This window comes from Adiantum capillus-veneris, chromosome 3 (assembly GCF_014529385.1).
Source record: "Adiantum capillus-veneris isolate H3 chromosome 3, ASM1452938v2, whole genome shotgun sequence".
NCBI lineage: Eukaryota > Viridiplantae > Streptophyta > Polypodiopsida > Polypodiales > Pteridaceae > Adiantum > Adiantum capillus-veneris.
Window position 1 is genome coordinate 31,954,865 of NC_140933.1, and position 144,179 is coordinate 32,099,043.

General features: G+C 45.5%; 1 protein-coding gene across 7 annotated transcripts; it reads right to left on the reverse strand.

Annotated features, from left to right (window-relative positions):
• Positions 1-3,136: 3,136 nt before the first annotated feature.
• LOC147460703 (FAD-binding protein) lies at positions 3,137-116,515 on the reverse strand. 7 transcript variants are annotated; one of them, XM_086499318.1, is made up of 10 exons: positions 116,411-116,515; positions 116,192-116,252; positions 116,048-116,115; positions 55,112-55,252; positions 54,964-55,005; positions 54,747-54,880; positions 21,812-21,916; positions 21,483-21,735; positions 3,635-3,692; positions 3,137-3,551 (listed from the first exon to the last, which is right to left on the reverse strand). In XM_086499318.1, exons 1-8 carry the CDS (start codon positions 116,424-116,426, stop codon positions 21,607-21,609), a joined length of 696 nt encoding a protein of 231 aa, XP_086355444.1. In that variant the 5' UTR covers positions 116,427-116,515; the 3' UTR covers positions 3,137-3,551; positions 3,635-3,692; positions 21,483-21,606. The 7 variants fall into 7 exon arrangements, with proteins under 7 accessions (XP_086355444.1, XP_086355451.1, XP_086355434.1 ...); XM_086499325.1 differs by having other exon boundaries at positions 3,137-3,555; XM_086499308.1 differs by having other exon boundaries at positions 3,635-3,743.
• Between the last annotated feature and the right edge of the window lie 27,664 nt (positions 116,516-144,179).

The following is a 144,179-nucleotide window of genomic DNA, read 5'->3' on the forward strand; positions in this document are numbered from 1 at the left end:
GTTGGTGTAGGACTTCATGCAGAAAGCCCTTGAGACGATTAACAATCATTTTAGCCATCAATTTATATACCACATTAGCCATCAATTTATATACCACATGCATGAGCGTAATTGGTCTCCAATGAGAGATCTCTTCACATAGTGCTTGCTTAGGTATCAACTTGAGGAGGCCTTCTTTCCAGGAGGAGGGCAACTACTGTTTGCTGCTCCTCCCAGGCCGTATTGATCATTATCAACGATGGCAACTTTAAGTCATCCCAGAAAGACAAGAACACACTAAGACCATCCCAACCAAGAGCTTTCCAACGGCCCAAACCAAGCAGGCTGGCATACAATTCCGACTCAGTAAAAGCAACCTCCAAGTCTTGAGCATGCTGTATCGAAAGAATGGGAGTAGCATGTGAATGAAACAGGTGACGTGCTTGGAAAGCTTCATGTGTGGGAGGTAAAGGAGCCTCAAAGATCTTGCCATAATGAGATTGCAAAACCTGAGTCAGCTCCGATAAGTAGGAGGTCCACTCTCCCGATGGAAGTTTGATTCTCTTAATGGCTTAACATTGCCTAGAATAATGCAAATTGGAAGAATTGCTTAGAAGTGTAACCTTTGTCTGTAAGAGCTTGTTGGCGAGCTAGAGTCTGCCATTTAGCCAGTTTCCTCTCATGATTATACTCAACCACCTGAATCTCATCAAGAGAGGAGGTGTTGGCGAATTGCATCAATCTATGACAGGTATCCTTTGCCTGCATAACTTTGCATAACTTTCCCTCTCATTTCTGACAAGTAAGACTCGCCATAGTCTTGAATGACACATTGAACCTGCATAACAAATCGAAACCAAGTTGTGTTCATATCAAGGAGCATCTGGAATGACAAAGGAGGAATGACGTCCTCAATCATAGTGTGAAACTCATCATGCTTAAGATAAGCATTGTTCACATGGAAAAGTCACTTCTTGGGTAGGAAGTGGAGCAAAGGAGCCAAAATGTAGCTTCAAGCATACAGGAGCATGATCTGAAAGACAAAGCGTATAATCAATCCTCATGTCCCATACAAAGTCATTATACTGCTGCATATTAAAAAGATACCAACAGTTTAGACAAGAATGTGAAGCCCGAATCATCCGCATGCAAAAGAGGCCACAAGTCCAATGATTGATAATCAAGCATAAAATGGTCCCATGATTATCGTTCCACATGAAGCATGTGAGAGTGGCCAATAGTGTTATCTGCAAGATTTGGCGTATTATTAAAATCCCCACAAGAAATGCATTGAAAGGCCAACAATATGAGGAAAGAGCACTCCACAACCATGCCCTTTTAGCAAAAGCCGTGAAAGCATATAGACCGCCAAATTCAAAGACTTCTCCATAGACAATACGTTGAACAACCATCCATCTCCCATCTCGGTCATTGAAAACCAAAGTCGGGAGTAGCTCATGTCTAACAAGCATAAGCACTCTAGAAAAACGTGCAGATCTTGCATAGGCAATCCAATAACTTGCAAAGTAAGTAGTTTGACTGGAAAAATGATGTTGGTTATTGTCTTGAAGAACAACAATATCTGCCTTGCATGTTTGTGCATAGTGCAAGATAAACCGCCACTTATCATAATTGCATAACCCACGCACATTATAGGAAATGCAATTCAAAAAAGTATGCATCCTGCATAGTATATACAGTGAGCAACCAAGGAAAATAAGACTCAGGTAGAAGTGCCCATAGGCACATCCTCATTTGCAGTGGGTACATGAGAAGACATAACACCAGGAGGATTCAAGAGAGTAACGCCCTGCGATGCAAGGGCTTCCCTTGTCACCACTTCCTTGTAGGAGAAGACCCCCCCACCCCCCCCCCCACACACACACACACACACACGCATGTGTTGGTCTCAACCTCCATAACTCAACATCATACTTGAGCAAAGCTCCAACCATGCTTCCAATGGTCAATCCCCCATTAGGAACTCACGTTCACATTGTCAATTAAGAAGACAAGGACAAACTGAACCGTTGCTTCACTAGTATTCAATTTAGTACTTCAATATCCACTTGCGATAAGATTGCCATCAAATGGTTGAAGTTCAAAGCACATTATGTTTGCAACTCTTGACTCATGTGAAGGAACCAAACACTCCTAGGAGTAGTTTTTAAGAGTGTACTTACTATGCTCATGTGTTGCAAGTGAATAGCCACAAGTAGGTATGAGCTTGAAATTTTCCAGGCATGGATCGTCACAGCTCTTCAATGCTCTCATTAGCTGCACTGGAAGCAACAACCACTATTGCAACAATGGAACAAATAGCTCAATGATTGAGGGAAAAGAAGTGCTAAACCAATAGTTTTTGGAAGATAGTGACATGAGGTTCAGCCACAAGAGCAATGTTTATTGACTCATGGACACCCTGCACACATTTTGGATCCTTGGGTAGCACCTTCTCCTATAGCACTATTCTCATACGATTGTAGACACTTGTGCATACACTGTAGAAATACTTATAGAAGACTTTCGAGATAAGCTATTGAGCACATGTACTTCGTATTCAAATGATCTACATGCTCTCCTCGCAAACCGTAAGCATACTCACACCAATACGACATCCTTGGCATTTCACTTTGCATCATAGTTAGGTTACAGGATAAGGTTTGGTGGAACAAGGCTCCATCCCAGATAAAAACTAGTTGAGCATTTTTCTATGTAGCAAGATATGCCTGTTTGACAATCTACATTGGCTGGCGGGCTGCTGAGATGATACCTCCTCCAACAGGATGCAATAATCATCGGGATCTTTATGGTGCACTCCCGCACCATCTTGCTTACTCTCCTAAGGGGGGGATTTTAGTGGTCAATTGTGAATTGACACAAGCAGCTGAAACAAAATGTGGAAACTTTTGAATGTATTTGTAGTGTTACTATACTCTCCAGTTTTGAACGAGGGGGCCAAGTGATGGTCTGCAATCTGTTTGATCATTAATAACAAGTCTCTCAACTAACTTCTCATTAAAAGGTTTCATCAACCACCCAATCACTCCTCAAGCTTACACCTGTGCTCTGGTGCTCTCTAATTTCCCTTCTTTGTGGCCTTGTAATCAAATCTGAATCAATGTTTGTTGTGCCATAATTTGCATCATCAGCAGCACAATGGGATAAAAATAAAAATAATAACTATTGCTCCTTGCCGCAGATTGATTCACAGTATGAAGTGTGTCAGTTACAACTCATGTGAATATGGTGCTTGGTTGATGGAAATACTTGCATTGAGTACAACCGAGGCCCATTAAGGCCCCAAAAGTGCACGGCTGAAAGGCATTTCTAACAAGGTGAAAAGTCACAATGGCCTACATAACAAGATAAGAAAGAGTGTGTGTGTGTGACCCATGACTCAATGTCCCACTTTATAGGAATAAGAAAATAAATGTCAACTATTTATCACATGGACATAACACAATGCCCCTCTTATAAGAAAACGGAAGAAAAAAGGTTTGCCATCATTAGCTTGCCATGTTGTCCAAGGGTCGACAATTGTCTCGAAGAACTCCATGGTTTACTAAGGCCTGCCTTATGTAGGCCAAAAACAGGCTTCAAAAAATTGCTGCTTATGAGTTCATGAATGAGTGTTGGCCACAAAAGCACATACCTGCAATTCATACGAGATCTCCTACCCAGGTGCTTTTACTTGATCGTTGATTTCCACACTGACATACATAATAAGGACGGCATAAAGAACACAGAGTAAAAGAGTAGGCCTGTTACAATAATCAATATCTCACATTGTAGTGTGTCTCATGAACAGAAGTGAACCGAAAAATCATTTTGAACTTTCAAAACATTGGATAATAGCCTGAGCTCCAAATGCAGTCAGCTGACTCTAATGCATGTCTCTTGTAAAAGAATTATAACTTTAACAAGCTATATGAAACTCTTCCACGTACAATCAGACGTCACTTTAACATTTGAAGCGTAATTTTTCAGATGTAGTGCATCTCTCACGAATTAAAGTCACGACTCCCACTAGTTACTTCGAACATATGTTTAAATAACATCATGAAGTTAAACAGATTACTACGCCCTCCATGCTACCATGCAATGTGCTCTCTTATTGCTACATATGATCTGTGGTAAAGCAAACAGCTCGCTCAACAGTCAGCTAGAACTAGTTATATTAAACATGCAATAGTGACATTCACTAACTTTAGAAATTTACTTTAATCACAGCCTAGATTGATTAAAAGGCAACCCAAACATATGGGAGAAGATACATGTTCAAGCTGAAATGGAAAATGCTAAGGGAGTCAGCAATGACGCTGAAATTTCTACAGGGGAGGAGAAAAGTCACCATGCATAGAGGAGGTTGAAGTTGCACGGGGTGTATGCACACTGCACAGGATGTCATCTGATTGTGCTAGGAAGTGCTTTGGCATGATGGGCAAGAAAACTCGCATCAAAGCGGCTTCATTACCCGCACATGCATGAAGCCTGAGGCGAGCTAAGGTTGAAGACCTTAGGGCCTAGGCACCTTAGGCACAGGAGAAACCGATTTCTGATTCTGTGAGCTCTGCACAGTAAGCTTCAGAGCTTGGAGCCTTGTAGAGGTTAGAGCCTTGAAGCACTTAGAATTAACGCATTCAGTGTGCAGCAAGGCAAGTGCAGATTGAGTTAAATTTTAACGCGAGAACATGTGAAGATAACGTTGAAAATCTGCAATGCTGAGGAGGCTATACAGTAGGGCAAAAGGGCTTTAAATCAAGGCAACACTCAGCATCACTAAAGAGCCCATTGAGCAATCAACCAAGGCAGTGCTATGTTTTATTGACGCAATAACACAAGAAGGAAAAACAAAGTAGAGTTAAAATTCAAACTTCAAATCCGTGCAGTAGGCATAGTTGCACCATGCTTCTGGTCAAAGAGGTCCTAAAAGGACAAATCCATTGCACAATGGTTATGGTTCTACAATCACGATGTTGAGCACACGAAGGCAGTCCATAGAAGTTTGGGTTCACATGTCATAATCCATCATATAAGTCATACGGTCAGTCCAATACCTTGCTTGTATTACAAATACTACAAGTGACTCCTAGGTTCATCTTTGTGTAAGGAGCAGCCACCTGCTGCACGGCAGATGGGAACACCTGGCCAGTAGTGTACTAAGGACGCCGAGTAACACAACCATGGCGGTGTGCAATAGCAACGCCGTCACAGCAAAGAACCCTCTGCATGTGTGTCATATGGCCCGACGACTGAGATCCCTGAGGATACTGCTGAGGATAGTATTGGAAGGGAGTCTGTGTGTAGGGTCTCATAAATTGCGGAGAGGGACCTGTCGCAGTATACCCGCGACAGGAGGATGTACCTGAGGCCCTGATCCAGTCCATCCATATCCCATACCCACTGGAGCTTGGCTAGACCTATCTCCATGCAAAAGCATTAACCGAAATCCTTGTACCTGAGCTTTAATGTCGTCAATCATTTGGGACTTTATCTTCAAGGCTTGTTGAAATGCGAAAATAATAGCATCCCGATCTGCGATGGCACTCTCAGCGACTCGCAGAGATCTTTGCAAAGCTACGTATGTGGCAGAGTGACGCTCGTGCGTACCAGCTAACTGCTCAGTTCCTAGCTCTATGTTGGCGATAGCATTCCTGGAATCTTGTAATATCTTCTGAGAAAGCTCAAACATAGAAGTAGAGTCGGCCACCCCTGAAGATGCAACAGATGTATGAGATGCTGGAGGACGCGTAGGTGGCACTATTGGTGAGCTAGGATTAGGTACGGATGTAGTGGGTACATCTTAGATGGTTGGTGATGATGGGGTGGGAGATATATTGACTATAGGAGGGGTGAATATGGGAGAAGAAGGGAGACCTAAAGTCTGTAGCTGAGCACAGGAAAGGACCTCGCTCAGAAATGGGCGAGGCGGCTGTAGGAAAAAATCCAAGGAGAATGTTGAGCGACTTTTAGATGTTGAAGGCCTCTTGATCTCATGAGTGATGACTTGATTTTTTCCTTTCTTTTGACTTCTCTTCCGATGTTCCTCTCGATCGTTGGAAGCATCCGAGTCATAGTTAGCTTCAGAATCCGACGTGAGTCTGCTCGTAAGGCGTCGTAACTTTCATCACTGGGGTCACTTGATGTGATGCCGTCGAGGCCATTGCTATTGTTTTCTGAGTCGTCATCACTCGCTGACCCTGCAGCCACGATTGTCTTTTTTCGCAGAGCTGCCCTTCGCAATTGCTTGCTGGTACCTGCCATATCAACCGAGAGAGAGGGAAAGTGTAGGGTTAAAGGTACGGCAAGGGGCGAGGCCGAAGAGGGTAGAGTGGTAGTGTTATATTGATGATGAAGGGGCGCCAGGGTTGGGTAGGGGCGATGGGAAAAGGGTAGGTCGGAATTGGGCAAGGCGAGGGAAAAGGGTAGGGTCGAGAGGCTATAGAGGGTAGGGGCGAATTGTTGCTGGGAAGGGCGAGGTCGATTGAAGAGGGCGAGGGGGTTAGTGTAGGGACGAAGAAGATTGGGTTGGGGCGAGGGGGTTAGGGTAGGGGCGAGTAGGTAGGTTATGGGCGAGAGGGTTAGGGTAGGGACGAGGGAGTTAGGATAGGGGCGAGTAGTGAGTGTAGGGGCGAGGGGGTTAGGGTAGGGGCGAGGGGGTTAGAGCAAGGGCGATGGGAAATTGGGTAGGGGCGAGTAGGTAGGGTATGGGCGAGAGGGTTAGTGGCGAGGAGTGAGTGTAGGGGCGAGGGTTTAGAATAGGGGCGAGTAGGTAGGGTATGGGCGAGAGAGTTGGGGTAGGGGCGCAAAAGAGAGGGCATGGACGAGTGGGGGTATGGGCAAGAAAGTGTGGAGAGGGGCAAGGGGTAAGATTAGGGGGCTAGGAAGTTAAAGAGGGAGTAAGGGGAAGGAATTTCAGGCACCACCCATACGTAGTAGAACTGGTATATTCAGCAATCTAAAAGGCCCCAGCTGTTGAGGGTGAGGAGATGAGCACAGTAAGTGAATATCAGACTTAATGTGGGGATAGAACTTCTTTGAGAGATAGATGGGGTGGTACAACATTTGGAAAATGAATTAGACGCCGTGTACGAGGTGAACAAACAGAAACATAATTCGCATGTGAAGTGAAGACCACAATCTGGAAAAGAATAGTACAACAGCGGTTAGGCATATTCCTTAAAAAGTGACAGCAAGGAAGGGAAGTGGTACAACAGTTGAAGATGAGAAGGCTTGATGAAAAAAGAGAGAAGTAGCCAATTAAACAGATAGAGACCTGAGTGCCACTGAATAAAGGTATAAATCCAGTATCAAAAAGGGAGAATGTTGCATGAGAGAACACAATGTGTCTATTAAACAGAGCGAGAATCAATTGGAAAACTTGCAGGGAAAAAGACAGATGTAGACATCAGAAGAACGTTGTTGAAACAGTGGGCCAGGAGAAAAGTGAGGCAAAGACAGTGATGAAGACAACGAGAGCGGTGAGGTGAATCGTTAGCAGGTTGGTAGGGAGCACACTGCAGCTATTGCTAGACTAAACGAAGAAGAAGACACGCTGCAGGTTGGAGAGAGAGTGTCGCCGAGAGAGTGTCGTCGTATCATCTGGGATTGTTTATGGTGAGGGGTGGTAGCGTTTGATCCTAGAGCCATTTACTAGCGGCAAAGAAACACCTTCCAGAGTCGCTAGCTAGACCACACCCTGTGGCAAAATTTGTTGTACCATGTATGGTCCTTGCCATGCTAGGGCCAACTTTTTTCCTTTTTTCTGATATCTAGCTTCATATAGTAGCACGAGTGATCCTTGCACTATTTTAGGCTTGCAAAGGTGGCAATCATGCCATGATTTCCAATGAAGCTGCTCTGCTTGCAGAGCTTGAGAAGCCAGTCTACGGTTTTCTTCCAACAAGGAGAGCCGAGAGAGGTTGGCTGAGGCAGTCCCAGCTGTGACCCGGAGGCTGCCCACCCTAGAGGACCCACAGTTGAATTCAAAAGGAGCAATAGCTTCCAAACCAAAAGCCAGTTGAAAAGGAGTGTAGAGCGTTGTTGCTTTGTAGGAAGTGCGATACGCCCAGATAGTGCAAAGGATTGCCTGAGCCCACGAAGCCGGATGCAGATGACAAGCTTTACGAAGTAGAGCAATGAGAACTTTGTTGGTGCTCTTTGCGTGGCCATTTACTCTGGGATAGTAAGAGCATGACTTGCAATGGAAGATTTTGTAGGTTCTGAGCAATGTGGTGATCAAGTCATTCACAAAATGACTGCCTCTATCACTGGTAATCTCCAAGGGGCACCCAAACCTGCAAAGTATATTCTCATACAAGAACTTTGCTACTCTAGAGCTAGTGCAATGTGTTGATGCTAGTACTTGGTTGCATAATCCGTAGCCACTAGGAGATACTTTCGATTACCTGGTTGAGCCGGCAGAGAAATGGGACCCACAAAGTCCAAACCCCATCTTTCAAATGCAACCATGCCATGGATACCTGGAGGGGACGGTTTGAGTGCTTACTCGGTTTAGGGGCACATCGTTGACATACATCACACACTTTTACATGAACAATGGCATCCCGAAACACATATACTGTAGAATTTTCTGAGCCGTGATGTGACCAGGATAATGGCCACCACTGGGACCGATGTGGGCGTCCTCTAAGATATGCTCCACTTCATGGGGAGAGACACATCTTCTTAGAACACCATCTGGTCCAGCCTTATAGAGCTGACCGCCAATCAAAGTGAACAATTGAGATTTGATCAATAACCTTCTCTTTTTGGGAACATTCCAGTGGATAACAAATACATTCCAATGGATAACAAATACAAAATATCACCATACCACTCTGGAGTGGTATCCACCTTAAAGAGACTGCCATTTGGAAAGTCGTCCTCAATACCGGTAGCTCTCTCACCTGTGTGAATGTGAGAGATGGTCGGCCATGACGTGACATTTGCCAAGACGAAGTACCACTTCAAAATTGAACTCTTGGAACAAAAGGAGCCACCGCTAAACCCTGCTTGCAACTTGTGGCTTATTTAGCAGATAACGCAGAGCATGATGATTAGTAATAACTGTAAAGTGAACGCCCCATAAATAGTGCCAAAATTTTTGAAGAGCATAAACAATGGCTAAACCTTCCCTCTCGATAGTGCTGTAATTGTGCTCAGTTTTAGTAAGCAAACTGCTTGCATAATGAATGGGACAATCCAGATTGAACTCTGTAATAGGCTGAGTGAGGACAACACCCACAGCTGTCTGACTAGCATCAGTATGTACATGGAAAGTTAGAGACCAATCCGGGGCTACTAAAACAAGGGCTTCAGTCAGGCGTTTTTTCAGGTAAGCAAAAGCTTGGGGTTCAGCTGACCTTGTAACTTGCTGAAAACTGGTCCAATCGCCACTAGACCACTAAACCACTTGGCTGGACCTGAACGAGAGAGACTAGACCAAGGCGAGTGACTGGACCACTTGGCTAGACCTGGACGAGAAAGGACTAGACCCAGGCTGAGAGACTACTAGACCAGGACGAGAGACTAGAGTAGCAGGTCTAGAACTAAGCAAGTTGAGGTGAAACTCTACTAGACTAAGCCAACCCAGTCAAACCCAATAGAGCAAGACAGATAGAGAGCTGAGATCCAGCAGCTCCTCGACTTGACTCTGCACTCTACACGGAATGAGATTTCAGTTGAAGTCCTACCAGGCGTTCCAAAAATGACGGCACCTGTAGCGGAGATAAAGTGTCGTGCTCTCTACAATGGGTGCTCCTCAGTGCAATGTGGTTGACATCTCACTCCAATAGATTGAAAACAAGAAACAATAAACAATGAATAATAGAGCAAACAAACACAGCAACTCAACAGTAGAACTTGAGCAACTCAAAGAAACCAGTACAGACTCTGGCAATGGCAGCACACTCAGCTCCAGCCAAGAATTCATAGGTACCATGGGGTGTCGGGGCTTAGATGTGCGGGGATGGTGCATACGTGTTGTGTATAACTCAATATGCTAGACTCTAGACTTCTGACCACACAAAAGTAGATCCTCTGATCCAAACCCACTACGGATATATACAAACATGAAGAGCCACCAACGACTGCAAAATAACCACTACAGCTAAGCCTATCTATGAACTGTGGTGGTGGTGTGCTGGCCACTGGACCATCCCCCTGTATCCCTGCCACGTGTCACTGACCAGGCAAGAATCCGTCCAGTGTGAAACCCGGCCCAAATATGACTAACTGCTTGTCCCGTGCCAGTGGCACTGTAGCCCTGCTACACCTCCGTTCTAGATCTTCCGACTTGATGGTCAATTCCTTCCCAAGCGGGAAATTCCCGAGAGACGAGCTGTCACTTCCGTTTCCAACTATTCCCAGAGCGTGAGCTCTACAGACTGTACCCGATTCTGTTCCTGGAATCTCTGAGCATGGGCCGAGGCCTCGTTGCTCCTTTGTGATGGAGTACCTGCCAAAAAGCACAAACACGAAACAACAACTCGTATGGCGAATTCACAATTGATACTTGTTGCTCCGAGTATGTGAAAGCAAGCTCCGAGTATTTGCCTCTCTCGGTCACTTGTAGATTTCTGGCGATGGTGCTCCCTTGTTGCTAGCGCTTGTGCACAAAAATTGCCGCTGAGAGAGAGGATGGGCTTCTTTTATAGGCTCCCGCACCCGGCAGGAATAGCCGGTGCGGAGCTGGCTGAAATAAAGGCAGCCATTAGCGCTAGGAAGAGATAGAAGTTGTGCGCTGTTTTTGCCAGTCAAAGAGAGACAGGAATTGTACACACAACAACTCGTATGGCGAATTCACAATTGATACTTGTTGCTCCGAGTATGTGAAAGCAAGCTCCGAGTATTTGCCTCTCTCGGTCACTTGTAGATTTCTGGCGATGGTGCTCCCTTGTTGCTAGCGCTTGTGCACAAAAATTGCCGCTGAGAGAGAGGGTGGGCTTCTTTTATAGGCTCCCGCACCCGGCAGGAATAGCCGGTGCGGAGTTGGCTGAAATAAAGGCAGCCATTAGCGCTAGGAAGAGATAGAAGTTGTGCGCTGTTTTTGCCAGTCAAAGAGAGACAGGAATTGTACACTTTTATTCTCAGTTCGGAAGCGTTGGCTTTTGTTTTTTAATAAATCTTTGCTTTAATTTAAGTGGGCGGCCGGTCACTTTTTAAAAAAAATGTGAACCTAGACAAAACTCCATAAAACTCAATGAGCTGAAAAATTGATGCTATGCAATCACATTCCAAGCGTCCCCGAATGCAATGTCAGGCACATATGCAATGCAAACACATATTCCTCGTGGGAAAGCATTCGCGCTTCTTGGAAAATACTTATATATATTCCGCTTTTAAAAAAAAGCTTCTTAGAACCCATCTTTATTTTTGTGCTTGCGTCTTTACGCGTATTCCTTTTTCCAATTCGGGTTTCCTGCCAGACCAATAGAGTATTCCCTTTCCAATGCTCCTGACACTCATCACATGACTCGTCAAGAATATCCATTTCCCGGTCTCTCCTACCGAACTAACTGTACAACCCCTTCCCGATGCTTAATGTCACTCATCATATGACACATTAGAGTTGTCTGTTCCTGATGGCTTTTAATAATTCCCGTAGATCTACAGTTCCCAACCTTACGGTTCAAATGCACACATTTTAAATATCCTAATTTCAATAAAAAGAAATTACTCAAAAAAAAAAGAAAATAGTCCATTTAGCAACATGCTTCATGCTCACGCGTTTAGTTAGAGAGGGTTGCCCTATTGCCCCCTTCCTCTTTCTCTTCTATGCTGAGGCAATGAGCAGATTTTTGACTTCACAGTAGGTTGGTTTGTGTGGTTAAGAGCTTCCTATTGGGGAAGACGAGCTGCTTGACGTTGTATTTGCTGACGACTCATGCATGTACTTGAAGGGCCATGAGGCCAATCTGCACAGATGTGAGTAGGCTCTTGAGGTGTCTTTGGGACCCCTTTCAGTATTTCTTTTTGTATTAATCTGGGTTCAAAGTACAAGAGTGGTTGGGTCTCACTCTCAAACTCTGCGTCCAGATGCTCTACAGAGTGGGAGCCCAAACCACTTATTTATTTGTTTACAAGGGATGCCAAAAGCAAAGCCCCAAAAGCTTAAAATCAAAGGCTTTTTAACTGTTTTTTTCTCTCACAAGCTCTTTTGAGCCTTAAAGTAAAGCAATTAAAAACTCTCTCTCTCTCTCTCTCTCCTCTCTCTCTCTCTCTCTCTCTCTCTCTCTCTCTCTCTCTCTCTCTCTCTCTCTATAAGTCCTTGCGTAGGAAAATCCACGCAGCCAATACTTTGCGTGAAATAAAGCATGCGCGGAGAAAAAGCATAGCCCAAGCTGCCGCTCAGCCTGCCGTACGGATTTCCGCCATTCATGGGCTTGCCAGTACGTGCAGCCACCTCATCATGTCAACGGGGCAGCAGTAGAGGCTGTGTGTGTGCACGCGCGCTGGATAGCCACGTCATCACATTTGTGACATCTTCAAATGTTGCTCGACGAAGGCATGCAATGGAAGAAGGAGAAAGAGGACCTGCACGTAGAGATACAAGCACTTAAGGCGGATTCACAAGGACTCAAAGAAGAGGTCTTAGCCCTCAAGCGAGAACTTGCTAATAGAGCAAGCAATGGACTAGAGGAAGGTGAATTCCAACCCTCGGTGATAGAGGAATTCAAGGTCATCAAGGAACAGGTACGGATGATCAAAGAGGAAGAGAAAGAGAATGGGGCAAAGACGTCTTCGTGTGTGGATGTAATCACGAAGACACAAAAGAAGGCGGATGAGGCCGAGAAATGGATAGAAGTCGCTAAGAAAGGGAAAGGGAAAGAAACCACATCTATCCCCACTCCTACAATCATCAACATGACTTTAGAAGAAGAGCAGCGAAGGAAGACTAGAGCTTTGCACATACGAATAACCGGTCTAAAAGACCGGGATGATGTCGAAGGGGAAGTCAAAGAACTTCTCTACATGATGGGTAGTGCGGCTACTCATACAAAGGCATGGAGGGTAGGAAAGAAGACACAAGGAAATGGGGAGACTTCAAACGAAAGAGCTCTAATCATGCGCTTCCCATCCATGGAGACAAAGAAGGACTTCTTGAAGAAGCGACCAACACTAAAGAAAACGGGCATATTCCTTGGAGATGACCTCACACTCAACTTGCTCATATGAAAGAAGTTATGCCCGAGATTAATGACAACTCGAGAGAAGGGGAAAGTGGCCTTCTATAGGTATGGACAAGTGGTTATTCTAGAGAAGCGCCCCGCATGACGGTGCGAGACCTGTGAGACCACACTCAAAGTGGCTACATGGAATTGTAATGGATCTTTGCGCCTTGATGTAGGGGCCTTTGAGGATAGTTTCACAGGGAGAGACATCATTTTCTACTCTGAGACGCATCAGGCCCCGGGGCAGTCCATGCCCCATGTGAGCGAATACAAATGGGAGACAACTTGCAGACAGGAGACTCGATCAGAGCGCAGAGGACGAGGTTCAGGAGGAGTGGCAGTCTTATTCAGAGAGGAGCTACAGTCTCTGATACATATAGCTCGGAGGGATGAGCACGCTAGGTACATGCGGGTGAGACTGAAGGCAGAGACATGCAGATATCTCTACATTGCTATTTGCTATTTCCCTCCTAGTACGTCAGTATATGCATCACCTATAGGACAGTCCCCCTTCTCTATTTTAGATGATGATATATGGAGTTTTCCAGAGATGGCGACATTATTATCTTGGGGGATTTCAATGCTAGGACTACCCATTCACCAGACAGTATTCTATGATACCTCAGAGGAGTTGATGCGGAGCTTTGATATTACAGAAATGGGCATGTCTAGATTATCACAGTATGAGGAGCACATTGAGTATGGCAGATACTTGATCGATATGGGGACTGCACATGGATTGGCCATTTTGAATGGCCTACAAAGATTCCCTGCAGAAGCTGGTGGTTTTACATGCTTTCCACATCGGCATGGCGCCACTACAATGGATTATGTTTATGGCTCCACCAGGACTCATTTCTTCCTTTCACGATTTCGTGCTGCGAACTAGGCCAGTTGGGGTAGCAGTCGATCATGCTATCTTGTCTTTCACTCTATCGTTCTAGTTCAACACAGCTCCATTGGAGAGGGCCTCCACACATACTTAGTATACCTTCACGAGGGAGACGGATCACGTGTACACTGATGAGATATACAGGCAGCTATGCACTTAGGAACCAGGACGACCATTAGATGAGCTCACCTAGATTCTGACAGAGACGCTACATGCTGCAGCATCAGAGGCATATCCCCACAGCCAGCCTACACGCAGACGATCTGGAAGCATGCCTTGGAACAGTTTTGGTATGATGAGGAGTGTAGAGAGACGAGGATCAGATTGCAAAGAGAGGTGCTCATGGGTACTACACCACATAGACAGTCACGGATTATGTTCCACCGCCTAGTGCGACGAAAGAAGAGGGCTTTGTCACAAGACGGGCACCACTTGCCACTAGAAAAGAACAGACTGGACAGACTTTTAGCACTTCATTAACAATTGAACTGAGAGAGAGAGAGAGAGAGAGAGAGAGAGAGAGAGAGAGAGAGAGAGAGAGAGAGAGAGAGAGGACATGCGACACGGAGTGGCGGAATTCCACCCCAGAGAGTATTGGCCCCAAACCTTGGCGCCCCTTTCGGTATTTCTTTATATTGCATCAACACAATACAAGCCGGTACTCCAGACTCTGCACCTTCTCCAGGAAGCATGCAAGAGAATGAACCCTAACCTCATATTTAAAGGCCGCTTTGGCCTAAAAAGCAATTACAATGAAAAGCCTTCAAACTCAAAAGCATCTGGTCTAAAAGCAAAGCTAAAAAGCTGCCAACGCAATTTACGGAAATTAATACAGCTTGCCATGCCATCACGCCAGTGCACCAATACGGAAAGGCCGTCAGCTGCCACGTCATCATGTCAGCGCAATTTTCGGAAATCTGCCACGTCATCAGTTCGTGTGTGTGTGCGTGTGTGTGTATGGGTCCTGCTTTATTTTAATCCTTTGTCACTTGGAGCCCCATCGGACGGGGTCCCCATAAGTTGGTAGGACTTCTTCTTCTGTTGCTTGTTCTTCTTAGGGTTTAGGCCCCTCGGCCCACATCTGTAAGTTGGCTCCATTCTTTAGGCTTTGACACGTCAGCAGTTTGTTACATCTCCCCTTCTTGAAAGAGAGTAATCGTCCACGATTACAGCATATCTGCAAAACAACTCAAGTTAGCTTAAAAATTTCCGAGGGACAATCAATTTGCTCTTTTTATTAAGGAGTTAGCTTCTCCTTTCTGCTCTTTTTATTAAGGAGTTAGCTTCTCCTTTCTGCTATTTTGATAAAGGAGTTTCTCCTTTCGGCTGTTTTGATCAAGGAGTTCGCTTCTCCTTTCTACTCTTTTTATCAAGGAGTTAGCTTCTCCTTTCGTCTAGATCGGAACTCTTGATATTCCGGCGTAGTAAAATTAGCCATCACACCCAGACTGTACTGATCTTCCATGGGTGTCTTGATGCACTAAAATCACATACCCAAGCAATCTCATCCAATTATGAATATTCAAGAGTTGGCACATCACAATGCAACACAAATGCTTACATATGCATGTTACAAGACATAGAAACATAAAGCCGCCGATGAACACTCCTCCCGCATAACCTAACAAGGTCCGGGCCGGGAGATATTCAACGACTCCCTCATCACTCCTCACGCATAACCTAAAAAGATCCGGGCCGAGAGATATAGAGGCCTTTTACAACCAAACGCCCCCCAGACCGCAGCCTGCGTCGTTTGGAGGTGCTGAGAGTAACCACTGCTTAGACTTCTTAATACTCCTCCCGCATAACCATCCAAGTAAGGGCCGGGAGTCACAACAACAATTATTTTGCAAGCATACAACGAAACGCTCCCAGGCATCGGCCTGCGTCGTTCTAAGGTTCAAACAATACCAAAACAGTATATCTCACTTCTCCACTCGGGAGTAAAATCACCAATCAATGAAACTAGTATTAAAACTAGAGTCAAACATTTCAAATCGGCACCAAGACAGGTTCAAAACAGATACTATCCATTTCAAACAAAGTTTCAAATAATACTTTCTCAAACAAAGTTCAAAGGTATCTAACTATAAAACAACTAGAGAGTTCATTCAGGATTTTGTTCGGACAACCGAACTTTGAGGACGCCTGGCTTGCCCTTCTGCATTACGGTGATGGTTCGGTTCTGGACCTGGAGAGTCACATCAGTCTTGTCATGCCAAGGCATGCCTAATAGAACGTCACAATTGCCCAACTTCATGATGTGGAAATCAGCTTTTCCATGATAATCTTGAATATTCACTGGAAGAGCACCAATGAGCGGTACTACTTTCTGAGTTTGCCCTGTGGCTAGCTCAGCTTCAATTTCTCCACCCTCTGCATCATAATCAAAGTGCATCTGCTTTAAGAATTCTGGATGGATGAAGTTCTCTGTAGCTCTGTGGTCAAAGAAAATAAGGGCTTTGAAGCCATTGACTTTGCCATATGCTCGACACAAATCATTTGTACTCTCAAGGCGTATGCCATAAATATCAGGAACTAGTCCAATAGCGGGTCTAGCTCTCTTAGCAAGAGGTGGCGCTGGGGTTCTGTCAACCGTTGGTGCGGGCGTCGGCTCCTCTGGTCTACCAGTGCATTTGGGACAATTAGAATGATTATGCCTTGTTTGAAAGCAGCCAAAGCATCGGCCTTCTTGTAGTAAGGTGTCTCATTGTTGAGGCGTCAAACGAGGCCTTTGCGGTTGATTTTCACGAGACACTCGAGAATTTGTTCGTTGTTGCCGAGAGTTGTGGTTAGTGGCCGGAGATTCTTCTGTGGTAAACTCTAGCTTTCCCTTCATCAGTTTGTAGCCGACCACGGCATGGTCCATAAGTTCTTGCATTGTGGAGACCTGCTTGGATAGACAATATTCCTGCAATGGTGATGGTAGTCCAATGGTGTATCGCTCGCATTGGGCCTCCAAGGGAACAGATCTAAAGGACACCGGAAGGTACACGTTGAGAAACCTTTGGTTATATTCGTCCATGGTTTCGGTGGCAAGCATTTTCAAGTTGCCCCACTCTGCCAAAATCCGGACTTCAAACATAGAAGTCATGTAACTACGTGCAAAAACTGTCTTGAAAGCTTGCCAGGTCCTTGGAGCATGCGGTTGTGTCGCGATTGAACTCCACCATTGCATAGCATTATCTTTAAGAAATCCTGCTCCTCCAGAAATCTTGGACTCTTATGTATAGTTCCCTAAAGCATAGATGTTGTCGAATTGCTGTAGGAACTGCAATGCTTTCTTGCGATCTTTCACCCCGGAAAAAGTAAAAAATTTGACTGTCGTGCCGCCATCTTTGAAATCTTTGGGTTGGTTAGGCGCATATCCCGGGTATGGATAATAAGGGTATCCATATGGGCTCCAACCATTGTAGCCTGGTGGCGGTGGTGGTGGTGGAGGTGGGGGCAATGGCGGTGGCAAAGGCGGCTGCACAGGATCAAGGTCAGATGGCTGCACCATATTCCTGAAGACTCCCCCGATCGGAATAGATGGCTAAGAAGGTTGCCGGTTGGAAGCTCTCGTACTTTCTGGTGCCAGAGGAGGAGGTACCACCTGGGGCATCAGAGGGGGTAACATAGAGTTCAAAAATTGTTGAACACTTTGCAGCATCGGAAGAGTCTGCTGAGGATGCTGCGAAAGAATGTCGTGGAGTTCGTTGAGCAAAAACTGCAAATATTCTGCTGAATCCATGAATTCCAAGTCTTGGGTTCTTTATGGCTTATGCCCTGTAAGACACAGCGATGAAGACGGGAGCGCGCCGGATGCGCGATGAAGTAAGGGTGGGAGTGCCTAATAAGTCCGGGTTGGAGGGTGAAGATACCTCAAATATAGCTCTGTCTGCTCTTTTGTGGGACCGGTATGCTTTCAGAAAAGCACACGCCTGATGCTCTGATACCACTGTCACAAGACGGGCACCACATGCCAATAGAAAAGAACAGACTGAACAGACTTTTAGCACTTCATTAACAATTGAACAGAGAGAGAGAGAGAGAGAGAGAGAGAGAGAGAGAGAGAGAGAGAGAGAGAGAGAGAGAGACGACACGCGACACGGAGTGGCGGAATTCCAGCCCAGAGAGTATTGGCCCCAAACCTTGGCGCCCCTTTCGGTATTTCTTTATATTGCATCAACACAGTACAAGCCGGTACTCCAGACTCTGCACCTTCTCCAGGAAGCATGCCAGAGAATGAGCCCTAACCTCATATTTAAAGGCTGCTTTGGTCTAAAAAGCAATTACAGTGAAAAGCCTTCAAACTCAAAAGCATCTGGTCCAAGAGCAAAGCCAAAAAGCTGCCAGCGCAATTTACGGAAATCCGTACAGCCTGCCACGTCGTCAACCAACGCAAAACACGGAAATCCGTACAGCCTACCACGTCATCATGTCAGCGCAATTTTCGAGAATCTGCCACGTCATCAGTTTGTGTGTGTGTGTATAGGTCCTACTTTATTTTAATCCTTTGTCACTTGGGGCCCCATCGGACGGGGTCCCCATAAGTTGGTAGGACTTCTTCTTCTGTTGCTTGTTCTTCTTAGGGTTTAGGCCCCTCGGCCCACATCTGTAAGTTGGCTCCATTCTTTAGGCTTTGACACGTCAGCAGTTTGTTACATGCTTACCTATCTCAATTAGAGCGTGATCTGTATCAGCTGTTTATGAGTCGGGACTCTAGTGAGGCATGGAGGCTTTTCAATGAGCACTCTCCATTGCCAGCCATCACTTCCACAGAGACATGGGGGGAATATGCTACATCTCTCTATACAGCATCGGGGTAGCCACCTTGGCCTGACCCTCTAGAGGCATGCCCAGAAACATGTACTTTCTTTACGGCTGAGAGGATAAGGAAAGCCATTTACAAGATGAAGACAGGAAGAGCACAGGATCATGATGGTCTGGTAGCAGAGCACTTTATCCATGCTAGAGATATGCTTGCAGAGCCTCTTGCTATGATGTTTAATAGAGCCATGTATGAGGGCTTCCCTGAGACTTGGAGTATGTCCATTATTGTGCCTATCTTCAAGTTAGGAGATCCTATGCTTCCAGGGAATTACCGACCCATCATGGTTGGTCACAGTCTGGCTAGGCTATATGCATCAATTCTTGAGCATGAGCTGAGTGGATGGGCAGAGAGAGAGGGCATACGGGCAGCAGGACAGGCAGAGTTCAAGAGAAGTTTCTCCACTCTTGACCAGATTTTGATACTCAGAGCCATTATTGAGGAGGGTAGACACCATGGCAGAAGGATATATTTGTAGCTTTGTGGATTTCCGCAAAGCCTTTGATACAGTTCCACGAGCCAGACTCATACGCAGATTGCAAGACATGGGGGTGCCCACAGAGCTGATATGGGGGATCTTAGCTTTATACAGGACAGTGGTAGGACAGGTACGCACTACTCGGGGCATGTCCGACATGGTTCACTCCACCATTGGGGTGAAGCAGGGTTGTCCCCTATCTCCGACTCTCTTTGGGATATATGTAGATGAGTTTTCAGATTATGTACATACAGAGGGTGATAGAGGTGCTCAGCTCGCAGGGACATGGATTTCGTTGCTATTATATGCTGGTGATATTGTGTTGATCTCCGATTCTCCAGAGGGGATGCATTGCATGTATTTGCACGGGACAGTGGATTGTCTCTGAACCTTGGTAAGACCAAGGTAATGGTGTTTAACACCAAGGTCCGCCCCCACTTTTACATATGGTCGAGAGACTGTGGAGTAGGCAGATACATACACTTATCTTGGGGCGGTTTTCAATGGTCCAGTATTTTCCTTGAGGCGTGCAGCAGATACGCGATTGACAAGAGCCTATGCAGCATTGGGGAGACTTGAGAGGATATGTTCGCAGGTTTAGTTCCAGGAACCTCGGACAAAGCTTTGGCTCTTTGACACTCTGGTCACTTCGGTCATGCTGTACGGAGTGGATATATAAGGGCCCCTCAGTTGATCATCATAGCAGAGCTGGCACTACTGATGGATGGAGATGTATGGAGAAGCCCTTGGTGCCTATGAGTTCTCAGATGATTAGGGCCAAGGCCTCAGTACCACATGGCATTGTTAGGGCAGAGCTCTTTGCTCCATTGGTAGTGGAGGCACTCACTGGATCAGTTTCATTTATGCATAGCACTTGTGGTCTCCCTAGAGACAGATATGCTCGATTAGCACTAGAGTCTTTGCGACAGCTGGCATTGCAGGGAGATAGATCATGTTGGTATGCAGAAATGGCATCTTGGTTTCAGTTACATGGCTTTAGTATGGACCGGCTACCCCCATTTCAGTACTCTTTGGATGCACCCTCCATCTCCCTCACTAGGGCAGAGACTACCAGGCTCATCAGACAGGACTTGATTCAGTTGGATACGAAGAGGACATGGATACAACCTACACATGGCTAGGTACGCAGATGACTTTCTATAGAGAGCATCTTCTCCAACTCACTGAGGATGGTTTTGTGATCAGACCAGGATACATGGATACTCATCTATCCCACGGGATACGATGTGCTATTGGTCAGATACGCACATCCTCACATCAGCTAGAGATCGAGACAGGCAGATTTAGAGGAGTACCCACTGAGTCCAGGATTTGTCAGGTGTGCCAAATAGAGCCAGAGATAGAGCTACATTACATATGTCACTGCCCAGTATACTATGAGATACGAGGCCGCTTTCACTGTCTATTCAGAGAGGGTTTTGGGCCACCTTCTAGAGTCATGAGATACCAGGATCAAAGATGCCTCGGATTATACTTACTGGAGATTCGCAAACACAGAGAGGACCTCTTGAAGAGGGACACAATGAGAGAGATCCAGAGACAGCAGAAGATTACAGATTTCTTTCAGTCACAGACAGAGGAGTTCGAGCAGCCCCCACAGCATAACAACACCAGAGGCATACTGCTTGATTGGGCGATAGAGTTGGGGTGGTCCCGTCACCCACGGATGAGGGGGCCCTTTCGACATCGACGCAGATTGCGACAGAGGATCCATACCATACTAGCGCGACATAGGAGCCGTCCCGGATACCGATGTATATGTATATGATGCCTCGACTGTTAAGAGAGCTCCATTGTATCAGCTCACCCTTTCCCCTTTGTATCAGCTTTCACCCCACCCCTACCCACTATTTTCTTTTCAGTTCTTTGTACTTTTTGTACCCAGACCTGGTATTAGATTCACCACATGTAACCTTTTGGTCTCATAGGTCATTTTGGCCTTTTGAAGATGTTAATATTACATTTCATTCATCTCATTTCTCTCTCTCTCTCTCTCTCTCTCTCTCTCTCTCTCTCTCTCTCTCTCTCTCTCTCTCTCTCTCTCTCTCTCTCTCTGCCATCCCCCCAAAAAAGGACTGAAATGTATGTTTCAAATAAAGACAAAAATAATGAGCCTTGTACCTTGCATATGTTGGTTAAATTATAGCTGAGGGCTGCACATTTGTGGACATGCAAACAGTGTAGAACCCACAGCTAAGAAAAGGAGGCAGGTAGAAAAGTTCTCAAAAAGAATCCAGATGCACATCTATTTGTGCAAACCCAAAGCTCGTTGAACCAATGCTTCCTCTAAAAAAGGACGAAGAGCCCACATTTGTGTGTAGGTATGCAAGCACTCAGATTCTGTATTCAGATTCAGATCTGATACCACTAGTTCCTACACATTTAGAAAACGTTTAAGCAGATTAGACTCAATCCAGAAGAACCTTTTCAAGATTCAGTAACTTCATTACCTGCATTTGAAGATCTTTTTTCAACATGCTTAATAAGCTGGAGATGAGTATTGCATAATCTGAACTTTTCCATGAGGCTGCATTTGAGTCTTCACAAAAAAGCACCTATATGAACAATTCAATTAAAGATAATATTGGACCAACATTACTTTGAAACTCATCTCACAGCCTATTAAGGACGCTAATCTAGGGTTGGTATTATGCAAGAGACACAGAGGATTGGACTTACTAAAACAATTCATGTACAAAAGTGTTTGAGAAAGCTGCATGCATGCATGCTTGTGCCTCATCTAAAACGTTGTTGTTTGTGTAGAAAACATCATATCTCGGCTGCCGCTGCCTTCACCCCTTCCCCTGCGCACGCTCCCTCAGTCCCCCCCCCCCCGGCTGCTGCCTTCGCGCCGCCCTGCCCTTCACTCCACGCTGCCTGCCAGCGCGCAGCCAGCCCAGCCCGCCTGCCTCTGCCTGCCTCAGCCCCCATCCCGCTTCAGCCAGCCCCAGCCCGCGTTCAGCCCGCCTCAGCCCTCAGCCTGCCCGCCCCTAGCTCTCCTGCCTTCAGCCGACCTTTGCGCCTCAGCCCCCCCACTCGCTCGCCCCTTGCATTCCCACATACATTGTGCCCCCCCCCCCCCCCCTTCCCCCCTTAGCTCGCAGGAGTCTGTCCCCACGGCCTTCTGGGAGCTTCGCGTCTTTTTCGCCTTCCTCGACTCACAACAGACACAGAATGGCGGCTTCTGCTCCACCTCAGAGGGACTCCACTGAAGCCCCCTTGCCCGACACCGCGGAGCCGACTCTTCGACTTGCTCTTTCGCCAAAGAGCAAGCGAGCTTGATGGCCGAAGTGGAGCGCTTGCAAGCCACTTCGGTTATCTGTAAGATCATTGGCACTCGGCCCACTCGGGGCGAGGTTCGGGATTTACTACGAGCCCTTCTTCTCTCCGATGTGGGCAAGATCACTGATGTCCAGATCCTCGGTAGAGGGTACTACCAGGTCGAGTTCGAGTCTGCACATATGATGACCAATGTGATTTCGATGAGCCTACTCGGCATCGGAGCAGCTCGAGCTTACTTCCGATGTTGGCATCACGGTTTTCACCCTACTACACACGTGCTCGAGGAGGAGGCAGACTTACCGATTTCGATCTGTCTCGCTGTGGGTCGAGATCTGTTTCATATGTAGGCAGATGGGCCATTTAGCAAAGGCCTGTCCTCGCAGGAGACCTCGACCCACAGCGCATGCGCAGCCTCCCAAGGTTGAGCATGCCAAGCAGCCAGGTACACAGGATGCATAGGCTGGTACTTCGACCGAGACTAGTGACCAGCTAGCTGATGGTTGGCAGCAGGTGCCCAGCCGCCGCCGTCAGAGAAGAGCTCACCCCATTGCTCCTCCTGGTGGCCGACCTTTTGCAGCTCAGCAGCACTGGGTTCCGACTGGAACCGTTTTGACCCCCTTCAGCAGGACCTGCCTAAGGAGGCCTCGTCCACTTCTGTTCCTCCACCACTGCCTCCTCCTCCCTCAGCCGCCGCTGCAGCCCTGCCTCCCCCACCTCCTCCCCCCCCCCACCTCCACCTTTGCCCCCCGCCCCTCCCCTATCCCCGATGGGGCCCACACCCTCGTCTCCCGACCCTTCCGCCACTCCTCCTCAAACGCAGGGTACTGGACACGCTTCTGCCGCGAGGCGTTCTCTTGGTAGTGCTTTCGCTACGAGCCGTGTGGCTCGAGGACAACCCCACCTGAGGTTGCCTTTTTTGGTGCTCACTTCTCCCTTTGCAGCGGTCCCCAGAGGTCTGACCAGCTTCGACATTCGCAGACATTGGGATTTCTTCGACTACAGCTTCACCCGGTTTCTCGGTGATTCCTCTCCCGACTTGGAGGAGGCCAGCTTTCGAGTCCATGTCCTCTTTCTTGCAGCTAGAGGCAGTGACGCCCTGGACACAGCGGTGTGTTTCTCCTTTCCGTTGTGTGGTAGGGATATCACAGAGTGGACCCAGCACACAATCCTTGACTGGTTCCAAACCCAGGCTACTGAGTTCTCACACCACACAGGGGACTTAGCAGTGATAGATATAGTGCAGACACTTTGGCCTCTTGCCAAGTTGCAGGCACATTGTGGTGCATTTGTTTGCTGACACTCAGTGCCCTTCGTGTTATGTTTTTGTGCATGAGGATTCTTGGACAGAGGATGTAGCCCTTCGGGCTGCACGCTCGGCTTGGGCCTGGGCGGGACATTCACTTCTTGCGCGCTTGTCTAGAGGTCGTTCGGATGCGGGTTACTCCCGATCCAAACCGACCTCAAAGATAGCGAGGTTGGCTGCTGTGGCAGCATCTGTTTTCTCTCACTGACTCCATGAGGATCATCTCATGGAATGTGCAGGGATTAGGAGGGCCCCAGTTTCAGCGTCAGAGGGGTCGGCTCCGTCAGGAGCTGCAGAGATGCCTTGTGGGTGGTGAGATTGACATCCTTATGCTACAAGAGCACCGGCGATGTGGTCAGATTTTGCGAGGTCGCTTTGAGACTTTTTGGTCAGCTGCTTTTGGACCTGGAGGCATCCAGGGTGGGGTATGTATAACCATTGCGGACTCTTTGCAACAGGCCATTGTGGACAGAGGGATTATTGTGCCAGGCAGGGCTCAATGGATTACTATGCACATTCAGGGTTGCCTAATGGGCTTCCATAACATCTACGCGCCCAATGTGGCGAGCGCACGTGCAGAGTTTTAAACTCACCCATTGTAGAGTCTCTGCCACAGGCAGAGCAATGGTGCATTGGGGGAGACTTCAACATGTTGGAGGACCCAGCTGACAGGGTTGGAGATAGCCATACTACTGTGCATAGAGATGAGTTGGCAGCTTGGGAGAGGCTATGTATGACTCTGTGGGTTTCAGATGTGTGGCAGCATTCTAGCTTTGTGAGGCCACCTGACAGCGTGGCCTTCTCTCGTTTGGACCGTCGAGTGGGAGGAGTGAATCTATCTCGGATAGATCGCTTCCACACTAGTGATCACTTCTGTGACTTGGGTGGGACTGTTGGCATTTTGGCTGGGACTTCCTTTTCGGACCATGCACCAGTGATCCTGACAATGATTGATAGACAGAGGAGGGGGAGCATGATGCTACGCATCCCAGAGAGGGTCTTGCTGGACTCTGCGCCCAAAGAGCGAGTGGAGGCTCTTTGGACAGAGAGCTTATACTTACAGGACTCTCCTGCTGACAGAGTGGCCTCAGGACTTACTCAGCTTAGTCGGCTCTTTCTTCAGGAGTCTTCGGCTCGCCTGGCTGCAGCGAGAGAGGAGGAGCAGCACCTCCGATGGGGCGTTGCTTCCTTGCAGAGGATGCAGAAGCAACATCCAAGTAGTCCTTGGTTGGAGGAGCAGTTACAGCAGGCTCGCCAGGAGCTCGTCAGCAGGCTCGCCTTGTCTTGTGACTTAGGAGATGCGTCAGAGGCTGGAGCTGCCTCTATAGCTAGAGAAGCTGCACAGCTCTTAGTGCACTCCCCCGTGGTAGCTGTTTAGGTGAGGATGGCTTGACTCCCAGCTTCTTCTTGGAGTACTGGGACTTGCTTGGCTCAGATCTTTGTAGTGCTTTTCAGTACATCCTGCACACAGGTGAGATGCCTGACAGCATGAGTGAGGGCCTGATTTACCTCATTCCCAAGGAGGGTGGCTCCTTGGATGAGGTTCGACACTGGCGCCCCATCACATTCCTCAACTCAGCCTACAAAATTCTTGCCAAGGCTCCGAGTTTGAGGATTCAGCCACTTCTAGAGAGCCTTATACATGGGACTCCAACAGGTTTTGTCAAGCAGCGTAGTATCCTTGACAACATCTTTACTTTTTGGGAGGCCTTTGCCCTCGCGCAGCTCCGTGGTGAGGATTTGGTGATTCTTCTTCTCGATTTTGAGAAGGCCAATGACAGAGTTGACTGGGATTTTTTGGAGGGCACTCTACGCAGGATGGGCTTCTTAGATGCTTGGATCAGAGGGGTGTCACCTTTGTACAGACGGGCACACAGTTTGGTGCTTTTAGCAGGAGGTAGAGGTGATCGTTTCATGCTCACACGTTCGGTCAGACAGGGCTGCCCTCTTGCCCCCTTTCTCTTTCTGTTCTATGCTGAGGCGATGAGAAGCTTTTTGGTTTCACAACAGGTTGGTTTATGTGGCTTAGCGCTCCCTATTCGGGGAGATGAGCTACTAGACGCTAAGTTTGTAGACGACTCAGCCTTGTACTTGGATGGCCAGGAGGCCAACCTACACAGGTGTGAGTGAGACTTTCTGTTGTGCATCTGACGCACTGATCAACTGGGGAAAGACAGTGGCTTTCTCGGTTGGTAGTGCTCCTATGCCCGATTGGATGCTAGGTGAGGATTTCACATGGATTCCCCCAGGGACTGCAATTTGTTACTTGGGCTGTCAGGTTGGTTTGGACTTGTCTCCTGAGGAGCAGATTGCTCCCCTCCTCCTGTCTATCAGGAGGAAGTTGTTACACTGGAGCTCCGCACGACTTTCTTTGGCAGGCAGAGTTGTAGTGGCCAACCAAGTGTTGTTGGCTACTATGTGGTACATGACTTCTTGTTGGATCTTCTCGAGTTCTTGTATTAGACAGGTAGAGAGGCTGATCAAGAACTTCCTTTGGTCAGGGCATGACACTCAGATAGCCCGGGCCAAAGTGGTATGGCAGGTCATCACTCTTCCTTGTTCTCGGGGAGGGTTGGGGATCATAGACCCAGCACAGCAGAGCAGAGCACTTCTTGGGAGGTTCATCGTCAGAGGACTTCTTCCAAGTGAGGAGCCCTGGAAGGAGTTCTTGCTTCAGTGGCTGAGTGCTAGGGTGCCTCGGGCTGGAGGCCCATGGCGACCCTCGACTCAATGGATTTTCACAGAGATGCGTAGAGTTGGCTTGAGCAGGAGACTGGAGGACCGCTTCACTGTGAATCTGCTCCGATCCTGGGAGCAACTGTGGTGAGGCCTGGAGCAGCGTCAGCCTACTTGCACGGAGGAGCGCCTGCGACAGCCCCTTGTTTGGAACCCCATGGTTAGCACTCAGAGAGGCCACTTGGTTGGTAGTCAGCCTCATGTTTCCTGGGGTCCCATGGCAGAGGGTCCAGCACGCTCTCTAGGTGACTGGTTATAGTTTTCAGGCTTGTCAGAGGAGCTTCAGGGCATTCAGCTACTACAGGGCATGAGAGGGGTGCAGAGCATGTGTCAGGACATCTCAGAGGCAGTACCAGCTGAGTGGCTCACACCTCTCGAGTCAGCAGCGCCCAGATGGATGGGAGCCTTCACGCGACTGGAGGTTCTCATCTCAGTTCGGGCATACTCAGAGACTATACCCTCCCTGTTTTTCGAGCTACAGGGTGAGGGACGCTTACACCGAGTTGCAGTAGAGGCCCCGCAGGTGGCAGAGTGCTGTTTTCAGAGGATTCGCATGGTGGGCAATCTGTGGGAGGACTTGTGTCATAGATCCCGACCCAGCAGCTCGAGACTGGCCACTCGAGACTGTGGGCTTGGGAGAGCTGTCCACTGGCATGAGTACAATGGGATCCTGGAGAGTGGATGTGGAGGGACCCTTTCTCCTCTACAGACCATCCAGGCGTCCCTTTCTTTCAGTACACTGTTCGACTGGGACGTCACATACTAGCAACGCAGAGAGAGGCTCGTCTTGCTACAGCACCTCATTGACATGAGGAGGGTCTCACAGCTGAGTTCTTGGCAGCTTTTTGGTTGTGGGACTCCAGACAACGGAGACGAGTCACTTTGTTCCAATTGCTGGTTGCACACAAAGCTACGGCAGTTGGGAGCTTGCTTGTACATAGTGGTCTCTTGGCCGCATGTGCAGCTTGTGACCATCTTGTGGAGATTCAGCGTCACTGTCTATGGGACTGTCCTTTGGCACAGCAGGTGTGGCTTCGTGTCCTTCGGCTGATGCCAGCCCTTTCCACAGCTTGGCAGTACACTTGGGGGACAGCTGCTTGGTCCACTCTCACGGGCCCGGCACTTCAGTTTGAGCTATCTTCTACCAACAGGATGATAGTGATGCAAGGGGGTCGACCTACACTCCAGCTTGCTACAAAGCTTACTCCACAGGAGTGGTGCAATGCGAGAGAGGAGTGTTGGGAGCTCATAAGTGGCTTGACACTCTAGTTCATCTGGCGGGCCCGTTGGTTCTGCATCTTCGAGGCTCGCCCTGTACCACCAGCAGAGACTGTTCGAGATTGTAGCAGGGCTACAATGTCACTTCACAGGACACACAGTTAGAATAGTTGGTCTGGGCTGGTTCACACTAGACGGACTCTCTGGGCTGGGCAGTGACACGTGGCAGCAGAGATACGGACTGGTCTAGTGGACATCGTGGCCAGGTCACCACATGGGTGACATTTATGAGCCGTTGGTGGCTCTTTATGGCGGTACATGTGAGTAGCAGATGTTGGATCAGGATCATCATCTTCTTTTACATCTGGTCCAGCGTTGTGGTCTAGAGCATCGAGTCTATACACAGAGCAATTATTCACCATCCCTGCACATATGAGCCTCGACACCCCATTGTACCTGAGAGTCCTGGGCTGGAGCTGAGTGTGCTGCCATGCCAGAGTTTGTATCAGTTCTTTGAGATAGTCGAGTCATTTGTTGTGGTCTACTGTTGCTGTTGTGTCTCTGTGAGCTCAGTTGTTGTCTATTGTTTCGTGTTTTCAGTCTGTTTTGAGTGAGATTGTCACGCACATTGCACTGAGGAGCACCCACTGTAGAGAGCACGACACACTATCTGCGCTACAGGTGCTCTCATTTTGGCGATCACGATGGGACCTCAATTGAAATCTCACTCTGAGATTTGAAGTTAGTTGGGTCTATCTAGCTTCGCCTACCTTGCCTTGCATTGATCTCCTCTCGCCTGGGCCAACTGGTCTAGTCCTCTCTCGCCCTGGTCCAACTAGTCCTCGTCCCTGGTCTAGACAGCCTCGACCCTGGTCTAGTCCTCCTTGTCCCTGGTCTAGACCTCCTCGACCCTGGTCTAGTCCTTCTGGTCCCTGGTCCAGCCTGGTCTAGTCACTTACTTGGTATAGAGTCTAGACCAGTCTTCAGCCAGTTCAAGGTTTTCTTGCCCAAAGCTTGGTTGGATTGGTGGTCGCTGCATGACACATACAAGGCGGTCAGTCAAGTGTCAAAGCGCACTACTAAGTCCTCTGAAGTACTACAACAGAAGACGGTCGACCCTTGGTACCTGTTAGAAGTCCATCAACCTCATCACCCATACCTCCACATAGGACATCCCCCATTCCTCCATCCGGTTCCACATCTTCCAGATCACCTTCTCTAGTAAAGCTCTCTCCTATTCAGCAACACCAAGCTATTGAGCAATAGGCTCAGCAAGAGGCCATGGAGGCGTTGGCTAGTGTGTTGGCCAAGGTAAACATCAAGTTCCCCACCTTCAAAGGACTCTCTTCAGAAGATGCTAACGACCATGCAAGGAGGTTCATATCTCTCTGTAGGGGTCGTGGTCTTAATAGAGAAGATGCTTATTTGGTACTTTTTCCATCCACCTTGGACGGCTTAGCAGACAAATGGTACAGCAAGTTTGCAGAGAACCATTTTGCAACTTGGGCAACCTTAAGACAACAGTTCTGTGCAGCTTTCAGGCCAGGTGACTACCAAGAGAAAGTGTTGGATGAGTTGGCCAACACGGTGCTCCAGCCAGAGGAGACTTTTGCAGAGCTTATGACTAAAACCAAGTCCCTGGTTGCCAAGCTTCCCCAACAACCCGGTGAATTCATGGTTAAGAAGTGGGTGGAGAAGGTGCTCCCCAAAACCTCTCAGCAAAAACTCCGAGAGAGCCTCCGACCCGACGCCACTCTGGAGGAGTTCATCGCAGCTGCTACTAGGATAGAGGGGGCTAGGAAGCTGTTCGACAACTCCCCTCACATAGAGACCCCCTCTGGGCTTTTGGAAAGTCCTGCTGATCCATTGACTTCTTTGTGCAGAGAACTTGAAGCCCTAAAGTTACAGCGAGCTCTTCAAGAGGAGAGGTCCTTCTCTCTTAGACAGGAGAAGCCTCCACATCACGAGGCATTGGAACAGATCAAGCGCAAGCTAGAAGAGCTCAAGTGTCAGCAAGAGACTAAGGCTACGGTTTGGTGTAGCTCATGCCACTCTCCACGGCACCCTCCACAGGAATGCCCCCTTCGGGTTTACTGCCACTTCTGTGAAAAATCTGGACATGAGGACAAAGACTGTTACTACCTCAAGGGATTGCCACAAATACAACAAAGTCTTGGTCCTACTCTTCAACAAGGGCCAGCACCTGCATCCAACATGGTTTCTCCTTGTGGCCATCCACACCATATGCCACATTTGCTGACAGCCTCTCCTATGCAAGGTATGCGAAGTACTTTTCCGTCTCAGAGCTTTTATCATACCCATGCTCCCTCATCACCTCAAAGCTTCTATGCCTCCACCTCCAACTCAATGCACCAGGAGCAAGGACCACCTCACCCTTCGACTCGCCCTTTGAATTGGCCCATTTTGTGCTACAGATGCGGGGAATATGGGCATTACCCCGAAACGAAGGATCACTACAGTAAGGATTGCCCTAAAATTCGTGCATCCACTGCTTCGAACCCAAGTCAAAGCCAAAATGAGTTTGCCTTTCCCAAGCTCAATTTGATAGCAGTTAGCACCGTTTCTCAGCCAACCCCTTCTACCCACGTGGTTACCCCTCAAAATAAGCCGCCGCAGTTGGTTGAGAAGCCATTTGGCGTCCTCACCCGGGCCCAGAGAGCCGCTCTCGGTATTTGTTAGGGAATAAAGGCCTAAGTGCCTTGTACTTATAACTTATAAGTTAAAAAGACTTATAAGTGAGGGGGCCCAAGTGTGAATGGCCCCCTAGTCACTTACTCATATACTCAAATGTGAAGCCCAAAAGAAATATAGCGTGACTTTCCCAGATTTCAACGAGCTCTCTCTCTCTCACGTTTTTCTCTGCATGAGCATCTTCAGCGCCTCTCTCCCCTTCTCCTTCACTCTCATTGCAAAGGACAGCAAGTGGGCTCTCTCTCCTGCTCCCCCACACATGGTATCAGAGCTTTAGGGTTTCCAAGAGAGCCATTTTCGCAACACAGATCAGAATTCTGTTCTTGCTCGCTGCGGGAAGGATATTCAACCGTTTTCGATCAACTCTATCGTGAAGGGATCCTCTCACCGTGTAGAATCGACCCCCGGTGACAGTTTCCCCAAAATTAGGGTTTCAAAAACTGGCGAACAGCAGCCTATTTCTGCTGAAATTGACCAATTTCGGGGTCAATTTGATGCAATTTCATTAGGGCAAGTCTCACAGGTCAATCTTACAGGTGTTTCCACCAACGAGGTTCTGAAAATTCAGCAAAACAGGTGTTAACAGGTCTGATTTTTGCCCTAAAACAGGGAATTTCAGCAAGCAAATGATGTATACACCTTGTGGAAACCTTTGGTAAGGGTTTGGCAGTGAATGTACGCCGTTTTGGGGTGATTTCGCGTGAAATTTGCTCGCTGTTTTTCTGTAACAGCAAGCTGTTTTTTGCCCGATTGCGCACATTTGGGCGTGTTTAGGTCGGCAAAACAGGGTTTCAGTGTTTGCAATCACTCAGAATGGCTTCTAGCAGTGAAAGCGGCAATTTGTTGCACATTCGCAAGCTTGAAGGGGCCCATAACTTTGCTATATGGAAGAAGCAATGTTATAATGTGATGTTGCAGAAGAAACAGGCGAAACCTATTAAGTTACAGGATGTGAAACCGGATGATATGGAGGTTGAAGAATGGGAAGAAGTGGACGAGTTGGCTCGCTCCACGATCATGCTTTCGGTGTCTGACAATTTACTCTTCAATGTAGAGAATGAGCAGACAGCATGGGGCATGTGGAAGCGTTTAGACGAGTTGTATGCACAGCAGAGTGTTGCCAGTAAAGTGTATTGGCTTAAGAAGCTTATGGATCTCCGCATGAAGGAGGACACGCACATGTCAGTGCACCTCAATGAATTCAATTCTATTTTCAGCCAACTGACAGAGCTGAAATTCACGATTGATGAGGAGTTCAAAGCTACTTTTCTGCTATGCACATTGCCCGAGAGTTGGGATGTATTCCGGACAGCTCTTAGTAACTCAAGTGCGTCACTTAAGTATGCAGATGTAGAGAGTTCTCTCTTGATGGAAGAGATGAACAGGAAGAACACCACAGGTGGGTCTTCTAATGCATTGCACTTGAGAGGCAGGTCTCAACAGAGGGAGAAATCTGACAGTAAGGACAGGGCACGCAGCAAATCTCGTAGGAAAGATGTTGTGTGTCATCATTGTGGAAAGAAAGGGCATTATAAACGGGAATGCTATGAGTGGAAGAAAGAGAAGAACAAGGGTGCTGAAACTGATGCAAAGGACAAGGGAAATGCCAAGAAGAGCACTGTGTTGATTGAGGAAATCAATGTTGCTAGTAGTTGTGACAGTGACAGCAGCACTGATGTACTCAATGCCTCTTCTGTGGATGCACATACCCTTGCTATGGGTTCTGATGTGGACATGCATACTTGGATTCTTGATTCAGGTGCCTCCTTTCATGTAACACCTCATAGGGATTGGTTTACACAGTACTCAGGTGAGGTGCAGGGCACTGTTTATTTGGGAGATAACTATACATGTGACATTGCAGGTATTGGCAGTGTCCAGTTTTCCTTTGCTGATGGTATGACTTTTGTTTTGCACAAAGTGCGCCATGTGCCACAACTTAAGAAGAGTTTGATTAGTACAGGGCAGCTAGATGATGCAGGCTATCACACCACTTTTGGTGATAGCAAGTGGAAAATTTGTAAAGGGGCCCGGATTGTAGCCAAGGGTTGTAAATCGGACACTTTGTATCCTTTGCATGTATCTAGTGTGCGTGACCATGTTGTCGCCGTAACCGAGTAGCCAAGTGTTTCTTTGTGGCATGGCCGGTTGGGACACATGAGTAAAAGAGGAATGGAAACTCTGTCTCGTTGTGGTTATTTGCCGTGTTTGAGGTATGCTGATTTTTCTCATTGTGAGCACTGTATTTATGGTAAGCACAGTCAAACACCGCACAAAAGGTCTCTTTCTTTGAAGTCTGACAGGTTAGACTTAGTGCATTCCGATGTATGTGAAATGCCACAGTTGTCCTTAGGGGGAAAGAAATATTTTGTCTCGTTTATCGATGATGCTACACGTAAGGTGTGGGTGTATCCAATACGTGCTAAAAGCGATGTTTTGGATACTTTCAAGAAGTTTCTTGCGTTTGTTGAGAATCAAACTGACAAGAAGCTTAGGTCTTTGCGCTCAGACAATGGGGGGGAGTATGTATCAAAAGCATTTATTGACTTTTGTGCTACTAAAGGTATTAAAAGAGAGCTCACGGCTCCTTTTAATCCCTCTCAGAATGGAGTTGCAGAGAGGTTGAACCGGACTATCCAAGAGAAAGTTCGGAGTATGCTGTCACATGCTGCATTACCTCATGGTTTTTGGGCAGAAGCTGTGCAAACAGCTATTCACTTGATTAATCGCTCACCTAGCAAGGCTTTGGGTGGAAAGGTGCCTGAGGAGGTGTGGTCTGGCAAGCCACCCTCATATGCACATTTCAGAGTGTTTGGTTGTGAGGCCTATGTTCACATCCGGAGTGAACTGCGCACCAAACTAGAACCAAAGTCTCATAAATGCATTTTCCTAGGATATGGTGAGCATGGTGAAATGGGGTATAAATTATGGGATCCCGCATTACGGAAAATCATACGCAGCAATGATGTCATCTTCAATGAGAATTGCATGCACAAACAGCCCACAAAGGTCGAGGAAGTGCGCCGGGTTGTTTTTCGTGAAGATGTTACATATGGACAGCCAAGAGGGCCCAATGTTCAGCAGCCTTTACATGCTGAAAATGGTGCTGAAAATCAGCCATTAGCTGCTGAAAATCAGCCCCAACAAGCTGCCATTGATGCACCACAGGTAGGGGAACAGGTTGATGCTCCTAGACCGCCCGTTGTTGCGATGCAACCGGCTGAACAGCCTGCTGTTTTTGATGGTTTACAGACTGAAAATCCACCTGTTATGGATCATTGGGTGCGTAGGTCTACTCGGGTGACAAGGCCCCCCGATAGATATGAACCGTCTTTGGACTATGTCATGCTTACTGATTGTGGTGAGCCGTCTTGCTATAAAGAGGCTATGCAACGGGAAGACAGTAAGAAATGGTTCAAAGCAATGGTTTCAGAAATGCAGTCTTTGGAGAAAAACCATACATGGGACTTGGTTGATTTGCCTAAAGGGCATAAGGCTCTGCCATGTAAATGGGTTTACAAGACCAAGGTCACATCTAATGCTTCTTCTAAGTACAAGGCACGTTTGGTTGCTAAAGGGTACAAGCAAAAGCATGGTGTGGATTTTGATGAGATTTTTTCTCCTGTTGTAAAGCTTGCCACATTACGTCTTGTTTTAGGCCTGGTTGCTTCTGAAGATATGGAGTTAAAGCAAATGGATGTCAAAACAGCGTTTTTGCATGGCGATTTGCTTGAGATGATCTATATGATGCAACCAGAAGGTTTTGTGTCAAAGGGGCAAGAGAAGAAAGTATGTAGACTCTTGAAGAGCTTGTATGGTTTGAAACAGTCTCCCCGTGCATGGTATCACAAGTTTGATACATTCATGAGGTCTCAAGGATACAAAAGAAGTAATTCTGATCACTGTTTGTATATCAAAACGGCAAGTGATGGATCTCTTCTATTGCTGATTTTGTATGTTGATGACATGCTTATTGCGGGTAACAATGTCACGGACTTGGATGCCTTACAGCAAAGCTTAAAGAATCGCTTTGACATGAAGGATCTTGGTGATGCTAATCATATTTTGGGCATGCGTATCTCTCGAGATAGACCTAACAGGCGTCTGTATCTATCTCAACGAGATTATGTTAATAAGGTGCTACATCGTTTTCATATGGATGGGGGAAAGGCACTTGGTACTCCGCTGCCTCCATATGTAAAACTGACTGCACATGACTGCCCAAACACAGATGATATGCGGGCTGAAATGGCCAAGGTTCCTTATGCATCAGCCGTTGGCAGTTTGATGTATGCTATGGTTGCTACACGTCCGGACATTGCATTTGCGGTGGGAGTGGTAAGCAGGTACATGAGCAATCCTGGCAAAAAGCATTGGGAAGCAGTGAAGTGTATCTTGAGATACTTGAAAGGCACTAAAGACTTGTGCATTTGTTTTGGGAAGAGTGAGACATCTGTGCATGGCTTTACAGATGCAGATTTTGCTGGACATCCAGATTGCAGGAAGTCTACCTCTGGATATGTATTTACATTCACAGGAGGTGCAGTTTCTTGGATTTCTAGACTGCAAAAATGTGTTGCTTTGTCTACCACTGAGGCTGAGTATGTGGCTGCCACTGAGGCATGCAAAGAAGCTTTGTGGCTCATGCGTTTGGTAGAAGAGCTTGGCATTAAGTCACCGGTTCCTGTGCTACACTGTGATAGTCAGAGTGCTATTATGCTTGCAAGGAATCCTGTTTTTCATGCCAAGACAAAGCACATAGAGGTGAAGTATCATTTTATCAGGAGTGTGCTTGATGACAAGAGCATTACACTTGTCAAGGTGCACACAGATGACAATCCTGCAGATCTTTTGACCAAGAGTCTTCCAACAGAGCGGTTTGCATATTGCCGACAGATGATGGGTGTTGGATGAGTAAGTGCATGATCAGCTGATGTATCATAGTTAGTTGATTCTTTGATCTCCCAAGGTACATTGCCTTTAGGTGGGAGGTTGTTAGGGAATAAAGGCCTAAGTGCCTTGTACTTATAACTTATAAGTTAAAAAGACTTATAAGTGAGGGGGCCCAAGTGTGAATGGCCCCCTAGTCACTTACTCATATACTCAAATGTGAAGCCCAAGAGAAATATAGCGTGACTTTCCCAGATTTCAACGAGCTCTCTCTCTCTCACGTTTTTCTCTGCGTGAGCATCTTCAGCGCCTCTCTCCCCTTCTCCTTCACTCTCATTGCAAAGGACAGCAAGTGGGCTCTCTCTCCTGCTCCCCCACAGTCTTAGCATTCCAGCAAGTTCAACTCCCCCACACATTCTCACACCAGCGGATACCCTGCCTTCAGCTCTATTAACAAGCCATACCCCAGTGCCATGAAGGAATCCAAATCTTTGCTCTCCGATCTTGATGAAGCTTTCTTGGAAGCAGTTTGAAATCTACAGAAGATCAAGGTACCTGAGGAACAACAGGTAGAAAAAGAAAAGCTTACAGCAGAGACAATCTTGAAGAACACCTTCCAACAAGTGTCCCTCTATGACATGTTGTGGCTAGATGCAAGTTTTAGAAGTGACACCCTTGCTGTTATTCAATCACTTTACCCCGGAGCAAGTCCTAGTGGCAGGCACCTCCCAATGCGACCATCAGAGTCCTATATGATATCCAATCCCGCTGCTCCCCTCACGGATTATAGAAGCCCTCGCCTGACAGTGTCCGTCTTGGGGCAGCCATTTTCAAGAGTAATTGTAGACAATTGTCTCAAGCATGCCATGTAATCTGAATATCTGGGCAATGAACAATCTCGCTAAATGATCCGGCTTGACTGTTTTCTTCAATGGAATGAAATGAGCTTGCTTGCTAAATCTGTCAATAACACTCCAAATACCATCGTGCCTACTCAGTGTCTTCGGGAGATAAAAAATGAAAGCCATAGCAATGCTTTCCAGGGGCGGGTTGGAATGGGTAAAGGCTGTAACAATCCCTGGGCTTGACTGTTTTCTTCACTAGAATGAAATGAGCTTGCTTGCTAAATCTGTCGATAACAGTCCAGACACCATCGTGCCCACTCTCTGTCTTCGGAGATCAAAAATGAAATTCATAGCAATACTTTCCCAGGGGCGGGTGGGAATGGGTAAAGGCTGTAACAATCCCTGTGCTTTATGCCTGCCAAACTTGACCTTCTGGCATACCAAGCAACTGCGTACAAAATCGTCTACGTCCTTCTTGAGTCTCGACCAAAAGAAGTATCGCTCCACACCTTTCAAGGTGGTATCAATGCCACGGTGACCGTAAATGGTGGACAACGGCATTCGATTAGAACCTTTTCCCTCAACGGCTGTGTAATGCACAAAATCGTTTTCTTCATCAAGTAGCCATCCCGAATGGAATATCCTGCTACTACCTCTCCATTCTGTATTCGATTGAATACATCTGCACAAACTGGAACTGTGGAGTATTGATCGAAGGTCGATCATATCCTCGAAGCTTCTATGATGTATCGCAGAAATAGCCAAGACCAACGACTTCCGGGACAAAGCATCTGCCACCTAGTTCTTTTGTCCCTGCACATGGACAATCTGGAAGTGAAACTGGGACAAGATGTTTGCCCACCGCATCTGCTTTTCCAATAGCTGCTTCTACGACAAGAAGTAGCGTAAACTCTGGTGATCTGTGAAGACCGTAAAATCAGCTCCGAGTAGGTAATGTCGCCACTGAGTAAGAGCATGGATAACCGCCAAAAGCTCTTTCTCATATATTTGTGCTGTCAATTCCGGCCTTGAAAAGAATCGGCTCTCATAGGCAATGACATGACCTTCTTTCATTAAGACCGCACCCAGACTACGACCACAAGCATCACAATATACTTTGAATGACTTTTGCAAATCCGGCAAAGTCAAAACTGGTCTTGTAGTCAATTTCTCTTTCAATGTTTGAAAGGCAGTCACCTCTGTGGGTCCCCACGAGAAAGAGACTCCTTTCTGTGTCAAAATATGCAAAGGGGAAGCAACCTCTGCAAACTTTCTAATGAACCGCCGGTAGTAAGAACATAAGCCCAAGAAGCTTCTAACTTCACGGACATTCTTCAAATCGGGCCAATCACGTATAGTCTCAATCTTGGCCGGGTCCATCTGCACTCCTGCTACTGAGACGATGTGTCCCAAAAAGTGTATCTCAGATAACCAACTTCTTTGCATTGATTACCGACTTGTGATCTCGCAATGCCTAAAAGACCTGTAGCAGATGTTCTCTATGTTCTGCGTCATCCTTGGAAAAGACAATAATGTCATCAAAGAAAGTGCCAATAAAAGATCTGTACTCTCTGAAAATCCTGTCCATCATTCGGTTAAAGGTCACTGGAGCATTGGTAAAGCCAAAAGGCATCACCAAAAAGTTCAAATAAACCGAAGGTCGTCCGAAAAGCTGTCTTGTAGACATCTCCCGGCGCAATTCGGATTTGATGATATCCGCTCTTCAAATCGATCCTATTGAAACAAGAGGATCCTTGTAGTCGGTCAAGAATATCATCGATCCTCGAAATCGGTAATCTGTTCTTGATGGTGATTTTATTGAGAGCTCTATAATCAATGCACTTTCTCCAAGATCTGTCTTTCTTCAAAATCAACAACACCGGAGAGTAGTAAGGTGAAGCACTAGGTTGGATAAGACCCTTTTCCAAGAGGTCTTTTACTTGGTTCATAATCTCTTCATTCTGGGCTCGGCGCACTCGGTACGGTGGCCGGTTCGGTGGAGTGCTTCCAGGTATCAGATCAATAGTATGATCCTCAGGACAAGATAGTGGCAACTTGCCTGGCAGGCCCTCTAAAAAGCAATCGGGATGTGTTGAGAAAATCTTGGCGTTCTTTTTCGAGGTCAAAACATAATCGACCTTCAATCATCGTTCAATTCTCTCCACAAAATTGAGTAAAGAAATTGAATTTCATCAAATACAATCTTAGTGCCCTTCATTTGTCAAAGTCACTTTCTCAGCCCAATAGTCAACCACGGCGTTGTTCTTATGGTACCAAGGGATTTCGAGGAGACGTCACAACCTCCCAAGGGCATTACGTAGAAGTCCTCGTACCCTAAACACCCTTGACATTGCAACCGAAGTTTGTCGATGATCGGTGTAATGGCAACGTCCTGTCCGGGTGCCACTAGAACTGCCTTCGCCTGTGGACTCAGCCTGTGGGGCGTAATTCCAAATCGAGACGCCAAAAGAAGTTGGCCTTAGCTCCTCCATCAAAGAAAATGAGGGCTTCCTGATCTTTCCCTTTGCCCTAAGTGCAACAAAGTTTTGTACTTTTGTTCATCTGATTCGGTTCGGGCCCCACGCAATGTGGTACTAGTTCTGTTTTTATCTGCCTTTTCTGCCACGTTCCTCTGCTGCTCTAGAACTCTCTGGCCTGTCTTCAATCTGTTCTTGTTGTGTCTTTTTGGGGCACTTTGCGGAGATGTGTCCAAATTCCCCGCAACCAAAACACTTCCCTTCTTTGAGATAGGTAGCCCTTTCTCTAAGAGTGTCGGGGACGTGCATCTTTTCTTTGTCATGGGAACTCTCTCTTTCTACTTTCATTACTAACAGTCAGTTGGGTTCTCTGAGTCAAGATCTCATCAGTGGGATAAGTCAAATTGATTGAATGTATCGCAAAACCCCGTTTCGCATGACCCATCAATTCTTGAATAGAATTTGACTTTTGTTCCAAGCAGTAGTCTCGGATCTCTGTAGGAAGTCCGTAGCAAAACCGCTCAATCTGTTCTTTAAACAAGACCTTCTTAAATGAAGAAGCTGGTAGAAAAGAGCTCCAAAATCTCTCGCAATAAGCGTACAAAGAATCTCTCTTGGTCATCCGAAAATGATTCCAAGCGGTTTGTATATTTAACTGGCGCTTCCTTTCTCAGTAGAAGTGTGGACCACCATGTTCGAGCATTTCCCTTGAAGAAAGAGGTAGCTCTCTAAACCTTAGAGTGTTCTGAGTAATGCCCTCCAGAGAAAGCTATGTCAAACTGCTGTATGAAGGTCAAAGCCCTTGAAGCATCTCGGAATCCAGAAAGGTATCAAACTTAATTGACTGTCCACCTTCTTTAAATTCTCCAACTTTCTTGCTTTTATCTTCGAGGAAGTCATACCATTTGGCTCTGTAGAAGTACTTCTTTTCAAGAGTGCTTGTCCATGTCTTTCTACGAGTACAGGTTCTACTTTTCTGCACTCGTCTGTCTTTTCATCTTTCCTCCCTACCTGAGAGGAGAAGCAATGGCTACACGCCATCTCGAGTAAATCTTATCAATCGGGTAATTCTTCAGGTGTTTTGCCAATCTCAGGTCCTTGGAGTACTAAATCAATCTGTTTATATGCCAATTTGTAGTTGACATTGTACTCCATTTTGGCAAACTTGTCTGAAAAAAAATTTGCCCAAATCTTCATTCTTTTCTTCGATTCCCGTGCCGAATCTTCAACTTTTCTTTGCCTTCCCACTGAGAGGTGTCATCTCTGTCAGATTCTCCACAAGAACCCATATGTAATCTGGGATTCTCTATGGTTTTATGCCCTGTAAGACAGAGCGATGAAGACGGGAGCGCGCCCGATGCACGATGTATGAAGGGTGGGAGTAGCTAATATGTCCCGGGAAGATTCTTTCCCAAAAGCTGTGCGCACTGCGAAAAGGATCAGATTCTCCGTAGAAGAAGAATCTTTCTGTGCTCTTATACCAATGTAACAAACTTGGACACTCCAAGTGAAGATTCTACCGCGACACAACAGAGATTTACTTCAAAACAGTTCACAGTTCACACTTGATTCAACACGGCCCGCAGTAGTTCCGTGCCTAGAGATATTGGCCCCAAAGACTAGCGTCCCTTTCGGTATTTCTTTTTGTATTAATCTGTGTTCAAAGTACAAGAGAGTGGGAGGGTGCTCACTCTCAGGCTCTGCGTCCAGATGCTCTGAGAAGTGAGGCCTTGCCCACTTATCTATAGGTTACAAGGGATGCCCAAAAGCAGAGCCCCAAAAGCATTCTCTTTTAAAAGCTCTTTAAAATAAAGCAATTGATCCAAAAGCTTCAAAATCAGCCAGCGTAGGATTTCAACAGCACAAAAGCAACAAATCCGTATGCTTTGCCACGTCAGCAACTCAGCACAAAAAGGAGGACCTTCCGTAGGCCTGTCAGCGGAAATGGTGCCGAAATTTCCGAGACTATCGTGTCAGCCTGTCTCCACGTTTTACGGTGCTACTAGCCAGTGTGAGTGTGTCCGGGCATGCCACGTACCAGTTTGTGACACATTCTGGAGTTTTCATTGCTCCGAGTTCATCATCATCTCATTCTCAATTCTGTTATCTGTTCACAAATAGCAAATTAAAATCAGCTTCAAAAAGTCTTATTTCATTCATAAATTTATAAAGCAAAAATAATGCTAGCTCATCCATAATTTTTTATCTAATATCTATTTTGAAATGAGTATCTCCTCGCCCCGTTCTAGTTTCAATCTGTCAACCATTCTCATTCTTGTGGCTTTTTGGGGCACAATGCAGAGACATATCCTTGTTCTCCACATTCAAAACACTTTCCCGCTTTGAAATATTCGTCTTTCTGTTTTGTTAGTCAAGATCGTATATCTCTCTCTCATCTGCTTCTGTTTTGACTGGTTGAAGGTTCGTCTGGAGGATAAGTCAAGTTACCCGAATGCATAGCAAATCCCTGCTTAGCATGTCCCATCCATTGTTGTATACTTGGACTTCTGCTCAAGGCAGTAGTCTCGGATCTCTTTGGAAAGTCCACAGCAAAACCGCTCGACTTGCTGCTTGAAACTGATCTTCTTTAAAGGATGAAGCAGGTAAGAAAACATCCCAAAATCTCTCACAGTAAGTATCCAAGGGTTCGGCCTTGATGATCCAAAGATGGTCCAGTTAGTAATCACGTCCTGTTTGTATTCTTAAGCAAGCCACGAAGAAATAAAGAGTCTCTTAAACTTTAGCCACTTTGTCGGTGCTTCTTTTCTTAACAAAAGAGTGGACCACCATGTCCGTGCATTGCCTTCCAAAAAAAATGTTGCCCGTCTAATCTTGGCGTGCTCTGTATAGTTGCCTCCAGAAAATGCTATCTCAAATTGTTTGACAAAGGCTAAAGCCTTGGGAGCATGTCGAAACCCTGAAAAGTATTCAAACTTTACTGCACGTCCACCCTCTTTGACTTCCTTGGTCTTTTTTTCCTTGTCTTCGAGAAAATCATACTGATTGGCTCTCTAAAAGTGCTTCCTTTTTTAGTAAAACGTACGGTCTTTTCGTCGTTTCTTGCCTTTTCTACCCGAGCTCTCAGAAGAAGATAAAACTTGACAATCCTTAAAAACGTACATGCTTCTTCTGTTTTCTTGCATTCACAAAAGAGGATTTTCGGCCCAGGTAACCAAGAAAGTCAGTTCCCTTGTTGCGTTTCTTCAGTTGCTTCTTCTTTGCCCCCAACAGTTGGTTGACTCGTCTTTCGACAACGTCCTCAAGTTCATCTTCAGTAAACATCCGTGGGACATGAGGTTTCTTGAGGGCTTTATCGCGATGGCTTTCTGCCAATGGGAATGCACCTCATCAATCAGGTGCCAGGTCAAAAAATTTGGCATACTAGGGATCCTTTGCAAACTGAAGCATCTGCTTTCCACAATCATCAACCTGTTGTTGACGCTGCATCTCCATCAATTGATATCTCGTAGATCGAGGTGGCTTGTACTCTTGATCTGCTAATCCATTCGAATTTTCCCTGTTGCCTCCCGTTTTCGAAGAGTCAAGAGGGTTCGTCTAATTCTTGCGGGATTCATCGTTTGAATCAGTGTGTGTCGCGGTAAGAGGATCGGATTTCCCGATAGAAGAGAAATCGGTTGAGCTCTGATACCACTGTTACAGACTTGGACACCCCAAGTCGTTAATCTGATACAACACACGAGAGAATCACTTAAAATTCACGACAACTTTATCACCCTTTCAAATTAAAGTCGACACGGCCCGACATAGTTCCGTGCCGAGAAGTGTTGGCCCCAAAACCTGGTGCCCCTTTCTATATTTCTTTATTATATTAATGCTTGAGCAAAGTACAACACCCAAGGGGTCCTCTACTCTCAAACTCTGCGTCCAGATGCCCTAAAGAGTGAGGCCCCTTGGGCCTATTTATTCTTACAAGGGATGTCCCAAAAGCAGAGCCCCAAAAGCTTCTAACTCAAAAGCAAAATAGTCCCAAAAGCATCTGGTCAAAAATCTATCTCAAAAAGCAAGCAACGCAATTTGCGGAATTCCGTACAGCAACCACGAGACACAGATGGAAGATTTTGCTCCACCACACAGGGACTCCCTTGAAGCTCCCTCACCCGACCCCGCAGAACCCCCCATCCAATTTGCTCTTTTGCCGACAAAGCAAGCAAGCTTAGAGGTAGAGGCGGCACGCCTTCAGGCCACCTCTGTTATCTGCAAGATTCTTGGCACCAGACCCAGCAGAGGGGAGGTGCATGATCTCCTTTAGGCCCGCCTTCTCGCAAAGGCAGGCAAGATCCTCGATGTTCAGCTTCTCGGACGTGGCTACTACCAGATAGAGTTTGAGACCCCCAAGATGTCGTCCAAGGTCATTGCAATAAGCCCCCTGGCCATCCGAGCAGTTCGAGCTCATTTTCGACAATGGCGACATGGTTTCGACCCGGCTACCGATGTTGTTGTTGAGGAGGCAGACCTTCCTATCTAAGTCTGCTTCCCCGGCCTGAGGAGAGAGTACCTTCCGCTCCTGGGATTGGCTCAAAGATTGGGACCGTCCTGGAGACACCTCGCACGACAGCCTCTCTAGCTGTCAAGGCAGCTGGCATACCCACAGTACGTGTTCTCGTTTGGGACACCCACACCCTCTGGAAGGTCATTCTACTACCTCGGGTGAGTGGTGGTTGGCTCCACTAGAGCATGGAGTATTCAGGCCTCTCGAATCAGTGCTTCATTTGTCGACAGATGGGCCATCTTGCAAAGGCCTTTCCACGGAGGAGCCCCTCACCTTCACCTCAGACTCATCCCTAGCCTCCTAAAGCAGGCTAGCATCAGCAGACAAAGTCACAGGGTACTCAGGCAGATTCACCCTCTGAGCCTGGGACCCAGGCAGAGGAGGGCTGGCAGCACGTCCGTGGTCCGCGTCGACAAGGGACACCACGTCAGCCTGGTCCTCTGGGTGGTCACCACGCTCCAGGCCAGCAGCAGTGGGTTCCCATAGGGAACTGTTTCGACCCTCTTCAGCAAGATGAGGCCCCAGCTCCACCTCCACCTCAGCCTCACCATCGACAGCCCCTCCTCCCCCGAGTCCTCCTTCGCCCCTCCCCCCCAACTCCATCCTCTTCCCCACCTCTTCCTTCCCCTCCGCCGCTCCCCGCCCTCCCCCACCTTCCTCCATCCCCTCCCACTAGCCCCCCTGCTTCCACATCTCCTCCCGCTCCTACCCCACAGCCGGCCCATGGGGTAGGACCTTCCTCGACTGTTAGATCTCTTGGCAACACATTTTCCACGAGTCGCTTGGCGAGAGAGGCACAGCCTTTCTTGCAAACCCTCCTTCTGGTGCAAATGTCTCCTTTGCAGCAATTCCTCGTGGACTAACGAGCTTCGACATCCGCCGTAGGTGGGACTTCTTTGCCTACGACTTCACACGGTTTCTCGGTAACTCTTCACCAGACATTGAGGCGGCTTGTTTTAGAGTTCATGTATTGTTCCTTGCAACTAGAGGGATAGAGGCCCTAGACACACTAGTTGGCTTCTCTTTTCCCTTATGTGGGAGGGTTCATTTTGAGTGGACTCTGGACTCAGTGATGGATTGGCTGCAGGCACAGGCCCTCGAGTTCTCTCACCACACAGAAGACCTGGGGGTTACAGATCTAGTACAAACTTTGTGGCCGTTGGCCAAGTTCTCGGTGACACCACCAGACACGGTAGGATGTAGACACATTGCGTTACACTTCTTTGCTGACACACAGAGCCGACCATGCTATGTATACATACATGAGGACTCCTCGACAGAGGAGGTTGCCCTGCGTATGGCATGATCTTCTTGGGCCTGGGCTAGAAATTCTTTGCAGTCACGTCTATCTCGAGGACGCTCGGATGCGGATTATTCCCCATCCAAGCTAGCCTCGAAGATAGAGCGGTTAGCTGATGTTGGAGCATTGGTTCTTTCTCGCACTCCATGAGAATTGTCTCATGGAACGTGCAAGGATTAGGTGGGCCCCAGTTTCAACGCCAGCGGGGTCGATTGCGTCAGGAGCTTCAGCGATGCCTTGTGGGCGGAGAGATTGATCTTTTCATGCTGCAGGAGCATCATCTTTGTGAGAGCCGCATTAGACGATGTGGTCAACTTTTGCGTGGTCGATATGAGACATTTTGGTCAGCTGCATTTGGACCTGGTGGTATCCAAAGAGGGGTATGTATGACTATTGCCAACTCTTGACAGCAAGCCATTGTGGGCAGAGGTATTATTGTACCTAGCAGGACTCAGTGGACTACTATGCACGTTCAGGGTTTCCTCTGGGGCTTCTTGAACATCTATGCACCCAATGTGCAGGGTGGTCTCGTACGGTCCTGTATGTTTTGTACACGTACGACGATGTGCAGTACTAAACGAACTAGAAAAATTTATGATGTACGATGACGTTATGTATGTTCAAAATTAAAAAAACAAATAATTCTTAAGCCTAAGGCTTAGGCCTTAAATAAACTTGACATTTGTACAGATTACAATTATGAGAGCTTGAGAGGGAGAGACCCGAGGGAGAGACGATGGAGAGCTTGTCACTTGAGACTCGAGAGCTTTGATGGGAGCTTGAGGGGGAGAGAAGGTAGAGAGCTTGAGCCTTGTCACTTGAGAGCTTCAATGGGAGCACATGGATGATGAGAGCATTGAGAGGCTAGAGCTTGTAGCTTGTAAGTTGTGTTGAGAACAAGGTGGAGGAGTTGCTTAAATAGATTATAGGAAGAGGAAGAGCATGGGAGAGGGAGAGCATGGGGCATTATGCATGTGAGAGGGAGAGCATGGCAATAGGCATTGGTACATGCCACATGGTTGCAAACATGCTCCAAAACGGCTCCCTAAACGCCCACTAACGTTCACTGTCAACGTTCAAAAACTTCCGCCAACGGTCATAAACGGCTACATTTTTTGATTGAATAAAACGTACTAAACGTACTGAACGGAACGGGTCTGACCGAATGGTACTAGACGTCCCGTACGTCGAATGAAAACTACCCTGCCAATGTGGCAAGTGCACGTGCAGAGTTTTGGTCTCACATTGTAGAGTCTCTGCCGCATGCAAAGCAATGGTGCATTGGGGGTGACTTCAACATGTTAAAGGCCCCCTCTGACAGGATTGGAGGTAGCCATGCTACTGTGCACGGGACTGAGTTGGGAGCTTGGGAGAGTCTGTGTATGACCTTGAGGGTTTCAGATTGTTTGGCAGCACTCTGGCTTTGTGAGGCCCCCACACAGCGTGGCCTTCTCTCGCTCGACCGTAGAGTGGGAGGGGCGAATCTATCTCGGATAGATCGCTTCTACGCCAGTGACCACATCTGTGACGTGGGTGGGTCTGTTTGCATTTTGACTGGGACATCTCTTTCAAACCATGCACCAGTGATCCTCACTGTGACAAATAGACAAAGGAGGGGGAGCACGATGCTAAGCATCTCTGAGAGGATATTGTTGGACTCAGAGCTCAGAGAGCGAATGGTGGCTCTTTGGACAAAGGGCTTGGACACGCAGGACTCCCCTGCTGACAGAGTGGCCTTTGGACTTGCTCAGCTTAGTCGCTTCTTCCTTCGGGAGTCTACGGCTCGCCTAGTTGCAGCGAGGGAGGAGAAGCGTCTCCGACAGGGCGTTGCTTCCTTGCAAAGGATTAAGGAGCAGCACCCAGATAGTCCTTGGTTGGAGGAGCAATCCAGCAAGCTTGTCAGGAGCTAGCCAACATAGAGGAGAGGCGCCATGAGTTTGCTTTCGATTGACAGGCGTCTCAGTGGACCCAGGTGGGTGACAGAGTGACTGGGGCATTATTTTAGACAGTGGGACCCCATCATGCGCACACCACTGTCAGCCAGTTGAGGAGACTCGAGGGGTTAGTTGCTTCAAAGCCAAAGGATATGCGTACACTTGCTACTGACTTTTACCTAGTCATGCTGTCAACAGAGCCTCAGTCAGAGCGTCAGGATGCATGCAGAGAGCAGATTTGGGCACAGATGCCGTGTCTTGTGACTAAAAAGATGGCGCCAGAGGCTTGAGCTACTTCTTCCGCTAGAGGACTCCATAGGCCCTCAGAGCACTTCCCCAAGGTAGTTGTCCTAGTGAGGATGGTTTGACTCCTAGTTTTTACTAGTTTTTTCTTGGAGTACTGGGTCTTGCTTGGCTTAGACCTTTGCAGCGCTTTTCAGTACATCTTGCACACAGGAGAGATGCCGGACAGTATGAGTGAGGGCTTGGATCTACCTCATTCCCAAGGAGGGTGGCTCCTTGGATGAGATTCGGAAGTGGCAGCCCATCACCATCCTCAACTCAGTCTACAAAGTTCTAGCCAAGGCTCTGAGTTTGAGGATTCAGCCACTTCTAGAGAACATTATACATGGGACCCAAACAGATTTTGTCAAAGAGCGCAGTATCCTTGACAACATCTTCACTCTTTGGGAGGTGTCTGTCCTCGTGCACCTCCGAGGTGAGGATCTGGTGATACTTCTTCTCAATTTTAAGAAGGCTTACGACAGAGTTGATTGGGACTTCTTGGAGGGCATGCAGTGATGATAAAATTTGGTGACATGGTTTGTAAGAGGTATGGGGTGTTATGTGACAAGGAAGCGCTAGAAGCAAACATAGAAGAGTTGCAAGATTTCTAGGGATATGACCGCAACAAGAAAAAAATTTATGTGGTTCTTTCCTTGAGTGATACAGAAACACCGCCAAAGCTCTGATACCAATGTAAGGTGCAGCGGAAGTGAATGTTGAACTTTGCTCAAGATGAGTGCTCCGGACTGTGCTCAAGGGTTCCTTTTACTTACGGAAGGGAGAACAGACAGCGCATCCAAGAAGCCAAGGTTCTATCAGCTCCCCATCAAGAAAGCGCCAAGACGTACTGTGAGCATACAAGAAGTGAGCGACATTGACCAACTTTGGACCAAATCCAAAGGGCTCGCATTGTAGCGGCAATGAAATCCTATTGTACCATATCGAAGGCCTTTTCAACATCTACCTGCATTATGAGAACATCCTGATGGGTATACTTGGTATATTCCATTCCAATCAATACATTAGCCAGATTATCCTAGATCCGGTGACGAGGAATGAAGCCATAATGCGCAGAATGGATACCTTCCATAAGAGGTTCCTTGATACAGTTCACAATCATTTTGGCCAACATTTTATATATAACCGGCATAAGAGTAATCGGCCGCCAATGCAAGAACTGCTCACAAAGCGCTTGTTTAGACAACAACTTTAACAAACCCTCTTTCCAAGACATCGGCAAATTCTGTTTCGCCCATGCATCATTCATCATGTAGAGAAAAATTTTCAGAGGCTTCCAAAAGGACATAAAAAATTCCATAGTGAGTCCATCCCAACCAAGCGAGCGCCATCTTCCGAGAGCAAGCAATGCTGAGTGCAATTCACCTCCTGTAAAATCCGCCTCTATGGCCAAAGCCTCTTGAGGCAAGACAATTGAACGCACTATAGATAACAAAAGATGGCGTGCATGAAGAACTTCAACGGATGCCGTTGGGGGGGGGGGGCAAAAACATTCCTTACATGAGACACCATGGCATCCACAAGCTCACATTTCGAGGCTGTCGAGGCCCCTGGTCGGAGCATAACCCGCTTAATAGTTTGAGAAGCCCTTGAATGATGCAAATGCTTAAAAAACTATTTTGAGGCACATCCTTTGTCTACAAACGCTCGATCGATGGCGAGCACAAGTCTGCCATTTGTCCAATTTTTGTTTATCAATATGTTGTAGACACACCCGGGCATGACAAAGGGCTGTCAATTCACTTCCAGACAACAAATGTGTGTTAGCTAAGAGTTGGAGTTGTTGATACACATGCTTGGCATCCTCAACATCACCACGCGATACACATGCTTGGCATCCTCAACATCACCACGCAATTGAACATGTAATGCTTACCATAATGCTAAATCACACTCTCCACACGTGCAACAAAGCGAACCTAGGCAATCTCAGGATCAAAATACATTTGGGCGACCAAGGGGGGAATAACATCATAAATCATCTCAAGGAATGCTTCATGTGAAAGATATGCATTGTTGATGTGGAACAGATCTTTCTTAGAAAGAGGCTAATCATAGTGTAGTTGCCCAAATTGCAGCAGCATCACAACAGGAGCATGATCGGATAAAAGCAAAGAATAGTCTATGCTCATTTCGCATACAGACTCATCAAATTGTTGCATGTCGAGGACATACCATCGGTCCAATCTTGCACGATATGCAGAGTGAGCATTATGCTGAAATGTAACATTGGGATGCAATAGGGTCCACAAGTCCAACATCTGTGTGCATTAAATGAGATATGTCCAGGCCTACAATTCTAAACTCAGCATGTGCGAGTGTCCCGTGGTGTTATATGATGAAGTGGGTGTATTGTTAAAATCACCACAAAGCAGCACATTGGAAAGCCATGGATAAGAAGATAACTCACGCCATAAAACAGCTCGTTGCCCCATGCCGTATACGCATAGACGCCACCAAATTCATAAATTTGACCATTGATCATACATTGAACCACCATCCAACAAGCCGTTGGATCATTTTACGCTAGAACTCATGCCTAACCATGATCAGAACACCTGAGAAGCCTGACAAACAAGCATGTGCTATCCGCCCAGCATATTCATGCTGTTTATGCTCTTGCAAAACCACAATGTCTGCCTTACATGTATATACTTAGTGCCAGGTTAATGTCCACTTATGAGGGTTACATAACCCACCCACATTATATGAAATGCATTCAACATAACTATGCATTCAAGAGATATGTACAAAGGCAAAGGAAAGAAAGGACTAAGATAAGCACGTCAGCATCAGCAACCTGCAACTCAACCACAACATTTTGCATGTCTGTTTCAAAGGAAGCAAAGCCTACAGGTAAGGGCCCATGGCAATACATGTGTTATCTGAGTACCAAAAACAAAGGAGACTATTGGGGCTTGGTGTTGTGGGGTTCATACCTTGAGCATAGACTGTGGGGTGAATTTCGCTTATGATATGCTTATTGGAGTTGATTGTTATATTGTCTTATGGGTGATCACCTTGCACATTTTATCTCTGGTTGAAGGGGACTTTTTGATCCTGTGATCATTTTAGGACCCGTAGTTTCTTTGCTTGATACCTTGAGGATAGACTGTGGGGTGAATTTGACTTATGATATACCCTTTGCTTGACACCTTGAGGATAGACTATGGGGTGAATCTAGCTTATGATATGCTTATTGGAGTTGATTGTTATATTGTCTTATGGGTGATTACCTTGGTTGAAGGGGACTTTTTGATGTTGTGGTCATTTTAGAACCTGTGGTTTCTTTGATTTTAAAGCATTTGGATTTTTGACCTCCTAACTGGGTTTGATTGCTTTACACTCTAACCCCTAAGGGTTGCTTGCCTAGTGGGATTATCCCCTTAATAAAACTCATTAAGTTATTGAGAGGCTCCCATTTTTCTTCCTTCTTGGTGAGAATCGGGCCTCTATTTTTTTTTCGAGGAGAAGATCCTTCCATTAGTTAATAAAACTACCCATAGGGCTACAACCACCTCTGCTAGAGAGGGCTACATCAACCATAAGAGGAGACTCTCCCAATGAAAATAGCATATGTACAATGAGGGCTAAATCAAGAGATGGGAGGAGGTAAAAGCCACACAGGTGGACGGTAGTGCCATTTAGGCTCACCCCGGACCATGGTGAAGAAAGGCCCAGAGCGCCAGAGTCGTAGGAACGCCTCTCTGCGCTCCCGCATGCAATCGGAGCTTCCCTGAATCTCTCGAACTATCCTTTGAGAGTATGGATCAACTCCAGCCAAAAGTCTCGAACAGTCTCTGCTGGTGGGACAAGGCGAGCCTTGAAGATGCGTAAGCAACGGGCCCGTCAAATGAACTAGAGTGTTGGGCCACAGAAGAGCTCCCAACACACCTCTCTCTCACTGCACCATTGATGTGAGGTAATCTCTTGAGCAGGCTGGTGCTGACAAGAACTTAGCTATGAGACCCTCCTCCTGCCAATGAAGTGCTGCAACAGGACGAGCCTCTCTCCGTGATGCAAGTATGTGACGCCCCATTCAAACAGTGTATTGAAAGAAAGGGACCCCTGGGTGGTCGGCTGAAGAGAGAGGGTCCGTTCAAAACCACTCTCCAGGATTCCACTGCACTCGTGCCAGAGGGCAGCTCTCCCAAGCCCAAAGCCTCCAATAGCCTGTCTCAAGAGCTGATGGGTCAGGATAAACGACACAAGTCTTCCCACAGATGCCCGCTACTCGTATCCTGTGAAAACAACACTTTGCAACCAACCTGTGGAGTCTCGACTAAGACTCTGTGTAGTGGACCCTCGCCCTGGATCTTGAAGAACATGGAGGGTACAGTCTCTGAGCAAGCTTGAACTGCATGAGGACCTCCAGTCGCGTGAAGGCCCCCATCCATCTGGGAGCTGCTGTCTCTAGAGGAGTGAGCCACTCGGTTGGTAAAGCCTCTGTGATGTCCTGACACATGCTCTGCACCCCTCTCATGCCCTACAGCTGGATGCTTTGTATCTCCTTTGGCAAACCTGAGAACTGAAGCCAGTCGCCTAGAGTGCGTGTTGGACCCTCTGCCATGGGACCCCAAGAATCATGAGGCCTACTACCAACCAAGTGGCCTCTCTGCGTGCTGACCATGGGGTTCCAAACAAGGGGCTCTCTCAAGCGCTCCTCCGTGCAAGTGGATTGGTGCTGCTCTAGGCCACTCTGCAGCTGCTCTGCTGTGCTGGGTCTATGATCCCCAACCCCCCTAAGAACATGGTAGAGTGATGACCTGCTAGGCTACTTTGGCCCAGGAGCTCGAAAAGCTCCAACAAGATGTAATGTACCACATAGTAGCCAACAACATCTGGTTGGCCACTACAACTCTACTTGCCAAAGAGAGTCGTGCCGAATTCCAATGTAGCAACTTCCTCTTGATGGACAGGAGGAGGGGAGCAATCTGCTGCTCAGAAGACAAGTCCAGGCAAACCTGACAGCCCAAGTAGCAAATTGCAGTCCCTGGGGGAATCCATCTAAAACCCTCACCTAGCAACCAATCAGGCATAGGAGCACTGCCAACCCAGAAAGCCACTGTCTTTCTTTAGTTGACCAGTGTGCCTGATGCACAACAAAACGTCTCTAGAGTCTGCTCACACCTGTGGAGGTTGGCCTCCTAGCCCTCCAAGTACAAAGCTGAGTCGTCGACAAACTCAGCATCTAGTAGCTCATCGCCTCTAATAGGGAGCGCTAAGCCACGCAGACCAACCTGATGTGAAACCAAGAATCTGCTCATGGCCTCGGCATAGAACAAAAAGAGGAAGGGGGCTAGAGGGAAATCCTGTCTGACCGAGCGTGTGAGCATGAACCGGTCCCCTCTACCTCCTGCCTAAAGCACCTGACTGTGTACACGTCTGTAGAGAGCTGACACACCTATGATCCAAGCATCTGAGAACCCATCCTGAGGCATAGAGCAGCTCGCTGAGGAGATCAGGCTTTGGCAGATAGGCCTTCAGCTAGATCTACTAATTCACTTAAAGTTCACATTTTAGCGTTTGTTACTTTAGTCTTTTGTATTTTCTGTACCGGAAAATTGAATCACATGACGATGATGTAATTTTCTGGTACCATAGGTCTTCTAGGCCTTTTGCAGACCCACCAAAAGGATCAGATACAAAGGGAGGACTGTAGCTCTATCTAGGCAAGTCCAATGAGCTAAAAGCTGGCATGTCTTGGAATCCCATGATAGAAAAAAAGGAAAAGAAAAGATTTTTAATGTCTACTAGAGGTTGAAAATGGTCTATGAGACGAATGTGGTGAGAGTCATATGTGCATCCTTTTGGTGGTTTTTTTTTTCTTTTTTCCTTTTTTTTTGGGGGGGGGGGGGGGGGGGGGGGGGGGATGAAATAAAATGTTCTATTAATATCTGCAAAAGGCCAAAATGATCTATGAGACCAAAAGTTACAACCATATGGAATGTGAAACAATCGTCAGGGAAAAACATAATAAAGAAAAATCCTAAATCCTACAGAAAATCTGCTTACCAACAAGGGTAATGAAGCTGATGGGTAACTAGGATACAACCTCAATGATACAAAGAGCAATAATGGGGACATAAGAATAGGGCGGACATAAAATGGTAGAGAAGGAAGCCAGTCATCCCATGAGCAAATCCGAGTGGGATAAGCATTTGCTATTGGTGGCAGGTCACTGGGAAGGCACCTTTTGAGATACTAGGGCTCAGCCTACCTTGTGCACCAAGCATAAGACCTTTCAGACATATCACTGTGTTGAGGATCTTGGTATGTCTTTTACCAAGGTTAATGAGACATTGCAGAAGTCTCACGACAGGCAAAAGAGAGCAGCCAATAAGCATAGCAGCAACTTGCACTCGAAGGAAGGAAATTGGGTGCTTCTCAAGTTCAAGAAGTCCAGAACTAAGAAGATGAGGGGAAAGGAGAGGCTTTACCCAAATCTTAGTGTGCAATACATCTTGCAAAAGATCAACGATGTATCCTTCAGACTAACATTGTCAGATCATTAGGAGATAACCAGTGCATACATAGAGTAGCCATACCAGAATATATATACCTAGATGAATCCAAGATAAACCCAGATTCACCCTTAAAAGGAAAGTGCAAGTTATAGACCCATGGTAGTCACCCACAAGACAATATAACCATCAGCTCCATCATGCATAGTATTGACTAAATACCACAACATCCCCACTAACGTCGTCAATGCCCAATAGTGGGTGTAGAACTAGGTACTAACATATGCTCCCATACACAACACACCACATGCGCACACACATGAGCATACATCGACACATAGATCAGTGTACTAAGTTTCTGTCATGACTCCGCAGATCAAGGGCAGACTCAGCCATAATGAAGCCTAGCACTAAAAGAAACATTAAATCGAAAAATTAGCACCAAAATGAGGTAGATGATAGGGCATACGAACCACGAAAGATAGAAAGAATTAGCACAATATCAACTGGTCGTAACTCGGACTAAAACTTCACAATGTGAAGTCTGCATGTCCGCTATACGACTAAAAAATATACCTAGATGAATCCAAGATAAACCCAGATTCACCCTTATACGAAAGTGCAAGTTATAGACCCATGGTCGTCACCCACAAGACAATATAACCATCAGCTCCATCATGCATAGTATTGACTAAATACCACGACATCCCCACTAACGTCGTCAGTGCCCAATAGTGGGTGTAGAACTAGGTACTAACATATGCTCCCAAACACAACACACACCACACACACACACACACACACACATGAGCATACATCAACGCATAGATCAGCGTACTAAGTTTCTGTCATGACTCAGAGATCAAGGGCAGACTCAGCCATACCAGAATATTTATCTAGACAAGTGGGGCCCGCAAGTTTAAGCACTGTCCTGCGTACCATACGAAATCATCCCAAACCCTGCTTGGCAATGACCTGAGCCATATTCTAACCATTTGTAGCCAAGAGTTGAACCCACCCAGCATCTCAGCTCGGGTTACACTCAAAGTCACTAGAGCCAATGGCTTCTCCTCATCTTGGCCTCTACAGGTAGGCAAAGCCAAGAGATCCACCTTGAGCGTATTATAACAATGCCCAGTCCTCCCTATTAAGGTCACAAAAGAACTCAATATATTGAATTGGCGGTTCATAAGGGGCTCGCTTGCACTTGTCTTTTGCCCGATTTGTTCCTAGGCTTCCACATAGCTTTTAAATGCCACCTTAAAATGATTCATCGCAAGCCAAATGCTCAATATGCAGCACACTTTAAACTTTAACAACAATCTCCTAGACTGTTAATGAGGAAGACAAAGGAAAGTCACATCCATTAAGCACAAAGAAAATGTTTCTTGTTTGATAACAACATATGCACCTGCTTCACATCTTCATTGTGCTCTTCCAAGTTTACATTCAACAGCCTTTTGGCATTAATGGATTCCAGATGAGCATCCATGAGTACAATCACTTTTGTGACAAGCATTTCAAGCTCTTCCACAAGACTTTGTGCTGTATTTACAAGAACAATTTAAGTTGGCTGTGTTTTACTATATCGGACGCTCTGAACTCTGCAACAAATAAAGCATAGCTACCTCTTGCAATATGATCTTTAAGGCCCTTGATAAACCCATTCACTGTAAAAGATCCATTTCCTTAGTAAGTTTCCACGACAGAAACAATTCACATTTATATTTAATGTGTAGCTGATCAACAGATCTGTATAGATGTTTCTAAACTCACACTTGACCAGGGTCTGCTGATCTGACCGAACATGACGACACCCTGCTTCTGTGTAGCTTGCAACCCTTGAGCTTGAGATGCTGTTCAGTATATCCTTGACCAAACATGAAGATTCATCCAGTGCAGCCCGCCTCAACTTCTCTGGCACGGCAATTTACAAGAAAAATACAATTTCAGCTCTCCTCAGAGACACCAAGCTAAATTTTTTGCAGGTCGAAGCTCATAAACAACCAAATCTTTTGATGCAGACAAAGCAATGCACTTTGGACATGTAAATCAAACTCCACCTAAAAAGTGACCCAGCGTTATTGGCACAAATGGATTCATAATCAACACACAAAACACTATGGTGAAGTTCAAACAAATTACTTGTGAAATGGATGGCAGCAAGTGACCGGGCATAACCATCTCACGTGATGCAACAATATTTATGGAGCTCTGACAAGTTCAGCAGTAAGATCCAAAGGTAATTAGCAGGAGGGCCCAAAGCATTACCTAGTGCTCAAGAGGGGGAACCACTCCACTCCTTTATCACATATGAACTGATGTATCTACGAGTCGCTTGTATTTCTTAGTATGGGCAAAAGTACTAGTCTCACACTACATCTGCCTAAGTACTTTACCAAATACATAGGACCTATTCCATGCAGAGAAAGTGATTTGTCACAATCTGATGATGTGGCATGACCCCGCGGACAAAAGTGATGACGTGGCAGAAGTACGGTAGATGACATGGCAAACTGTACGGCAGGGTGCCACGTGGCAGCAGTACGGATTTCCGTAATTTGCGCTGCCTGCTTTTTGGGGCAGCTTTTAGACCAGATGCTTTTGGGGACTATTTGCTTTTGAGTTTGAAGCTTTTGGGGCTCTGCTTTTGGCAACCCTTGTAAACTTTATAAGAGCCCCTGGAGCCTCACTCGAAGGGCATCTGGACGCAGAGTCTGAGAGCAAAGGTCCCTCGGAATTTGTACTTTGAAATGATTTTCGAGTTTGGAGTGTCCAAGCCAGTTACAGTGGTATCATAGCACAAAAAGATTCTTCTTCTACTGAGGATCCGATCCTTTTTGCAACACACGCAAGTTTTTGTGAAAGAATCTTCGTGGCCCGACACCAAACCTATTAACGACTCCCACCCTTCGTACATCGCACATCGGGCACGCTCCCTTCTTCATCGCTTTGTCTTACAGGGCATAAGCCATAAAAAATTCCAGATTACTCATGGGTTCTCTCAAAGAATCTGACAAAGGTCCCTTGGGATTTGTACTTTGAAATGATTAATGAAAAATAAATACCGAAAGGGGCGCCAGACTTTGGGGCCAATACCTCTGGGACGGCGGGCTGTGTCGACTCTCTCTCTCTCTCTCTTAATTGAAGTTCACTACTTTTGAAGTATCTGTTTGTGTGTTGCGATTGATTTTCGGGTTTGGAGTGTCCAAGCCGGTTACAATGGTATCAGAGCACAGAAAGATTCTTCTTCCATTGAGGATCCGATCCTTTTTGCAACACACGGTTTTTGCGAAAGAATCTTCGTGGAGATGGGCGGAAATCTGAAAACCTGGTTGATTTGCTGTCTTTGGGCTGAAAACTGAAAACGTTGCTACTCTGGGTTGACCAGGTACCGTAGGGTGAAAACGCTATGGGTGTTGGATGGGATGGTGAAAAACACCGTGTGGTACTTGTGCTGCTGGGTACTAGTACTACAGGTGCCACTTCTCCGCCTGGAGAGGAGACCCCTAAGGTCTCCTATATAGCTACTAAAGCCTAGGTCGAGTAGTATCACATTGAGCCCCCACGACTTTATAAAAATAAGTTAAAAACCTATTATAAGAGGTGCTTCAAATGCAGTTAATTCCCTAGGCTTGGTACTAATGCAACAATATGAGAACACTCCCTAGTGCCTACACCTAGCAAACACTGGTTGTGCTCCTCTGCAATCAGAGGGTATGCAATTACTCTAGAGCACCTAGGCCTGTAGGTCTTGCTGTGTACAGCCTCACAAGGGTGCTAGAACACTTCCTAGGCTGCCCTAAACCCTAGAGGTAGTAATTATGGCTTATCCACATGCACATAGGGTTAGATGTGCACATGACAATTGTCAATACATCGGTCTTCATAGTCGACAGCCTCAACTTGCTCTCGGAACTCAGAGTTTCCTAGGTCTTCGCGAACATAGCACTTATGATGAATTTCTACATAGATTCTAGCTCCCTTACCATTAGTATAATGGTAGTATAGTTGCTTGGTTGATGGAATTTCTAGTTTTTGTGTTGGCCCTCTCCATGTCTCTCACTATGATAGCTCATTTCCTGTGCTTTCTTGGCCATAAGGACTGTGAAGGCTGGTTCAAAAGAAGTGTCAGAGACCACTTCTACTCCCTTTCGGTATTTCTCTTTTTATTGATGATCACAAAGGTACAACGGCCGAGGGTGCTTCTCTACAATCTACTACCAAGCTGATCTGCTAGGCAGAGCCCCCAAGGCACTACTTTATAGGTTACAAGGGTCCCCTAAATCTAGGCGCCCCCAAATGCAGAGCATGTTAATAACAGGTGCTTTTCATCACCGAAAACGCAGGCCAAAGCTTGCGTAAAAATCCTTGCCAGAACTGTCATATAGAGTGCCACAAAGCAACTTGTAAATCGCGCTGTGATTTTCCCTGGTCCAACCACATGTCAACTGTGTCAGTCTTTGGGGGTTTTTGTCCCCAAGGCCCATTTATTGAATCTACCCCCTTTTAGAGCCACGTCTTGTCACCACACTTGTGGCAGAATGTGGCCTCTGCGATCAAATTCTCGTCCTCGTTTCATCCACAGACCATGGTTTTAAATGTGCTTAAAACATAAGTGTCAATGGAGTGATATTTGCCATTGGTGGAGTTTGCTTACAATAACACTGTTCACACTTTGATGGGAGTCGGACGGGCCGACTATGGGGATCGGGGATCCCGTGCGGTGAGTGCAAGAGAGGGAATCGAGAAGGGGGAAGGGGATGAACCAAGAAGCTACACAGCAGGGAGTTGGGTTAGTGGAGAGGAAAGTGAGAGAGTGGTCAACTCTCTCACTTTCTCTCCCTATATTCATTAGGAAGAAAATGTGAGTAAGGGTGGTTTCCCACGACCACTTGGCCTACACCCCAACAACCTCCCACTTGAAGGTCATGGTGGCCAATAGTGGCATCAATATAGTTAGTCTATACAAAGTTGATGAAGCATCGCCTAGGCTTCATCCTACACCCATAAGTTCTATGCAATGTGTAAAATCGCTCCGAGGCTAGGCTTTTCGTGAGAGCATCTGCGGGGTTGTCGTCAGTGTGGACTTTGACAAGCTCGATGCAGCCAATGCATCTCGTATGACATGGTATCTGACCTCTATGTGTTTCAACTTTGAGTGAAACACCGGATTCTTCGCCAAAGCAATGCCACTCTGATTATCACAATGTAGTACTGCAACCTCATGAATGCCCAAATCTCCCACTAGACGAGCCAACCATATGGCTTCCTTGCTGGCATCAGACGCAGCAACATATTCTGCCTCAGTGGTAGATGAAGACGTGCAATCTTGGAGGCACAATCTCCAAGAGATAGCTACTCCAGCAAACAGAAACACATAGCCAGATGTGGATCTTCTAAGATCCACGCAACCCCCATAATCTGCATCCGTGTAACCTACAATAGATGCATCGTTGTTTCCGAAGCGTAAACACTTGCTAGTTGTACCCTTCAAATATCTAAGGATTTTCTTCACTGCTTCCCAATGCTTCTTGCTAGGGTTTGCCATGTACCTACTAACCACTCCCACTGCATGTGCAATGTCTGGTCTTGTGGCTACCATAGCATAGGTCTTGTGGCTACCATAGCATACATCAAACCGCCAACTGCTGAAGAATATGGCACTTTCGCCATTTCCTCTTTCTCAGTAACTGTCTTGGGAGAATCGTCCTTGCTAAGTTTGGAGTATGCTTGCATTGGGGTACTCGGTGACTTCCCCCCTTGCATACTAAAATGTTGCAAGACTTTGTGAATGTACTTTTCTTGAGATAATGCAAGAATTCCACGTTGCCTGTCTCTCTTGATTTGCATACCAAGAAAGTGATTGGCATTTCCGAAATCCTTCATGGAAAACTGAGTGCTTAGCATCTTTTTCAACTGATTGATCTCATCAATTGATTTGCCTGCGATAAGCATATCATCTACATGCAAGATCAAGATGATTAAAGAACCATCGTTCAACCTTTTTGTGTATAAGCAGTGATCCTCTTGACTTCTTATGTAACCCTGAGACTGCATGAATTTGTCGAATTTTTGATACCACTGCCTTGAACCTTGCTTGAGGCCATAGAGTGCCTTTTTAAGTCTACAAACCAATTCTGCCCTCGTTGGCTTTTGGATTTCACATACGAAGCCCTTGGGTTGTTATCTTCATCGACATCCCTGTGAAGAAAAGTGTTCACGTCCATTTGGACAAGTTCCATGTCCTGGATAGCAACCAAGCCAAGCACTGTGCGAAGTGTAGTCATATTGACTATTTGGAGAGAAAATCTCATCAAAATCTACACCTTTTTGCTACTTGAAACCCTTGGCAACTAGACCAGCCTTGTATCTAGGCTCAGGATCTTCCGCTGTATACTTCTTGTATACCCACTTGCACGGAAAGGCATTTTTGCCTTTTGGTAATTCAACCAAATCCCATGTCTCATTTGCCACAATCGAATTGTATTCTGATTGCATAGCCTGCTCGCACTTAACGATATCGTCCATTTGTATAGCTTCTTTATAGCAGGTTGGCTCTCCACTGTCAATGACCAAAATGTGGTGTATACCCGGCTCAAACCGCTCGGGCGCGTAATACTCGTACAGAGCGTCTCAGTGTCTGACTGGCTAGACTCTGCTCTCTCCGGAGTAATAGTAGTATCTTGCACTTGAGGATTAGGTGCAACACTATTGAACTGAGTTGGTTCGGAGGCTACATCCTCAAAATGAACGCGTTTGTACTCAACTTCTTTGATGGGCTTCTTGTGCATTTTTGATTCATTGAAAATCATGTGTGAGCTACGAACGACTATGTTGGATTCTGGGTGCTAGAGACGATAGCCCATCTCTCCATTTGCATCATAGCCGATAAAAATGCATTTGTGTGACCTGGGATCTAACTTGCGACGAAGTTCTTTGGGCACATGTACATATCCCTCACATCCAAATACGCGTAAATGCTCATAGCTTGGCGTTTTCCTAGTCCATAATTCCTCTGGAATTTTGAAATTCAAAGGAGAACTAGGTGACTTGTTGATGATGTGCACTGCTGTCAGAACAGCTTTCCCCCAAAACTCTGAAGTAAGCTTCGCCATAGACATTATAGAGATAACTCGCTCTCGTGCGATTCATTCTTTCAACTATCCCATTTTGTGCAGGTGTGTATGGAGCAGTAAACTGCCGCCGAATGCCTCTTCTATTGCAAAAATCCTTGAACTCTGTGGAGATGTATTCTCCTCCATTGTCCATGCGAAAAGCTTTGAGCTTTTTTTCCTGATTGGTTCTCAACCATGGCGAGTAATTTTTGGAACATAGAAAAGACCTCTTCCTTACACTTAAGGAGATACACCCACACCTTTCTGGTAGAATCATCTATGAACGTGAGAAAGTAGTTTAACCCCCCTAGAGTTTTATGTGGCATTGAACCACACAAATCACTGTGCACTAAGTCTAGGGGTTCGCCTAGTTTCTTGTTCAATGGCGAAGATGTCAACTTACTCTGTTTGCCGTATAGACAATGCTCACACAATGGAAAGTCCATGTAATCTAACACAGGTAAGTAGCCAAAACACTGAAGTGTTTTCATTCCCTTTTGGCTAATATGCCCTAGCCGGCTATGCCACAACTCAATAGACGGCAGCTCGGCAACATAGAGTGTTCGTCGACACTCGAAACAAACATAGAGTATAGGGATCCGTTTATACGACCTTTCATCATGACAAGGTTATTCTTGCGGATTAGCCAAGAACGATTACAAAAAACTGTAGTGTAGCCAAGATCATCCAATTTCCCTATAGAAAACAAGCTCTTTGTAAGCTTGGACACATGTCTGATATTCTGCAACACAAAGGTAGTGCCATTATGCATCTGAAGTTTCACATCACCAATGCCAATAATGTCAAGCTCATAGGAATCACCAAGCTTGACTATGCCATGCATGGATGCATAAGAGGAAAACCACTCTCTATGCGGTGTGACATGAAAACTTACACCAGAATCAAGAATCCAATTCTGTGCATAACCTTCATCCTGTGCAACCAAAGCATCTGGAGTAAGATCTAAAGTGAAAATGAGAACATCTAAGGGATTTGTTGTCACCTCTGCATGAATCTCTGTTGGCATAATGATCATCATTGGAGGAGGAGCATCCTCTACTGCAGTGGTAGGTATGGGAGACTCAACTACATTGAGCTGTAGAATTATCATTTTGCATGTTTTTCTGATCTCTTAGGAAACTGCGACAATCCTTTTTGTAATGTCCCTTCTTGTGGCAATAGTAACGCTCGACATTTCTGGCACTGCGGTCTCTACTTGAGTTCTTGTGTCTGCTAGGATTACGAGGATTTCACTCTCTACTTTTGCTTTTGTATTTTTTCCTGTTACGGCCTCTTGCCTTTGTTGAACTGCTAGCCTTATATGCATCTCCATGACTAGCACCGTCGAGAGATTTACATCGAATCTCTTCAGTGAGCAACGCATCTGTGACAAAATTGAACACTAACTTGCCATTCGGAGCCGAATTACTAATGGTTGTGCAAAAGATGTCCCATGAACTGGGTAGAGAGCATAGCAAGAATATAGACTTGAGTTCGTCGTCGTCAAACTCCTTAAAACCCTGAGATGTCAGTTGACTGAAGGAGGAGTTAAACTCATTTAAGTGACCAGAAACTGTGCTACCTTCTTTCATGTTGAGCTGCATGAGCTTTTTCATGAGAAAAACTTTGTTGGATGCACTTTTGCTCTCCCATGCTGAACATAAGCTATCTCAAAGTTCCTTGGTTGTTGTCTTTCCTATGATAGTGAAGAACATTGACTCGGCTAGATGTAGACGTATCGTAGCCATGGCTCTCACATCCAAAAGCTCCCAATGAGCTTGCGTAGAGTCATCATCCTCTACGCGCTCTTTCAACGGTTCTGATAGGCCTTTGTTTGTCAAAACATCTTTCATGCGCTCTTTCCACATGGTGAAGTTGCTACCATCGAACTTGCGAATAAAATACTCCTCCTTTTCTGAAGAAGAAGCCATCACTGACAAGAGGGTTTGAGAGGTGCCAAACTATGGCGAGAAGCTGCAAAAATTTGGGCATAGTAACCTTTGTATCGGGAGTAAAATCTCAACCAAAATAGACTCAAAAGTACCAACAATGAAAGTCACGACTCGCGGGAAGGAAATCCGGCAAAGTCTCCTTTGTACGAAGAGTCAAAACTCAACTCAAACTACGCATAAATGTGCCAACTACACTAACTGGGCATCTACTGCACAAAACTACTGCTGTATGACCCCAACTCGGCGTCAAGAGCACAAAAAACCATCCAGATACATATCCTATGCAAGGGTACCGAAAATGGGGAACTCCAGCTACCTGTATCACCGAAGGTGTCTCAACATTCGAGCACACCCTAGCTCAAGAAAACCTCATGCTATCGACCCTCCAAAGGCTAATGCAGACAAAAATGGACTAGACACAGTCTCAGAAAGGGCTCTTCCGGTCCGAGTCTCAAAAACAGCCGTGAAAAAACTGCCAAAATAGCCAAAAATGGTTCCACACGTAGTACAGTGGGTTGTGTCCGCAACTCAACGTACATGAGTAAACCGCGCTCAAACAGGCGCCAAGAATTACTGCATGCAGTAAAAGTGATCCCTGCGGGGATATCTACTCTCAAAAGAGCTCAGTAGCACTAGGTGTGCTCACAACAAAATGCATCTGTCAATCATCTGTCCGCAGAGAATTTGCTGTCAAAATGACTGACAGATCGCCTGTGAAAGCGTTATGTCTAGTAATCTAAAGAATCTGTGCGTGAATAGGCTAAAAAAACCCCTTGTAACCTGTAACCTGCGTGTCGGTGTCGCTATGTGCCGATTTTCGCCGCCGGACAGAAATGCGCTAGTCGAATAGCCGCCAAAGGTGTCGTAACCGAAAAACGTGCCATACAGCGCGATCAGTGCGCTCGGTGCCGATGCCAGGTGTCGAGGTACCTCACCCGTCCGTGTGGCAAGTACAACTGTCGATTGTGGGAAAAAATCATCCACGTGAAACCGGTGTCGGGTCGGATGTCGAAAATCCGTCGCAGTTTGTAAGAATATCGAGCCGGTGCACAAGAAATAGTGTCGTAAATCGATGTGCTGATTCGGAGCAGCAAATAGCTGATGTCGGTGTCGTCTCCCGTCGTCGGACAGGAGTGACTAGCTGAATAGCTATAGACGATGCTCGAAGACTAAACTCGGGCCGATGATGGATAACGCCGACCTTACTCGCCCGCACCTGCACACGTCGATGTGTGTGCGCGTGAGCGTAAGCAAAAGAACTGATTTTTCTTTCGCTTGCTCTCTCTCTCTCTCTCTCTCTCTCTCTCTCTCTCTCTCTCTCTCTCTCTCTCTCTCTCTCTCTCTCTCTCAACTCACACGCTCGCTCTCTATCTTTCTCGCTCTCTCAAGCTCGCTCTCTGTCTCTGTCTCTCTGTCCTCTCTCTTCACACTCTCTCAATCTTTCATGCCCGAGTATGTGTGAGCAGGGGTCGGGAAGTCGGAGTGCGGTAGGTGAGGAGGGTCGGAGAGTCGGGGCTGTCGGGGTTGTCGAGGTCCCCCCGTGGGAGTAATCTTTTGCACACAAGATGATTGTGTAAGGCAAAGTTTTTTTAAAAATGTCGATTACTTCAACTATCTTGACGAAAAACAGCAAGAGGTGGACGACGACTGTGCAAGAGGGTGTGTGTGTGTCGGTTTCCAAGCTTCGCTCGCGTTTGAGGCCACCCCTTGTTGCACGCGCTGCTCGTTTCTTCTCAAATCTGCCAGCACTGCTCGTTCACGGCATTGCAATCCCGTGTGTGCAACTCACTGAGTGTGTGTGTGTGTGTGTGTGTGTAGCGCAGCAGGGCAAGCAATAGGCAGTCCCGGCCGAAGCGCTGTCCGATTTTTCTACTTGCCCGAGTACAACCTGCTATGAGCTACTGCACTTCCCCCCACTCTCTCACTTCTGTTGCTTCGGATTCACCGCAGCCCGATGAGCTTGCTCGCTTCAAGATTCCAAGCTTCTGCCCTTGATGCTCGATCTGCTATACTTTGCTAGCTGCTTGAGTTGCCCTCTTGAATTGCTCCAGCCTCCTACACACGAGCTCTCGATTCGGCTCAATTGTCTGAGGCTTTTACTGTCCAAGATCTCTCCTCTAGTCATGTCTTTGCTCTCACCCCACTGCTGCCGATTTCTCTGCACTCAAAAGCTCTTACAGAGCTTGCCTTTGAGAGATCCTGCTCTTTGAGCTCCCGATTCTCTCCAAGCTCTTCAATGTCTCTGATTTTCTTAAGGTTTGCTTGCTCATGAGCTTACACAGCTCCGCCAAGGCTTGCTCATTCCCAGCTTGATGCCTCTGCTGAGCTTAGATTTCCTGCAGAGCTTGCCAATCTCTCAAGAGTCCCTCCTGCTTGGGCTTGCTTAGAAACCGAAGGGCGAGAATCCAACTGCGAGAAGCCCTCGTCCAAAGCTAAAACCTTGCATCAATTCATGGCTTCGGTTCCCACTACACACAGCTCCTAATCGGACCCACTGAATTCCTTCAATTGCTCACGATGCCAAGCTCACAAAATGCCAAGCTTTGATTTCCTGTTCTTTGATGTGCAGCCTGACTTGCTCCAATGCCCTCGACTCTTTGTTGATCTTGCTTGGTTTCCTCACGTGCCGATTTCCTGCAGAGCTACGAAGCTCTCTAGATTCCTCCTTGACTTGGGAGGGCTGCACTGTTAGGTGCAGCAGAATGAATGTTTGAGCTTTGCTCAAGATGAGTGCTCCGAACTGTGCTCAAGGTTCCTTTTGTTCTTATGGAAGGTAGAGCCTTCCGTTCTTAATGAGAGAATGCTATGATCACAAACAAAGTGAATGGACACTCTGCGTGCAAGTGTATGAGACTGAGAGATAGAGAGAGAAGAGAGATACGACACCAGAGACGTTGTAAAACCCTCCTCCGAAGGCCCCACTCTCGTCGGCGAGAGTGGTCTACTTATGATTGCGCAATCTGGTACAATGGTGATGCATGAGACTGATGCAAGTCTAGGCTATGTCAACGATGACGACGGGGATGACGAAGTCGACCTAAGGGCTGAAATCTGCAATCTTTCTACTGCTGTCCAAAAACGCTATGGGCTGAAATCTGCTAATCTTCTATCTGCTGAATTTTGACTCTATATCGGTGACGATGTCGATGACGACGATGCGACGACGACGCGCTGAAAACGCAGATGCTGAAATCTGCGTTTTCCGGGCTGAAACTGTAAACTTTGCGGAAATTGACCGTGCGGCGAGGAACTGCTGCGGGAAGGTGAGATCTACGAGGTTTGGGACTTGATCTGCGGGTACTAACTGCTGAAAACTGAAAACACTGATGTTCCTTGACTTCCCGTCGCGATGATCTGCAAAAGCGCTGAGGTGGTGTTGCAAATCAAAAACGCTACGGGCTGAAATTGGTCTTTCTGTCGCCGTGGTTCTGCAAATGCAAAAACACTAGGCTGATTTGCTGTGTAGCGATGGCACCGGGGCTGATCTGCTGTGCACCCACACGCCAGGGCTGATCTGATCCCAAAACGCTAGCTTTAGGCTTCTGCTCCAAAAACGCTAGGTCTCCTGGGGGGTTCTGCTGAGAAATTGCCTGTTGAGCATGGAGCTCCTGCTGCCTCTTCTGCCATTTAGTGCTAACTTTGGTTTGCTTATATATGTTCTTACCCAAATTGCCCTACCTACTTTTGTTGGAAAGTCACTGAAATTAATAAGTCAAAAATGTCAAAAATAGGGAAAATAGGCTAAAATCACTGGAAAAATCCCCTAACTGATTCTAATGGATTCTGATGCGAATATTGATGATCATGATGTGTGCAACCAGAGGATATGCATCTACACTAAGTGATTGGGCATGCACGGTCTACGAATAGACTCACATAAAGTGCTAGATCACTTCTAATCTAGACTGACTGAACCCTGATCATGTTGTAGCTTGTCCACGGACACGTAAGGTTGGATGTGTCACGTGACATCCCCTCCTTTTCAAAGTGAGGTACTGGTACCGAACTGTATGGCGTCAAGGGAGATCGCCAATAGCATCCGGAATCTTGGAAGGGACTCTTCGCCGGCCCACTCTGACGTGTGGGTCGTGCGCTACTTGAACTTCATAAAGGTCTGCAACGCTTGCTTCTTTGAGCCACGCCGAAAGCGACACAAAGTCTTCTTGGCTCCTTCCATGCTTCAACTTCGTTGAGAGTCATGCTTCTTTCTTCTTCAAGCATCTCCATGGTTGAAAATTCCTGAAACCAGTTCCAACACAAAACCATGAACATACCTATTCCATGTAAAGTGAGTGGAAAAAATCTTGTCGTCCTAATAGACTGTGCATGCAATGTAGATGAACAATTAGACGGAGTGCCAAACCGTTCACCACACACACGCAAACAATGAGATCGAATCTTTCTCTGATGATCTAGAGCAATCAACTGTGGCAATTCACAACGGAAATGCCCATGCTTAGTGCTCATACTTTCATGTGCTCTTTCTACAAATGTGTCATGCCAAGGAAGAGACATGGAATGTGACTTCCTTGAATGCATACTTTTCAGCTTTTCATGAAAAATCCGCATACATTCGCGCTCATCCATGAGAGAAACGTGCTCAACATACAATATGTCATGCCTAGGAAAAGGGATCACATAAAGATGCTGACTAAAATACAGGAAACGGTCACGAATGAAACATTCGAACAATGGGTGCGTATCAATTATACGAACACATAATACTTCCTCTGAGGGTTCTTTGGACCTATGCTCGAGAGCCAAGATCGGTTCTTCTTGAATGATCGAATCGTCCTGTGGGGGTTCTTTGGACCTCGACTCGAAAGCTAAGATCGGTTCTTCGTGATTGATCGAATCTACAACGAGGTTAGCTTCACTAGAAAAAACATCCACTAACACATCATCCTTGTGAACAATCACATCATCTTCATGCAACTCATCATGGTTGTGAGAAATCACATCTTGATCATGCAAATCATTATGCTCGTGAGAAATCACATCTTGATCATGGAAATCATCATGCTTGTCATTGTCATCCAAATCATCATGCTTATCATTGTCACTCAAATCATCATGCAAATCATTGTCATTCAAATCATCATCATGCTTCTCACGATCATGCAAATCCTGTGTGTCATGCTTTGGAGAAGAAGAGACTGAAAGAGTCTCCTTTCCCGAAATCTCTTGCATCTATGCCTGAACTTGAGAGTAGAGTCGCTAAAACTCTTTGTTTTGTCGGTCGCTCTGTTCTTTCATTGCTTTGTTCTCTGCTTGTCTTTCTGCGCGCTCACGATCCAATTTGGCTTGTCGTTCTTTGACTTCCAAGCGTGCTTGCTCGCGCTCACGCGCTATGGCTGCCATTCTTTCTTGGTATTCGCGCTCCATTTCTGCTCTTCTTGCTTCGCGTTCTAACTTCCTTTCCATAAACATCTGGTTCAACTCATCCATAGGAGTTAGTGCAATCCTTGATGTATATGGGAAAGGGGGAGGTCGGAAAAACCTCCTGGTGGGGAAAATTCTTCCTCTCCGCTCTCATGCTCATCACCTCCAAGCGAAGTATCCATTCCGCTTCGAGTGATGACCATCCACTAAAGTCGTGGGTTCTTCTGGGTTCTTGTGGTCTTGGTTCTTAAGTTCACGAGGAACTTGGATTCTTGCGGGTCTTGAGTTCTTCAGGTTCTTGAGGTTCTTGAGGTTCTTGAGGGTCTTGAGGTTCTTGAGGTTTTCTTTCAATTGCGAACCGCGTTTGAGAAGGATCTTCTCTTCACCCGAGTTCTACTCCTTTCTCCGGGTGAAACCGGACTGTTAAAGGGCGGTAGACCTTAGACTTAAACCTTATTTGCTTTCACCCATTTAATTTGTCGCCCACTTTACATGTACCTTCAAGACACAACAAAGGGGAAAGGGATACAGGCTGCTAGATTGCACCTGTATGAGAAGACCGACACCAGATTGGCCCCTAAGTAGGCGCCCCTTTCTGTATTTCTTTATTCTTTAAAAGTGGGAATAAACGTTGTGGTTCCCTACAAGCTGCCCCGCACAACGTTGGCTGAATTTCAACTGTTTTGGCCCGATTTCGGTAGCATAACTGTACTAGGACCCTTCACAGTCAGTATTCCCATGCATTGGATGACTTTCCCGACGCATACGGACACATTGCAAAACCTGGCAAGAATCTGCAGCACGCTGAATTCTCTGTTTTCTGCCCCGAAAATGCGCCAGATCACCTGTACAACGGTCCCCTCGCGTCCCCAAACCTCCTGGGGGTATTAGGGTCCGTTTAGGGCCAAAACCCTAAACCTGCAAAAATACACAGCAGCCTGTAATTCACTGTTTTGGGCTCCGTTTTGCGTGCCGGTCGCATCCGTAGCAAGTCCTCGAGCTCCTGCACCTGTAGGGCTACTTGCCCTTTGAATCGGACGAGATTTCGCACGTGAAACCTCTCCGAATCACCTGTACCTGCAGGGGATTAACCGCTAGCTAATCCAATACCTGTGCAAGAGGCTCTTGCCTCGGCAATCGCGCATGAACCCACACAACTGTACATTGGTCAATTGAAAAGCCCACTACAGGGGAATAACATACTGCCATAGGGGAGAGAGAGGGCAGTGCGTAGCGTGCAAGGTATCACTCCTGGCACCGCACTGTATATAAGAGGGAAAGGAAGCACTCCATAGCTCTCAACCTGTGATGACAGATGCAAAAGAGGCCCTCTCCCAGCTTAAAAATCAGCACCCATTTTTCCTTGAGGAGTCAAGTGCACAGAAATGTGCCACTTGGCGCATTTACAAGCATTTTCCCGTTTCGGGTTCACCGCTTAAAAATATCCTGACCGGTTGCCCAGTTGACTTCGCGGCAGAGTTGTAAAATGTTCCCCTAGTCGTACCGAAGGTAATGACGCGAACACATTTTCAGGTCCCAAAATAGCAGTTCCCTAAATTTTAGGAGATGTTGCCATTGTATCTTTCTAGGTCATCTGACCCTCTTTGTACACTACAGCCACACCAAGAACTGAAATGTAACCTCTGTAGCAAAGGATTCCACTTTGGCTAGTCGATGACCCCACTTTGGCTAACCATAGTCCTCGTCCAACCTTAGTGCTCTCTTGCCCTCAGGCCTGAACTCCCTCTGAACAGTTCCACACTAGCTATGCAATGCAGGGCAGTTAGATTTCCCGAGGGGTGTTTCCAAAAAGTGAAAGTAAATAAATAATAAGAAAGAAATCAACAAAAAGGATAGATAGTAGTCACACGCTGTTGACATACGCCCCTCTTGAAATCTCAAACGTCCTCGTTTGCATCTATGTCGTACATGTTCACAGTCAACACTGGTGTATTCAACACCTATCAACACATGTACGACACATACATGCTCATTGTCAACCCTGGTGTATTCAACACCTCGTCGACACATGTATTGCCTGCGTGTGAACCCTGTTCCAATGACATAATGGTAGCTTCGCACTGTGCCATTGCTTTGAGTCATTAACTTTCCAATGAGAAAATGGTAGCTACGCATTTTGCCACTGTCTATTAGTACACGTTGGATCCAGTAACACTTTCGAGCATACCCAAACCGACAGTTTAAGAATGTAGTTACACATGTACCCTTTAATAGAGGCAATTACTGTATCCTTGACAAACTGACAAGAAATACTCACTTCTATAGCACTAACCACACTTTTGGACATTCCGTAAGAGCAATTGCCAAACTGACAATCTGTACAGCTCTAAGATTCATGTAACATGTACTTGATTTGAGCTCACTTTAAATACCATGTACATCATTTCTTTCAGAAGCCATTGTCACACTGACAATCCATGTAGCTTTGAAACTCAAGGGGTCAAGGTAGTTGGTGACTCTGCAAGTTCACCTTCTTCCATCCACTTAGCATCCATTGGTGGATAGTTTCTGAACTTCACCAAGACGCCTAGCAACCTTGCCTTTCACTTTTCTTTCTTTATGTGCCAAAATCTGTTCCGGGACCAAGATCTCATCAAGTTCCTCGACTTCCGGCTGATCTTCAGCTGGCATATCTTCTGGCACATCACCCACTTAGGGTCTGAGAAGACTCACATGAAACGCATTGTGAATCTTCCAACTCTCAGGCAATTTCAGCCTATATGCAACATCATTGATTATGTCGCATACTTGAAAAGGCCCATAGTAACGCATGCTGAGCTTCGGAAACAATCTTTTCTTGCCCTTCATCTTCTTTAACCTTGCCTTTTCAAAGCGTAGAAGCACCCAACCACCAAGTGAAATACCACTTCACAACGGTGACGATCAGCTGCTTTCTTTTGCTTTGCCTGAGTCTTTTCTAAGGCCACTTTGACCTTCTTGTACATTTCATCCATGTCCTGAACATACTTGTCTGCTTCAAATATCTTGTCCTTTGTATGCAGTATGGGAGGAACTTTCTTGCCACCTTCAACTATCTCAAAAGGTGCCTTGCCAGTTGATAAATGCACTGTATTATTGTATGCATACTCCACCAATGGAAAATACTGCTCCCACTTTCCTTTATGCTCTGACACATAGCACTTCAGCAGATCTAGGACAGTAGAATTTGCCTCTTCTGACTGCCCATTTGTTTGAGGATGAAATGACGAAGAGAATTTGAGCGTTGTGCCCATATTCTCAAACAGGCCTCTCTAGAACAAACTTGTCATGCGTGGATCACGGTCGTTAACAATCGACTGTGGCATGCCATGATACTTGAAAATATTGCTCATAAACAAGCGTGCCATCTGATCTGGCTTTATCTTCTTCCTGACAGGAATAAAATGAGCCTCCTTGCTAAATCTGCAAATGATGGTCCAAATACCATCGTTTCCTGTCTGCGTTCTCAGAAGATCAAAGATAAAATCCATAGCAATACTTTCCCATGGTTTATCTCGAATAGGTAGTGGTTACAATAACCCTGGTGCCTTTTGCCTGTCAAACTTGACCTTCTGGCATATTAGGCATTCTCGCACAAAGGCATCCACATCTCTTCTCAATGTAGGCCAGTAGAAGAATGTCTCAACCGCTTTAATTGTAGCATTGATACCACGATGCCCTGCATACGGTGGGACATGACTCTCTTCCATAACTTTGCGTCGCAATGGCTTTGTGACACAATCTGCCATGCATCATCATGAACCCATCTTTGACAAGATAGTGTTCAAGACGTTGTCTATGCATTAGCTGCTCGAAGACCCTTGCAAAATCTTCATCATTTGCATACTATTCCCTCATATCATCAAGCTCATGATGATAAGGAATTGACACAGCTGAAATTTGTGGCTTCCTTGACAAGGCATCAGCTACAACGTTCTTCTTGCCTTCCACATGCACAATCTGAAAATGGAACATGGACAAGATATTTGCCCATCACATATGCTTCTCATATAACTTTGCATGTGTCAAGAAGTATCGCAAGGTCTGATGATCCGTTTGGACAACGAAATCTGCACCTAGCAGCTAGTGTTTCCAACTTAAGAGCGCATGAATCACGGCCTGCAGTTCTTTTTCATAGACTTGCATAGTCTTTTCTGGCCCTTGCAAGATTCTACTCTCATAGGCTACTACCCTGCCATCTTGCATTAGCACTGCACCAATGCTACTACCACAGGTGTCACACTGGACCACAAATGACTTCCTAAGATCTGGCAAGACAATGACTGGATCTGAAGTCATCTTTTCCTTTAAGAGATTAAAAGCTGAAATCTCTTTTTGTGTCCATCTGAAGGTGACTGCCTTCTTCTGAAGAGCATGTAAAGGTGAAGCAATCTCAGCGAAATTTCAGATAAACCTTCTGTAATAGGAGCATAGTCCCAAGAAGCTTCGGACATCGTGCACCGTCTTCAAATCTGGCCATGACTTGATCGCTTCAACTTTAGCAGGATCCATTCTGACACCATCCTTTGAGACAATGTGTCCGAGAAAATGAATCTCTTCCAAAAAAATTTCACTTTTCTTTGCATTGATGAGCAACCTATGGCTGCGTAGATCTTTGAACACAATGGCCAAGTGATGCCTATGCTCCTCTTCATTCTTTGAGTAGACTATCATGTCGTCATAGAATGTACCAACAAACTGCTGGTGTGGACGGAAAATTCTGTCCATCATCCTATTGAACGTAGCAGGAGCATTTGTGAGACCAAAGGGCATCACTAAAAATTCGTAAAGGCCAAACGTCGTTCTAAAAGCAGTCTTGTGCACATCCTCTGATCTAATGCGGATCTGATGGTACCCACTTTTTAGATCTATCCTGCTAAACATAGCTGCTCCTAATTTTTTCAGAATATCATCAATTCTAGGTATAGGGAACCTATTCTTGATGGTATTCTTGTTCAGTGTACGGTAGTCGATGCACATACGCCATGAGCCATCCTTTTTATGCACCAACAACACTGGAGAACAGAATGGAGATGAACTGGGCTGAATCAGCCCCTTTTCTAACAGCTCCCGTACTTGGCTCATTATCTCTTTCTGCTGAGCCGCACTAACCTTGTACGGAGGCTTATTTGGTGGGCTACTGCCTGGCACCAAATCTATCGCATGGTCCTCGTGTCTCTCTGGCGGTAATTGAGACGGTAATGAATCGGAAAAACAATCACTATACTGTTGTAAAAACATTGACCTTTCTTTATCTAGCACAGATAAATTTGATTCATCACAATCTGACACTTCACGTGCAAAAACCAAGTATGCAGAAAGATGCTTTTTCATTACAGAAGTAATAGCAGAAGCTGATACAGTGGGAATAGAAGCTTTACATCCAGAATGTGAGTCTCCTGCTCTGTACAGTGATCTTTTTGTTGTAGGCATCCATGATTCCCTGTACACGAAACAACCAAGGAATACCTAGCAACACATCACATCCGTCCAGTGGCATGATGTAAAATTCTTCAGCATCTACATAGGACTGAATATGTAGGCGCAACTTTCCGATGATAGGTGTCACACCCTCTGTATGGCCAGGACGTGCCAAACCTACCTCTGTTGTATACCCCATCTCTTCAGGTCTGATTCCCAACTTTGAAGCCAATTCTGGGGAAATCAAGTTGGCTTTGGCACCTGGATCAAAGAAGATAAGCACTGTTTGATCCCTGACCTTTCCCCATGCTCTGCAAAGCTCACTTGCATCTGAATTTGGCTTGTCGCCCACCATATCTAGCACTAGACCAGCCATGGACCTCTTTCCTTTCCTGTCCTCCTTGTCTTCAGAATCAGCTGGCCTTTTCTTTTGAGGACAATTGTAAGCAATGTGGCCAGGCTGCTCACAGATAAAGCATTTGTTCTCTGACCTCAGGACCTTCTTTTGCTCTTCTGACTTGAGAGGAAAACGTCTTTTCCATTTCTTTGCTGGCCCCTTTTCTGATTCAGCCGTAGCTTTGCCTTTCCCTGCGTTAGTTGGCTCCTGAGTCCCTTTAGGAACCTCATTGGGAACGTACTTCTTCGCTGAATTTTTCTTGGCTGATCCTTCCTTGACGCCAATATTAAATTCACAATCTTCTCCCTTGAGCAAACCATTGCCAGTGTTTGCTACCTCCATGAGCTGCGTCAAAGTAGTGACTTTGGTCTTCCTGCAGTACTTTCTCAATCCTTTGGGTAGGCCACAACAGTATTTTTCAATCTGTTCTGTCAATGGCACAAACCTATAGGAAGTTACTGGCAATAGAGCTTTCCAAAACTTCCGATTGTAGTCATCCAGATTCTTGCAAGTAGCAGCATTAAGCTGGTGCCATTCTGTCATGACATCTACTTCAAAGTCGTCAGATAACCATGCTACTGCAAAAATCCGCTTGATGTAAATCCATGTGGACGGAGCTTGCCCTTGAAGCAATAAAGTTGTCCACCATTGTCCCACATTCCCTGTCAAGAAAGTGGCTGCCTTGTGGACCTTTGAAGCCTCTATAAAGTTTCCCCTGCATAGGCCTTGTCAAACTGCTGGAGGAATGAGAGAGCCTTCTTCCTGTCATCAAACCCTGTAAAGGTCGTGAATGTCACACCTTTGCCACCTTCTTTGTACGGAGTTGGCCTCTCCAGCAGCGTTAAGTTGTCATATGAAGTGACTGAAACATGGGAACACTGTTAGGGTTCATCTATGTTCCTTGACCGCTATTAAGTTGACCTGGAAATGCCATATTTGGCTGTTGATTTGTAATTCCAGCCATACCAAAATTTGCCTGTGGCATCCCAAATTGGCCCTGAATGCTTTGAAACCCTGGTAGCATGCCCGTGACACCATACATGGGGTTAGGCATCATTGTTTGAGCACCCCCGAACACTGTTCTTGGCGTGTAAAACTGATTTCCAGGTGCATGACCAGCCATGCTCTGAAATACCGATCCACCTCCAAAATAGCCAAGGTGTACTGATGGTGGTGGGAAGACTTGTTGCATAGCCTACAGGTTGCTTCCCTGCCCATTAGAACCAGCTATAGGCTGCTGAAAGGTGGCTGACTGAATTGGTACAGTTTGAAAGACTAGCATTTCAGCCACCTATTCTTGCACCGTAGGCACAGGTTGTGGAGAATGCATGTTCTCCGTCAAGTGTACGGGTGTTTCCCTTGACTCTGTAGTATGAATCACATGTGCTTGAGCCTTAACAGGCTTTTGAATATGATCCAGTGACCCAACTTGCTAAGACGGAAGAGGAGGTTGCAGAAAGGCTAAAAACCTCGGGTTCTACATTACTTGTGTGAACATAGCCACAGCAGTAGCAAACTGGGTCCTGAATATATCATCATCCATCTGTGGTGGTCTTGAAGAATTACCCACTTCATGTATCTGTTGACCCCGTGAGGAGGAAACCTCTTCAGTCACATCATCTCGTCTGTCAGCCATAATTGCAATTTCCTGTGTCTGGTCTATGATCCCCTGTGTCTTCAAGCCCAAACTGACCAAGGCTAACTTCTATGGGAAAAAAAGATTTAATCCCGTCGATGGAACCACGAAACCAGCCTGTTTAATCCAAAAAGGACGGTAGACCTTAGACTTAAACCTTATTTGCTTTCACCCCCCATTTAATTTGTCACCCACTTTACCTATACTTTCAAGACACAACAAAGGGGAAAGGGATACAGGCTGCTAGATTGCACCTGTATAAGAAGACCGACACCAGATTGGCCCCTAAGTAGGCGCCCCTTTCGGTATTTCTTTATTCTTTAAAAGAGGAAATAAACGTTGTGGTTCCCTACAAGCTGCCCCGCACAACCTTGGCTGAATTTCAACTGTTCTGGCCCGATTTCGGTAGGATAACTGTACTAGGATCCTTCACAGTCAATATTCCCACGCATTGGATGACTTTCCCGAAACATACGGACACATTGCAAAACCTGGCGAGAATCTGCACGCTGAATCTCTGTTTTCTGCCCCAAAAATGCGCCAGATCACCTGTATAGCGGTCCCCTCGCCTCCCCGAACCTCCTGGGGGTATTAGGGTCCGTTTAGGGCCAAAACCCTAAACCTGCAAAAATACACAGCAGGCTGTAATTCACTGTTTCGGGCTCCGTTTTGCGTGCCGGTCGCATCCGTAGCAAGTCCTCGAGCTCTTGCACCTGTAGAGCTACTTGCCCTTTGAATCGGGCGAGATTTCGCATGTGAAACCTCTCCAAATCACCTGTACCTGTGGGGATTAGCCGCTAGCTAATCCAGTACCTATGCAAGAGGCTCTTGCCTCGGCAATCGCGCATGAACCCACACAACATGAACCCACACAACTGTACATTGGTCAATTGAAAAGCCCACTAGAGGGGCATAACATACTGCCATAGGGGAGAGAGAGGGCAGTGTGTAGCGTGCACGGCATCACTCCTGGCACCGCACAGTACATAAGAGGGAAAGGAAGCACTCAACCTGTGACAAATGCAAAAGAGGCCCTCTCCCAGCTTAAAAATCAGCGCCCATTTTTCCTTAAGGAGGCAAGTGCACTGAAATGTGCCACTTGGCGTATTTACAAGCATTTTCCCGTTTCAGGTTCGCCGCTTAAAAATATCCTGACCGGTTGCCCAGTTGACTTCGCGGCAGAGTTGTAAAATGTTCCCCTAGTCGTACCGGAGGTAATGACGCGAACACATTTCCAGGTCCCAAAATAGCAGTTCCCTAAATTTTAGGAGATGCTGCCATTGTATCTTTCTAGGTCATCTGACCCTCTTTGTACACTACAGCCACACCAAGAACTGAAATGTAGCCTCTGTAGCAAAGCATTCCACTTTCGCTAGTCATTGACCCCACTTTGGCTAACCATAGTCCTTGTCCAACCTTAGTCCTCTCTTGCCCTCAGGCCTGGACTCCCTCTGAATAGTTCCACACTAGCTATGCAATGCAGGGCAGTTAGATTTCCCGAGGGGTGTTTCCAAAAAGTGAAAGTAAATAAATAATAAGAAAGAAATCAACAAAAAGGATAGATAGTAGTCACACGCTGGTGACAGCGGGCGCACCCCTTGGCGGCCTTGCGCTCACACCAAGGTTGCTTTCTCCCACCTCACGTCGATTGGCCGGCTGCTAAGTGCACGGTCCGCTCTCAATGAGTGAAAAGAGACACAAGGGGAGGCTGGACAAGCCCTTCTTTCCTGGGATTCCTGTCACTCTTTAAAAACACGATTAGGAATCGACACGCCCAAGCGAACTTGGGTTCGTGCGACCTCAACAAGCAAAAAAAATTCTTGTGATTCTTGTGGTTCTTTCCTTGAGTGATACAGAACACTGTCAAAGCTGTGATACCAATGTTAGGTGTAGCGGAAAGAATGTTTGCGCTTTGCTCAAGATGAGTGCTCCGAACTGTGCTCAAGGTTCCTTTTGTTCTTATGGCAGGTAGAGCCTTCCGTTCTTAATGAGAGAATGCTATGATCACAAACAAAGTGAATGGACACTCTGCGTGCAAGTGTATGAGACTGAGAGATAGAGAGAGAAGAGAGATACGACACCAGAGACGTTGTAAAACCCTCCTCCGAAGGCCCCACTCTCGTCGGCGAGAGTGGTCTACTTATGATTGCACAATCTGGTACAATGGTGATGCATGAGACTGATGCAAGTCTAGGCTATGTCGACGATGACGACGGGGATGACGAAGTCGACCTAAGAGCTGAAATCTGCAATCTTTCTACTGCTGTCCAAAAACGCTATGGGCTGAAATCTGCTAATCTTGTATCTGCTGAATTCTGACTCTATATCGGTGACGATGTCGATGACGACGATGCGACGACGACGCGCTGAAAACGCAGATGCTGAAATCTGCGTTTTCTGGGCTGAAACTGTAAACTTTGCGGAAACTGACCGTGCGGCGAGGAACTGCTGCGGGAGGTGAGATTTGCGAGGTTCGGGACTTGATCTGCGGGTTCGGGACTTGATTTGCGAGGAACTGCTGCGGGAGGTGAGATTTGTGAGGTTCGGGACTTGAACGCTGATGTTCCTTGACTTTCCGTCACGATGATCTGCAAAAACGCTAAGGTGGTGCTGCAAATCAAAAACGCTACGGGCTGAAATTGGTCTTTCTGTCATGGTTCTGCAAATGCAAAAACGGTAGGCTGATCTACTGTGTAGCGATGGCGCCGGGGCTGATCTGCTGTGCACCAACACGCCAGGGCTGATCTGATCCCAAAACGCTAGCTTTAGGCTTCTGCTCCAAAAACGCTAGGTCTCCTGGGGGGTTATGCTGAGAAGTTGCCTGTTGAGCATGGAGCTCCTACTGCCTCTTCTGCCATTTAGTGCTAACTCTGGTTTGCTTATATATTTTCTTACCCAAATTGCCCTACCTACTTTTGTTGGAAAGTCACTTAAATTAATAAGTGGAAAATGTCAAAAATAGGGAAAATAGGCTAAAATCACTGGAAAAAACCCCTAACTGATTCTAATGGATTCTTATGGGAATACTGATGATCATGCTATGTGCAACCACAGCATATGCATCTACACTAAGTGACTGGGCATGCACGGTCTACGAATAGACTCACAAAAAGTATCACATCACTTCTAATCTTGACTGACTGGACTGACCGAACCCTGATCATGCTGTAGCTTGTCCACGGACACATAGGGTTGGATGTGTCACGTGTCGGGGTTGCCAGGGCTCGAGGCGAGTTGCCTGGGCTCTGATACCAATTGTGGGGATCGGGGATCCCGTGCGGTGAGTGCAAGAGAGGGAATGGAGAAGGGGGAAGGGGATGAAGCGAGAAGTACACAGCAAGGAGTTGGGTTAGTGGAGAGGAAAGCAAGAGAGTGGTCAAACCACTCTCTCACTTTCTCTCCCTATATTCATTAGGAAAGAAAATGTGAGTAAGGGTGGTTTTTCACGGCCACCTGGCCTACACCCCAACACAGGGCACAACGAGCGGGAGGACAGGGGCGCAGGAGGCGGCAGAGAGGGTTGTGCGCTGAGTCGAGCAGCAACAATGCGCGAGGGTGGAGGGGGCCGCGAGGGCGAGAAGGGGGTGGGTTGGGGTGTTTACGGCAGTGCAAGGAGGGGAGGTGGGGATGGCGGGCAGGTGTAGGCAGTGATGGCAAGCAGGAGGTCAACAGCAGCGAGCCAGCCAAGCAGTATTTAAAATGGTCCAAATTCTCTGTAGGGAGCTCTTTTTGCCCCTCTCTGCCGCTCACAAGCCGCTTCCTGGTAGGCTGGTTGAAGCTAGCGGTGGCAACCGCCACCTAACTAGAAATCTGGCGTCGTGGCCATGGTGGCCGCCACCACGTGTGCCATGCCGATCTCCTGTGTCAAATCTTTATCATTGTTGTCTCTTTACAGCTTACCTTTAAAGGCCTTTGTGCTCTTGTGAGTTCCTGCTTTTGCCTTTGGCCTCGCATTCCCGATCCAAACAAGGCGTCTTCTCGCATTTATAACAACGGCTCTCGGACCTCTTGGGTGAACCGAGCACTAGTCCTGTTGACACAAGGTGATAGCATGGCATGACCCTAAAGGATGGACCCCGGACAAAAAGGGGTCCAGGGACCATAGTCACAAGGGACGCGTCAAGGGACGGGGGATGGGGGACGGGGCTCAAATGGATTTTTAGTGTAAAGAAGAGGGCGGGACAGCAAATGGGGACGAAAAAGTGGGGACAGGAAGCCCAAAAATGGGCGTCCCTTGTGACTATGCCAAGGACCCTGTCCACGAAGCCTAAGGGACACTAAACATAAAAAGAGAGTAGAGCCACACACTCAAGCCTTGCGTAAATGCATGTTGACGTGGTCGTTGTACGGACGCCCGCAAATCGCACTGATGACATGGGAGTTGTACGGACGCACGTGTTTTACACAGATGACGTGATAGGCCTTATAGATTTCCGCAAAACGCACTGGCTACTAACAGCGCTAGCTTTTGGAGCCAGATGCTCTTGGACTTGTAGCTTTTCATGTTTTGCTTTTGGGCTAAGGGCCTTTATTAGAATTGCCAGGGCCTCTTTCTTGGCAGATTAGCTTGGGAGCACTGCTAGGAGAAGAGGACCCTCAGACATTGTACTTTGTGAAGCATAATAATAAAGAAATACCAAGAAGGGGCGCCAGTCTTTGGGGTCAGTCTCTCTGGCGCGAAACTCCACCGTGGCGTATCGTCTCTCTCTCAGTTTTGTTCAGTTCTTTCAGTTTTCTCACTCATGTTGCATTCGATCTTTGGCTTGGAGTATCCAATCTATCACACTGGTATTAGAGCTCAATCGATTCTTATTCTACGAAGGATCCGATCCCTTCACTTGCAGCACACATGGATTCAATTGACGAATCCCGTCGTGAGGAAATTGTGGCACCTGACCACTCGGGTTTGGGAGAGAATAATGAAGATTCCAAGGGACGTCGTCCACCTTCAGAAGATTCAGAAGAGTTCCACCTACTGAACACGAAAGAATGGCGACGTAGAGTCAACAGCAGGTTGATGCTTGTGCCAAGGATGCTTCAGTACTCCAAGGATCCTCAGTATGCGAAATTTTTGGTCAAGCACCCACATGACGAGATGCATTCCGATGGCGTATCGCCATCTGTTCACCTGTGAAGTCAGTTTTGAAGAAGACAACTACACCAAGAACACCCGCTCAGAAGGTGTTGTAAGGTTCTAATTAAGGCGGTTTACTGTAAGTTGCGTTCATGCTTGACACATAATTACGAGTAATTACACTTAATTAGAGAGACGAGATATGCAAATGAAAAATACAAAATAAGGCTTGCTAAATTAGATTGATATTGGAAATGTACAATGGTGCTCTTATATAGAAGAGCCATACAAATGACATACAGGGTGACATCATAGGTAAGGTGGTGGAAATATCCAAGATATTATTTCTAGCATAGTGCCACACAGGCTATTAGGCTAGATATTATGCCACATAGGCTAATAGGGCTAAGAGGTGTTGCATATGCCATAGATAAGAATAATAGGACGTGCCCACCTAACAATCCTCCCCTTGGGCATGGACGATAAATGAAGACAAGGTATAATGACCAAAACGGTATCCACTCAGGATGACAACATGGTATCCACTCAGGATGACAAACATGGTATCCACGCAGGATGACAAAATGGTATCCACTCAGGATGACAAAATCCACATAATATGGTAAATCCACACAAGAAAATAAAAAGTCCTCCCCTACAAATTGAGAGGCTGCAATCTTCAAAGTATGTCGTTATCAAGCACAAGGTTGTTATCTCCTTCTTCTTAAGGTTCTTCATCATCATCTTCTTCAACTATGTGTGCTGCTCCTCGCACTTTTGTCTTCCCTTTCATGTTGCCTTTTGTTTTGTTGTCATTGAAGTTGTTGTTGCTGCTATTGCTGTTGCTGGAGTTGATTGCATAACATCTAGAAGGGGGGTGTCCCTTCTTTCCACATACATTACAAGACTTGTTCAAGTAGAAATCTTTGGCAATGTGGCCTAATTTACCACAATCAAAACATTTCCTAACCTTATTTGATAAGGATGATGCTACATATGCTCCTCCCCTTAAAGGAAGGTCTTTGATGTACTTCTTTTCTTCTGCTTGTAGTGAATTTACAACATCTTGGAGTGCAGGTGTGTGCTCTTTTTCTTCAAGCACAGTGACAATGTGATCATAAGAAGAAGGTAATGCACTTAGAAGCACTGCAACTTTATCATCCTCTGGAACTTCACACTCAATGTAGGTGAGCTGGGTAACAATGCTTTTCAGCCTATTTACTAGGCTTGCTATGTCTTCATCCTCGAGCATTGTGAGTTTGTAAAGCTGTTTCTTGAGACTTATTTTGCTCTTTTTAGTTTTTGCACCAAAATTCCTTACTAAAATATCCCAAGCTTCATTTGCATGATAGCATTCATCTATAAAATGGACATAATTATCATGCAGAGAAGTGATTATGATGCCTAAAGCTTGTTCGTCTTTGGCTTGGGTTTGTGCGCTCATTGTGGCAGTTGTAGCCCTAGTTTGTATCCCTTCTGGTTCTGCTTGTTGTAAAGGTGCTTTGACTATTGCCCACAAGTTCTTTTTCATTAAATATCCTCTCCGTTTTGTTTGCCATGTATGGAATCCTTCACCGTTGAATTTTTCCACTCCTTTCTCACCCATTTTGGTTAGCTAGAGGGGTCTTAGATTTAGGAGACTCTCCTAATTCCAGTGTCTGCCTCTTTACAAAATAATAACCGAAGTGATAGCATACAAATCATAAAAGTCTTGAAAAGACCTTAGAAATTAAGCACTCTATTTACCAAGCTTTGAGCATAATTGCGGAAAGCTTCGTCTAGATCATTTTCACCGACTTCTTCAATGAGGTTGAATTGTTGATGTTGAGGAGCTGGTTGTTGCGGCCTAATCTTTTTGCACCAATGGTCTTGATATTCCTTCCTTGAGATTCTAGCCTTTCGTGCAGTCAAGACAATTGAATCTTCTTGGTCGGCTTTTGAATTTGAGAGGGTGTTATTACTAGCCATGCAAAAGGTTCATAAACATGCTTTATTTTTTAAAAAAAACTGATAATAATGCTTAATTGTGAAGCTGCATACAATTAGGGTAGCCAAGAATGGTGCGACTAAGGCTCAAAGAACTCGTGTGAGAACAGCGGCCTATTAAGGCTTTGGAGGCCTTTTTTTTAAAAAAAAATTATAGTTGAATGGGTCGCCTGCAACCATGGTGACGTGGCAAGTCATGAGTAGAATGGCGAGCGATGCTGCGCAGCGCGTGGCGAGAATGAGCCTGACAACGGTAGTCGAAGCTCGCAGATGCTTTTGATGACGATGTCGAGGTCCAGCAAGGCTGTAGGTGCGCAGTGAAGATGAGGCGTGCTCTAACGGCAGCCTATGACAGGGCTCGACAGCAAAACTATGGGACAGGGGGCGCAAGCAGTAGTAGAAGCCTTCAGGCAGTTTTTAAGGCTTAATTGATGCAGGAGGACGCGACAATGCTGCAACCAACAGGTGTGTTTGTGTGTGTGGGGTTGAAGGCCGGCTCAGTAATGGGTTTTTATTAACTGGATGAGAATGAAGGCGCGCAAAGCTGCGGCGGATGAGAGCAACACAAGAAGAGCAAGTAGTCGTAGCAAGGGGGTTGTGATGGTAGCAAGGGCGAAGCTACGAGTTTATGCCGTGAGGAGAGAAGTTAGCACGCTTCGATAAAGATAAGAAGTGTGGGTACCCATCTTATAAAAATGATAATATCCCTCAATTGAAAACTCGAAAACCTCTCTCATTAAATGAAAAGGACAGAGAACCTCTTGACTCTTGGCTTATCCTCCCAGGCTTTCCTAGCACTCATCAGAACCTGAATGACACCCCTAGACCATGAAAATGATTACACTTACCATGCATGTAGATAGAGAGACACTTAAAAATAAAAGATAAATAAAATATTTACAATCTATAATAGTGCTAATATAAAGCAATTGAATCGATCTCCTAGTTAGAAGAAGAGCCAGATGAACTAGCTGGGAGATTATACCTGAGTAGTCTAGAATAGCCTAGAACCGTGACACGCTCTGATACCAGTTGTAAGGTTCTAATTAAGGCGGTTTACTGTAAGTTGCGTTCATGCTTGACACATAATTACGAGTAATTACACTTAATTAGAGAGACGAGATATGCAAATGAAAAATACAAAATAAGGCTTGCTAAATTAGATTGATATTGGAAATGTACAATGGTGCTCTTATATAGAAGAGCCATACAATGACATACAAGGTGACATCATAGGTAAGGTGGTGGAAATATCCAAGATATTATTTCTAGCATAGTGCCACACAGGCTATTAGGCTAGATATTATGCCACATAGGCTAATAGGGCAAAGAGGTGTTGCATATGCCATAGATAAGAATAATAGGACGTGCCCACCCAACAGGTGTACTCAGAGAAAGAATTCAAGGAAGTAGTAGAATGCCAAGTCAACAGACTCATGAAGACCAAGCAGCAGCAGCGGAAATAGAGTCGAGCAAAAGACTATCCAGGCTACTTGGGTAGGAGATCTACTTTTGAGAATGCCCGAAATGCAACGAAACGTGTGAGATCGAGGATGTTTCCAATTCATCCTCATCCTCTTCTGACAGCTTGGACAGTTCTTCTTCCTCCGAGCCTAGTGACGAGCATAGAAAGGGCAGGAAGAGGAGAAAGTCTCAAAGACATAGCAAAGGCAAGAAGGCAAAGATGAGTCAATCCCTCAGAAGATCTTGGCAGTATTTTGATAGTTCGGACGAGGATTCTTCCTCCTAAGAAAGTTTGGATTCTGGAATCTAATGAGCTGATGTTTTCAACCAAGAGGAAGTACTTTTACACAGCCAACCTTTACTTTTACAGAGCCAACCTCGAGGATAAGGGCAAGAAGCCCAAGGAATTCAAGGAGGGTGGGGAAGGCAATAAAGTTCGGCCCTTATTTTTATCCCAACGGTTTGACATAGCCTATTCCGAAGGGCCCTGCTCAGAGCATTCCAAGGTCCAGAGGACGGCATCTTACCTCAAGGGGAACACACAAACATGGTGGTCTCCCCTGCTTCTACGGAGGGAGGCACCAACGAAGTGGCTATAGTTCAAGTGAGTTTTTACTTCTTCATGGCTCACCCAAGAATACGAACACAATGCGATCACAGCTTGGAATCATCTGAGGATGACCAAGGAAGACACACTAGTTACCTACTGTCAGAGAGATGCTTTTCTACTGGCCTCTTCTTTCAAAAAAATCACATTCACGCAGCAGCTCAAGCGATTTTGTTATAGTCTACCTAAAGAGATACGGGATTATTGTCTGCTATAGAAGTCCGAGTCCATGCATGACTAATGGGACATGCCAAGAAAGGGTTTGAAATGCACGGGGGCACACTTACGTACCCTGCCGACAAATTGGTCATAGTTCGTGCTGGGCAAGAATCTAACAACGGTAATAGAAGGAAGGGAAAGCAACATAAAAAGAAACCTTCAGGCCCTCGATTGCCAGCGGAGGAGCGCGTCGATGTCACGTGCGCACTTCACTTGAGCCACGTGGACATGCCTCCACCATGGTCTAGCATCAGTCATAGCCTAGCTTAGGACTGAACCTGGGACTTTGTGAGCCTCTAGCAAGACGTGCATGCCCAGGCCAATCATCGTTGCATACCCTCTCTTGCACAGTACAGTCATTTCAGCATGAGCATTTTCCAGAGCATAGAACCCTTTTTTCCAAAGGACACATTTTTCACTTATTTATTGATAAGTGACTTTTGTTGGAAAAGTAGGTGGGGCAAACTGCTAAGAAACTATAAAAGAAAACCGTTGGGCACTCAGTAGAGGCAGAGGAGGCAGCAGAAGGTGGTGCACCAAGTGTTGCACCCGGCAGGTGGTCTCTCTCTCTCAGCAATACCCCGGCAACACTAGCGTTTTTGGAGCAGATTTCAGCCATCAGTGTTTTTGCAACAATATCATCCCTTTAGCTTCCTCGCATCCCCGATCCCATTCCTAGCAGCAGATCCTTACCCGAAAGCCATCCATCGCGACAGATTTCAGTTTTCAGTCTTAGCGTTTTTCAGCCTTGACGCCATCGTCGTCACCATCATCATAGTCATCGCAGGTCTCGGACTTGACGAAGACCCATCGTTGTCATCGTCATAGTCCCAACGACGTCACCGTCGTCGCCACAACATAGTACCGCATTTTCAACTGTCACGTGACACATCCAACCCTATGTGTCCGTGGACAAGCTACAACACGACAAAGGTTCAGTCAGTCCAGTCAGTCTAGATTTAGAAGTGATCTGGCACTTTTGTGAGTCTATTCGTAGACCGTGCATGCCCAGTCACTTAGTGTAGATGCATATCCTCTGGTTGCACACAGCATGATCATAAGAATTCCCATCAGAATCCTTCAGGGGAATTTTCCAGTGCATTTAGCCTGTTTTCCCTATTTTTGATATTTTTCACTTATTATTTTTTAATGACTTTTGTTGGAAAGTAGGTAGGGCAAATTGAGTAAGTTTGTATATAAGCAAACCTAGACTAGCACTAATTGGCAGAAGAGGCAGCAGGAGCACCATTGCTCAACAAGCAACTTCTCAGCAGAACTCCAAGCCCTAGCATTTTTGCTCCACAGCAACCACCTAGCGTTTTTGCACCAAATCAGCCAGCGTTTTTGCTCTTGCAGATCTCTGGCGACAGAAGACTCAACAAGAGACCTAGCGTTTTGCAATTGCAGGCCATCCGGCGACAGCAGAGCCATTTTCAGCCCTAGCGTTTTCGATTTGCAGATCAGCCCCAACGTTTTGCAGATTTACCACGACGGAACATCAAGAAACCTTAGCGTTTTCAGTTTTCAGCGCGTCGTCGTCGCATCGTCGTCATCGACATCGTCACCGACATAGAGTCACAATTCAACAAATAAAGATTTGCAGATTTCAACCCTTAGCATTTTTAGATTTCAGCCCGTCTCGTCGTCGTCGACATCATCGGCAAGTCCAAGCATTGTAGATATTTGTGCAATCAACAGTAGACCACTCTCGCCGAAGAGAGTGGGGCCTTCGGAGGAGGGTTTTACAACGTCTCTAGTGTCATATCTCTCTTCTCTCTCTATCTCTCAGTCTCATACACTTGCACGCACAGTGTCCATTCACTTTGTTTGTGATCATAGCATTCTCTCTTTAAGAACGGAAGGCTCTACCTTCCATAAGAACAAAAGGAACCTTGAGCACAGTTTGGAGCACTCATCTTGAGCAAAGCGCAAACACTCATTCCCCTGCACCTTACATTGGTATCAGAGCTTTGGCAGTGTTCTGTATCACTCAAGGAAAGAACCACAAGAATCACAAGAATTTTTTAAATTTTTTTTTGCTTGTTGCGGTTGCACGAACCCATGTTCACTTGGGCGTGTTGATTCCTAATCGTGTTTATGAAGAGTGACAGGAATCCCAGGAAAGAAGGGCTTGTCCAACCTCCCCTTGTGCCTCTTTTCACTCATTGAGAGGGGAGCGTGCACTTAGCGGCCGGCCAATCGACGTGAGGTGGGAAAAAGCAACCTTGGTGTGAGCGCAAGGCCGCCAAGGGGTGCGCCCGCGGAAAAGAGTAGAGCTCGGGTGAAGAGAAGATCCTTCTCAAACACAGATTGCAAGCGAAAGAAACCCTCAAGACCTTCAAGACCTCAAGAACCTCAAGAAAACCTCAAGAACCCAAGAACCCAAGTTCCTCGTGAACTTAAGAACCACAAGAACTAAAACCGGCCTGTTCAATCCAAAAAGGGCGGTAGACTTTACTTCAAACCTTGATTTAGCTTTCACCCATTTAATTTGTCGCCCACTTTACCTGTACTTTCAAGACACAACAAAAGGGGAAAGGGATACAGGCTGCTAGATTGCACCTGTATGAGAAGGCCGACACCAGATTGGCCCCTAACTTAGGCGCCCCTTTCGGTATTTCTTCATTGTTAACTAGAGGGAATAAACGTTGTGGTTCCCTACAAGCTGCCCCGCACAAGCTCGGCTGAATTTCAACTGTTCCAGCCCGATTTCGGCAACATAACTGTACTAGGATCCTTCACAGTCAGTATTCCCACGCATTGAATGACTTTCCCGATGCATACGGGCACTTTGCCAAACCTGGCGAAAATCTGCAGCACGCTGAATTCTCTGTTTTCAGCCCCGAAAATGCACCAGATCACCTGTACAGCGGTCCCCTCGCGTCCCCGAACCTCTTGGGGGTATTAGGGACCATTTAGGGCCAAAACCCTAAATCTGCAAAAATACACAGCAGGCTGTAATTTACTGTTTCGGGCTCCGTTTCGCGTGCCCGTCACATCCTTAGTAAGTCCTCGAGCTCCCGCACTTGTAGGGCTACTTGCCCTTTGAATCGGACGAGATTTCTGGCGTGAAACCTCTCCGAATTCACCTGTACCTACGGGGGATTAGCCGCTAGCTAATCCAGTACCTGTGCAAGAGGCTCTTGCCTCGGCAATCGCGCATGAACCCACACAACTGTACATTGGTCAAATGAAAAGCCCACTAGAAGGGCATAACATACTGCCATAGGGGAGAGAGAGGGCAGTGCGTAGCGTGCAGGGCGTCACTCCTGGCACCGCACTGTACATAAGAGGGAAAGCAAGCACTCCATAGCTCTTAACCTGTGACAAAATCTGAAAATGAGCCTCTCCCAGCTTAAAATTCAGCGCCACTTCTTGTTGCATGAAAAGTGCACCAGAATGTGCCACTTGACGCATTTACAAGCATTTTCCCGTTTCGGGGTTGCTACCTAAAAATCTCCCAACCGGTTGGTCAGTTGACTTCACGGCGGAGTAAGAAAATGTTCCCCTTGTCATTCCGGAGGTAATGACGCAAACACATTTTCAAGTCCCAAAATAGCAGTTCTCTAAATTTTAGGAGATGCTACCATTGTATCTTTCTAGGTCATATGACCCTCTTTGTACACTGCAGCCACATCAAAAACTGAAATGTAGCCTATGTAGCAAAGGATTCCACTTTGGCTAGTCAATGACCCCACTTTGGCTAACCATAGTCCTTGTCCAACCTTAGTGCTCTCTTGCCCTCAGGCCTGGACTCCCTCTGGACAGTTCCACACTAGCTATGCAATGCAGGGCAGTTAGATTCCCCGAGGGGTGTTTCCAAAAAGTGAAAATAAATAAATAATAAGAAAGAAATCAACAAAAAGGATAGATAGTAGTCACACGCTGGTGACAGAACCCACAAGAACCCTCGACTTCAGTGGATGGTCATCACTCGAAGCGGAATGGATACTTCGCTTGGAGGTGATGAGCATGAGAGAGGCGAAGAAGAATTTTCCCCACCAGGAGGTTTTTCCGACCCTCCCCCTTCCCCATCTACGTCAAGGATTGCGCTAACTCCTATGGAGGAGTTGGACCATGAAAGAGAGGCAGAAAGAAAGGCCTACGAAGAAGAAATGGCATCCATAGAGCGCCAGTACGATTTGGAAGAAAAAGAAAGTCAAGCAAGATTTGATCGCGATGATGTGTTAGTGGATGCTTTTTCTAGCGAAGCTAACCTCGTTGCAGATTAGATCAATCACGAAGAACCGATCTTGGCTTTCGAGTCGAGGTCCAAAGAACCCCCACAAGACGATTCGATCACTCAGGAAGAACCGATCTTTGCTCTCGAGCCTAAGTCCAAAGAACCCTCACAAGAAGTATTATGTGTTCGCATGATTCATAAGCACGCATTGTTCGAGTGTTTCATTCGTGATCGTTTCCTGTCTTTTAGTCACAGCGTCTGTATGTGATCCCTTTTCCTAGGCATGACATATTGTACGTTGAGCACGTTTCACTCATGAATGAGCATGAATGTATGCGGATTTTTCATGAAAAGCTGAAAAGTATGTATGTAAGGAAGTCACATTCCATGTCTCTTCCTTGGCATGACACAGTTTCCGAACGAGCACATGAAAGTATGAGCACCAAGCGTGGGCATTTCCATTGTGTTTTGCCACAGTTGATTGCTCTAGATCATCAGAGAAAGATTCGATCTCATTGTTTGCATGTGTTTGATGAACGAGTTGTCACTCCGTCTCTATGTTCATCTACATTGCATACACGGTCTTTAGAGAAGACAAGATTTTTTCCCTTCACTTTACGTGGAATGGGTATGTTCATGGTTTTGTGTTGGAAATGGTTTCATGAATTTTCAGCCATGGAGATTCTTGAAGAAGAAAGAAGCATGACTCTCGACCAAGTTGAAGCAAGGAAGGAGCCACAGAAGACTTTGTGTCATTTTCAGCGCAGCCCAAAGAAGCAAGCATTGCAGACCTTTATGAAGTTCAAGTACCGCACGACTCACACATCAGAGTGGGCCGACGAAGAGTCTCTTCCAAGATTCCGGATGCTATTGGCGATCGCCCTCGACGCCATACAGTTCGGTACCAGTACCTCACTTTGAAAAGGAGGGGATGTCACGTGACACATCCAACCCTATGTGTCCGTGGACAAGCTACAGCATGATCAGGGTTCAGTCAGTCCAGTCAGTCTAGATTAGAAGTGATCTGACACTTTTGTGAGTCTATTCATAGACCGTGCATACCCAATCACTTAGTGTAGATGCATATCCTCTAGTTGCACACAGCATGATCATCAGTATTCCCATCAGAATCCATCAGATTCCATCAGGGGAATTTTCCAATACATTTAGCCTATTTTCCCTTTTTTTGGTATTTTTCACTTAAGTGACTTTCCAACAAAAGTAGGTAGGGCAATTTTGCTAAGTTAATATATAAGCAAACCCAAGTTAGCACTAAATGGTAGAAGAGGCAGTAGGAGCTCCCCGCTCAACAGGCGTCTTCTCAGTAGAACCCATCAAGCACCACCAACTCTGGCGTTTTCACCTCCCATTGCCAGCGTTTTTGGTCTTCATCAAGAACTCGAGGTCCACAGATCCCTCACAAGAAGAACCGATAGATCCCGAAGAACCGATCTTTGCTCTCGAGCCTAGGTCCAGAGAACTCTCATAGGAAGTACTATGTGTTCGCATGATTAGTCAGCAAGCATTGTTCGAGTGTTTCATTCGTGATCGTTTCCTATATTTTAGTCAGCATCTTTATGTGATCCCTTTTCCTAGGCATGACATATTGTACGTTGAGCACGTTTCACTCATGGATGAGCACGGATGTATGCGGATTTTTCATGACACATTCCATGTCTCTTCCTTGGCATGACACAGTACCCGAAAGAGCACATGACAGTATGAGCACAAAGCATGGGCATTTCCGTTGTGAATTGCCACAGTTGATTGCTCTAGATCAAAAGAGAAAGATTGGATCTCATTGGTTGCATGTGTTTGATGAACGGTTTGTCACTCCGTCTCTATGTTCATCTACATTGCATACACAGTCTTTAGAGAAGACAAGATTTTTTCCACTCACTTTACATGGAATGGGTATGTCCATGGTTTTGTGTTGGAAATGGTTTCAGGAATTTTCAGCCATGGAGATTCTTGAAGAAGAAAGAAGCATGACTCTCAACGAAGTTGAAGCATCGAAAGAGCCACAAAAGACTTTGTGTCGCTTTCGACGCGGCCCAAAGAAGCTAGCGTTATAGACCTTTATGAAGTTCAAGTACCGCACGACCCACACATGAGAGTGGGCCGGCGAAGAGTCCCTTCTAGGATTCCGGATGCTATTGGCGATCTCCCTCGACGCCATACAGTTCGGTACCAGTACCTCACTTTGAAAAGGAGGGGATGTCACGTGACACATCCAACCCTCTGTGTCCGTGGACAAGCTACAGCACGACAAGGGTTCAGTCAGTCTAGATTTAGAAGTGATCTGACACTTTTGTGAGTCTATTCGTAGACCGTGCATGCCCAGTCACTTAGTGTAGATGCATATCTTTTGGTTGCACACAACATGATCATAAGCATTCCCATCAAAATCCATCAAAATCCTTCAGGGGAATTTTCCAGTGCATTTAGCCTATTTTCCCTATTTTTGACATTTTTCACTTATTATTTTTAAGTGACTTTTGTTGGAAAGTAGGTAGGGCAAATTGAGTAAGTTCGTACATAAGCAAACCTAGACTAGCACTAATTGGTAGAAGAGGCAGCAGGAGCACCATTGCTCAACAGGCAACTTCTTAGTAGAACTCCAAGCCCTAGCGTTTTTGCTCCACAGCAACCACCTAGCGTTTTTGCACGAAATCAGCCAGCGGTTTTTCTCTTGCATATCTCTGGCGACAGAAGACTCAATAAGAGACCTAGCGTTTTGCAGTTGCAGGCCATCCGGCGACAATAGAGCCATTTTCAGCCCTAGCGTTTTTTATTTGCAGATCAGCCCCAACGTTTTGCAGATTTACCGCGACGGAACATCAAGAAACTTCAGTGTTTTCAGTTTTCAGCGTGTCATCGTCGCATCATCGTCATCGACATCGTCACCGACATAGAGTCAGAATTCAGCAGATAAGGATTTGCAGATTTCAGCCCTTAGCATTTTCAGATTTCAGCCCGTCTCGTCGTCGACATCGTCGGCAAGTTTAAGCATTGTAGAGATTTGTGCAATCAATAGTAGACCACTCTCGCCGAAGAGAGTGGGGCCTTCGGAGGAGGGTTTTACAACGTCTCTAGTGTCGTATCTCTCTTCTCTCTCTATCTCTCAGTCTCATACACTTGCACGCACAGTGTCCATTCACTTTGTTTGTGATCATAGCATTCTCTCATTAAGAATGGAAGGCTCTACCTTCCATAAGAACAAAAGGAACCTTGAGCACAGTTCGGAGCACTCATCTTGAGCAAAGCGCAAACATTCATTCCGCTGCACCTAACATCAGCCCTTACATCAGCGCAGTTCTCAGCCTTACAAATCAGCCAGCGTTTTCAGTTTTCAGCCCTTAGAACAGCAGTCGTCATCGACATCATCGACGGCGGCGGCACAGTACCCGATTGCAGAAGATTTCTAGCGATCTCAGTTTTCAGCCCTAGGATTTCAGCCCTAGCTTCGCGTCGTCGTCGTCACGAAGACATCGTCGTGTCCCTGACGGTCATAGTCGTCATCAGCATCATCATCGTCGTTGACATCATTGTCTTCAACATAGACCAACACTACCCGTCGTCGACATCATCGTCTTCGACATAGATCAGCAGTACCCGTCGTCGACATAGACCATCAGCACCTCGTCGTCAACATCATCGTTATCGACATAGAACCTCAGTACCCCTTCAGTACCCAGTACCCAGCATCAGTACCCATTAGCATCAGCATCTCAGCATTTAGTCATTGTATCAACATTGTGCAAGAAAAAAGAAAGTACTTGCTTTCGCAACAGAGCAAGGGGGCCCTTGAGGGTTGGGACCCGACATCCCTGTGTCGTCTCTTTTCTCTCTCTTGTCTCTCTCTATCTTTCTTTCAGTTCAACTTAGTTCACTTCTTTCAAGTGAAGTAAAGTGTCCCTTGTGTTTGTGTGTGGAGTACTAGATCCGAGTAAATCCTTATTCTCTTCCGCCACACCATACATTGGTATCAGAGCTCTGTGTGCGTTGCACCTGACATTGGTATCAAAGCTCTGTACGTGCTTCGGCTTCACAAACTCAAGGGAAGAACCCAAGTTGAACCAAAGAACCCAAAGAACCTCTCCCAGTTTTTTTTCTTGAAGAATCTTTAAGTCCCGATCATGGGCTTACCAGATCACGTCTTCATTGCCATGCCTTTGAAGGAATATCGACATCCTATACACGAAAACCCAGATCTTGAGTACCAAGATCTCCTAGCCTTGTATGCGGATATGGAAGGAGTTGGAGACAGGATCCCTAACCTCTTCTGCATTTGCATTCGCATGTAGTGTGCATCCACTTCCGTCGACAAGAAACCCTTGGATTTTATCTCCCAGCACCCTTACCTTTCATCTTCACCCGCAATGTTTTAATGATAGGACTATTTGAGAGGTAGTGTTTGCTTGCAAGCAGAGTCACCACGAAGGCTGGTATTCTGCGACAGTAGTAAGGCTACCTAGTAACTCCTATGGTCGGTGTTTACATCGCAGCAGTACCTACATCCGTAGTATCCACCCATTTGGACGAATTTTCATTGGTGATGCATCCACAGCATCAGAAGCATTCATCAGTCAGCATCAGAAGTACAGATGAAAGTTCGGCAGCTATGCCACACTTTTAACAGGGGGGGATGTCATGTGCACACTTCACTTGCGCCACGTGGACATGCTTCTGCCATGGTCTAGTATCAGTCATAGCCTAGCTAGGCACTGAGCCTGACACTTTGTGAGCCTCTAGCAGGACGTGCATGCCCAAGCCGATCATAGTTGCATACCCTCTCTTGCACAGTACAGTCATTTCAGCATGAGCATTTTCCAGAGCATAGAACCCTTTTTTCCAAAGTACACATTTTTCACTTATTTATTAATAAGTAACTTTTGTTGGAAAAGTAGGTAGGGAAAATTGCTAAGAAACTATAAAAGAAAACCATTGGGCACTGAGTAGAGGCAAAGGAGGCAGCAGAAGGTGGTGCACCAAGTGTTGCACCCGGCAAGTGGTCTCTCCTCAGTAGTATCCCAGCAGCACTAGCGTTTTTGGAGCAGATTTCAGCCATCAGCGTTTTTGCGACAGTATCATCCCTTTAGCTTCATCGCATCCCCAATTCCATTCTCGGCAACAGATCCTCGCCAAAAAGCCATCTATCGTGACAGATTTCAGTTTTCAGCCTTAGCGTTTTTTAGCCTTGACATCGTCGTCGACATCATCGTCATTGTCGACATCGTTATCGTCTCGCAAGTCCCGGACTTGACGAAGACCCACCGTCATCACCATCATAGTCCCATCGTCGTCACCGTCGTCGCCACGACACAGTATCACATCTTCAGCCCTTACATCAGCGCCAGTTCTCAGCCTTACAGATCAGCCAGCGTTTTCAGTTTTCAGCCCTTAAGATAGCAGTCGTCATCGACATCGTCATCGTCGACATCGTCGTCGGCGGCGGCACAGTGACCGATCGCAGCACATTCCCAGCGATCTCAGTTTTCAGCCCTAGCCTCACGCCGTCGTCGTCGTCACGGCGACATCGTCGTGTCCGTGACGGTCGTCGTCGTCGTCAGCATCGTCATCATCGACGACATCATCGCCTTTGACATAGACCAGCAGTACACGTCATCGACATCATCGTCTTCGACATAGACCAGCACTACCCATCGTCGACATCATCGTCGTCGACATAGGCAATCAGCACCTCGTTGTCGACATCATCGTCATCGACATAGAACCTCAGTACCTCAGTACCCCATCAGTACCTCAGTCATTGTATCAGCATTGTGCAAGAATAAAGAGAGTACTTGCTCTCGCAACAGAGCAAGGGGGCCCTTGAGGATTGGGACCCGACATCCCTATGTCATCTCTTTTCTCTCTCTTGTCTCTCTCTATCTTTCAGTTCAGTTCTTTCAAGTGAAGTAAAGTGTCCCTTGTGTTTGTGTGCGGAGTACTAGATCCGAGAAAATCCTTATTCTCTTCCGCTGCACCTGACAGTCGAACACTTCAAAGAGGGTAAATGTTACCTTTGTGGGGAACAAGGTCATGTATTTGTCGAGTACCCCAAAAAAGCACCTAAAGAACATTCCGAGGACAAGCCAGAGAGTTCCAAAGCAGCGGAGGAGAGTTCCAAAGAAAGGAAAGACAAAAGCAAGAATGGTAGCAGATTTTGTGAGGAGCAACCCTAAAAAAATGGACGAAAGTATGGAGCTCTGCAAAGCAAAGCATCTGGCAAAAGAGATTTTTTGAAGGCTTACTTATCTGTTTAATATTTCTTTTGAATCCAGTTTAGCCTTGTGGTTGGATGTCATATTTGTCATTGTTCCTCATAGTGGGTTCCCTTCTAACTATATTGTAGGAGAAACTAAAAGAATTCAAGCAGTAGTGCAGTAATAATAATTTCATTGGTTTCCTTTGGGACCCACTTCTTTGTGATTATTGGTTGTTTTGTTGATGTTGCTCTGTTTCTCAGAATGGGTTCTCTTCTAACTGTACTATAATTGTAGGAGAATTTGAAAGAATTCAAGTGGCGGTGCAGTAAGAATAGTTTTATTGGTTTCCTTTGGGACCCACTTCTTTGTGATTATTGGTTGTTTTCTTGTTTGATGTTGCTCGTTTGGGAACCCATACTTGTCCTTGCTTCGTTTTTGTTTGAAGAGGCTTCTTTGGGATCCACCTTGTATTTGTGTGAGTCTTCAGTGGTCTTTGCTTCAGCTCTTGTACTCTTGGTTGAGGACGAGATGCAAACTTTGGGAGTTTACAATTTAACCGTTTCGGAATCCAAATGAACTCCTAACCTCTTTGTGCTTGAGTCAACTTCTTTGAAACCCAAATCCGATTCGCAAAAGCTTGCGACTTTGTGACGTTCATAAATGTTCTTGTAGGCTTTGACTGTTTTCCTTTTGGTGTTGAATCTTGTGATTTTTCATCAAAGATCTTGGTCTTTTTGATCCATACCTTCTTTTGGCCAATCTGGCTCTTTGGTATCCAGATTTGTCAAACTTTTTGGTTCTGACTTGTTGTTCTTTTCTTTTGGCCTTCTTTGGTTGTTACAAAAGCTACTAGTGATGGTGATGCCCTGAGTTTCTGGTAAGGAATGTCATAATAATCATTACTATCGCTGCTATCCTCAACAAGGTTTCCTTCTATAAATTTTCCTTTGTGGTTTGGCTGGTTATAAAAAGTTACTATTTGTTTGCTCATGGATTGTGGTTTCTGGGATGACTCTTGATTAGAGCGTTGTTAGCTCGTTGACATGGGTGTGTTCTTCTTGGTTGAGTTTTTTCTTCATGTATTGGAGCCACGTGTGAGGATACTTGTTGCAGTTGCGTTTCCACCGAGGATTTTAGAATCCACTATTGATACACTTTATTTTTGTAGCGCTGACATTGTTTCCTGGGTCTCTAATCTAGACAATCATGAAACCGTGCATTAGTTAAAGTTCCGTTCTTGTCACCTGCTGGGTTGTCTGGATATCCATTGTCGGTATCTTCTTGAAGCTCCAAGTGTTCTACAGAGTCGTAGAACTCTTCTTCTTCTCCATCTTCATTTTCCTGGATAACACTCATCGCAAGTAAGGAACGACATCAAAGCCATTTTCATCATGAAATTTTGTTGTTGGATCGTCTTGAATAGCGCACACATCTAGAGTAGCCAAGATGTATTCCCATTCAAGTGGCTCTATAGCTTCCTCAGGAAAGGGTTCTGGGATTTAATCCTTATCTTCAATTGCCCTTTCTAGGATTCTTCCTGTTAGGGGCTCACAATCCTAACAGGTAATCAATACAAGAATGATGCAGTGTAGAGATAAACCTGGCAGGAGATTGCACATTACACCATGAAAACTGCAGACTATATGAGCACAAGAGACCATGGCTAAGCAAGAGAAAGTATTGTGCTACACTGTATTCATCATCAGCATCCATTACATTCCCGAAAATAGCAGTACGACTGCAGGAAGACTACAACTTGCAAACTGCCTATTAGTTACATCCGAAAATTGCTAGATGCCATATGACTTTTCGGGTATTCAAAACTACCTAGGCATTAGGCACTTGTGTAAACATGACTCTAAGGTTTAAAACTAAGACCTTAGTTAAAGTCCAAAAAGATAAGTACCTTGACACATCAGGCACTAACACCTGGCACACCCGGTGGGCAATGTTTGAAAAACATTGTGAGAACCCATCCCTTGATCAAAAACTTCAACATCAAGATGATCTTGAACTTGAGTCTACTTTGAACTTTTCCCTTCTGTTGCAGTTTCCTTACCATCTTCACCAAATCCTGCATCCACTTCAGCTTCAATAGTTTCCTTGTAACCTCAGCAGTCTCATTACTCAGTGTATCTTCAACAATGACCAGTACTGGATCTTTACATTTTTGTTTTCCACCTGCACCACTTGCCTCTTCACAGGCAACTTTAATTGTAACTGTATCTTTAGTAGACTACATCTGAACTTTAGTTTCAGTCTCGTCCAACATTATAGTATCACTCTGAGTATACAGTTGTTCAAGTTGATGATGTTTATGTTGCTCCAACTGCTTCTCCAATTCCTTATATTGATGTTTCAATTCAGCATACTGCTTTTGCAATAACAAATTCTCTTCCTTTGCTTCAACTCCTCCATAGGTGTTCTCGTCACATCCTTGTAACTATGGTCCTTCAGATTTATCCTTCTTGTGGTTTCCATATGTCTCACGTAGATATAGTCATATCCCCAATCTTGGACCATTTTTAGTTGTCTCATGAACGGTCTTCCTAAAATGATATCATAATTGTTCTTCTTGCCAAAGTCAACAATAGCAAAGGGTTTGCTCATAGTCAATGCCACAAGAAGTAACTACTACTTTTTCTAGCAAACCTATGGGCCTTTCCATGTGGCCATCTCTGCAAGATGCAGTTTCATCCTAGTAGCCCTCATTGCTGGTTTTTCCCATTTTTTCCAGGCCTCTTTTGTTGCGATGGCAACACCATCTCTGCTGTCAAGGATTGCCATGGTTTTTACACCTTGAAATTCCACACAAAGATTGGTGTTCCCATCTTCTCCCTCATAGTACTCGCCTACCTTGTTTAAAGGCACTGGCTTAGTGTTTAGCTGAGGCATTTCTAGCTCTTTGATCCCTTCCTCGATTTGAGTCATTGGTTTTTTAACACCAAATTTCTCTAGGCATTTTCCCGCATTAGACCACATGTTTGGTCGTATTCTGAGCAACTCGGCTAACGTTATCATACAGGTGACAGGTGTTGACAAAATGTCTATCAATCCTTTTGAATCTATGACCTTGTTGGGAGATAGTCTCTGTGATGGGACTGCAACAACCTTTGACTTGGCCTCGTACTCTCCCGTATAAGATGGTAGTGTTCTTAGCGAATGGGGTTGATTGTCCATAGACTGTACAGAGCCTTTGTCTGTCCAATACAACTCCACTTCTAGATTCATTTGAGATCCAACCTCAAATCCCTCTATTGGTGGAAGAGACACTCCTCTTCCATCACCGGTCTAGTTTACTCGTTTGCTTAGCTCACTCGCTTCATTGGCCTCTCTGACTTGTTTCCACACTTCGTCAAGACCATCTATTTCTTTACAGCTGTCAGGTATAGCTATGTGAAATCCCTCGAAAGAGTTATCCATGTATAGTATTCAACACTATCCTTGGTTCTAATGATGTGTCCTTGAGCTTTGGTCTGTGCTCATGACTAGAATCTAGCTCTTTTTCTTCTTGGTTAGGTGGGATTACTGGTGTAGGTGGGACAGGGATCACACCCTCAGGTTTTCCAACTTGTGGCTCTAGTAAAGCTTGGGCCATTTGAATTATTTTCTTGCCCATTTCAAGCCTGTCCTTTTCTAGTTCCGCATATGGATATGTCGTCCACCTTTGTTCTTGGGTTTGGTTGTTTTTGAGCCGTGTTTCATAGGCTTTTAGGAGGGCGTATAATGGCTCATTAACCTTCTTGACTAACATTGATCCTCCTCAGCTAGCACTTCTCGGTTTCTCATATGTGGATGGTGCGACATCTGCGTAAGAGAAGGTGTAACCATTTTCTCATGTCGTCTTATCTTCTCTTCAATCTTGGGTAAGCTTCTCAGTGAGATATTTCTGCTCTCATTCCCTACGTGCTTTCATCCTAGACTTTCTAGCTTTCCAGTTGTTCCGTTTGCTCTTGGTTTTTGACTAGGTGCATCGGCCTTTAGTTCACTCGTCTCTAGACTCACCTCAAGTTTTGTTTTCTCTGTCTCTGGGTTCTCATCAGCTTCCTTTTGAGCTTGCACTCTCGTAACCACTTGAACTGGTACGACATTTTCACTTTTTGAGCTATTGGGTAGCTGAACGATTCCTGAGACATTCATTGTGATCTTTCTGACTTGGTTTGGATTTTTTAGACAGTTGGAGATCAAGTGAATGACACCACAATCAAGACAATAGGCATTTACTTGTGTGATCTCCGTTTGAGGACGTTGTTTGACCAAGTGTTGTCACAGCTTTTGTGACAATCTATCTCCGGTTGAGGAGCTTCTTCTTGCGATTCCTCTTGGCTGTAAATAGGCTCTGACCTAGCTAAGCCTCTATTCACAATGAGCCACGATGTCCTTTCATCCATCTCATACCTTCTTTGTTCACGTCAAAACGCAGGATGTGGAGGTGGAGGTTGTACTGGCCTCACCACTCCATGTGTTTCTCTCATCTTATGCCGCTTCAAAAGGCAGTACCCACTTTGGTTGTTATAATACATTGTAGCTAGTACTAGCACTTGTTTATTAGATGCTTCCATCATCGGTATGTATCTCATGTCTACAGGCATTCTAGCACCTAGGAATGGAGGTTGGTGTCCTAAGACAAGCTGTGGCCTTGCAATTCCTATTGGACTTGGTGCATTTCCATAGCGTATCTAGGTGGAGTAAGTGCTACTAGAATAGGTTGTACATACCTTTCTCTAGCATATTCCATGCAATAATAACACTCTTCTCTATTATGGTTTGTCCATTTTCTCTCAATTTCGCACCACTTAAGCCCCCTTGGATCAGAATTTACAAGAGGAGCTAACCTCTTGACCATTTTGTCGATAAACTTTTCTTGATCGATAGTTGCCACTTGTTTTGCAATGGACTCACTCATCTGCAATCACTATGCTACGAGGATGTGTCATCCTCTTGACTCTTACAATAGTTTTCTTTATATTTATCAAAATTATCCACCAAATAAAGAGCTTTGATCAATTCATTTAGCTTCAGGCTCCTTATCATGTGCAGATTCTTTTAAAGACCCACATGTATCATTCCCTTGATAAAGATCAGCATTAATTGTGCTTGCGTAGGTAGTTCCGCTCTCGGACAGAATTTGACATATCTCTTGAGCCATAATACCACTTTGCGCATTGTTTCACCCTCTTTTTTTTTTAATCTGTGATTTGCAAGACCGTATTGTGAGCTATGCCTTTCTGCGATAAGTCTTTGATGAATTCCTCAAACAACCGTCTAGAGTCTCAAAATCACATATTTCCACTGAGTCGAACCATGTAGCCATGTCATCTTCCAGAGTCAGTTCAAATCCCGCAAACTGTGTTGCAAAATCCAAAACTTCCTCTACTCTAATTACTCTTCTGAAAACCGTTACGTGATCTCTTGGATCTTTATCTCTGGTGTATTTCTTGTTTACCCATTTTTGGATCTGGGATGGTCTAACTCGCTGATTGTTTACAAGTCTAACCATAGACTCTCCCAATCCTTCTCTCGCTTCAGGCCTTCTACCATGCCTAGGTTCTTCTTCGAAGGGATTGGTGGTTTTGTTGGAGATTGGTCCATTAGGCAGATTCACTTCATGTTTCGTTATCACTCTAAAAGGGAATCCAGGTGGCTCCCTTTTTGGAATTCTCATAGGAGTTCTCGTGTTTGGTGGAGATATGTGTGGTCCTTCATTGACCAAATATCCACCTATGTCTAATGTAGTCCATGGATTTATGCTTTTTCTAGCTCTGTATTCTCATCCATACTTGTGAGAATACATACTTGTCACAACTATAGACTTCCATTGATAGTCGACTCCGTATGTATAGACATATAAGAGCTTGTAATTTAAGAGATCAAGAAGCCCTCATCTTCTTCAATGGAGGAGCCAAGTGTGTGTCCCGTTTACAAAAGAGGAAGCCTCCTTTTATAGGCCAAGAGAGTGATTATTGTGCTGACGACGACGAGACTGCTGTTCTAAGGGGTGAAAACTGAAAATGCTGGTTGATCTGTAAGGCTGAGAACTAACGCTGATGTAAGGGCTGAAAATGCGGTACTATGTCGTGGCGATGACGATAACGATGATGGGACTGTCACAATCAGATTACGTGGCTGCCCCTAGTGTGCCCACCGTTTGACGTGGCTGCCCACTGAACTGCGCAAAATGCTGACGTGGCAGGCTGGTACAGCAGGCCCGGGATTCGCGGCGGAAATTGCGGCGCTTTTCATGGGACGTGGCAGTGCTGGCAGCCTTTGAGCGATGCTTTTGGCTACGCGATCTCAGAAAGAAAGAGGGAGCTTTTGCTACTTTATTTTCTACACAATTGCAAGAGAGGGGGCTCTGCTTTTGGCATCCCACGTAACCTTTAAATAAACGGGCCGGCCTCTCACAACTCAGAGCATCTGGACGCAAAGTCTGAGTATGAGCGCCTGCCGCACTCTTGTACTTTGAACACTGATTAATACAAAAAGAAATACCGAAAGGGGCGCCAGTCTTTGGGGCCAATATCTCTAGGCACGGAACTCCGTCGAGCCAGTGTCGAATAAATTGTGAACTGTGAACTGTTTTTGAAGTGGTTATTTGGTGTTGTCGCGGTAGATTCTTGACTTGGAGTGTCCAAGTCTGTTACAGTCGTATCAGAGCACGGCCGATTTCTCTTCTACGGGAAATCCGATCCCAATTTTTTTTCCGCGGCACCTATGGCTTCAGGCATGGATCAGTCGACTCCCTCTGCATCCGGAGATGCAGGAAGGGATCACAACGAAGATTCAGGCAAGGAGTATGGCTTGCCTCGGCCTACTCAAGCGGTGTGTCGAGAGATGGAGCGTCAACGATTGATCGGCGACGCAACAAAGATGATGCTTAATTTTGCCAAGGACCCAAAAACGGTAAAATATATGAGCAAGACCTCTTTGGAGGAGGTGCACGTGCAGTGGCAGAAAACCACAACACCACCCCCAAAACCCGCTCTCAAGAAACCTCCTGCTCCCAAGAAGTATTCAGAGAAGGAATTAGAAGAGGTGGTTCATGCACAAATTGCTCAGCTTTTTGACGAGAAAAATAAAGTTAAAAAGCACGGCAAAAAGCAGAAGAAAGGCATTGACTTCCCGGGTTATTTGGGTCGTCAGTTGACATTTGAAAAGGCAAAGAAACAGAAGAAGCGTATTCGATTTGAAGGAGTACCCAATTCTTCTTCTTCTTCTGACAGTTCTTCTAGCTCATCTGACTCGAGCGAAGAAGACCGAAAAGGCAAGAAGCAACGCTTCGGAAAGGGCAAGAAAAAGACAAAGAAGTCTAAATCTCGCCCCGTGAGTGACAGTTATACAGAGGACTCGTCTACAGACAGTTCAGACTCTGATGGGAGCAACTTTTATGCAAAGAAGAAGAATTTTTACAAAGCCAACCAGTATGACTTTCTAGAAGACAAAAGCAAGAAAGTCCAAGAGTTTAAGGAAGGTGGACAATCAATTAAATTTGACACTTTTTCTGGTTATAGAGATGCTTCGAAGGCTTTGTCCTTTGTACAGCAGTTTGACATCGCTTTCGCGGGAGGGCGTTACTCAGAGCACTCTAAGATTCGGAGAGCTGCCTCTTACTTTAAGGGGAATGCTCGAACTTGGTGGTCCACGCTTCTATTAAACAAGACTGCGCGAGTTAAATGCTGAAATTCAAGAGTCTTTTGATTTCTTCTTGGCTGACTCGAGAGTATGAACGTGCTATACGAACTGCTTGGAACCATCTTTGGATGACCAAGAAGGACACAGTGGACGCTTATTGCGAGAGATTCTGGAGCTCTTTTCTACCCGCCTCTTCATTTAAGAAGATCTCGTTCAAGGAACAGATTGAGCGGTTTACCTTGGGTCTACCTACAGAGATCCAAGATCACTACGTGGAATAGAAGTCAGCTTCCATTCAGGAGTTGATGAGTCATGCAAAACGGGGTTTTACCATTCACGCTGGCAGTCTGACCTACCCCACCAATGAGATCATGACACAAAGAGCAAAACAGACTTCGACAAATGAAAGTAAAAAGAGAAAGAGCAACCCAGAAAAGAAGGATGCACGACCCAAGCTTACTCCTCAGGAGCGGGCTCGCTACATTAGGGAAGGGAAGTGCTTTGGATGCGGGGAAACTGGACATATCTCCGCGAAGTGCCCTAAAAAGGCACAGAAAGAACAGAACGACAAGGACGGAGAAAGGCTTGAGAGTTCGAGGGCAGCTGAGGAACGTGGAAGAAAAGGCAAGATGAAAACAGGACTGGTTCCAGATTGCGTGGGTACCAATCCTAGCACGGTGGACAAGAGTACAGAACTTTGCCGAGCTTGGGGCAAAGTGAAAGACCAAGAAGCCTTGATCTTCTTTGATGGAGGAGCCAAGGCCAACTTCATTTCACCGGAATTGGCAGCGCGGCTCGAGATCACTCCCGATCTGATGGAACTACTTGCGGAGGTAGTTCTAGCGACACCCGGCAAGGACATAGCCATTACACCTGTCTTTGGCAAGCTTCGGTTGCATTGTCAGGGGTATTTGGGGCATGAGGACTTTTAATAATGCCTTTGGAAGGTTGTGATGTCCTCTTGGGAATTCCCTGGTACCACAAGAACAACGCCGTGGTCGACTATCGGGCGAGGAAAGCGACATTGACTATAGAGAAGGGCAGAACCATTGTACTCGATATAAAACCGAAGGGCGAGTCTGTCTCTATTGTATCGGCTTCGGCCATTTCTAAATCAATGAAATCCAGTCTGTTTGTTTACTCGATCTGTTTGAAAGGGTTGAGTGATGAGGATAGGACAAATATGTCTGAACTTGATAAAGAACGCCAAGATTTTCTCCACTCTCATGCCGATTGCTTCTCAAAAGGCCTGCCAGGCGAGTTACCACCTGCTCATCTTGAAGATCATACCATTGATCTGATACCCGGAAGCACACCACCGAACCGGCCACCTTACCGTGTGAGCCGAGCACAGAACGAAGAGATTATGAACCAAGTGAAAGACCTCTTGGAAAAGGGTCTTGTCCAGCCTAGTACTTCACCGTATTGCTCTCCAGTGTTGTTGGTGTTGAAGAAAGACGGATCTTGGAGAATGTGCATCGATTATAGAGCTCTCAATAAAATCAACATCAAGAATAGATTTCCGATTCTAGGATCGATGATATACTCGACAGATTACAGGGATCCTCGTGCTTTAGGAGGATAAATTTGAAGAGTGGATATCATCAGATCTGAATCGCGTCGGGAGACGTCTACAAGACAATCTTTCGGACGACTTTTGGGTTATTTGAGTTTTTGGTGATGCCTTTTGGCATAACCAATGCTCCTGCGACATTTAACCGGATGATGGACAGGATTTTTCGAGAGTACGGGCTATTTGTTGGCAATTTCTTTGACGATATCATTGTTTTCTCCAAGAATGAGGCAGAACATAGAGCTCATCTGTTTCAGGTCTTTCAGGCATTACGAGATCACAAGTTAGTGATTAATGCAAAGAAAAGTGAATTTTTCCTACCAGAGATACACTTTTTGGGACACATTGTCTCAGCAGCAGGAGTGCAGATGGATCCGGCGAGACTATCCGTGATTGGCCCGATTTGAAGAATGTCCATGAAGTTAGAAGCTTCTTGGGATTGTGTTCGTACTACAGGCGATTCATTCGAAAGTTTGCTTCCCCTTTGCATATCTTGACACAGAAAGGAGTCCCTTTCTCGTGGGGACCCACAAAGGTGACTGCCTTTCAGACTTTGAAAGAGAAATTGTCTGCGGGACCAGTTTTGACTTTGCCGGACTTGCAGAAGTCATTTGAAGTATATTGTGATGCTTGTGGTCGTAGTCTGGGTGTGGTCTTAATGCAAGAAGGCCATGTCATTGCTTATGAGAGCCGATTGTTCTCAAGGCCGGAATTGACAGCATAGATTTATGAAAAAGAGCTTTTGGCGGTTATCGCATGATTGGGCAACTTGAGGATGATGCGTTCAAGACTCAGTTAGTTGCCGTCGTGAATGTCTTTTCGCAGCTGGTGCAGAATCCAAGGTTTATGGAGTTCTTGCAAGCGCCACCAGTGCAACAGCAAAATAGGCAGTCTACGCCGCGTACGGAGATTGTTGATGCTCAAGCCCAGGTATTTCATGCGGCTCAGGAGGAAAGGGAACACTCGCATGTTGTGGAGTCGCGGGCTCCAAAACAGGTTTCTCCTGTGCTTGAACAGGTGGCTAGAGCGCCTATTCCACAGGTTATGCCAGTTCAGCCCGCCACCTTTCAGAGCCAACATGCTGTCTTGAATGGACAGGGAACTAGATACCAGGCTATGCACTCAGTTTTTCCACCACCCACGGTACATCTTGGGTATTCCGGGGGGGATCAGTGTTCCAAAGTATGGCTGGTTATGCACCTGGAAGTCAGCCGTACATGTCAGGAACAGTGTTCAGAGGTATGCAAGGCATCATGCCAAACCCCATGTATGGTAGTATCAGCATGCAGCAGGGTTTTCACAGCAACCATAGCCAATTTGGGGTGCCACAGGGTCATTTTGGCATGGCTGGTTTTTCTGGACAATAGCCAGATATCGCACCTCTAACGCAAAATGTGAATGGCCAAGATGTGCCGATCATGCCTACTACAGTGCCCATGTTGCAGACCATTCCGTATGACAACTTGGGGGCACTAGAGAAGCCGAAGGCTTACAAAGAAGGTGGTGCAGCTGTAAAGTTCAGTACCTTCAGTGGTTTCGAGGATAAGACAAAGGCCCTCATTTTCCTCCAGCAATTTGATACAGCTTATGTGGGAGGGAATTTTACAAAGGCCTCAAGGTCAGGAAAGGTGCCACTTTCTTAAAGGACAATGCGCTCACATGGTGAACGACATTGTTAATGTAAGGACAGGCACCCGCCACTTGGGTTTACTTCAAGCAAATGTTTGCATCTGCTTGGCTGTCAAATGAATTTGAAGCCGACGTCGTGACAGATTGGCACCAACTTGCTTGCTGGAGTACAATAGGAGGTTTTGTAAAGCGTTACTCTCAGTGACCTCCTACAAATTTGTGCCATTGACAGAGCAGATAGAGAAGTACTGTTGTGGGCTGCCTAAAGGGCTTCGCGATTACTGTACAAAGAACAGAGTGGCTACCCTCACTCAGCTTATGGAAGTAGCGAACACTGGTCTTGCCTTGTTGAGAGGAGAGGACAGTGGATTTCCGAGCAACGACAAAGGAGGGCAACAAAAGAAAAATTCAGCGAAGAAACCTTTGTGAAAACGGCTCCTGATGCGTCACAAGGGTCAGAAAAGGCCACCAAAGACGAGGATTCAGTCGGGACTTCTGGAGCGCAGGCAAAGAAACCGAAAAGGAAGCCTTTTGTGCGCAAGTCGCTCGAGGAAAAGAAGGTCCTAATGGCTGAGAACAAATGCTTTATATGCGAGCAGCCTGGTCACTTTGCTATCAATTGTCCACAAAGGAAAAGACCAACTGACTCAGAGGATAAAGAAGACCAGAAAGGCAAGAAGCCTAAACCCACGGCAGGTTTAGTGCCAGACATGGTGGGTAACAGGCCCAGCACAGATGCCACTGAGTTATGCAAGGCATGGGGTAAAGTTAGGGATCAGACGGCACTCATCTTTTTTGATCCAGGTGCCAAAGCCAACTTTATCTCACCAGAATTAGCTATGAAGCTGGGCATCAAAGCTGAAGAGATGGGGTACACAGCAGAGGCAGGGTTTGCATGTCCTGGCCACTCAGAGTGTGTTACTCCCATCATTAGAAAGCTGCGTCTGCATATCCAATCATATGTGGACACAGAAGAGTTCTATATCATGCCGTTGGAAGGATGTGACGCCTTGTTGGGGATCCCGTGGATGTTCGGAGTGCATGGAGTCTTGGATGCCTACAACAAAAAGATCATTGTACAGCATAGGGGCAAAACTCGCATCTTGGATGTAAAGCTTAAAGGAGAGTCAGTCCCTATTGTATCTACTTCTGCTATCACTTCTGTAATAAAGAATCATCTTTCTGTGTACTTGATTTTTGCACGTGATGTCTCAAATAGTGATCAGTCAAATTTATCTGTGTTAGATAAAGAAAGGTCAGAATTTTTGCAAAAGTTTAGTGACTGTTTTTCTGATTCATTACCGCCGCAATTGCCGCCAGAGACCTGAGGACCATCGGATAGATTTGGTGCCAGGGTGTAGGCCACCAAATAGACCTCCCTACAGGGTTAGTGCGGCGCAACAGAAAGAGATTATGGGCTAGGTTGAGGAGTTATTAGAGAAGGGGCTGATTCAACCTAGTTCTTCACCCTTTTGCTCCCCAGTGCTCCTAGTGCAGAAGAAGGATGGCTCATGGCACATGTGTATTGATTACCGTTCGTTGAATAAGAATACCATCAAGAATAGGTTTCCTATTCCTCGAATTGATGATATTCTCGATCGTTTAGAGGATGGTGCAATTTTCAGCAGGATAGACCTTAAGAGTGGGTACCATCAGATTCGTATAAGGCCAGAGGATGTGCACAAGACTGCGTTTAGAACGACATTTGGTCTTTATGAGTTTCTAGTGATGCCGTTTGGGCTAACAAATGCTCCTGCCACGTTCAACAGAATGATGGACCGGATTTTCCGCTCGCATCAACAGTTTGTTGGGACGTACTTCGATGACATGATAGTGTATTCGAAGAATGAAGAGGAGCATAGGTGTCACTTGACCATTGTAGAGCTGCGCAGTCACAAGTTACTTGTCAATCCTGAGAAAAGTGAATTCTTCCTCAAAGAGATCCACTTTCTTGGCCACATAGTCTCAAAGGATGGTGTTAGAATGGATCCCGTAAAGGTCGAAGCTATCAAGACATGGCCAGACTTGAAGACTGTGCACGATGTCAGAATCTTCTTAGGATTGTGTTCCTATTGTAGAAGGTTTATCAAAAATTTTGCAGAGATAGCATCGCCTCTTCACGCTTTGCAAAAGAAAGAGGTCACTTTCAGATGGACCCAAAAAAGAGATTTCAGCTTTTAGTCTCTTAAAGGAAAAGTTGACTTCAGATCCAGTTATTGTTTTGCCAGATCTCAAGAAGTCATTTTTGGTCTAGTGTGACGCGTGTGGCAGTAGCATCGGAGCAGTGCTAATGCAAGATGGACGGGTAGTAGCTTATGAAAGCCGAATTTTGCAAAGGCCAGAGAGGACTATGCAAGTCTATGAAAAAGAGCTCTTGGCCGTGATTCATGCGCTTTCTAGTTGGAGGCACTACCTCTTAGGTGTTGATTTTGTTGTCCAAACAGACAATAAGACCTTGCGATACTTCTTGACACAGTCAAAGATATCCGAAAAGCATATGCGATGGGCAAACATTCTTTCCATGTTCCACTTCCAAATTATGCATATGGAAGGCAAGAAGAATGTTGTGGCTAATGCGTTATCAAGAAAGCCACAAATTTCAGTTGTGTCACTTCCTTATCATCATGAGCTAGCTGACATGAAGGAACAGTATACTGCTGATGAAGATTTTGCAAGGATCTTTGAACAGTTACAAGAGGGGCAACATCACGAGCACTACCTCCTCAGAGATGGTTTTATGATGATGCATGGCAGAAATAAGGATACCATCAAGAACAGGTTTCCTATTCCAAGGATTGATAATATTCTTGACCGTTTAGAGGGTCCCTGTCACTAGGCCATTGCGACATAAGGTCATGGAAGAGAGTCATGTCCCACCGTATGCAAGGCATCGTGGCATTGATGCAACAGTTAAAGCGGTAGAGACATTCTTCTATCGGCCTACCTTGAGGAGAGATGTGGATGCCTTTGTGCGAGCATGCATAGTTTGCCAAAAGGTCAAGTTTGACAGGCAAAAGGCACCAGGGTTGTTACAACCACTGCCGATTCCTGATAAGCCATGGGAAAGCATTGCTATGGACTTTATCTTTGATCTTCCAAGAACGCCAACAGGGAATGATGGTATATGGACCAGTATCTGCAGGTTCAGCAAGCAGACCCATTTTATCCCTGTCAGGAAGAAGATAAAATCTGATTTGATGGCACGCTTGTTCATGTACAATGTGTTTAAGTACCATGGTATGCCACAATCGATTATCAGTGATCGTGATCCTCGCATGACCAGTTTGTTCTGGAGAGGATTGTTTGAGAACATGGGCACTACACTCAAGTTCTCGTCTGCGTTTCATCCACAAACTGATGGACAGTCAGAAGAGGCTAATTCTACTGTCTTAGATCTGCTGAAATGCTATGTGTCAGATAATAAGGGCAAGTGGGAACGGTATTTGCCTATGCTTGAGTATGCATACAATAATACGGTGCATTCGTCTATTGGCAAAGCACCTTTTGAAATTGTTGAAGGCAGCAAAAAGGTTCCTCCCATTCTGCATACAAAGGACAAGATCTTTGAGGCAGATCAATATGTTGAGAACATGGATGTGATGTATAAGAGAATTAAAGTTGCCTTGGAGAAGACTCGGGCAAAGCAAAAAAAGGCTGTTGATCGTCACCGTCGTAGATTGCTGTTATCACCTGGTGATTGGGTTCTATTAAGGTTCGAAAAGGCAAGGATAAAGAAGATGAAGGGCAAGGAACGGCTGTTTCCTAAGCTCAGTATGTGTTACTATGGGCCTTTTCAAGTGCTTGACAAGATCAACGATGTGGCTTACAGGCTGAAATTGCCTGATACATGGAAGATTCATAATGCGTTTCACGTGAGTCTTCTAAGACCCTTCGTGGGTGATGTGCCAGAAGATATGTCAGATGAGGATCAGCCAGAAGTTGAGGAACTTGATGAGATCCTGGTACCTGAGCAAGTTTTGGCATATAAGGACAGAAAAGTTAAAGGACAAGTTGCAAGACGCTATTTGGTGAAGTTCAAGAACTATCCGTCTATGGATGCAAAGTGGATGGAACAGCATGAACTGTCAGAGTCACCAAATGTATTGCAGATTTGCCTTGAAGCCTTTGGGTTACAGCCTACTTATGCCCCAACCCAACGTGTGCAAAGGAGGGGTAATGATAGAGCTAGTACATCAAATGTACATATGAATTCAGTGTAATAGATGGAAATGACAAAAGTATGAAGGTCTCATTAAGTCGTTTGTATCTATGTGTTATGACCTTTCTTGCGGATACATGCGATGATAAAAGAGTGTTGATAGCACAAGATCATCAGTGGCGTGTATTTATGGTATGCAATCGAGGACGTTTGCGATTTCAAGAGGGGGGTATGTCACGGGGACGTGGCAACTGTTAACTATGTCACGAGGACGTGGCAACTGCTAACTTTAGTTGTTGGTTTCTTTCCAATGGGTTTTGTTTTATTTTTGAGACCCTCTTCTTTTAGTAGCAAACGGTCGGACATTGTATGGCCAATGTGAACGGTAGTTTCACCCGCAGATGGATAGTGGTCGGCACTGGAATTCGTATGGTAAGAGGATGTCCAAGCTCAGAGCAAGATCATATAGGTCCCCCCGTCGCACTTAGCAAGTTGGTGGATACTAGGAAGTGAACTTAATAAAGGCCTAAAGTCAAGGTGTGACTACCAATAGGAAGTATCCGATAGTTGGGCCACATTGCACTTTTGGATACGGTCCCAATGAGGATAGATGGTCAGATGACCACAGGGAGCCCAGCGGAATCATTTCCTAAAATTTAGGGAACTGCTATTTTGGGCCACGAAATGTGGTCGCGTCATTACCTCCGGTATGACTAGGGGAACACTTTACAACTCTGCCGTGAAGTCAACTGGGCAACCGGTCGGGAGATTTTTAGGCGGCAACCCCGAAACGAGAAATGGCTTGTAAACGCGCCAAGTGACACATTTTTGTGCACTTTCCTCATGCAAGAAGAAGTGGCACTGAATTTGATGCTGGGAGAGGCCTCATTTGCAAACTGTCACAGGTTCAAAGCTATGGAGTGCTTCCTTTCCCCCTTATGTACAGTGCGGTGCCAGGAGTGATGCCCTGCACGCTATGCACTGCTCTCTCTCTCCCCTATGAGCAGTATGTTATGCCCCTCTAGTGGGTTTTTAATTTGACCAATGTACAGTTATGTGGGTTCATGCGCGATTGCCGAGGCAAGAGCCTCTTGTACTGGATTAGCTAGCGGCTAATCCCCCGCAGGAACAGGTGAATTCGGAGAGGTTTCACGTCAGAAATCTCGTCCGATCCAAAGGGCAAGTAGCCCTACAGGTGTGGGAGCTCGAGGTCTTGCTACAGATGAAACCGGCACACGAAACGGAGCCCAAAACAGGGAATTACAGCCAGCTGTGTATTTTTGCAAGTTTAGGGCTTCAGCCCTAAACGGACCCTAATACCCCCGGGAGGTTTGGGGACGTGAGGGGACCGCTGTACAGGTGAACTGGCGCATTTTCGGGGCAGAAAACAGAGAATTCAGCAGTTATGCTGCCGAAATCGGGCCAGAACAGGTGTTTCTTAGCCTAGATTGTGCGGGGCAGCTTGTAGGAGATCACAGGTTATATTCCCTCTATTAAAGAATAAAGAAGTACCAAAAGGGGCGCCAATTTTGGGGCCTACAGGTTGTCGGCGTCTGCTCGGAGCATTCTAGCTTCCGAGCCGTGTGTGTACTTAGGTGTTAATCCCCATTACAGGTTACCTTTGCAAAGTACTATGTGTGTGTCTAAAGTAAAGAATTTCGCGTGAAAGCCAACGCCTACCGCCCTACGGGCCGGTTTCACAAGGGTTCAGTCAATCCAGTCAGTCTAGATTTAGAAGTGATCTGGCACTTTCGTGAGTCTATTCGTAGACCGTGCATGCCCAGTCACTTAGTGTAGATGCATATCCTCTGGTTGCACACAGCATGATCATAAGCATTCCCATCAGAATACATCAGAATCCTTCAGGGAAATTTTCCAGTGTATTTAGCCTATTTTACCTATTTTTGACATTTTTCACTTATTATTTTTAAGTGACTTTTGTTGGAAAGTAGGTAGGGCAAATTGAGTAAGTTTGTATATAAGCAAACCAAAGCTAGCACTAAATGGAAGAAGAGGCAACAGGAGCTAAGCTCAACAGGCAACTTCTCAAGCAAGAACCTTGGTGGTTTCCCCTCCAAGCAAGATCCCATCCTTGGCATTTTTCATCAAGGTGATCCTCGCCATACACCCCCCCAGCACTTGGCGTTTCCATCTCCCTCATCGCCAGCAGACCACAGGCTTAGCGTTTTTTATCCCAGAGCTTCACCGCAAGTAACCCTCAGCCCTAGCATTAGTAAAAGCCAGATCGCCCTCCCTTCTGGCCTAGCATTTTCAGCAGATAAGACCTCAGACATGCAGCGTTTTTCAGAAGTGAAGCAACTGCAAATTCAGCCCTAAAAGAGTAGCAGATTCAGCCCAAAGAACATCATTTTTCAGCCCTACAGTAGATGCAGATTTTCAGCCCTAAAGACCAGCAAAATCAGCGTTTTCCATAGCGTTTTCGGCACCAGCAGATTTCAGCCCATAGCGTTTTGGGACAGCATATAAAAGATTGCAGATTTCAGCCCTTAGGTCGGTGTCGTCGTCTCCGTCATCGTCGACATAGCCTAAACTTGCATCAGTCACATGCATTCAATTATTACCAGTTTGTGCAATCATAAGTAGACCACTCTCGCCGACGAGAGTGGGGCCTTCGGAGGAGGGTTTTACGTCTCTGGAGTCGTATTTCTCTTCTCTCTCTATCTCTCAGTCTCATACACTTTCACGCACAGTGTCCATTCACTTTGTTTGTGATCATTGCACTCTCTCATTAAGAACGGAAGGCTCTCCCTTCCATAAGAACAAAAAGGAACCTTGAGCACAGTTCGGAGCACTCATCTTGAGCAAAGTTCATTCATTCGTTCCGCTGCACCTTACAACTACGCTCATTGGGATTTGATCATGCGACTCTAATTCTCACGGAAAGGCCTATGGGATATTCAGGACGGCTCGGAGCCCCGTCCCACAAGGGATCCCAACAAGTACACCCACCTTCAAGATGACGAATATCTCAAAACGTGTGTCGATTGGGATACGGCTAATGCGAAGGCAATGTCGCCATTGCAGAATCTCTTACAAAGGACATTTCTCCAACCATTCAGACTTTGAAGACTGCCAACGATATGTGGTTAAAGCTTGTTGGAATGTTTGATCGAGATTCTACGATGCGAGCAGTCATCCTTCTTAGACAGTTATTTGCCATCCAGTTTCCACGAGAAAGTTCCATGCAATCATTTCTTATGAAGGCTAAAGTTATTCATGATCAACTATCAGCTATGAAAAGTGCACTGACGAGTACTCGGTTAGCTGCTTTGGTTTTCACGAAGTTGCCCGAGGCATATGAAACGGTGGCTAGGACACTCCGGCTACAAATCACGAAGGAAAAGCTTGAATTTGATGATCTCGGCTTTTTTCTCATTAAGGAGCAAGCCGTGTTGATAACTCAAGGCAAAATTCAGATTCCTGAGACAAGTTGGGAAGCACATGCTCTTCAGATTCCAGAAAGAAGACCAAGAACCGTTGTTACAATTGTGGAAAGCATGGTCATTTGGCTAAGGATTGCAGATCCAAAAGCAAAGATAGAGATTCTACAATGGACCAAGGTAAAAGCAAGCATCAGGAGGAAAGCAGTGATAGTGACTCAGGGAAGGACAACAAAGAGGCTACTGGTGTAGTGGAGTCTACACTGGCACGGACTCCCGCCTTCTAGTTACATGGAGATTTGTGTTGCCATCAGCTTCAGCCAGAGAGAGGCTTGTGAGTGGCAAAGAGAGGCAAGAAGTGCTCCGTATAATTAATTTAGACCCTTGTGTTGGAGTTCAAGTTATCGGTGTTTGAACCCGTGGGTCGAAGTTCAAGACACATGCATCTAGCATGGAACCAATCAGACGTATCTAAAACACTATAGATGAGTGCACCAATCCATTGTTGTTGGTCGGATCATGGACAGGATGTGTTCCATAGTTCATTATCCTGGAGTATTATCTATGGACGCAATGAGTTCACAATTCACGAATAGGGATTCTTGGACGTAGTGCGGTCTACAATTCAAATTTTCTGAAGGATGACATGGCATGACCTGAAGAATGGACCCCAGAAAAGAGGGGTCCAAACCCTAGTGAAAGAGGTAGCTAAAGTTTTACCAAACTTACACGGCTTGCCGAGTGGCCTATTTTTAAAGTCAGTTTCCATCAACTTATGGGGACCATGCCGTGAGACAGGGCCTCGGGACACTAGACATAAAAACCAGAGAAAACAGAGCAAGCCACTCACACACTCAAGCCTTGCATAAAGGCATGTTGATGTGGCAGTTGTACAACCAATCGCAAATCACATTGATGACATGGTAGCGTACACACGCTCACGTTTAACACTAATGATATGGCAGACCGTATGGATTTCCACAAAACATGCTGACTACTAGTAGCGCTAGCTTTTGGAGCCAAATGCTTTTGGACTTGTAGCTTTTATGTACTGCTTTTAGGCCAAGGGCCTTTATAAGAATTGCCAAGGCGTCTTTCCCTACAGATTAGCTTCAAAGCACTGTTGAGACATTGGCACCAGTCTTTGGAGCCAATCTCTCTGGGCACAGAACTCCATTATGCCGTGTTGTCTCCCTCTCAATTTTGTTCAGTTTTTTCAGTTTTCTCATGTGTTGCATTAGATCTTCGGCTTGGAGTGTCCAAGTCTATTACACCTGTCGTCCTCGTCAAGCATGCCTTAGACTTTGTTCTTTTGCGAGATTTGAACCTTGCCTTCGACGTCACAATTCCGAGGTAAACGGGTTGCCAAATTCCTTGAGAACTTAGTATGTGCCGAGGCTGGTGGTAGCATAACCAAGGTGTATCTGGTAGTAGACGTAGTATTGGGGTGTCCATGGTAGCTTCTTCATCGATTTAGTCTTCCTACATATGTCCGCTATGAGCTACAGAGAGGGTGTTAAGAGTTATAGCATCTCAAGTGAATAGCCCGATGTGATTCCAATATTTATTTGGCTTTAGGTATTTATTTCACTTGTTTGTCAAAGTCTTGGGTAAGGGGGGTACTTAAGGACCCCCAGGCTAGTATATAAGCACCACCTTGTCCCCATTGTATAATCACTAAGTCATTGCCCAGTTGATTGGTTCGGCGCTCTCTCTCTCTCTCTCTCTCTCTCTCTCTCTCTCTCTCTCTCTCTCTCTCTCTCTCTCTCTCTCTCTCTCTCTCTCTCTCTCTCTCTCTCTCTCTACACTTCCTCATCGTCGACTTTGACACTCTTCACGCTTCACTTCCAGTCGAGCCACCATCTCTGATGAGAAAAAGTTTGCCTTGGCTCCGTTGTTGAAGAAAACCAAAGTCTCCTTATCCCGTACTTTGCCCCACCCTCTTTAGAGCTCAGTACTCGTAATCTTGATCCCCTAGAGTCTTCATAAAATCAAAAACCAGTCTTCATAAAATCAAAGATCAATCTTGCCTTTGCCTTTCCCTTCTTCGCTTGGTGCTCCTGAGTTGCCTTGGATGTCTCTACTTGTCCACTAGATTTTTCTCCTTCTTCAAACACTTTGCTACAATATGAACAATCTCACCACACTATCCCCTAGGCTCTATGGACAAGGCTTGGCTTTAAAGATGTAGGAGCATATCAACGTGGCACGTGACAATGACAATGAATGTGGAGAACTATTTAAACCTCTCAGAGCACTGAGGGTGCTTGGACAGAGCAAACAATGTCATGCCAACCAAGCATCCTAAAGAGGTCGCAAGCACCGTCTTTATCTACAAATATATTTTGAAACATTGTCCAAAGTCTTCAACAATATAAACCACATACCAAATGTTCGTACATATACTATGCTTGGTGTTTGCACACGATACAAAGGCACCCATTTTATTTGCTAGACCTCACCCAAAGAATTCATAATATAATACCCAGAGTCACAACATTGGAAGCTTTGACTCCAACTTGGAGACACGTTCATTGGCATGATGTGTTGGACTTTACTCTTTACACATAAGAAATCCAGCATTGGCAAGGAAGCGATTATTGAGTAGCATCACGGTGAGGAACCACCATGTTTCATATGGAATTGAAAAGGTAATTAGGAGTCTACCCAGTTCTTGTTGGTAACCCATAACAAAGTTGGAGCTTGAACGATGCATCTCTTCCAACTGCAAGACCCTAGGAGGACAAATAGTAAATGATGAGAGCTCCAATTGCTACTACTGGGAAGAGAAGGCTTCACCAGATAGCGTGCCTGAGCATAAATTCATTGAAGCAGGAGATTGCCTCCTTAACATTGGGCAAGCCTTGAAACACTGCAAAAATTCCCAAGGCCAAATTTATTCTCATTTTAGAGCAGATATATGAAAAGCTTGAACAATAAATTCACATCAGAATTACTGTAAACAATAAGATACATGCAATAGCAGGTTCTCCTCTCTCTCTCTCTCTCTCTCTCTCTCTCTCAGCTTACACGAAAGCTCGGACATTTTTTCCCGACGAGGAGAGAGAGCCGCACGGCGTGTCACATGAAGAGCTAGCTATAAATATGTAGTCAAGTGTATTAGCACAACTAGAAGCATTAGATTAGACTAAAAAATATACTTCTACACGAATAAGAGCTCGAACTCGAGTCGCTAGTAGGGATAAATTCAAAAAACGGTGTATTAGTGTGAAAAAGAAAGGGGAAGGGCTTACGGGCAAGAAAAAAGGGAAGGGAATCATCTAAACTACCATAGTATGGCGGAAGGGGGAGGCCTTTATAGTTGTCGAAATGTGCGACATGAAGGCTAAACTCTAAGACTGTAAGAAGCCCCTATGCACGCGATAAAGAGGGAGAGAGAAAGAAAGAGAGGTTGTCGAAGGCGGCCGGCCGTTCTAGTGTAGAAAAAGGAAGGGTAGGCCACATGGAGGCCATCTACCTCTTTTTCTATTTTCTTCTCTCTCTCTCTCTCTCTCTCTCTCTCTCTCTCTCTCTCTCTCTCTCTCATATTCAGCCTGTGTCGGGGAGGTTGCTCACCTCTCGCTCTCTTCTCTCTCTCTCTCTCTCTCTCTCTCTCTCTCTCTCTGCTTGCTATTCCAACGGCTTCTTGGCCCTCCTCTCGTGCCTTTGCAAGAGAGAATTCTCTCTCTCTCTCTCTCTCTCTCTCTCTCTCTCTCTCTCTCTCTCTCTCTCTCTCTCTCTCTCTCTCTCTCTCTCTCTCTCTCTCTATCTATCTATCTATCTATCTATCTTGCAACTGTGCTGATATGATAGAGTTCGTGATTGAATGTAGGTGGGGAGTTAACGCAAGAGAAGGCTATGTAGGTGGGGAGCTGAGTCGTTGACGCAAGATGGGGAGCGAATCACGGGATGTTGAGAAGGAGGAGGGCCCCAATCGCTTGGCGAGAGCGAGGGGGATGGGAGGTGTTGCACAGACAGAGGGGCTAAGCTAAGGGGAGTGTGAGGAAATGGCAATGGAGTATTGAAGGCGAAGGCGAGGGAAACGTGAGCACCAAGGGAATCTTTCAAGCATCCGGCAACTAATGCGATTTTATTAAAGCCTTGCCAGTAGATAAACATTAAAAGAAAATCATTATCATCAAATTCCACAAATCTTTGCACTCCGGCTCTATTACTAAGGCTCTATTATGGTCGTACGTATCTTGCTCCCCTTCAAACACTATCCTTAGCCTTGCTACGAGACCTTTGTGCCATAGCCCACATCGGGGACAATTACGGAGCGAGCTTTGGAGCGATCTTTTTTTTATATATAATCCCACCACCACTACCTCCCATTGCCACCCCTTAGCAACCATCACCACCGCCACCCTAGCCCACCATTGGTGGTTAGTGGTGATAGCTTACTACCACCATGTGCCACCCCTACTCCTACCACCACCGCCCATTGCCGCCCCTCCCTCCAGTGGAGTAGCCAAGGACCTCCTCTCTCTCTCTCTCTCTCTCTCTCTCTCTCTCTCTCTCTCTCTCTCTCTCTCTCTCTATATATATATATATATATACACATATACATATACATATATATATGTATATGTATATGTATATATATACATATATATGTCATATACATATATATGTATAAATATATCTATATATATATACATAGAAAAAATCCTCTCTCTCTCTCCCTCTCTCTCTCTCAGTCATTTTTGACCTAGTAGACAGCAGTTCACTCTTTTGATCATAACTTCTTTTTTTGAACTCCAATTTAGGTGATCTATAGCCTCAATCGAAGAGCATGAAGCCCTCTACGCATTGATGTAAAGATAGAATTTTTCTCAGCAATGAAAGGCTTTGCTGTAACAGCATCTCAGAACTGAAAAAACTGTCATAACTTTGCATTTTTGTTGCCGACTTGAAGGCAATGTCGGACAAAACTCGCAAGGGTGGAAAATCCACACTCGCCATGGAGAATGATGCAAAATCTCCAAGGAATTTGGATGCTAATCCAACCACATCGTCTACAACAACGGAAGCCATGATCATGGCTTACTTGATCTCATTACAAGAAACCGTCAACAAGTAAGGTAAAGAGTTGCGCGCACTTGCAATGGAGAATGGTACTTTAAGAGTTCTTGTTGTGGAGAATGAGCACCTCAAGAAGGTTCTTGAAATGCAAACAACACGCTTGGTGCATCTTGAGAATGAAGTTCAAGAATGTAAGCGCTCTCTTGTGCACATGAATGTATTGAAAGAGCGCTTGAGCAAAGTTGAGAGTGATCATGTATTGAGAGAGGAAACGATAGATACAATACGACATGATGTATGTGAGATGAAAAATTCATCCAAATCATGGGCTGATATATGTAAGGATAATGTGGTTTCTACATCTTCTATCACGCAAGCTGTTGTCCAAGCAAAGAATGTAGAGAATGTGGACACTCAAGAATTGCAAGAACGGCAAAAACGCTCAAAGAACATCATCATTCGTGGAATCAAGGAGGACAGCATGAAAACACCCCAATCTCTTGCGGTTGCTATTGAAGAGTTTTTTGCTACACACTTTGACATGTCTGGAATCATGGCTTATGGTGCACATCGAGTTGGAAAACAAGGAATCCCTCGCTTGGGATAAAGACCTATTGTATGTACCATGGCTGATGAGGTAAAGAGAAAGATCATCCTTGACAATAGTTGGATTTACCTCAAAGGAACGGGTTGTAATGTATATGAGGATCACACTCTTATGCAACAAAATGTACGTCGCAAAGCATATGAGGAAAGAACCAAGAAGGTCAAGGTATCATCTCAAGAAGAAAAGTCACTTGAGGAGGATGCAAGTCCACCCAACAAATAGGGACACATGATCTATGAGACCAACTCACGCTTGCAAATAAGCTTTTGGAATTGTAACGGCTATCCATGGAATGCGGGAATTGGCATTCATGAGCTTACCAATGACTCCGATGTGATACTTCTTGTCGAAACATGGGAGCATGATGCCCAACGAATTCTTGGATTTGACGAATATGATGTGCATTCTTTGATGTGGACCAAAAATGCAAAGCAACGTAGAGGCCAAGGTGAAGTCATTGTCTTTGGAGACATGAATGCTCGCACAAATACGTTACAACACGATACACAACAAGTTGACATGCCACATGTTTCAAGAAGAATGGATGACTCATACATGTATAATCGAAGTTCTAATGATGCAAAAGAATTGGATCACTATGGAAAGTCACTTCTACATATGTGCAATCGTACCGGAATGCTCATTGCAAATGGTGTATCTTTATGTCGAGGCATTAATGACTTTACATGTAGAAAGCACAATGGTGATAGTGTGATCGACTATATGTTATTTTCGGAAGCCACTCTATAATGCATACAAAGCTTTACACTTGGTGAATGGAATCCGGAATCGGATCATAGGATGCTATGTATTGACCTCAAGTGTGATAAAAGACCCGAGCATGTAGCCTCCAATCATGATGTGAATCATTTGTACCTACGTCTAGACTTCAAATGAGCACTTATATATGTTGATATGGTGGACCAAATGTTAAGCATGACAGAGCATCAAGAGATCCCAACATTAGAATGCGAGTGGAAAGTTTTCAAAGAAGTAATTTTCTCTTGTGCGAGGGAATGCTTTTCGGTGAAACGCATGTCTTGCAAAAGATCTAAGAAGGGTAGCACCAAGAAGAAATGGTTCGACATGGAATGTAGTCAAGCCCGAAAACACTTACTAAGGTTGGATGCAAGCAAAGACAAGGAAAGTTACTTAAAACATTCACACGCATACAAAGCACTTGTTCAAAAAAAGAGGAGAAGGTGGGAAGTCAAAAAACAACTTCTTTTAGTGCAAGAGAAAGCACATGCATGTGGCAAGTTTTGGCAAAATCTAAAAGGCAAGCGAATTGAGAGATTTGGTGACTTGACTCTTGAGGATATGTATATGCATTGCAAGAACCTCTATGAGCAACCCAATGTTGATAAGATGGAGTGTTGTAGCTCCCTTCCGTTTATGCCTCCCTTATTTACCATTGAAGATGTATGCCGCGCTCTTGAGAAACTTGCTACCCGCAAGGCAGAGGACCTTCAAGGTGTCAAGGCTGAAATGATAAAATGGACAAACAAGAAAACACAATATTGGATATGCGATATGTTTGACCTTGCACTTCAGCATGGCATGCCTCATGATTGGAGTGAAAATTGGATCAAACCTTTGCACAAAGGAGGAGATGTAAACAATGTGAACAACTATCGCACTATAATGGTTGGTTCTTTGATGGCAAAGTTATTTGGATGTATCATGGAGATGAAGATAAGTGAATGGGCTGAAAAGAACGGCAAACGTGCGTTAGGCCAAGCAGGTTTTCGAAAGCATCATAGCACTATTGATCACCTTGTCACTCTTCGAGTTCTTATGGAAGCGTCTCGATTGAAAGGAAAAAAGTTGTATTGTTGCTTTGTGGATTTCAAGACAGCTTTTGACATGGTACCACAAGGAAATCTTTGGAGACGTATGCAAAGCCTTCAAGCGTCGAGAGAATTTATGCATGCAGTCTTTCGCATCCACCAAAAAGTGATATGTCGACTACGTATGGGAGATGGAATTTCAAAATTTTTTGCAAGCACCATTGGTGTCAAACAAGGATGCCCGCTTTCCCCATCCCTCTTTGGGCTACTCATTGATGAATTGGAATGCATGGTTCTTGATTTTTTGCAACAAGAAGGCATAGAAGAGGTTAAGATTGGAAGTGCGGTGATCATGCTTTTGCTTTATGCCGATGATGTAGTGCTCTTAGCACATACCTTAGAAGATGCACAAAAGCTTATGAGTGTCTTGGAATGCTTTTGCCTACATAGCGGGCTGATCGTGAATGGATCCAAAACCAAGGTTATGCTTGTAAAGACCCTCAATGATGAAAATCTATGCATCGTATACAACAATGAGCAACTTGAAGTGGTAGATAGCTTCAAGTACCTTGGCCTTGAGGTTCCATCCAATCATAGATGGAAGGATTGCGTAATGCGTCGCTTGGAAGCCGGAAAGAGGGCTTATTATGCAATGTTGGAGAGATCAAGTGTTGGGCTCTCAAAAAGTACCTCTTTGACACATTGGTGACACCGGTGCTTCTTAATGGAGTGCAGGTGTGGGGTGGTAGCATCACGAAGTCTACTTGGAAAGAGTTTGAGAATGTCCAAAAGCGTTCTCTCACCAACTTTCTCCAAGTCAAGACACAAACACCGTACATGCTCTTACTTCTTGAGTCCGGATCGCTTCCCATTGAGGTCTTGGGCATGCAAAGGGTTGTGGTGTACATGCTTAATACACAACGTATCTCTTTGTATCGACTTCCTAGAATTGCATATGAAGCAAGTCAAAAGGTCCAAAAGACATGCAAGAGCAAAATACTAAGTTCGAGGTGGATGCTTGACATCAAGAAATGGTTTGGAAGATGGGATGCATGTCACTTGGTCAAGGATACGTCGATCGACTCCCAAGTTAATGTGGCCTTCTTACAACGCCAATGTATCACGGCTTGGGAGAAATCCGGAGGTTCTCGCTTCAGCCATTACACCACATGCATTGCCCCAAACTACAAATCCCTCTTCTTCTCCGAACGCGGTAACCGAACCCATCCCTACATCCTTGAGCCCATCCCATTGAGTGCAATCCGCACCATTGCCTCCATTCGTCTTAGCTCCCATTCTCTATGCTGCAAGACAGGACGTTGGGGCACTAGTGAGGAGTCTCATCGACTTTTCACCTTATGCCCTCGTCAAGTGCGAGAGAGTGAGTACCACACACTACTTGAGTGCTCAACTTTTGACCACATTAGGTCCTCTTTTCCCCATATATTCAGCCATGAGCTCTCCCTACATACCTTCCTCTCCCAACCACGATGTGGACTCTCTATTGCGACGCTCATTTCAACCATTTTTGAGCATCGAAAGTCACTTATGACCTCCATTCACACCACGTGACATGTTCATTTGGTCCCATAGGTCATATTTGACCTCCGAGGACGATGATAGAACTATCAACTATCTTTCTCTCTCTCTCTCTCTCTCTCTCTCTCTCTCTCTCTCTCTATCTCATCCCTTCTTCTTCTCCTTCTTTTCTCTCTCTCTCTCACTCACACACACACACACACACACAAAAAAAAGCCCAAGGCATTAACGATTTTGCTAATGCCTTCGAGTTCTTTTAATCAAACCACCTCACCCCTCCCCATCTCTCCCTCTCATGATTCCTCCAACCCATTCCCTCTCTTGCCCCCTCTTCTCTCTCTCTCTCTCTCTCTCTCTCTCTCTCTCTCTTCCACCTGCCTCTCCCTCTTTCTTCTCTATGGTCCCCCACCTCTTTCTCTATGTCCGCCCCTCCATCTTCCCTCTCTCTGGCCCTTCCCCTTCCTCCCCTCCCCCCCTCTCTATAACCTTTGAGTGTGATCCGCACCATTGCCTCCATTCGTCTTAGCTCTCATTCTCTACGCTGTGAGACAAGACGTTGGGACACTAGTGAGGAGTCTCGTCAACTTTGCACCCCTCGTCAAGTGCAAGAGAATGAGTACCACACACTACTTGAGTGCTCACATTTTGACCATATTAGGTCCTCTTTTCCCCATATATTCAGCCATGAGCTCTCCCTACATACCTTCCTCTCCAAACCACGATGTGGACTCTTTATTGTGACGCTCATTTTAGCCATTTTTGAGCATCGAGAGTCACTTATGACCTCCACTCACACCACATGACATCTTTATTTGGTCCCATAGGTCATATTTGACCTCCAAGGACGATAATAGAACTATCTATCTATCACCCATGGTAGATTGGTTATGCCATTTCCCACTTGAATAACAGATCTTGAGTTCAACTTTCCTCATCGGATAGATCTTTAAGGTCTCTTGGGATAGTTTCCTACAACGTTAAAATTCTATCCTTCTTCTTCTTCTTCTCTCTAAAAAAAAGAGGCCCCAACAATATCTCTAGTGCCTCATTTTTTTTAATTGGCTCTCTCTCTCTCTCTCTCTCTCTCTCTCTCTCTCTCTCTCTCCACCACACTGCCCGATCTGAGAGAAATGAAATGAGATGGAATGAAATATTATATTAACCAAAATGGAATAAAATGTTATATTAAGCGTTTTCATAAGGCCAAAATGACCTATGAGACCTAATACAACCTTGGTGGATCTACTACAATGCATGGGTACAAAATAAAATGAGAGAGAGAGAGAGAGAGAGAGAGAGAGGGGGGGGGGGGGGGGGGGGGAGGGAGGGAGAAGGAAGGGAGCGATCGGCAGGGGAGGGAGACATAGAGACATAGATTTTATTATCGTCTTCGAATGTCAAATATGACGTATGGCACCAAAGTTACATGTGATGTAGTATGTGTGTGGCTGATGAGTAATTCTCGATGCTCCAAAATTGTGGTGATGAGAGCCACAATGGACAATCCACACTATCTATGGCTAGGAGAGGAAAGTTTGTGCAGACTCGATTCAATTCTTCTCCATTGTCCCAATGCCCTTTCTTGCATTGAAGGGAGTGGGAGCTAATTGAAATGGATGCGATAGTGTGTATCACTGACAAGGGGATCATCTCAAGCATGTAAGGGTGAGTATAATTTGCTCTTTCGGCAAAGAGCATGGTTTTGTAGTTGGGGACAATATGGGTGGTGTAATGCATGAAGCTTGACCCCCCAAATTTCTCCTAGGCCATAATACATTGGTGTTGTATAAAAGCTTCATTCAATAGGGAGTCTATTGAGGCATCATGTGGCAAGTGTAATACATCCCATCTTCCACACCACGTCTTCATATCATGCAGAGAACCGAGGTGGGGGGGAGGGGAGGAGGGCAAAAATTGTGAGAGGGAGAGAGGAGTGTGATAAATTATTATTTTTTAAGAGGAAAAGAGAGGGAGTGCAAGGAAGCTTAAATACAAAAAAAAAGTCCTCAAAGCACTAGCTAAGAATATCTAGTGCTTTGAGGACTTTTTTTTTTTCTTGATTAAGCTTCCTTGCACTCGCTCTCTTTTCCTCCTAGAAAAAAAAAACATCACCCTTCACTCTCCCCTCTCACAATATTTGTCCCCCCCCCCCCCCCCCCCCCCCCCTCTCTCTCTCTCTCTCTCTCATTTTATTTTGTACCCAGACATTGTATTAGATCCACCAATATTGTATAAGTTTTGTCTCATGGGTCATTTTGGTCTTTTGAAAACATTTATTATAACATTTTTATTCTATTTCATTTCATTTATCTTTGGGATTGAAGGGACTCAAGTGGAAGTGTGACGGGAAGTAGAGAGGGTCCCAATCCCCCCTCCCCCTCTCTCTCTCCCTCCCGCTATTGCTCTCTCTTTCTCTCCCTTGCTCTCCCTCTTTTACACAAAAGGACAGGCACTAGCGATACTGCTAGTGCTTTTTTTTTTTCAATGGATCCCTCCCCCCCCCCCCCCGTTTGTGGGACGGGAGGGAAGGAAAGGGCATGGTGGCAAAGGTAGAGAGAGAGAGATATGAGGGGTGGAGCTCACTCTGGGATGGGAGGGAAGGGAAGAGAGAGAGAGAGAGAGAGAGAGAGAGAGAGAGAGAGAGAGAGAGAGAGAGAGAGAGAGAGAGAGGATATGTGTGTGTGTGTGTGTGTGAGAGAGAGAGAGAGAGAGGGGGGGGGAACATCGAGAGAGAGGGGTGGCAGGTGGGAGACACACACACACACACACACATGGAGAGAGGGAAGACAATAAGAGAGAGGGGTGGTGGGGGAGAGAGATAGGAGGAAGAGGAAGCACATGGGCGGCAAGAGGAGGAAGGGGAGGTAGGGAGGGCGGCCCTCAAAAATAAAAAATAAAAGAATCTCGCTCCATTGAGCTCGCTAAAAAAACCTAACTCGCCCACATTCCCCTTTGCCTCCTACCCTTGTAATCACACCTTCTGTGCTTGAACCCTTTGCACTCACACCATATGAATCTACACCCTCTACATCACGGTGCACATGCACTGAGCTCAGACAGACCTGCAATGGTCATCCACATTAGTTGTTGTGCGCGTATGTCGCACGTGTCAATGCAAGGAACTTGCCTATACACCGTGCAAGCACACAACAAGCCTAAACTAGTAAGCTCAAAGAAGGCGATGGTGTGACACTCACCGCTCTACGCTTGCTTCGTGGAGGATTCCTCGCCGCGAAGAGGAAGGAGCCGCTGCTTCACCATGCTCAACCGCTTCGCCGCCGCCGTGCCGTCGTCGCAATGCTCGATCGCACACTCTCTCTCTCTCTCTCTCTCTCACGCATACACACACACACACACAAGAAGATGGAGATGGAGCAAGAGTACTCTTCTATTGCACAAATGAGAGAATGAGTGAATTTTATGTTTAGTTGACTTTTATATGAGCTCGCCCCATTCACACTTGGGCGCCCATGCTTAGCCAACTAATCCCTTGAATGTTCCAGTAAGAGTGCGTCTCTCATCGGCGATCACTCTTACCCTTTTCCTATTGGACCGACAAGCCTGGTCCCTGACTCTACCAAATAAATAATACAATGTCCGCCGTAGGTTACAACGTCCGTCGCAGGTGATATGGTGTCCGTGAGCCGTGAGGGTTAACATGCCCCCCTTCTTGATGTAGATTCCGTCCTCGGAAGCTATTGAGTTGAAGCTTGTTCGTCAAGGTGGAAGAGCATTTGAGATGAATGTCCTTAGCCTTCTTCAGTCACTGCAAAATCAAACAACATTGGCACAGTAATTGCATTCTCATAAGCGATTAAAAAGCATATGCAGTTTTAGGCAAACAATGTGATTGGTAACAGAATTTTAAACCATTTGTCAGCAATAAACATTAAATTGCAATATAATCAAATGCATAAACAGATGTAAAGGTAAAAAATTAAACAAGTCTGGGATCGCTAATTTAACGATCGAAAGGCACTAGAGATCGACTATTAATACCATGGGTAAGCTTCTCAATTTTCTCTGGTCAATTAAGTTGTTTAATCGCGAGAGCCAAGTATTTCATGTTCGAGGGCTGACTAGAGGCTATACCTAGAAGACCTTGTAGTTAAGCTACGATAAAAGGAATTTCTCATGAAATCATCGCTTGATTGATTACCTTTTCTTTGACCCCCCAAAGTCTTTTCACAATGATTCAATTTTGATGTGTGTGCTTATTTTGTATGCCTTGGGTTTTTTGTTTTTCAAGGAAAAGCGCCCACACTGGGAACCTCTAGGGCTCTAGTACCATAGGCGATACATGTGAGTGAAGTACCCAATCAAGCTGAGATTTCTCTTCCAGCTTAAGATTTTACATTGTGGCACTTTGATTTTTTGTTTGTTCATTTTCAGCATTTTAATTTTGTAACTTTGGGGGGTCATATAACACTAATACACCTCCCTAGGCTCATCACACAAGTAAACTCCCTTTATAATACTTAAGCTAAAGGTCAATAGGGTCAAGCCCACTAGAAAGCCCTAGTACATTTCACACAATGCTACGTAAATCGGATTAACAACTTAAGTAACAATTGATTATTAGGAAGGCATTCCCCATGGTATTAAGAGAAGATCTCTAACACCTATAACTTGGTCAAACTAGCTTAGTCGGACTACTTGATTTTTAAATCTAGACAAGTGATTATGACAAAAAATTACATTGAATTAAATGTTTGATACTAAGCAAATGCGATGAATATTATGCTACCAATCACAATCAAAGCAGACAATCATAGATGCAAAAAAGATAAGGGGCAATGCTAATGGACAAGAAACACCTTTTTGTGTTGATGGTCACGCTTGATTTGAAAAGTGGATGAGAGAAAGATTCCATGAAGATCCAAATCCTAACCACAGCAACACGTTCCTGTACACACTAAGAAACACAAAGAATACCTCTAGGAGGCACATCAGTGGGAAAAGGGAACTTTGCTAATCACTCAACTCTAAAACAGAAACACTCATATTGTATTAATCCTATCTACCCTCCATCACTTGAGTGATGAGGATCAAAGGTGTTTGATAACATAGGTTTCTGTTTCAGTGTACCGGATGTGAATGTGTAGGTCTGGGTCAATGTTTTGACTTTTATTGTGCATACTCGTTTGCTAATTGCTCTTGCTCTTTATTATTTTTTGTTTTTTGTGAGTATAAGGGTGTATATATACATTCCCTAAGATTGGAAGATTGAGAGGTTAGGGAGGAAGGTTGAGAGGGAAGCGAGTGAATGATGACTGTCAGCAAATACTCCCCCCTATCTTGGGTAGATCATACCGTTTGAAATGAGCTTGTCACCCTTTGAAACCAATTGTTCCAGTTGGTAATAGGTGGGGATTTTTGCCAGTAGTTTTCTATTACCTTAGGTGCCTCGTCAAGTTGCAAGGGTGGTAAGGTACTCTCCCAGGATCGAACTTGAAGTGGTTCATCAGGTGATTCTTGAACATTAGGAGGTGTGGAATCCTTTGTATCTTTATGGAGGTCCACTATTGTAGGTGGAGGCTGTGGAGAAGCTTTTACCTCTATGGATGCATTACATGAGGAGCTACAAGCTTCATGGAACTCTCCCCTTCCTGAGCTAGGTGGAACAAATAGTTCTTTCTTCGGTACGCAAACTAGCTCTTGAGCGGGTGTATAGCATACCCTTGGGCTTCCAATAGTTTTTTAGGAATCCATCGCAACATTTTCTTACTTTTCTTGGAGCGAATGGTACGTTTCTTACAAGGATTCTATTTTTTAGCACTAGCTATGGTCGCTAAAGAAGCTTTAGGGACCCACTTGTATGTTTTCTTTGTTATATTGGGATGAGTCTTGTCAGAAGCTATATGCATTGCTTGTAGCATATTTAAGGGTGCGAGCATTTCATCCCCCTCAGGTGTTACCCAGGTCGTCCCCCTATTTCCCCAAGTGTCTATGGTTGCTGCTAGGTGGACCCAATCCACATTGTCCGACTCAGTCATCCCAGGTAGTACATCCATATAAGGAGAATCTTCCCCAACATCAGTGTCCGCTTTACACGTGTAACAATACTGCAATGGGGCCGAGTGAACTGTGGTGTCAGATCTATGATCAATTGTAAACCTGTTTCCCAGAGGATGTGCTCGACCCGTCACAAGATCCACTCGAATGACAGAATCTTGGAACTGTAGGTAGACATGGTTTTTAGACAAGTCATGCACCATTTTTGCTTCCCTCATGAAAGGACGTCCTAAGATCATCTCCGATGCCATAGTGTGTTTGGAAAAATCCATAACAATAAAGGTAACTCTTATTTTATGTCCAAAGACCTTGATCTTGAGATCTTCTAGCATCCCAATAGGTTTAACAATAGACCCATTGGCCATCTTCACTACTATGGTTGTGGTCGCAAGGTGAGGTCTTTCCATAGTTTCCCAGCAATTTTTAGTCACAATGCTAACCCCAGCGCCACCATCAAGGATTCCCTTCACAGCTAATCCCTTAGTAGTGATTGGTATAGTCGCATTGGATTCATCACCCTCAAAGTATTGTCCCAACTTGTTAACAGGTATTTCTATAACAAGGTTCTCATCTAGGTTGGGTTGTGGATCTATGTATTCCTCCTCTATTGGCATCTCCCCAGCTCCATCCATCTGTGCAAATTGTGGTAGCCCAAACTTCAGTTCTCCATTGAGGAAGGCTCGAAGAGCTAAGACTAGCTCAGGGTCTTTATATAGTTTGGACATGATGGTTTCTAACTTCTGAAGACATGAAATCCATCAATTTGGCAATGTTTAACGGCACCTTTTGGACCTTAGTCCCTTGACGTGGGGAAGATGGGATCTCCATTTCTTCGATAGGATCAAGTAGTCCCTCTGTAAACATTCTTTCCATCAGGAAGTGAGTACGCCCACTTTCCCATGACTTTAAGTCACTTTCTTCTTGGATGACACCAGGTATGTCCAAGGGTCTATGGACTTGGTGAGGTTGTTGTTGCGTAGGGAACACGGTGTATGTAATCTGGATCTTCCTAGGTGCTGGTTCTAGATCCCTTTGGGTATCTTCTACCAAACTCCTTAATTGCTTGACTCGCTCAATTTCCTCTGTAGGGTTTGGGTAAGTTCCTATCTTCTTTTTGGATACTGGCCATTGTGGCTCATGAAGATCTTCCTTGTTGGTTTCTATGTTAGTGGTCGTTTTGGTCTCCATGGTTTCACCTGAATCAGAATCTTCTTCAGCGTCGTTCATATATACGGGGTCGTCACGAGTCCCTATGTTGGTCTTTGAACTGGGGTCTGACTTCGCTGCTTTTTGCGATCTCTTTCTTCGTGTTTTCTTCTTTTTCCTCAAGAATATAATTTTGTTTTTGGAGCATCGATCGTGTGAGTACGTTTACTGGTACCACGACTGTACTTGGTGATGGCTCCTCGGTAACTTCAATAAAGTTTAATGGCGTGATCTTCGGTGCATTTGGATTATTTGGACATTGGGCAATCAAATGATCTATGCCACATCGATTACACATGAGTATCGGCATTGTAGATGTGCTCGCTTGATTGGTTTGCATTAGTGTGGCATTCTTTTGTAGCCTAATAGGACATTCGGCTACACGATGTGGACCTCCACACTCATAGCATTGAAGAGGTGGTCTCTTAGGAGTGTAATTGATATTTTGGCCTCTTGCCGCAAGAGCAGCTACTTGATATATAGGTTTGATTTGTCTCCAATAGTCCTCCATGTAGTATTGTGGACTTTATTCAAGCACATCCATCCCATAGGCAATATTAGGATCTATATCTTCCTCACAGCCTTCCAAAAAATAAATAGATGACTCTGTTAACCCTCGTGGCTCACGGACACCCTATCGCCTACGACGGACACCGTAACCGTATTATTTATTTAAGTAGAGTCAGGCACCGGGCTTGTCGGTCCAATAGGGAAAGGTAGAGTGATCGCCGATGAGAGGCGCACTCTAACACGAACATGCTAGGGTTAGTTGGCTAAGCATGGGCGCCCAAGTGTGAATGGGGTGAGCTCACATAAAAGCCAATTAAACCTAAAATTGAGTCATTCTCTCATTGTGCAATAGAAGCTGCTCTTGCTCCATCTCCACCTTCTCCTTCACCATCTCCTTGTGTGTGTGCGTGTGTGAGAGAGAGAGAGTGTGAGAGTGTGTGTGCGATCGAGCGTTGCGGCGGCACGACGGCGGCGAGGTGGTTGAGCGCGGCGTAGCGGCGTCTCCCTCTTCTTCGCGGCGCGGGAATCCTTCATTCGCAACTACGCAGGAAGGTGAGTGACACACCGTTCTTCCTTGTGAGCTTGTCTGTTGTATGACTGTGTGCTAGGAGCTTTTGTGGCTCGCACACAGCGCGTAGCAAGTCCCTAGCCTTGACATTTTTGGCGCCGTTGCGGGGGAGCTGCTGCGCGTAAAGCTCCAATGGCGACCTGTAAATTGTATTGAAGCTATTTTTTATGTAGGAAAGGCGCGGCTTAAGTTTGATCATTGTTGTTATGCAAAAACAGTAGAGAAAGACACAATGTTGTTGACTGCATTCAAGTTTTCTGTGTTCTGTTAAGCTCTGTTTTGTTAGTTCTATTAAGCTCTGATTTCAGCTTACACAGTTAGCATTTCTTGCGTTTCTGCGTTTTTTGCATTTTCTGGTTTGCACTGCACAGTTCTGTCAAGTTTCAATTTTCTGCATTTTCTGTGTTTTCTGGTTTGTGCACAGTTAGGCGCACAGTTAGTTAATTAAGCAGGTTAGTAATTAGGTGAACCACTAATTAGCAGGTAAGTAGGTAGGTGGGACAGTAAATAGTTAGGTGAGGTCAACGCGCACCAAAACGCGTACCAAATAATATCAAAAAAATAAATAAAAAAAATAAAAAAATAAAAAAAATTCTTTTTCGAAAAGGAAAAAAAATCAAAAAATAAAAACGTGAGTGAGGGGGAGGTTAGATTTTTCGAAAATAAAAAACGTGAGTTATAAAAACGGACGGGTTGGTTTGTATAAAAGTTAGATCGGGATCGGAATCATTTCCCCAAGCCCAAGCCCAAGCCCAAGCCTCAGTCCCATTTCGCCTGGGGTCTCTATGCAATTTCACCTGGGACGTAAGATTTCTATCACAATGACGTAAGATGGGTCCAGGTGAAATGGGTAAGGACCCATCTTACGTCATTTCACCTGGGGTCTCTATGCAATCTGAGCCTCCGAGCGACAACTTTAGCTTCCCTAACTTGGCTCAACCCTCTATTAAGGAAAACACAGTGCTCACTCCAGGGATAAGCCTGACAGAAAATGTACCGATGACATCTACGGTTAGCGCAGTGCCACTACCTAGTGTCGTAGTACCTAATATGGGGCCTCGACCGTATGTGCCTCTAACCCCTTATGCACACATGGCCCCCACACCTCCAATTGTACCACTTGTTTATGCTCCTCGAGTGCCGCTCCCTGGCCCTTATCCGAGTGGACCTATGCTCGGTTATGTTCCATATCCTGCATCATCCACACATATGCCAAGACCGGTACCCGTCCCTCTCCCACATATGATTCCAAGAGTACCTCCACCGGCCCTACCTCCTCACATAGGTGACTTGGCAGCGTTTGCTCAAACCATAGGTCGATCTATCGCGGAAAATATGCGTCATGCATCTGATAGAGAGCCGAGAAGTAAGGCAGTACAAATTGCGAAACTCACGCAAAAATTCAATGGGGACGAAGATGCTAGAAAACACATTGAAGAGTTTGAACAAGTATGTGATTCCTTAGGGGAACGCAACGAACTACATAAGTGCAATGCCTTAAGCTTGACATTAAGTGGGAAGGTTGGAGATTGGTATAGAACCCTAAGGGTGGACGAGAAAACAATCTACCCTACCCTTCGAAGGTTGTTTCTAAAGGAGTACATACGAGAAGGTGTGCGTTGGGGTGTAGCATCTCAGCTACAGAAGGCTGAACGTAAGGAAAGAGAGTCAGTAAGGGACTTCATTAGTCGTCTAAAGCACTTAAACTCTCGCTGCCCTGTAAATGAGCGCTTCAATAATAACCAACTGCTTGATCGATTCATTCGAGGATTGAGGAATGAAGGAATCTATAATGGACTAGTGATTAGAGGTATCACAACCTGGGAAGATGTCACTGCCAATGCAATCCAATTAGAGGACAACTTGATGATAGCAGGCATGAGGGTGTCTACTGACACGAGATCCACTAGCTCACAAGCCATTGAGTATGAACCCATGACTGCAAAGCCCATTGCCAATGAGCCAAAGGTATTTGAGACATTCTTGACGGACCTCACCAAGGCAATCCAAGAGTCTCTTAAGGATAATCGACCCCCTCAAAATAGTCACATGTATCCAAGAAGGGAGCAACAATGGTGTTCCATTTGCTTAGGTCCACATAGCACTAGTGAGTGCCCTACGTTTAGAGTAAAATTTAATGGAACTTGCAACGCATGTGGTAGGTATGGTCACCAAGCTAAGGATTGTTTAATGATCAAACGTATGATGGCAAATAGACCACCTGTAGCCTGGACGGATGCACCTCGAGCTCCTGTATTGATGCCTGCTCCACCTGTTGAGCAACTACCGCAACACATGGTCCCTAGATCTCAAAATGTTGTACAAGCTACACCGCTACCACCTCCTGTGCTAGGACCGCAGCCCCCGGATCCAAGAGTCGCCCCTATGAACCAAGTGGGTTGCGAGCCATCAAATGCTTATGCAGATGGCTGTGAGGAGGAAATAGACACTAGTATTGCCTACGGACTTGATACATTGGAAGAGTGTCCTATATACTACATGGAAGATTGTTGGGGGCAAGTCAAGCCGGTTTATCAAGCTGCTGCTCTCGCATCCAGAGGTCAAAATATCAACACCCAGGCTAGGAGGCCACCTCTTCAATGCTACGAGTGTGGTGGACCACATCGGGCAGCGGAGTGCCCTATTAGGCTGCAAAAGAATGCTACACAGATGCAAATGAATCAAGGGAGCACGTCTGCAATGCCAATACTCACATGTAATCGTTGTGGCATAGATCACTTGATTGCCCAATGCCCCTATAACCCAAATGCGCCTAAAATCACACCCCTAAATTTGGTCGAAATTGCTAGTGTGACATCGCCAATACCACCGGTCGCACCTGCTTATGCGATTACACGGTCCATGCTTCAAGGGCCAGGCCATATCCTCGAAGAGAGAGATACCGCGTCAGTTATCCAAGCAAAGAAAAAGAAGACACGAAGGAAGAGGTCGCAGAATACGGGAAATTCAAAGCCAAGTTCCAAAACAAACATAGGAACAGGAGATGACCCCGTGTATATGAATGACCTCGAGGATGATTCAGATTCAGTCGAGACAATGGAGACTAAACCAATACCACAAAGGGAAAGACCGACAAAGAAAACCGTAACATGGAACCAAATGAAAACCGAATAAGAGAAAACCATAAAGAGCCTCTGAAAACACCACAAGTGTTTCCAAATCCAATCCAAGACCCCCAAGATAAACCGCAGGGGCAAAAAGGGAAGAATCGTAAAAAGAAGATTGGGACGTACACAAAACCCAGTAGACGAGATTGAGCAGGTGAAACATCTAAGAGGTTTAGTCGAGGAGACTCAAAGGAAACTAGAACCAGAACCCATGCATGTCAAAATTCATGACACAGTGTTTCCCACGCAAGTTCATCCACCCCACATGAACCAGAGACCGTTAGCCATATCTAGTATCATCCAAGAAGGGAGTGAGGACGGGACATCAGAAAGTGAGCATACACCCTTCTTGTTGGAAAGGATGTTTAACGAAGGAATACCTGATCCCATTGAGGAATATGAGATTCCATCCTCACCAGTTCCTAGTCAAGGACCTACACCCTGCAAAATGCGAATGAATGTTGCCAAACTAGTGGACTTCATGTCTTCTGAGGTCCGAACCACGATCATAGCAAAGTTGTATGGAGATCCTGAGTTATTCCTTGCACTTCGAGCATTCCTTAACGGAGAGCTACGAACGGGATTACCGCAGTTTGCGCAACCAAATAGGCCTGACTCGATTATGATTGATGAGGAAAATCATGTGCAATCACTTGACTTAGATGGACACGAGTCCGTGATCGAGGTACCCATTAACGAATTAGGGCAGTATTTTGAAGGCGACGAGTCTAATGCGACCCTACCCATCACTACCAAGGGATTAACTATAAAGGGAATTCTTGATGGTGGTGCGGGAGTTAGCATCGTTACAAAAGATTGTTGGGAATCCATGGGAAAACCCCGCCTCAGTGTTACTAACATTGTGGTAAAGATGGCAAATGGTACCATAGCCAAACCTATGGGGATGCTCAAGGATCTTAAGATCAAAGTTCTAGGACACAAGGTACGATATACGTTCATTGTAATGGATTTCTCTAAACACCTTATGTCATATGAAATGATTTTAGGACGACCATTCATGAGGGAAGCACAAATGGTTCATGATTGGTCTAAAAATCATGTCTATTTGCAATTCCAAGACTCTGTCCTTAGAGTGGATTTGGTGACTGGTAAGGTACACCCCTTAGGGAGTAAAACCATTATTGATCATCGCTCTGACACCACAGTTCACTCGGCCCCACTACAATATTGTTACACTTGTAAGAAGGATACAGACATTGGCCAAGATTCTCCTTACATGGATGTGTTACCGGGTATGACGGAATCAGACAACGTAGACTGGGTACACCTAGCTGCAACCATAGATACCTGGGGAAATAGAGGAACCACTTGGGTCACACCAGAGGGGGAAGAGGTACCACAAATTGCACCTCTGAACATGATAAGTGCCATACATGCATCTTCTAAGGGCAAGGCAATTGTGGACCAATCTGACAGTGACACCGATAGCTCAATAGAAGACTTTAACCAACACGACTCAGACACTGACTTCCACAGTGAAACGGATTTTGAATCTCATGAATTAAAGAGTGGAGCAAGTTCAGAGTCAAAACATTCGGAAGGACCGAGCACATCAACCCATGATAGCTCCTCCGAGAGTGAAGAGGACACCAACGAGGACTCCTTTAGTGAGCCAGATCTAAATGCAAATCAAAAGCAGGTCTCAAATAAGAAAAAGAAAAACTTTAAGAGGCGTCGATATCGAGCCAATGTACGTGCTAGGATAAAAAAGAAGAGATCCTCAGCAGAATGGCTCAGTTATATAGGAGCATGTGATGCTCATCGAAAATTGGTAGACGATTGGGGTGAATATCTCCAAAATGTTATGTGGTGTAGACCACGACCCATGACATAGCCCAATTAGAGATCATAGACAAGCCAAAGTTGAGACGCACTGCAAGGAGGCGTCAAAACCAAGAGTTAGCTCGACAACACAAGAAAGCAGAAATGGAAGCATAGACCAAAGCACAACCAGAATCCACAGACTTGCATCCTGCACCAGAACATTTCAAATCTTACACCACATGGGAAGAAAAGGTTGTGTACACAAAAGCCCAAAGAATACCTATCGATGGGAATAATGGAATCTATGATGGTCCGGCAATAGTTAAAGAAATAGAATTAGCCGACCCCAGTGAAGAATCAAAACCTGTTTTTATTGCCCAAGACCTCACAGAAGTTGAAGAGGCGGTCCTCAAAGAGCTTCTCAAGGAATTCAAGGACATATTCGCTTGGACATACCATGATATGAAAGGTGTTCCACCTTCTGTGGTCCAACATACAATCCCTATGATTAGCACTGCGAAGCCCGTACAACAAAGACCCTACCCGATGAATCCTAAGTACGCAAAGATCATTCAAGAAGAACTAGAAAAGCTTATCAAATGTGGGTTCATATATCCTATTGAACACTCTGAATGGGTGTCTCCAATAGTTATCGTGCCAAAAAAGAATGGGAAACTCAGGGTGTGCGTGGACCTCAAAAAAGTTAATGCAGCTACTAGAAGAGACCATTACCCCCTACCATATTCCGAACATGTACTCGAAAGAGTTGCAGACAAGGAAGCTTATAGCTTTCTAGATGGGTACTCAGGCTACAACCAAATCACGATAGCGCTAGAGGACCAAGCTAAAACTGCCTTCATCACGGAATTTGGCGTGTTTGCATTTTGTGTGATGGCTTTTGGCTTAACAAATGCCCCTGCTACATTCCAACGATTAATAAACACTGCTTTTAAAGAATATTTGAGAGAGTTTTGTGAAGCTTTCTTAGACGACCTTTGTGTTTACTCTTCTTGGAAAGAACATCTATCATGTTTGCGGAAGATGTTTGAAAAGTGTAGGTTATATCGTATCTCATTGAACCCGTTCAAATGCCAATTTTGGGTCAAGCATGGAGTTATTTTAGGGCATATAGTATCTAAGAATGGTATCTCAACCGATGAGAGCAAAATTAAAGTGATTCTAGAGTTACCACCACCAACCAATTACAAGGGAGTTCAAAGGTTCATGGGACACGTGGGTTATTATCGACAGTTTATTTTATTTTTCGTTGAGATAGCACGTCCTTTGTACAAGCTTCTCATTGAATTTAAATGGACTGAAGAGTGTGACCAGGCCTATGAACAATTGAAGAAAACACTAGCAAGTGCTCCGATTTTAAGGACACCTAACTGGGATGTCATTTTCCATGTGCATATTGATGCATCAAACTTTGCTATTGGGTGTGTTCTCACTCAACCAGGAGAACATAAATTGGACTATCCCATTAGCTTTGCAAGCCGTCAATTGAACGATGCTGAAAGGAACTACACCACTACAGAGCGAGAAGGTTTAGCAATGGTTTATGCAGTAAAGAAATTTCGCTACTACCTTCTGGCAAACAAGTTTGTATTTTATGTGGATCATCAAGCGTTGCTATATCTGGTAAACAAGCCATGCTCCACAGGAAGAATCACATGATGGTTGTTAATTCTTCTGGAGTTTGATTTCACGATTGTAGTGAGACCCGGTAAAAGGCACGTCATGGCTGATCATTTGTCTCACATACCCAATGGTGAAGCCCCTACAGGAGTTGATGATGAATTACCCGATACTTCCCTATTCATAGTTGAGACTATGCCTGAATGGAGTGAGAACATTGTTAACTTTTTAGTTAATGGTTTTCCACCCAAGGAACTTCGTAAGGATATCGCTCGAAGGCTAGTAAAAGAATGTGAACCCTATTGTTTGATTGCCGGAACTCTGTATAGACTAGGTAGGACGATATTCTTAGGCGTTGTGCCCGCGAGGATGAATATTTGTATATCTTGCAAGAAGCACATATGGGCGTAGCAGGAGTACATTTTTCAGGAGACCTGACTGCTAGAAAGGTGCTGCAATCAGGCTATTGGTGGCCAATTTTATTTAAGGATGCATCACTTTTTACAAAAGGGTGTGATGAGTGCCAACGTTACAAGACCACAAAGCGCAAAGACAGAATGCCCTTACATCCTATTAAAGTAACCCAACCATTTGAAAAATGGGGCTTAGACTTTGTAGGTCCAATTAGTCCCGCAGCTCGCAACACTCAATCTCGATATATTCTAGTTGCTACGGACTATGTAACAAAGTGGGCTGAAGCTAAGGCTTCACAAAAAGCTGACGCGAGGACAATAGCTAAGTTTCTTTTTGAGAACATTATCACAAGATTTGGTTGCCCTTTTGAAATTGTTAGTGATAATGGTACCCATTTTATAAATGAGGTAATAAGAGAGCTTACCACGATCTTTATGATATCCCACCATAAGTCTACACCTTATTACCTGCAAGCTAATGGACAAGCCGAGAGCACCAACAAGACTCTAATCTCTATTTTATCCAAGACGGTAGAAGCTCATCGCACTGATTGGGATTTGAAGTTGACATCTGCTCTATGGGCTTATCGTACTGCTTATAAAGTGGCTATTAATTGTATGCCATTCAAAATGGTATACGGCCAAGAAGCGGTTATGCCTTGGGAGTTTGTCATTCCTAGTCTTAGGGTAGCTTCGCAAGAAGGATGGAATGGTAACCCCTTAACCGAGCGTTTGTATATCTTAGAAAAACTAGACGAAGAGAGACAGTTGGCTGTGCGAAATGCTCTTGTGGAAAAGGATAGGAGAAAGAAGTGGTTTGATCGCCATGTGAAGGACAAGGACATCAAAGTTGGTGATAAAGTCCTTATGTATGGAGTACGTGAAGAGAAGAAAAAGTTGAAATATGCTGGTAAAGGACCATATAGAGTATGTGAAATTACCCCACAAGGTACCCTTCGTGTGGAAACTCTTGATGGAGTTGAAACCATTGGATTCCTCAATGGGAGTAAATTCAAAAGATATTATGATCCTTTAAGCCAAGAAGAACTACGGGCCATTCATCAAAAGAAGGCCGCCAAATCACAAACCAAGTTAAACAAGATACAAGTTCAAGCTGAGGCTAAGGAGCGACAACAACGTATAAGACAAAAACGAGAGGCTAACCTTGGAGTCACAAATGCATTCCACGTGGAAATTGAAGAGGATTGGTTGGACTCTGACACCCCTCTACGATACCCTATTGAGTTAAATAGTGCCTATGGAAAAGTGCTATATAACGCCTTATTGGACACGGGTGCTAAATATAATCTGCTATCCTATGGGGTGTGGTGTCAGTTAGGGAAGCCACCTCTATCTGAGAGTATTATCCAAGTCAAGGGTGTCAACAAGAAAAAAACTACGGTTTTTGGAATCTGGCACACTTCTGTCAGTTAGGACAATGGAATTGTAGCTCAAGACTTTTTGGTCATGCCTACTGGAACTATGGAGGGTAATATAAACCTAGGCCGCACGTGGATGATAGCCACCAAATGCACTATTGATTGGGGGACTGGGGGTGTTACAACGCAAAAGCCAACTCTTAGCCCTACCACTCAAGCCATAGTCCCTGAGATATTGCCTAAGGAAATAAAACCCAAGACATTGCATGTCCAGGAGGTTGAACCATACGTCCCCATAGCCCAACTCTCTAGAGCTTCAACTGATGTAGTTGAAAGAAAGCTTGAGACACACAAGAACCATCCTAATATAATAGAGAAAACATACAAGTGGGTCCCTAAAGCTTCTGTAGTGAGCATGGTTGATGCAAAAAAACGAAAACCTCGTAAGAACCGTCCCACTCACTCCAAGAAATGTAAAGAAACGTTGCGTTGGATTCCTAAACGACTATTGGAAGCCCAAGGATACTATGAAGGAAATGATCAAATCTGGGTGCCTAAACGTAAAGTGTACTCTTACCTGTCACCTGGCCCATGTAAACCCAATCCTGTGGCTCCAAAACAAATTGAAAATCGCGGAAAGGAAAAAATCATGGAATGTTACACACCCGCTCTAGAGCTAGTTTGGGTACCAAAGAAAGAACGATTTGTTCCACCTAGCTCAGGAACAGGGAAATCAAATGAAGCTTCTTGCTCTTCATGTAGTTCCTATACGCAAATAGAAGCTTTGACACAACCTCCACCTACCACTGTACATATCCATACAAGCACGAAAGAGTTTGCACCTCCCAGGGTAAGTTCACCACCTACAACAATGTTGCAAATAAAATCATGGGAGAGTACCTTACCACCCTTGCAACTAGATGAAACGCATAGGGCGGTCGAAAACTATTGGTTAAAGCCTTCACCCATAACAACTTGGAACAATTGGTTTCAAAAGGTGAGGACCTCATTCCAAAAGGTATGATCTACCCAAGGAAGGGGGGAGTGTTTGCTAACATCAATCATTCACTCGCTCCCCTCTCAACCTTCCTCCCTGACCTCTCAATTCCAATCTTAGGGAATGTATATATATATAGCCTTATACTCACAAAAAACAAAAATAGTAAAGAGCAAGAGCGACTAGCAACGAGAGAGCACCCTATCAGATCTTACATATAAGTCCAAATTCACCGTGTCAATTCGAGAAACACACAAAAACAACTCTTATGTTTTAAAGGCCTAACCAAATCTATCTGTATTGTCAGAAATGACTACTTCACCAGAGGCATGCACTTCTATTTTTGATGAAAGGTACCTTTTGTCTTTTCCTCAAGTGTTCTACGTATGCTACCCTATACTTTCTTGCGAATGGGATTTGATAGAGAGCCTTGCATGTGAGAGAAATTTTGAGGAGTTAGAATGGCTGATACGTCTATGGCTAACTAGTGATCCCTACCCAGTAGCGAATGTGTCTCCAGTGGCACATGCTTATTCTTTTGCACAAGATGAGTATCCACGCATCGCGAGGTTCTTGATTAGCATGCTTGCACAAGAGGATGATGAAGAGGAACTAATAGAGACCGAGGAAGACTCTGGCCTCACGGACAACGATTTTATTTATCTAGATGATGAGGATAGAGGCCTAACCTTAGGGTGGCCACCTGGTTTATATAATATCCTCTTTCCTTGATTCTAAAAGGGGTGACAGATAGGTAGGTTAGGGGTCTAGATTGTGTTTTGAGTTTGTTTTTTAGGAGTTCTAATTTTTCACACTGACATGCCTCCTAGAGGTATAGTGCCTGTTTTTGGATGTGTTAGGTAGGACTTATATGGATCTCCATCCACATGGCTGAGGACATCTGCTTCAATGAAATGAGCCACTCCATACCTCCAGGTGTACTACTTTCCATGATTCATGTTGGTGGATATGTGTAATTGCTAATAATGATTTTTCATGCTTTGTTTGAGTGCAATAGTTATGATTGTTATCTGCCATTATAGATGTATAAATTTGTCTTTGCTTAAGTTGATTGAACTCCAGTTTAATCTTATGGATGAGCCTGGAGATTAGGAGACCGTGACTTTAGGTTAACTCATTTACTTGACCACTAGGCCTAGCTAATAAAATTATCCGAGTATTTGAGACCTTAGGAATGTTTTAGGCAGAGAAAGGCTTGCTCACTTAAACAACAAAAAACACTAGTGCGAATACCAAGGAAATGGAAGCAAAAAAAAAACATAAGTGCCACAAATGAAAAATCTTACGCTGGAAGAGAAATCCTGGCTTGAATTGGTACTTCACTCACATGTATTGTCTATGGTACTAGAGCCCTAGAGGTTCCCAGTGTGGGCGCTTTTCCTTAAGAAGCAAAAAACCCCGGACATACAAAATAAGCACACACGTCACATGATTGTGACCCAAAGTAAAAAAGTATTAAAAAAAAATAAAAAAATAAAAAAATAAAGAAAAAATAAAAGACTTCCATTGAGCTTACATTTAACATTTCAAGCTTTTGTTTGCGATTGTGAGAGCGAGTTGGCTAATCAAAGCTGAAAAGCATAATTAGGGAATCTTGCATTTAGATAATCTTCTTAGCTTAGCTAGTACTAGAGTAGTTGTTTTAACCTTAGTCATAGCTAACTAATTGATAGACTCACCCATAAGCTCAAAACTCTTGATTAATTAATTTACTCAAAGTGCAATTTATTTGTCCTTAATGGCAGTCTTACATTTCATAAATCTTGCATTTACTCATTTCCACATGTACTTTACATTCCCCTCATGATTTATGGCAATATAATTCCGCTTGCTAAAACAGTGACTTTGCCTTGCAGATTCAAATCTAGATGGTCTACAACATGGACATACCAAGCTTCAACTCAATAGCTTCCGAGGACGGAATCTACATCAGGAAGGGGGGCAATGTTAACCCTCGTGGCTCACGGACACCCTATCGCCTACGACGGACACCGTAACCGTATTATTTATTTAAGTAGAGTCAGGCACCGGGCTTGTCGGTCCAATAGGGAAAGGTAGAGTGATCGCCAATGAGAGGCACACTCTAACACGAACATGCTAGGGTTAGTTGGCTAAGCATGGGCGCCCAAGTGTGAATGGGGTGAGCTCACATAAAAGCCAATTAAACCTAAAATTGAGTCATTCTCTCATTGTGCAATAGAAGCTGCTCTTGCTCCATCTCCCCCTTCTCCTTCACCATCTCCTTGTGTGTGTGCGTGTGAGAGAGAGAGAGAGAGAGAGAGAGAGAGAGAGAGAGAGAGAGAGAGAGAGAGAGAGAGAGAGAGAGAGAGAGAGAGAGAGAGTGAGAGTGTGTGTGCGATCGAGCGTTGCGGCGGCACGACGGCGGCGAGGCGGTTGAGCACGGCGTAGCGGCGTCTCCCTCTTCTTCGCGGCGCGGGAATCCTTCATTCGCAACTACGCAGGAAGGTGAGTGACACACCGTTCTTCCTTGTGAGCTTGTTTGTTGTATGACTGTGTGCTAGGAGCTTTTGTGGCTCGCACACGGCGCGTAGCAAGTCCCTAGCCTTGAGAGACTCACAACCCACTTGATTCACAGAAGTGATTCTTGGATGTGGTGGTTGCGGTCCTAGCATTGGAGGTGGTAAGGGTGTTGTTTGAACAACATTTTGGGCCCTAGGGACCATGTGTTGTGCTGTTTGTTCAAGAGGTGGGGCCAGCATCAATGCAGGCACTCGAGGTGTGTCTCTCCATGCTAAGGTTGGTCTATTGGCCATTGCGCGCTTAAATACTATGCAATCCTTAGCTTGATGACCATACCTTCCACATGCATTGTAGTTCCCATTGAATTTTACTCTAAAAGTAGGGCATTCACTGGTACTATGTGGTCCATAGCATATTGAGCACCATTGCTGCTCCCTTCTTGGATACATATATGTATTGTTTTGCAGAGCACGATTGTCTCTAAGACTCTCTTCAATAGCCTTGGTGAGATCTGCTAAAGTCATCTCAGATATCTTTGGCTCCTTAGCAATAGGCTTTAGGGTCATTGGTTGATGCCCTGATGCTTGTGAGCTAATAGATTTAGACTCAACAGACACTCTTTCTCCTTGAATCATTAAATTATCCTGCAATTGGATCGCATTGGTGGTGACTGCTTCCCAAGTGGTGATACCTCTAATGACTAGGCCATTGTAGATATCCTCATGTCGTAATCCCCTAATGAATCTATCAAGCAATTGGTTATTGTTGAAGCGCTCATTTGGATTACAACGAGAATTCAAATGCTTCAAGCGACTTATAAAGTCTCTCACCAACTCTCCTTCCTCTCGTTGGGCTTTCTGGAGCTGAGAGGCTACACCCCAAAGCACTCCCTCTCGTATGTATTCTTTTAAGAAGAGTCTCCTAAGAGTAGGGTAAATCGTTTTTTCTTCCTCCCTTAGGGTTCTATACCAATCCCCTGCCTTCCCACTTAAGGTTAGGCTTAAAGCATTACTCTTATTCAGGTCATTGTGTTCTCCTAGAGAATCACATATTTGTTCAAACACTTCAATATGCTTTCGCACATCCCCGTCTCCACTAAATTTTTGTGTGAGCTTGGCTATTTGTACTGCCTTACTTCTAGGCTCTCTATCAGGCGTGTAACGCATATTCTCAGCCAAGTCACCTAAGTGAGCACGCACCGTGGGTGGAGGTGCTCCAGAGACTACATGTGGACTAGGTATTGGCATTGGGCTTGGCGCATAGGAATCCCTTGGGTTCCACGTTGGGTACGATGTTGTGCCATGTGGTGGTCCATAGTTCATATGTGTGGCCCTAGGCATAGCAGACGTCGGATGTGACATGCTAATGCTAGCCGGTATAGTCCCATGGAAATAAGAACTTGGGTGTTGTGGTTGTGGAGCATAGGTTGTTGAAACAATGGGGGGAGTAGAGACTACATGAGTACGAGGACCCATGGGTGTATACGATTGGTACACACTTGTAGGTACTGTTGTTGGCAGGCATTGAGCTACCATGTATCGGTGCTTTACTAACAAATGAGGTCCATGGCATGTTTCTTGGCATGCCCATCATTGGGGTAGGCATGGTAGCCGTGGTGTCATCAAGGGAAAGATGAGCTAGACTTGGAAAGGTAAAGCTATCACTTGTGGGCTCAGATTGCACTGAGACCCCTGGCA

What these genes read in the sequence shown, in the direction of transcription:
- LOC147460703 (XM_086499318.1), bottom strand. An exon ending in TCAGCAGACCCTGGTCAAGT is followed by an intron (nt 55,006 to 55,111) that starts GTGAGTTTAGAA and finishes GATCTTTTACAG; the next exon opens with TGAATGGGTTTATCAAGGGC. An exon ending in AAAAAGATCTTCAAATGCAG is followed by an intron (nt 21,736 to 21,811) that starts GTAATGAAGTTA and finishes CTAAATGTGTAG; the next exon opens with GAACTAGTGGTATCAGATCT.